The sequence below is a fragment of the Castor canadensis genome, chromosome X (assembly GCF_047511655.1).
Source record: "Castor canadensis chromosome X, mCasCan1.hap1v2, whole genome shotgun sequence".
Classification (NCBI taxonomy): domain Eukaryota; kingdom Metazoa; phylum Chordata; class Mammalia; order Rodentia; family Castoridae; genus Castor; species Castor canadensis.
Window position 1 is genome coordinate 131,447,698 of NC_133405.1, and position 106,062 is coordinate 131,553,759.

A 106,062-nucleotide genomic window follows, 5' to 3' on the forward strand; every position below is an offset into this window, starting at 1 on the left:
CTGACACATTGATATTTCTGAAGGAGGTGCTGACTCTGGATCACTGCCCTTCCTTCATGCACGGCAAGAGACCTAGCAGGAGCCCAATTAGCATGCTATTTGCAACACTAGTACCTTCCATTTAAGTAGCACTTTGTGCATTCACAGAAGTCACATGAGTCTCCTGAATAAATGGTTGGACAAAATCATAAGCAGTCTCTTAATTATTGACAGTAATCCTGCTATCAAATGTAGGAACCTCTGGAAGGCACAGGTTTTTCCCCCATCACCCCCTGCAAAACTTTTAGGGAGATGAAAATGGAGTTAGATTGAAGATACCTACTTGTTTAAAAAGCCAACAAATAAAATACTTTAAGTTCATTTATTAAAAATAAAGACCAAAGCTTCCATACAACTTATCTCAGTCTGTTCTGGCTGCGATAACGAAATACTTTAGACTGGGCAACTTATAATGAGCAGAAGTATATTATTTCTTAGTTTTTGAGGCTGGGGAGTCCAAGATCAAAGTGCTGGCAGGTTGCCTGGCTAGTGAGGGCCAGGTCTCTGCTTCCACAATGGTACCTTGCTGTGTCCTTCGAAGGGGATGAATGCGTGTCTTCAAATGGTGAAAGGGCAAAAGAGCCTAGCTAATTCCCTCCAGGCACTTTTATAAAGACATTAATCCTATTCAGAGGACTCTGCCCTCATGACTTAATCACCTCTTAAAGGCCTACCTCTTTAATACCATCACATTTAGGTTTATATTACAGCATATGGATTTTGGAGGGATGCATACATTTGAATCATAGATGTTCAAAGTACTATTTCTAGAGCCTAGAATGGAAAAAACTGTATGTACAGGGAGAAAACAGTTCTGGGGAAGATGGCCTCCTGTTTTATAGGTTACAGCCCAACTCTGGAGGGGCAAGCACATAGCTTAAGACTTTCAAAATGTAGGCCTAGAGTTTGACCAGCAAGATAGTTTTAGTATGACCTAAGACGACAAATGAGAAATTCAGTTTAGTGTAATGAGAATTCTATGGCTGGAGAAGGGATTTCACTTGACTAGGTTATTCTTAATTCGTACAGTACCAAATAAAATAATGTAAAAATCATTAGATTACAGTTTTTATTGAGAACTTTGTGTGATTACAGAGAAACATTTAAAAAGGACTGCATGTTATATAACTTCTCATCATTGTAAGAAGCCAGACAGCTCACGTGATTACCAGATGTCATCTTGTTCTTCATGAGAAAAGCCTGTAAAACTAAGATAAAAGAAAATTCACGTCAAGTTTAAGATCTTCATAATGTCCTTCCTTCTGTGGGGTTTCTGCCCTCACTTTTATAATTAGTATCAGGATCAATTTCACAAGTTAAAAGATCACAATGGACTTTTTTTGCAGGGTTCCCCCCCCCCCCCACCAGTAAGATGGTCTTACAATGTAACCCAGGTTAGCCTCAAATTCATGATCCTCCTATCTCAGACTGAGTGCTGGGATTACAGGCCTATTCTGACATACCCAGCTTTGAAGTCAGTAATTTTGACCGATTAATTTCTAAATATTTGACTGACTATATGAGCAATAATGGTTTGCTTAAGGAACGGTGTTTGGGGAAACCATACCTTTCATCCTTATCACTAGATGGCAGTGTGTCCATTAGTGAGCATTCTCTGACCATGTTTTTTGAGCCCTGACATGAGGGTAGAAGAATTTTGAAATTAGGTGAGTTAATTTTTTGAAGCACTTTAATTTCTCTAGAACTATTTTTGAAATATATATAATATAAGAGTCTAAAAAAGAATCTTTACTGTGAAAATAGCAGGCACATCAACAAACTACAGCACACATTTTCAACACCTATAATTCAGACTTACAAAAACTTAATGTCTGACAATTAATGCATTTGTTATTTGAGGACAGCATTGTTTTTAATAAGACATTTCAACCTATACAAACTCAGACAAACCAAAATCTCTGTAGTGTTTTAAGCAAGCCAAAACAATCTCCCCTGGTACAGGGGTTGAACTCAGGGTTTGGTACTTGTTAGGCAGACACTCTACCACTTGAGCCATGCCCCCAGCCAAAACTGAAATTTTGTCAAAAGTGTAGTATGTTTAAAAGATTCAAGGCTCCATTTGAAGTATGGCTTTTCTACACTTTTAATTTTTTTTGTCTTCAATTTAAAAGACAGATTTTGTTCCAAGGTTTATTTTATTTTTTTTGGCAGTACTGGGGTTTAAACTCAGGGCCTCATGCTTGCTAGGCAGGCGCTCTACCACTTGAACCACACCTCCAGTCCTCTCCCAAGGTTTTAAAATAAATCATAGAACCTCTAAGCATCTCTTATTCCTTTGCCACCCACAGATTGCCCTGTCCACAGCGCAGGCACCTTATCTGCAGATTCTTGATTTTGTCCCTGCTGGATGATTTTCATGTATTTCTCTAAAGGATTTTCATTATGAGCAGATTTGTCTTTCATTTCGTGAACACTTGTTTCTAATTCTGTTCCCATTTCAATCTTCAGTGATTCTTCAATCATTCTCTATAAGATAGAGGAGTGACAGTAGAATAACTACGTTTTAAAAGCTTTTGAGTTTAAAAAACATAGTAACATAATTCTAATCCTGTAAGTACAACTTGCATGTCAGAGAACTATAGATATATGGATTGAAGCCATTACTACTCTCAATGAGACACAAACATATCACCTTAAGAAAGGAATGCATTAATTTGCCTCAAGTAGCCTGTGCTTTTAAATCCAAATTAACAAGGAGTCCAAAGAACATTCACATAGAATGTTAAATGCCAGAGTAATCTATCTGCCCAGGAGCAGAATCAGGACACAGAAGACAAGAAGAGAATTAGAGGAAGGAGAAGGCAGTATGTATCCCTGGAAGTAGCTGTGAACCGGCAGCCACCTCCTCCTCTGGCTTTTTTCATCCCCACTACCTGACCTTGGCTGCCTCCTCCTTAACAAAGGGAAGTTCTACAGCAAAGCCTAGCCTGCCAATCCTATGGGCTTGTTTTAAAGATCAGCTGAAAGAGTATGCGAAAGTGCTTTCAAAAACTGTCCTTTACCACAACAGCACTCAGACAGTGTGTCTCTGTAGCCCTTCTCATGCTAGTATGACAAGGAGAGGACCGGGATGCCTTTTCAGCTACCTGTCACTTCTCTGACTTAGGAACACTACTGGCTCACCTCTTGGAGCTCAAGGAACCTTCTGAAGGCATCAGTGGAGAACAGACTTAAGTTACACATATTACCCTCTCCTGATCCAGTTTTTCAAGTTCTCTTCGTTCCTTTTCTAGAGCTTCTTGCCGATCACTCTGTCTTCTTTCTTCTCTCTGCCTTCGTTCTTTTAAATGTTGGTTCCACACATTTTCATCTTCCTTCTGTTCTCCAATTTGTTTTTCATCTGCATCTAACAGGATAGCAAATAGGGTGAGCAGCCTCTTACACCAGATTTTTTTAATGAATGCAGATAACCTCCTTCAAGTTGCTATTCTGTTTTTATTGTCTTCAAGACCCAGATCCACTTCTAGCAACATGCTTTATCTTTTACTTTCTTAAGACAAATACAAGTCACCCTCACCACAAATGACCCCAACTGTCCTCCCTTCATGACATGTCATCTTCACCCATCTCCTCCTTCAGCCTTTCCATGACAAATCCTGCATTTCTGCCTCTGTTTGAATGATTCCTCCCCCATCTTCAGGACTCTGATGGAGCCATTAGCCCCATTTATTTTTTAGTCTCTATTTATTTAAACAGCAGTTTTATAAATCTTCCTCCTGTAAAGATGCTGAAATCTCCTACCCCAAAACAATAAAGCAACATTCCCCCACCCCCGCCACTCTAGACATTTTGCTCATTCCCTGTTTCCTCCACACTGACAGTGGTCCTTCTGGGGTTTTAGGGATCATCGACCTATATCATTCCCACATCTTTTTCTTTAGTCCCAATCTTTCTCCCCAGCCTCACATCCATGTTTCTACTGGGCTCCCGGCCATTAGCATGTGGCTTCATCCCTGAAGTCACGTCAGCCCTTTCATCATGTTCTTTCTAGGCAGGGCACGGTGGTATACGACTATAGTCCTATGGTTCCAGCTACTCGGGAGGCTAAGACAAGAGGATTGCTTGGGCCCTTGGACAACATAGTGAGACCCTGTCTCTTAAAAAAAAAAAAAAAATCATGCTTTCTACTGTATGTCACCAGGGCTTGCATGTTTGGGCAACTTGTCCTGCTGGTACAGAAAGGATTTTCTCAACATATCCCTGGATTACAGAATAACATGCCAATACTCTCCCTGATGTGAGTCTGTCTTCCAGCAACCTACTGTCCTCAGCCCTAGGCATCTCCTGCAGTACAATGGCTCTCCTCCAGTAGAGTTCAACTCCATGGCAGTCTAGGATCTGATAATCTGCCCTTTTTTTTCCAGATTAATTGCCTGTACTACCCCTGCCTGTGTGTGGAAATGGTGTATCTACCAATCCATTCATGGTCTCTGACTTCAGCTGTAGCCTCCTGGCTCTGTTCTTTTACTGGCTCCTTAACCTGAACTGCACTCTCCCATCTGCCTTTCCCACAAAACCTGAGTGCTATTCCGCACCCAGCTTAAATGCCACCTCATTTCCCCAAGTGACAAGTAAGCTCCCCAGCACCTTACTTGCTGGTAGTATCTTGTACCTGCTTTGTCAAAAACCACGAGTACTTCTCCCACTTCTATTCCTTCTGGGCAAGGCCCATGTTTTAATTACTTGTCAATTCCCTCTAGCTCTTGGCACAGGTCCCCATACTTTAAAGGTTTAATTAAATCTTAATCCCACAGATGATGATGCAGACCTTTCTCTTCCAGCATTGGCCCATGACCTACATTTTTTACTCAAGCAAGACCAATAAGCATAAAAAGTCACTGGTTCACCATAGGACTTCAAAGCTTGGTGCTGTTCCTTGTCTTGGGTTGTCAGAAGTAACTAAGTTAGTTCTATTAACAAGAAAAAGGCAACACAGTTCTTTCTTCTCTCTCTTCTCCTCCTCTCTCTCCTCCTTCTCTTTCTCTCCTTCCCTCCCTCTCTCTCTCTCTCTCAAAATACAACAGGAGGCTATTAATCACTTCTGCAGGGAGAAATACACCATCCTCCTTGTTGATGGAGGGCCACTCCTAAATAGTATCACTTTCTCAGAGGGAATAACAATCTCAAAATAGGAATGTAGTTTGGAAGCCAATTAAAAAAAGAAAAAGAAGGGCTGCTTCTCTGTCCTGTGGTGTACTGTGTAGCTGTGAGCAGCATATGCAGCATACAGAAACCTTTCTGACACAAGAGCTAAGACCAGAAGCATGTGCACTGGGCATCTCAAAGCACCAAGTTTGGGCCTTTTGCATTCCCTTTGTGCCCAGATGAAGAGGTGAAGTGAAAGTATACGATAATTTCTCAATGACCAAAACATAACCGTGCTGCTTATTATTTCTAAAGCTATTATAATCTGTATTTCAAAGCAGACCACCTACCTGCTCAGTAATTTCCTTTACCTATTGTTATTTTGGTTCCCTCAATCACTCAGGTCACTGCCCCTCCTCAACTAGGGCAACACCTCCTACCTGAAGGCCTTGGTGACGGGCTGCTAGCTGCCTAGCTTCCCCTATGTCTCCATGAAGGCAGGCATTTATATGCAATATGCCTGCTCCCCCATAGGAAAGTGTCCAGCAGAGAGAAAGCTTTTAAGTCTAGATGAATGAGTGTCTTCCAAAACAGATTTACTCTGGAGCCAGCAAAATCAACTCCATCCTCTCAAAATCTCTAGCTTCCTTTAGTATTTCCTCACATTCCTGAGTACCATGACTAAGAAACTGCTAACAGGAGGCTTTGAATATGTTGGGGGATGATGTCCTGATGTTTGGGAAGGACTAAGAGGTGGCTATACTTAAGATGCTTTCTTGCAAGTTTGAGGCTTACACCTTGGTTCAAGAAGAAAAGACCTGACTGTTGGCCAAGGCTGGAACAAGGCACAAATATCCCTTCGGTTCTGCTACCTCCATCATCAGAGAGGAGTGTGGGTAAGCTGGAGAAGAGGAAAGAAACATGGACCAGACAGAAGTCTGATGACAAGTTTTCTTCCAGTGACAAGTTAACTTAGTGCTATTGGGGACTTTGTCTCTCTGTCCTAATTTCTTTTTTTTTTTTTTTAAATATTCTTTTTTTGTTATTGTTGTCTGGGGGTACATTGTGACATTTACAGAAGTTCTTACAATATATCATAGTTGAATTCACCCCCTCCATCATTCTCCTTTGTTCTCCTCCCCCCTTTCCTGGAATAGTTTCAACAGGTCTCATTTTTCCATTTTCATACATTTCTTAAGACATAAAGGAAGCAAACAGATAAAAAAAAAAGATATTAAAATATTACAATCACTTTAAAAAAATATAGAATGGGAGTTGACCAATATTTCAGTTTTCACTATGATTTCCCAAGATGATAAAGGCTCCTATGGAATGGTTAGAAAAGAGTCTTAGGGTAAAGTGTAATTGCTCTGTCAGATGCTAAAAAAGTAAAGAAAACTTTTTTAAAAGCATCTCTCATGTCTCCTGGGAAGACTAAATGAAAAGCCTTCCCCTCAGAGGTTTTCCTTGGCAATGGTTTTGCATGTCCACATGGGGAGTTCCTTCAGAAATGTTATGAACAATAATAAGACTCCAAGCCCCTGAATAATTTATGTTTATAAAAAGTCCTGCTGGAGTGGCTCAGGTAGTAGAGCACCTGCCTAGCAAGCGTGAGGCCCTGAGTTCAAACCCCAGTACTACCAAAAAATAAATAAATACATATAAAAAGTCCTTTAGTTGAACCATAGGTGTGGTTAAAGTGGTAGAGTGCCTGCTTTGCAAGCACGAAGCCCTGAGTTCAAACCCCAGTACCACTACCAAAAAAAAAAAAAAAACAAACAAAAAAAGGCCTTCAGTAATATAGGTAGTAATTTACAGAGCAGCACACAGTTTGGCATTCAATATGTGGCTATCTAACTGCTAGTTTAAAGGAAGAACCACTTACTTGGGTAGTGACATGGGATGGGTCTGGTGGGCATAGCAGCTGCAGCACCGTCCGCATGAGGCATATCACCAGCAGGGTGGAGCTCGTCAGTTTCAAACTGCCTTGGCTTGTTCCCTGCATCTACACAAGCGGCAAATAATTGTGCCCCAAGTTCTTAGTAACAACAGCAAGAGAAGGGAGGAGAGTGCAGTGTGCGAAGATCTGACCGGGGAGCATGGGAACTATAGGTAGAGCAACTAGGTGAGCATTTTCCTACAGGATTCCAAGAAGTCCTCAACCACTTGCCAACACTCACTTCTCAAGGCAACGGGCCCTACACCTGGGTTATAGGATAAGACAGTCCAAAGCAGGATCACAATCAAGCTACCAGTCTCTGGACTAAATATTCTTTCACCTCCATTCTTTGACTGAGGACAGAGTTTTCTAAATCTGAACAACCAACAGAATCAATACAATTTAAAAAAATAACATCTTCATATTCCATAAAAAGAAAAATAAAGAACAATTACTTATTTTCAAACTGAGGTAATTACAAACTTGGCAAATTATGGATTAATTTATGGGTTTGCTTCTAACTTTAAAATTATGAGTCATCCTGAAATTTTAAAAACGTTAACTCAGAGACACCCCTAAAAATGAGGCAATATATCAGTATTTGTGGTCTATCACAAAATAAAAATGTCCCAACTTGTAACTGCTTTGCTTGATACTAATGGCTATGTTTCACCAAAACTAAGCTTCCTACATTTTCAGCTTATAAAAATCAGTACTTTTATTTGAACTTACATTGAAAAGATGGCTCAAATTCCTTGTTACTCTTTAAGGTTAGCTTGTTCAGATTTGAAGATTCACTTTTGTCTTGAACTTCAGTTTGTCTCAGATAAATACTGGATTGGAAGAATAAAGTTCACGAATGTGAAGTGTTAACAACATAAAAGCAAAGAGCAGAAGGTCACAAAAAGCTTTCTGTGGCTCAAGAAAACCATCTATAAGCTGGTGGAGTGGCTCAAGGAGTAGAGTGCCTGCCTAGCAAGTATGAAGCCCTAAGTTCAAACTCCAGTACCGTCGAAAAAGAAAATTATCTACAATATTCATTTTTCTTTGGTTTATAAGTAATAGCTCCAGGCATGGGGGTGTGGCTCAGTGGTAGAGAGCTTGTCCAGCATGTATGAGGAACCTTGATTCTATCCCAGCACCACGTGTGCATGTATATGCAATGCCCCCTCCTCCACCACTGAGTGTTCACTAGGTAGCAAACACTGTTCTCTGCAATTAATCCATGTTTACTCAGCTATACTTCCTCCACCCCACGCCCTGAGGTAGACATTACTACCGTTAACAAAGAATGTTGTACTTTCAATGCCTGTGACTCACAGTTAAGGTAACCTACTGGCCTAGTTTCTAAGAATACCCATTTCTTCCTGATTCAACAACTGTACCCTAGAAACCACTGTTACTTTAGAATTTGTTTCAGTGGTATACAAATTGGAACCATATCTGTTCATATTTAAATGCCAAAACATTCTTAGAAATGACGTTTTAGTGATGTGTGAAATTGTTCAACTTTAAAAATAAGCCAAATTTGCTTAGACAAAGTTTATACATTTATCTTCATAAACCCAATCTATTCAAAGACCTATGGAGATGTTTATTAGTACCATATTACAGTCTCCCTCGTGTAATTCAGAGGATTTTCAAAGATCACACAAGATTTTACAATCTGACTATAAATACTATACTGTCACATGATGTTTAAGTTCACCTTAAAAATACCAAAGGAGTAGTGAAGGCTGAGATAGTGGGTGACATCTATCTCATTTTCGGAAGTCGGTCCAAAAATGGTACTTACTTGGTCTTCTGCTCTGGAGGGCCAGAGAAGGAAGGGACAGAGAGGCTGTGCCTAGATTCAGCAAGTGATGGCTGGAGACTGTCAGGAAAAGGACTGGGGGAAGTAACATGTGATTTGCCCAGACCTAATGAGTAGAAGGAACCAGGGCAAGAACATTACAAATTGCTTGGAGAAGATTCCAATGTCTTTTTCAAAAAGCTCTATTAGCTTGAAAATAAATTCTATGTTATCCTTGCAAATAGCAAGATACACAAAGGTAACAGATTCAAGCACTTATATCAAACTGCAGAGGTAATACTAAAGTATATAAAACTAACCAGCAGCAAGGGAAAGACAGGCCACTCTTGCTCTGTGAACACCTCTGTTTGCTAAGCAAATGCTTAAACACTTTATGTCACTGACTCCCACAGCAACCCAGCAATATGGGAGGGAGGTTTGCTGTTGACCAGAAGACTGAAGGTTGGCAACCACTGCTCAAGCTCAGGCTTTACGTGATTGCCACATGCACTGTCCACCACTTCCTATTGTCCAGGTTTTTTTTCCCTCATTCAGAGGTCCCGTGAGGACCAAGGCTGCCCATCTCCAGAGTATCCTGCAACCCTTTGAGCAGTGGCTTACCTTCCAGATACATTTCATTATCAAGACTTCTTCTGGCTTTTGGAAGGGGTGTGGAGGAGAGACGTCTGGAGGAAGAGCTCCTGCGTGGCCGCATGGCTGTGCTGCCTGTTGGTACTTCAGAGGCATCACTCTTTTCCTCATTCTTTTCCTCTTTAACAGTGTCCACCTGAGGCTGCTCGGAGACAAGTTGGTTCTCTGCCAAAGAATGTCTTTCTGGGGAACTAAAAGCAATGTTTCTGAGAGATCCTAGCAAGTGTAGAGATGCATTCTTTGCTGGTGGTGGGCTTTTAACAGGGTTTAGAGTAGCTCTTTGACGATAATTTCTGAAAGCCTTTTCCAAGCGTTCAGCCTCTTGCTCTAGTTCTCTTACCCTAGCCTTAGTATTGACTACAAACTCGAGGTCAGAGTCTGGGGAACTACCTTCTGTCCCTGCGTTTGGATAACCTGTGATCCTTGAGATAATTGTACTTGCCATAATCTTTCCCTGTTCAAGAGTCCTGTTGAAGAAATCTTGCCTTATATCACCATTGGGAGGCACCATCTTGCCACTTACAAACTCGTTTGTAGAACGATGGATCAGAGACTGCTTTGGATTGCGGTACACTTCATTCTCTAAGGCTACAGGTTACAAAAAGGAAATTTGAGAATTGAGGAGAAAAGAAAATGAATAAAATTAACATATACTTGAGAATACTATATTTTTGAAAAATGAAAGAAATATGGAAAAACTTGCATATTAAACAATTTCTGAAGCCATAATAACAATGATTAGCATTTACTGAGAGCTTGTATGTACAGGTACAACGTCATACATTTAACTTTTATAATGTGTGATACAATTTCATAATCTGTTATACATTCTTCTGAAATCCCAAAAACTTTGAGAAGTGAAAATTTATTTATAGTTTATTTGGTGCAAATTCTAGCCAGACTTAACGAATTTGGTCGAAAAGCTTGACCTGAACTAGAGAAAAGGTCAGTTAGAGATGAATCAACTTAGAATGTAACATATTTATACATGGAAACAATGCTAGGAATCTCCCTGTATAGCTATCCTTATCTCAAATAGCAAAAATGCTTTGTCTTTCTTATTATTGTCTATACTCTCTCTTCAACAAAATTAGAGATAAGGGCAGAACAGATTCTGCCTGAAAGCGAGGGAGGGCGAGGAGGGGGAGGGAGAGGGGGCAGGGGGTATGGGGGAGAAATGGCCCAAACAATGTATGCACATATGAATAAAGAAGAAAAAAAGAAGCTTGACCTGAACTGATATATACCCATTTATAATCTGCATTTATCCCAGCCAGAACAAATATTCATACATTTGACTGCAAAATAAGTAATGTGTTTCACTATAGGCTGTAGCACCAGAATTCCCAGGGCTATTGTGAAATCCACAGTGTATGGTCTGAGTTTCAGGTAAGAGATTGAGGGTTTGCATTCACATCACTGTGGGCAAGGAACTCTCACTGCGCCCCTTTCACAGATAGAAGACAGAAGCTTACCGAGGCTCAGTCACACAGTTAGCAAGTCCTAGAGCCCTAGGATTTCTTAATGCATAGCCAGTGTATGTACTGTACCGGCTCCTCTCCTGCAATACCTCCCTAAGGTGCTTGCAGACAGAAGCTTGCAAGGGGCAATGTATGTGTGCAGAAAAGCTTCTGCTTCACTGAGTTAGTTTTCTTGATACAATACTGCAATGATTTCAGCTGTGGACGGTGTGTCAAACAGAGCTGCTGGGAGAAAATGAGGAATAGGAAAGAGTAGAAATGAGTGGGTATATAAAAATGAAACCTGTGCAGGCAGAAGGAACAAGGGCATGAGAGGAAAAAGTGCAGGTGGGAACTGAGGAAGGCTCAGATCAAGGAAGCCTGAGAAATCAGTTGAACTGGTAACACATATAAACTGAGTTTGAAAGCAACTGAAGAAGGTGATGTCTAAGCTGTGATATCCTTCCTGTGAAGCACGAGAGGGCAGATGTGCATCTGAAGTGATGACACAGTGACAAATATTTCCTGAGTGCCTTTTATGTACCAGGATGGGACCTGTGACCCATCTTATTTCATCTTTGTTTACTGTGGCCCAGTACATATTGTTGTCCCCATTACAAATGAGGAAACTGAGCCCCACAGAAGTATCGTGCCCAAGTTCAAACAGTTAACTTCAAAATTGGAGTCCAAAACAAAAATAATTCTCTGATTCCAACAGCAATGTTTTTTTCACTAAACTACCCTGCTTCTCTCATACATTTACAGATCTGTCTGTTAAGGAATATGTCAAAGTACTAAATAGCTAATTAGTCATATCATCAGGGTAACAAATAAAAAAAAGGAAAGCCTAAGACAAAACTGAGGACTTCTGTGTCACCACCACACCTTTCCTATTTGGGGTACCTGTGAAGGCAAGTCACTTTAGTTGATAACCAAGTTGGTATACCTGAGGCAGATAAGAAGTTTTACTTCTGGGATGACACATATTTCTATGGCTTCCCCCAATACAGGAATTATTAAGTGATCAATAAATCACAATCATTATATTTCCACAAATGTGGAAGCGTTACACACACACAAATATTTATGGGTTAAAAACGTCTCTAACCTGTCTGAGTTTGTTTCAGTTGCAATTTTAAATCAGCAACCTGAATAGTTAACCTCTTTACAGAAGCTTCATAATCTAATATCTGGGCCTTTAGCTGTGCAGAATGTTCAATCTGAAAAGATTCAGAGAAGAAAAAGAAATCAATATAAAACAAATCATAGCTTGCTTCAAAAGGAAAAATTTTCTTATTGTGCTTATCTTCTTTTCTCTTTTGCCAATTCTGAAATACTTTATACCAGTAATCATTTAAACCAGCAATCTATTTAAAAAAACAAAAACAACAGAACACATGAACAACTTATTCACTACCTTTTTGGTTCATGTCCAATAACAGCTGCTCAAGGGCATACAGGCCAACAATTAGAAAGACACAGTAAACATTTAAATCTCAGCACAAGAATCAAGAGTCTAACAGTGGGTACTATCAGGCACACAGAAAACATCTTATATAGGGGCTGGGGGCATGCCTCAAGTGGTAGAGCACTTGCCTAGCAAGTGTAAGGTCCTGAGTTTGAACCCCAATATCATAAAAAAAATATATATCCAGGTGAGTTTGTTTTTTGTCTATTTATTAGAGAACTTTCTCAGATGACAAAGGATCCTTTAACATATTTGGGGGAGTTTTGGATATTAAAATACATTTGATTTGTATGGTGTGACTTGTGCCAAGTTTATATACTGCAAACTGGAGTAGCATAACACTTGCAAGAATGAAGAACAATACTCACTTCACTTTGCAGCTGTTTTTGCAGAGCTTGCCTTTGAGTTTCAAACTCCTTCTGCTCAACTGCTATAGCATTTTCTGCTTTCTGTAACTCCTGCTGAAAAACCAGAAGCTCAGGAGCTGGCTGAGCTATGCCTAAGATTAAAAAAAAAATCCTAGTCATTATCAACTTTAAGTTTGCTTATTTCACTTAACAAAAGCAGTTAGAGGTTTTACACTGTTTGCTTTTTTTGTACTCATGCAGTTAATATTCCATCAACTCTACTAAATGGACTAGAGCAATCCTGATTCACAAATTTCAGGAAAAAAGAATTTAATATATGTTAATGGAAATGATTATTCTTGGAGTCCTTCTCCAAGTAAAAGAATTCTTTCAAATCCTCCAATTAACTCAAAGGCCTGCCTCTCTCTCTCTCTACCATGCACAGAAGGCTTCATAGGCGCTCTCTAGCTGTCTACCTATCAGATCTCATCCTATTTGAACAACTGTCAGCAGAAGTCAGGTTCTAGGCTGGAAGCAGATGGTACCCTCAATTTGGGTCACCTAAAGACCTTTTAATAAAGCTTGCCTTATTCAGGGTAACACAAAGGATGGTGTAGTTCCATGGCTAGAAACAGAGCCATACTGTCAGCACCCCTTGGAACTGGAGGGTAAGGGAAGGGAGAACTTCCCAGAATTAGAGAGTGAGTGGACACAAATGCAGAGCACTGGTGAGAGACCACTTGCAGGGACTGTGACCTTGCTTGGCTGAGAGGTGCAGGGGCAGGCAGTCCACGGTTGCTGTGCACGTAGGTTGGACAATTTTCCTTGCCTTCCTCCAGGTGCTTACTGGAGTCCCCACTGGCTAAATTCAAGTAGCAGTCAGAGGGCAGGAGCTATGATACCACCCAAAGATGCAGCACTAATTATGCAACAGTAAGCAAAAAAGGAAGAAATTCCAATGCCAAGATTATAAAGTCTCCACAACTGAAGCTCCCTGTCAGATTATGAAGCAGTTTTATAATATAACTTAATATGAGTTACAGAAAGGTACAAAATTAGACAAAAAAGACATACGGTTTAGGAGACATAAGTTTTCATTCCGACTCTCTTCCAGTTGCTGTTTAAGTAATTTATTTTGTGCCTGAAGCTCCACTTTCTCTTCTTTCAGTAGTGAGTAATCATTCATCGCTTTAACCTTTTCATTCAGCAAGTGGTTTTGTTTTGCCATTGTTAAAAACTGAGTTTTGACAGACTCTAACTCAAGCTGAAGTTGAAAAAGGAAAACTTACATTCAAAAAATGACCTCACAGCACTACTAAAAGTAAAAGCTGAAAGGCTGCTTTAATCTGGGTCTCACAACTTAATGACAGTCACTGGATAGAGGTAGGGTTCTCTGCAACAAGACCCCTAACTACAGTAATAAAAGTTATCATGTGTACTGATGGTGGAGCAGGGAAAGTTCATGACTTGCACCTGTAGACCCTTATCCTATGAAATGAATGCTTCTGACAAAAATTATCACTCCATTTTCCAAATGCAACCAGACCCAATAACAATCACAAATTGTAGCAAAACATTTTTTTAAATATGAAAAGGTGAGATAGAAACAATCTCTAATATGCTGTGACATTCTTTCCTTTTCTTAGTCTAGTATATCTCATATTTGGATATAAAAGCCTACAAAGTTCTTTTTTTTTTTTTAATGTGGTACTGGGGTTTGAACTCAGGGCTTCATGCTTGCTAGGCAAGCACTTTACAACTTGAGCCATGTCTTTAGCCTCAAGGTTCTCAAATAAGTCATAATGGTTACAAAAATAAATTTTACATTTAGATTGTATTTTAAGTACCTAAAATTCCAGATCTGTCCTTCAGACAAAAAGCACACTAATGAACAGGAATAAAGTACCAGGGAAATACAAAAAATTATCTCATTTTGTCTTAATTTGTAAGATAATTATGTAATGAGAGGATAGGAGAAGAAGATGAGGCAGAAACTAATATATACTGGCCATCTGTTATGGGGTAGCTCATTAAATTCCGTCAACAAGCATGTAATGTGGGAAATAGCCTAGAGTTTATAGACTATAGGTGCACAAGCCACAAAATAGAGAGACAGCATTACAGCAGACTTTAAGGCCCAAAGCACTTTCTCTACTTTCCTATGTGGTTCTGATTGAAATTAAGAACTAAACTGAATTAACTTCAGCCATCACCTTCTTAGTCATAGAATAATCCAAATACACTGAGAAGATAACATAAATTATCTTTGATTAAAACTAAAATTTCACATATTGTCTAAAGTGTATTTCAAAAAGTAATAGCTTAACAATTACCTCAAAAAAAAATTACCTCAAGTTCTTTCATACGATTTACAGATTGACTGAGTTCTTCCTTTTTTGAATTAATAGCTATAAGCTCCTCTTGCAATTTAATAGCTTTTTCTGAAAAGAAAAATTCCACCAAATAAATGTAATGTTTTCATAGTGAATACAAAAGCCATTTAATTATATGTGAGACCTAATGACCATTACTTCATATTTAAAATAGCAGATTTAAGAATCAAAAATTTAGTGGGCAAGTAAAAAAGAAACCCTGTTACCCAATGGGTGATGTTAAGTTACAACTGTCACATATATAGTGAAATTCCTGCTATATGTTAACCAGAGTAACACCAGGGCCCAGTTTCCTTAAAGGCAAAGATCTGTCTGTTACCCTTTTGTAGTTTTACTTCCTCTAACATCAGTTGATGCAGATATATCATAAAAAGATAATCTGCTAAATACATGATGATATTAGTCCATAAAAGAAGTATTAATCTCCACAAGACAGTAGCAAAAGGAACAGCCCACATTGGGTGTCTGGTCCACATCAAGTACTCAGCTCTGATTTACTCCCAAGAATCTGTTTGAAACTTCCAGCAAAAGTTTAACTTTTTGTCATAGGCAATTTCCTAGAAAATATTAAGATGTAAAATATCTGAAAACTGAAAAATGATTCAACTTCCATAGTCTTAGGTTAATGTATATATGAGAATTTAGGAGGTTATACATCAAGCAAAAATACCATGAAGCATAAAAATATATTAGAAGCAAAATAAATATAAAACTTACCAGATGGCAGTAAGTTGCTGCCACCTTTTTGGTAATCAGATTTATTAAAAATAAAGTTGGATAAAATACTGAAGATAAATCACTGATCTTTGTGAATATACAAAATGTTAAACATGAATGACAGTGTTTTATTTTGTGAAATTAAAATTACAAAAAAAGTAAGTTTTTAGTAAAAATGAAGTGTAAGCTATATATATATTTTTTAAAGAATACAGACTAGATCCAACTCAGGAAACTAATAACCTACATCAGAACTGAAAAATACAGCTGGCTCTCCCCCCATCACCTTTATTCTTCCTTTCATCTTCAATCAGTCTATTAGTTCTAGAGATGTAGTCATCCTTCAGTTCAAGTTGATACCTGAGAATCAGAATGACTAAAATGAGTTCCTTGTCATCACTATGTAAGAACTACTACCAATGCAGGAGCTTATCTACCTCACAGGATGCCTAAGGGCTTCGAACAGAGCAGGCCAGAAACTTCAAAGTCTCTCAGTTCTAAGGCCAAGGATCTAAATTCCGAACATAAAAGGTCTGATTGAATCCTGCCTTGATCCTGTAAATTAGTTCCAAAACTCAATCGCACAAAATGGAAGGGGCTACCTTGAGGTTACTAAAATTGTTTTTCAGTTGGTCTTGACTAGCACAGTGAGCAAAGAAGTAAAACTAAGTTAAACTCACACAGCACACAACGGTCTCTAAATCCACAAGGACAACAAAGCAGTCACTCACTTCTAATCCATCTCCCTACTGGCAACCAAGATAAGAACTTTTGTCCTTATGCTCTAAGCATAGTATTGAGAGGCAACTGGCAACTGGCAACCACATTATAGCCCAATCATCAATACCAAAAGACAAGTTTTCTTTTTTTTCCTTTTTCTTTTATTATTCATATGTGCATACAAGGCTTGGTTCATTTCTCCCCCCTGCCCCCACCCCCTCTCTTACCACCCACTCCGCCCCCTCCCCCTCCCCCCCCAATACCCAGCAGAAACTATTTTGCCCTTATTTCTAATTTTGTTGTAGAGAGAGTATAAGCAATAATAGGAAGGAACAAGGGTTTTTGCTGGTTGAGATAAGGATAGCTATACAGGGCATTGACTCACATTGATTTCCTGTGCGTGGGTGTTACCTTCTAGGTTAATTCTTCTTGAACTAACCTTTTCTCTAGTACCTGTTCCCCTTTTCCTATTGGCCTCAGTTGCTTTTAAGGTATCTGCTTTAGTTTCTCTGCGTTAAGGGCAACAAATGCTAGCTAGTTTTTTAGGTGTCTTACCTATCCTCACCCCTCCCTTGTGTGCTCTTGCTTTTATCATGTGCTCATAGTCCAATCCCCTTGTTATGTTTACCCTTGATCTAATGTCCACATATGCCAAAAGACAAGTTTTCATGGAGTTTGACTTATTTTCACCAGCTGTTATCAGTGGCCCTCCTGGACAAAGATGGGAGAAGGAAAGAAACACTCCTGTGGTGAATATCCTCCACACTCCCACATTTGCCAGTTATAGGAGGCTCTACCAGGCTAGGGAGGATGTCAAAATGCAGTTCACTCTCTCCAAACTATGTAAAATCAATATACACTTTAATTCATTCATTCCTAAAGTTTGACAATTACAGATACTTTGGTGTTTCCTACTTTAGTAAAGAAACAGACAAACTATGTGGTTAAAAAAAATCTATCACATGCTCGCTTTGGCAGCATATATACTAAAATTGAAACGATACAGAGAAAATTAGCATAGCCCCTGAGCAAGGATGACACGCAAATTCGTGAAACGTTCTATATTTTAAAAAAAAATCTATCACTTCAAAATTGATGGAACAGCTGCTGCATTTCTTTTTTAAGTAGAATTCATGTAAAAAGCCTTTATAAGAACTACATAGTGGATTATCAATGACAAATTCTAGGCCAGGCAATTAAGAGATATTGATGATTAAGAAAGACCCAGAGCATCTGAGTTGAATCATTTCCTTGCTACACATTTACTCAACAAATATTAACTGAGCAGTTATAATGTACCAGATGCAATACTTTCACTGAGAAAGTTTCCATATGGGTGTAATGTCCTGGCATTGGGATATGACTCACTGGTACACAAAACTGAGACTACAGAAAGCCAAATTAGCTGGGCGTGGCGGTGTACCTGTAATGCCAACACTTAAGAGACAGAGGCAGGAGGACTGCAAGTTTGAGGATGACCTTGAGGGTATACAATGCATATGTTCATGGATAAATACTATATAATCTCTAAGTAGGATAATTTATAAACTATTACAGATCTTTATCTTAGTGGCAATATGAGTGAGGGTAAGGAAAAGATAACTAAAAGTACTTACAATTAATATTACAGGTGATCAGCTATGCAGGCTGAGCAAGTCATAAGGTGCTTTAACTTTCAGAGCACAGGCCCTCATAGCTAGAGAAGCTATGATTAGAAGGACAAAGGAAATAATTCTCTACATCGTATTTTTAAAACTATCCTAACGCTGGGCACCAGTGGCTCACTGTAATCCTAGCTACTTGAGAAGCTAAGATTAGGAGGATAGAGGTTCGAGGCCAGCTTGGGCAAACAGTTTCTAAGACTTCATCTCTAAAATAACCAGAGCAAAATGGACTGGAGGTGTGGCTCAAGCAGTAGAGCACCTACTTTGCAAGCATGAAGCCCTGAGTTCAAACCCCAGTCCCGCTAAAAAAAAATAAATAAAATAAACTATCCTAACTCAAATATTCATGGGAAAGAACTTACTACAGAAGAAAATAGGTATTTATTCAAACACTAAATTCTGCCATAGAACATTAGCCTTATCTATACATTATCAGTTTTTGTCATATTTCCACCAACTTAATTCAAACCTGCTACTTCTTTGAAAACTACCAAATAATTACTTTAGAAGTTCATTCTTGAGCTTTTGATCATAGGTCTCTTCAATGCTCTTTATATTCTGTTCCCGTCTCCTAAGTACCTCAGTCGCACTTTTGTTTTTTTCTTCTTGGAGTCTTTGGGTCCTGAAATTAACAAAAGCACATAATAGGCAAACAAACTACAATATCTGAGGCAATGAATTTAAGGAAAACAAGACAAATTGGTAGTTCAACAGACTAAAACTATTATGTGACTGTCACTAGTGGAAAGTAAAAGGAAAGAGCCAGAAGTCCTCCCATATTTTATAAACTGACCTAGCTACAGGGTATCAGACTTAGGGAGGCAATGGGATAGGGGCAACTGAGTTAGGGAAATGGAAAAGAGTCAAGACCAAAGTGGTGGTTTCTCACAGAAGGTAACACAAAAACTGGTTTCAAGTGATAAAACAGCCATAACCAACTTAGGGGTGGAATTAGTTGCAAAGTCACAAATACAACTTAAGTTAGTGTACTTAGGTGTTTGTCTCTTCTATAATATTGTTTCTAAGTGTGAGAGCTAATCTATTATCTCATAGATTACAAAGGTAGATTTGTTTTTATCATTTAATAATCTATTGATTGAATATTGGAGAGAGAAGAAAAGGTAAGAAGGATTGTTGGGTACAGTGGCTCACACCTATAATCTCAGCTACTTGGGAGGCAGAGATCAGGAGGATTGCAGTTTGAGGTGAGCCTGGGGAAAAAAAAGTTATTGAGAGACTCCATATCAAACCAAAAAAAATCTGGGTACGGTGGCATGTGTCTGTCATCCCAGCTATGTGGACGGTACAAGTAGGAGGACAGTGGTCTAGGCAGGTTTGGGGAAAAAAAACACAGGACCTTACCTGAAAAATAATTAAAGCAAAAAAGGGCTGGGGGACATGAGTCAAATGGCAGAATGCCTACCTAGAAATCATGAGGCCCTGAGATCAAAACACCAATATCACAAAAAAAAAGATAGATGGGTTGATAAGGGCTTTCAAATGTTGAAGAGTCATCTCCTTGAACAATCTTGTAGTGAGAGTTTAAATACAATTCATGAGCCAAGTCAAAGGGTAAGGGCCAAGTTTACAGGTGCTGCTGAGATTAAGCCATACAGAAAAGAACTACAGAACTCAAGACCAGACCAATAAGCACAAAGGCTGCAGATATAAACTCCCTCTGCTGGCTAATCTAAAGGGTTTGGAACAGTAAACTACAATTATTTCACTTAAGCTTAGGATGGAAGAGGACTAGAGGAAGTAGAAGTAGAGAAGTGATTATGTAAGTACTCTCTCCTCAAATTTTGTTCCTTTTCTCTCTCTTTATCAGTACCTCATCAGTACTGCCATAGAGTAAAATAGATAGAATTCAAATGAATTGAACCTATAGAAGTGAGAAAACAATAATGAAGATGGACACAATTTATTTAATGTACTAAAACTCCTGGAGTATCTTTGAGAGTTAATTAATAGCAGATTCCAAATGGGAAAGAAGGCTTATGCACACACTACAGATAGGTATACTTGCTATCAATCCCAGGTAACATTTAAAGGATGAAACACTGAGCATTTAGAAAACATGAGTAGCACATACACCACAAGAAATAGTTTCACCCATTATAAGTCAAGTCAGACTGTCGTATTTCCTGTTTTGAACACAGAGCAGGCAAATACAGCAGGTCTGGATATCTGGAACTCAATTACACACATGAAACTATCAGGCCTGAATGACTGAAGGTAACTGCAAAATATATGATCTGTTCAAGCATTATTGGGCTTTCCCAAATTATTTGTCTGGTCTTACAGTAAGTAGCCTGTTGAGGGGCTTTCATTCTGGCTTCCACCTTAATATCTAATATTCACAAGCAAAACTCTAGTCTGTCTTTCTTTTAACTTGTACCTTCTAAAGCTAAGTGATATCACCTTTGCAACTAAGAACTCCACTTGGCAATTAACACTATAATATTTAGATATATATTTAGTAAATCCTTTTCATCTCATTCTGACTATTCAAAAGGAACATGCATTACTTACAATTCAAAAGCTTCAACTCTTTGCTTTAACTCTGTTTCTCTGCCTCTTAACAAATCTATATCTTTCAGTAGAAGCTGCCTTTGAGCATAAATTTCTTTTGTTTCAATCTGTATAGGAAGACATTCATTTTTAGCAAGCAAGCAAAAGAAAATAAACAAAATGGAACTCATACATTGCTTCCTAATTTCCAGAAAATAATGAAAGTACAGACATTTAGGGTGACAATTTCACCTTCAAGTGATTTGAATTCAATATATGATTGTTGTCTATTCTACTTGCACAAAAATTAGTCTCCCAAAGACTGTTAAACTACATTACCCTATATTCCTAACATCCCTTGTCTAATTACTTATTTAACATCTCTTAGTCACTTCCTTGAAATTTGATAAGTTCTGCAGCAAAAAAAATTGAACACTCAACAATGAAACTCCAAAATAGAATCACCATGGTGATTGATGGTGGCATTGTCTGAATGTTTCAGTTCATGGTTCATTCTGACTCCATCTTAGCAAGTTCATAGGAACTCTCGAGTGAATGGACCATTTTTCCATTTATGAGCTTACTGAGCAAGGTTTTACTAACTACCTATCATATGTCAAACAGCATTATGGGAGCTAGATATAAAAAGGCAAACAGACATGGTCATCGTTTTTGAGGCTTTTACAATTTGGTTAGGGAAAGAGAAACAAGAAATGACACCAGGTTGTACTGATTTCATAATCAAACAAAGTACATAAACACTGCATGCAGGAATGAGACCTGAATGAGTCACTCAGTGGGAGTCAGAAAAGACCTCAGAGAGGTGATATTCAAGCTGAGTCTTTGAAGTACAATACATTCTTATCAGGTAAAGAAGTAAACAGGCATCCCGTGTGAAGGAATAAAGACATGGTGCTTATCATGAGGATGACAACCTTCAACACTTTCAGATAAAAGTAAAAGGGAGCTAATCAGTCACCTATCTTAAAGACAAAGTTATTAGTCTAAACACAATCCGATATCTCAAAGATCTATGCTCCCAACATTATTTTTATAGCTGAAATGAGCCCAATTTCCAGAAATGCTATACAAAACTATAAAAGGGATCCATTTAGCATCAAATAACAAGGTCTTACTGGAAAGCCCTCCTACTTTCTGCATCTCCTGACAACAGTAGTTCTGGATGAACATTGGAAACAGGGCTGCAAATCCATTTTGGACTAAGACAGCCTTAGGAAAGGAACAGGTTTTCCTGAAAAAGCCGATCCAATCCATCCTTGCCACTCTCCAACTTCTCCACCTCCCATCCAAGTCACTTCTTGGGTGATGAGACCAAAGGACCAGATGGATGAGTCTCACAGCCTGGGACTTCTCTACCCCAGGGACCTTCACCTTTATTCACTTCTGTGATCTGTGGCTTCCTCTAATGGCCATGTAGTGCATTGTTTTCAGTCTCTGCCTGAAACCTCACCTGGCAACTCTGAGTGTTTGGTCTATCCTTATTCTTCTACCTACTAGTCTCTCTGAACCTATTCCTTGGTCACTTCAAAACTACCATATATCTCTCTGTTTTCCCCAGGTCAGAAGCCACCTACCCTCTCCTCTGGTTGCCTTCACTGCCATCAACATTCAGCAGAGCCTCAAGGTCTTCAATTTCACAGGCAGCCTTTCATAAGTTAATTAAGTCAAGTTCTGCAAAATTCCATTCCTCAAGCACCTTTGCCTTTCTACCCTCCCTGAAAGGGGTAAAGAGAGAGAGGTGCTTATAAATTACAAATCCCGCTCCGCCCAGAGCTCTAGACCAGAAACCTCTACTCCAAGGACATGGTTTGCACTCTCACTTCTGGGTTCTCATCTTAGTTGGGCCTTCGACACCACTGATCAGTCCTCTCTGCTTTAAAGAGCTGCTCTGTCCTTCACAGTGGTTCTATCTCTCTGAGTCTCTCCTCAAACCCCTACCTAGTTCTCTAATTTGCCTGAGAAGATGGAGCTTAGTTTATACATTGCCTACTATTGGTGTGGACATTCACCCTACAATTCTTTCTGTTCCACCAACTCTGAGGAAATGGTCTGCATGGACTTGTAAAGGCCCATCCTTCTCTGAAATTTTGGTCCCAGTCTCAACTGCTCCTCTATAGTCTTGTTCCATCAACTGTCACATCTTGTTCCTGGATCTTGAACCAACCTACCAACAGCTGCAGGAAACAGCGACCTGGTACAGTTTTTCCAAATATTACCTCTTGGTGTTTTTGAATTCTTTCAAGGGTATCCTTTTCCCGAGAAAGGAGGGCTTCAGTTTTTGCTTGACAAGTTTTCTCAAACTGAATCCGGTACTCAGCTAATCCTTTCTCATACTTTCTCTTTTCTTCCATTTTAACTTTTGCTACTTCAGTATCTTTAAAATACTTCAACTGCAAATTGATAACAAAAAATGAAAATACAGCTACTAAATAAACAAATACTAATAAAATTTCTCTTTATGGTTAAGTTTAATATTAATGCTCTGTTCAAATATATCTAGTTTAATTCATCTTTAGTGTTACCCACTATTACCTGTAGGATTTAGTCAAAAAGCATAAACAAATGACATCAAATGGAAATAAAAACATGCAAACTGTATAATATCCTATTCTCTAATATAAGGTTCTAGATGTTTTCCCATATATGTAAGATTAAGACATCAGAATACAAGTAAAAATATCACTCCCATTAACAGCAACAAGCGATACAGCTTACCTTTTGACACATTTCTGCCTGGAGTTGCTGCTGTATTTCTCTCTTATATTCGTTTAACTTTATTTCTAAAGATTCTAGCTTTGGACGCTGAGGATGAGCATCTGCAAATTGATCATCGATAAGCTGAAGCTTCTCAGCTATGAAAAAATAACACACAGAATTAGGAAATATTGAGTTTGTATGTGTGCAAGAGTCCAAAAGCAAAGAGTACACATGTAGGGATGTCTGCCATTTACTTTGAAATACATAAAAAAATGAGGTGGATTGGTGGATGGACAGGTAAGTGATGAAACAAATATAAATTTCATGATGAGCCCTAGGTGTGCAAATGTTCACTGTAAAACTATTTCAACTTTGATGTATATTTGAAAATATTCATAATAAAATGTGTTGGGGGAGGAAGCAACAAGTACAGTTTAAATCAGAAATTATTGGATTCTCTTCCTGGTTTCTAAATGCCAAGGCACTTATTGGACTTTGAATAGAGTTGACATATATGTTCAAAATAATGACTTTAAAATAATCGAAGACCATGTATTTTAATCCCTCCACTTTACAGATAAGGAACAAATGTCCATTAGGCTAAGTGACTTCCAGAGGGTTAAGCAACTACAGCATAAGTGGACCTAAAAAGAGGCCTGTAGACATGCCAGTGCTCCTTCCAGGAGGCCCATGGTCCTCAAACTAACTATGGAGCAGAATCAGCCAAGGAGCAGAGTGTAAACCTAAACCTAGAATATAATTCCAACCATGTATGACAATACCACATTAGAAAAATACGCACAGAGAGAAAAAAGACTGGCAGAAGTAGAATAAAATAAAATGTTGTCTCAGGTAGGCATAACTGTAGACATGTTTTTCCAGTTACTTTTCTGTATTTTCCAAATGATCTATAACTGTGCAGTCTTGAAATGTGACCAATTCAAATTGAGATGTGCTCTAAGTATAAAGAACATACCAAACTTCAAAGAATTAGTACAAACATAAATGTAAAATATCTTATTAACATTCTTTATTATGAGTACATGTTGAAATATTTTTAATGTGTTGGGTTAAATACATTATTAAAATGAATTTCAATTGTTTCCTTTTACTTTTTTAAATGTAGCTACTAGAAAATTGAAAATTACATGTGACAAGCATTATTGGACAGCACTGCTTTACAATAAACATGTGATATGATTCTAATGGAACTAAAACTACACTTAAAGACCTAATTATACAATACTTTTTTTTAACAAATTATGAATTTATCTTCTTATAAGTTAAAGACACTAAAATTATGTAAGAGTAAAGATGGGTCAAGAAGTTAATTAAGCACATCATTTTAAATAGCTGTTTTCCATCTCTACTGAGCCAAAAATGAAAAGGGCAGGATGGTATTGTAAAAAGGCTATACAGTAATACCAGGCACTGGTGGCTCACGCCTGCAATCCTAGCTATTCAGGAGGCAGAGATCAGGAGGATTACGATTTGAAGCCAATCCAGGCAAATAGTTCGAAAGACCCTACCTTGAAAATACCCAACACACACAAAAAAAGGGGCTGGTGGAGTGGGCTCAAGTGTTAGAGCTCCTGCCTAGCAAGTGTGAGGCCCTGAATTCAAACTCCAGTACTGCCAAAAAAAAAAAGGCTATACAATGTATATACATTGCTATACAATGTATATGTATGACATAGACCCAGAGATCTAGGACTCTAATAATTAGTTCTGACTCAGACTGGGTGTTTCCAAGTTGTTCTTCCTCTGAGGACCTCAGTTACCTCAACTATTAAGTGAAGTGAATGGCTAATGATGTCTCTAGCTCTTTGTAAAGCAAATAGTCTATGATGTTCTAACATACTATTAAGCTGTAAAATAAAGTTAGACAAGACATGAGACAGAACCTCCAAGATGAGAGAAGTTAAACCCAAAAAACAAGAAAGAATATGGGCCTTTGAATCCCTGCATGATTTGACCAATGTGGTCATTCACGATGGAATGACACTGGAGAGAAATTCCTGGTTCCTTCTTGCAACGTGATTCTAAAAGAAATGAATTTCCTTGTCACCTACAGGTTGCATCATTCCAGTTCAAAGAACAACTACACAATATGATAAATTAGGTAATATCTTTCATTCAAAAAGAAAACAGCAGAACTGAAATTAAGATAGAACAGTATAATTACCAAGAGAGTCTTTTATAGGAAATGTTGAACTTGTCTGAGTTTCCATATCACAACTCTCTTTAGCTTGATGATATTCTGCCAGTTCTTTTAAGAAATTCATGAGAAAACCTAAAAAACACAATGCATATAGTTTGTTTCAAAACTTTCACCCAACTGTCACTCAGTTACTGCTTATGAATCTTATTTTTTACATTATTTATCGTTGAAGGATAATTTCTAAGGAAAGGCCTTTCTAAGCATGATATAAAACCTACAAGAAATAAGGAAATTTATCAATTTAACCACATAAAACTTAAAAACTTATATATGACATGAAAGAAAGTTTAAAAAAATGCATGATATACTGGAAAAATATCTGTAATAATATGGAGGCAGAGGACTTGTCATATCAAACAGCTCTTACAGATCAGTAAAGCAGAAAAATGGGAAAAGATATAAATAGTTCATAGGAAAGAAATTTAAATGTCAAATGAACATGGAACATTTTTAAATGGAAACTGAACATGGACAAAATAATAAATGAAAGTTAGTAATATAACAGAGACCATATTTCCCCCAGAACCTTGCTAAGATTAAAATTTTGATAATACCAAGTACTGACACAGGAGTGGGGATGTAGGCATGCTTATTCATTTAGGAGGGAAATTTGTCTGTGCTTATGTATATTCAAAATGTACATATCTTTAATTCAGTCATTCTACTTCTACGAATTTACACAGCTGTACTAACTTTCACAAGGGCACAAAGAGTGTACACTGTACACTGATTGCCTCTCATGAAAAAACAAACAAACAATAAAACAACGAAGTCTGTCAATAGGTGGTTAAGTACATTTTTAAATAATAATTAGTCTAAATATACCTCTGCAGAAAGATAGTTGAAAGGACTCCTACTTTGTATTGGCCAAGTTAATCTCTGTTTTCTTTCTACTGAAGATTTAAAAATTCAACTCTTACAATTTCAGCCTCCTTCACATAGGCAGAATCACATGAGCTATTTGGCCATGTATCAGGAACCACTGTATGTTAAGCCAAATTGCTTCATACAAAATTCTTAGTCATAATGACTTCTCAGAAATTCAAGGCCAGTTTCTTTGGAGATAGCTGTTTTTTTCCTTCCACAGTATGTTTAGGATTTTTAGGTGTCTAAAATCTTTAACCCAAAGATTTAAGAATATATCTATGTTCACTGATTTTTGCCTAAACCCAAGTCTCCATTTTTAATCCACAAAAATATATCTTCATCTCAGGAAAGATTTCTTTCACTAAGAAAAAAAAAAAAACTTGATTAATTTCCAGAGACTTCCACCTAACAGTATTTATGCTGTTACTTTTCCTCAGTTCTATGGTACTTTCATAGGCCTCTAAGGAATTCTACTTCTACTCTATCCTCTCCAAACACACACTTACACTCATTCTCTGAGAGGGACTTGCTGCAGGGCAACAGTGGCTCACGCCTGTAATCTTATCTACTTGGGAGGCTGAAATTGGAAGGACTGCAGTTTGAGGCCAGCCAGGCAAACAGTTCATGAGACCCTATCTCTAATACAGCCAGAACAAAACAGACTGGAGGCATGGTTCAAGTGGTACAGCACCTGCTTTACAAGTGTGAATCCCTGATTCAAACCTCAGTGCCATTAAAAAGAAAAAAAAAGACTTGCCTATCCTCCTTCATTTGTTTATTTATTCAATCACTCACTTATATCAGTATGGACTCACATTTATTTTATATTTTGGGTTATAACTCATACTTTTATTTAGATAAATGGTATTTTATTCTGTTGCACAAATTGTTCTAGATTTGGCCTTTGGGAGTTCTTTCATTGTAGAAATTTTTTAAGTACTTCCTTACCATTTGGCATTACAAAATGCTCTAGCCTCATCTTGCATATCCTCTGCTCCAATTCTAGAATCAGCCCTTTCTCCAAGGAGCCCTGGTTCATTTTGTTATAGGATAGTAACAAAAACCCAAACCTCCCCAATCTGGGCACTAATGTGCTTACTGCTACTGAAGTTACCTGTTTCTTGGCCATCTCAGTTGACACAGCAAGGAAACAGATGGGTGTATACTGACCCATGTATATACACATATCTATCAATATTTCTACATGTAGTACCTCTATCTATATTAAGCTAAACATGAGCTCATACTGACATCCTTAACTGTTTCTCATTTAGAAGACATCTGGCTAACAGCCCTTATCAGCTTCACCCAGGATCCAAGAAAGCATTTAAGGACTGTGTGAAGGTGAAAACTACATTTAAGAATAATATAAGCACTTATAGTAAGTGATTATTTCTAAATATCCCTTCATGCCCTAAATTTCCTTCTCAGATAATATTTAAGCAGCAATATTAGCTATGTATAAGTTAGGCCTGTGTTGTTCAATGTCATGGCCACTACTCACATGTAGATAATTAAGTTTAAACTAAAATTCAGCTGTTCAGTTACAATGGCCATATTTCAAGTACTTAACAGCCACATAAGGGTAGTGACTAACATGAGTCAGCAGATATAGACATTTCCATCATGAAAGAGTTATACTGGACAGTGCTGCCTTGGAGTCCAGAATGTAGGGTTATTTACCATACTGAACTTCAGTAGGGATGATCTATTTTGCAGGCAGTCCAGCATGTCTTGTGATCCAATTTATCTATCCTCTGTAAACATTACTCCCACAAATCCTGGCAATTAAGTGACAGATTAATGACTGGTAGAAAGTAGATACTCAAATGTTTGCTGAGTAAGTTCCAAATGAATAAATGTCCTTGTGGGGATGGTAACTATGCTGGCAACGGACAAATATCCTAAAGCAACCAACACAAAAGGCCCGTTACATAATGTCACAGATTATTTAACAAGACCAAAAGATTAACTATGCATCAAAGGCAAGTTGCCAACTTATGTTCAAGCTACAAAGCCCAGCACCAAGTCTAAAGTATTGTCTAGTAACCACAGTAGCTATAGAATCTGTGAAAGGTTATTGTCAAAGCCAAATTTAATAGATCTGTATACACATTTAAAAATTTTAACTTAAAAATTTTTAAAATTACTGAGAAATATTCTTAAAGCAAATATTAACACATATAATACTATATATATAAATTGTATTTTGATATATGGGGGATTGTTGGCGGGTGTCAGTGGAAAGGGGGAGAGGGGAAAGGAAGGATTCTGAAGGGTGAAGAGGATGGAAGTAGACTGTGTATCTATCTATCTATCTATCTATCTATCTATATGTGAAGGCAGCATAATGAAATCCACAAACACTGTTTGAAAGAAGGGGAAAGAGGGAGAGGGGAAACAGGACTATAATGAAGGGGGTAAACTTGTTCAAGGTGCAATGTATGTATGGAATTATCACAATGAAATCCTCTCATATTATTAATGTTCAATAAATTAAAAATAAAATTTAAAAATTAAAAAAATAAATTATATTTGAGGAGAATATCAAGGTTATGATACTTGGCCTAAATGTTATTAGTTCTGGGGGGTGGGTTGTTATGGAAATGTTCTAAGCAGTGGTTGTTTTTATAAAGAATATATTTCAATCTGTTATCTGAGCTCTTAATTACTGTCAGCAGTTTTCTTGAGTATTTAAGAATAAAAAGATGGAAATATGGGGAAAATTATTTATCATAATAACATGTTAACTCTTATTTGTAAAGTAAGCTATGGTCAACAAGGAAAAACAAATTATTTAATTCAAATGAGATTTCCTACTCTTCCCCTGAAAAATTAAAAGCTTCATATTGTCATAGGCAAAAATACATACAAAAATCTTGCTATTTTTTTTTTAAACAAACATAAAGACTCCTACCTTTTTGGTTTTCTTTATCAAATCCTGAAGTCTGTTAAAAGAAAATATTTTACTTTTATTAAACAATTCAGTTGTAAGTAACAAAACAGGTTATAAAACCTAAAGAATCCTACCAGTGATTTGTAGAGATTGGATGTGGGGTTGATTTTAAAGAGTTGTAACAGATCCTGCATAGTAAATACCTATAGGGAAAAAAAAAGATTAAATAGCCTTATTTTTACATCAACATTTAACATGATAAGTTAGGATATGTTTCTGAATATGAAATTAAGAATCATGTTTCAGATTAAATAAAAATATTATAAATACGCTAATAATACAAAACTTGAAGCTTTTTGTTTTTTTGGGTGGTACTAGGGTTTGAACTTAGGGTTTCACACTTGCAAGGCTGGCGCTCTACCACTTGAACCACACCTTCAGCCCCTTTGAAGCTTTTTCTTATACTGTTAAATAAATTACAATCAACATATTGAGGTTAAGAGGATAAAAAATTTTTAATCATGTAATTAACCTCCAAATACTTTGTATCAAAGATGATATACCTAAAGACATGATTAGTACATCAGAAATATCAGAAATGACAGAGTTAATAGCTTATAGACGACACTCAAATACGTGATAAGCCAACAGATATTTGAATGAATTCCAGGGTCTTTAGGTTATACTTATTTACAAATGCTAATAAACTAAATTTTTACTATCCTTATACCTATGAATTAGTATAGGGGACCTAAAAATGTTTTGAAAACAGACATTTTTGGTAGCTATTCTTTTTTTCTGTGGTACTGGGGTTTGAACTCAGGGCCTCATGCTTTCAAGACAAACATTTTCCACTTGAGCTACATCCTCATCCTCATGATAGAAATGTCTGTACTTCTACTACAGTATATATTTTTTACTATATCCGCCTTTAGAAAATTAGTATAATTTGTTTTCAAGTGGTTTTCCTTTAAAGCAAAGATTCTGACACTGGGGGTGCATCTAAAGTGGTAGAGTGCCTGCCTAGCAAAACTGAGGCCCTGAGTTTATACCTGGGGTGGCGCAGGGTGGGAAGATAAGAGGAGGAGGAGGAAGAGAGAGATTTTGCATGGCATTTTATAATAGTAGGAATCATTAAATGTATGAACTGGTAAAATTACTGCACAATTGTAACATGTATCATTAGAAAGTTAAGACAACAATGGATTAAGAATGAATTCCTAATGTTGATAAATTGAATTCAGATGTTAATGAAGAAATATAGCATATTTAAATTTTCAGCTTTCATTCAAATACATTGTTCTTATTTCCTTAAAACTTTTGGACAATTATAGACAAAATAAAGAGCAAAAATATAGGTGACCCTATTCACCAAAAGTGAATCCTAATGTGATCTATGGGCTTTGAGTGATACAGCAGTGTAAGTTCACTGATTGTAGCAAATGTATCACCCTGATGTAAGATGTTGATAGTGTGGAAGATGGGTGAGAGGGTAATATGAGACATCTGCATTTTCCATACAAATTCTTCTATAAACCTAAAACTGCTCTCAAAAAATTAATTCTATTAAAAAAACACATACAAATACAGGGAAAGTTTGCTACATCTGCGTTTAAGATAATAAAGTGACTAATATGGTCAATTGTGATGAAAAATAGTTAAAATCATTAGAAAAGTGATCAATATAAACCATGCATTTTAATATTTGAGAACTTTACAGATTTTTTTAAATGATGTATTTCTTACTTTTTGTAATTACAAAGCAAAATTATCTGAAGAGACCATAGCATAGTAAAAAGAATACATTCTAGAGATCTAAGTTTATTGTACTCTGTTACCACTTAGAATTTACATGACCTTGGGCAAACCATTTCACCTCTCCACAGTCTGGTTCATCATCTATAACACATATAACACCTGCACTGTCCCTAGCACAGTGTCAAGTTAACAGAAGATATTCAACAGAAATGGCAATTAAGAGTCTAATTAGACTACATGGAATGTAAAATCAACTCCAACTCCAATTTAGTGATTCTACACAACACCATTTTAGAAAAGACTAAGTGAGATAGCAAAACATTAATAACAACCAAATTTAGTATTAATTTGTTATGTAATATGTACAGGTACACTGTGAATTCAAAGAGAAACAAAAAAGAGACCTATCTAGTCAAGGAATTTAGCTTAATTATGCAGCACCTTACAATCATTAGAGGAAGAAACTGTTGATAGAAAATTCAAAACCAGAAAGACCTTACCTTTTCTTTTGCCAAACCACTTTCTGGAAAGAACACAGAAAGTGAATATTCATAGCCACATTTCTGTAAGTGATCTGCCACTAGAGAGTTAGAAGCACCTATTAAGAGGGCACTCCCTTCCACTGAAATGGACTGAGGCTGTAGTTCTCCACTCAATACAGGGTGCATCAATTCATGAATTAGCTGGTTTCTGAGTTGTGTCTAGTGTGAGAGAGAGAGAATTGTTTCACTAAAGATATATACAGGTTTGTCATTTTACCTAGAATCCTTCCTTTTAATTTCCAGAACGGTTCTAGATCCATGAATACAAGTTATAAACCATTCCTTGCACATGTTGTTTTACCCTGTGAGACAAGCAGCCCAGTGGGTTCAGGCAAAACTTTTCTTTCCCCAGCTCACACATAAACTGGTGGCCAGCCAGACTGCTTACAGATTATAATTTCACTTCCTTAGGACCCCATTTCAGCTATTAGTGATGAAGATATCAAGTAAAAGAGAAAATTCTGCCACTTTACCACCTCTGTGAATTGTTGGAAGCTATGAAGTTAATATTGGGTCAATGCAATTTATTGGACACATCGATCAAAGTAAAATTGGGTTCATAAAAGAGAAATAATACATATAAGAGAGAAAATAGTAAGCCCAGAGAAGGCTTATTACGAATGAACATTCATGGGCTGTAGATGTGGCTCAAGTGATAGAGCATCTGCTTTGCAAGTGCAAAGCCCTGAGTTCAAATCCCAGTCCCACCAAAAAAAGAATATACTTTCACACAGAGTATTTACATCTTGAGCCACTGTGAAGTTTAATAATTTTCTCATAATTTATAAATGAGGAAATCTAGACTCAGAGTGAATTATTTTCTCAAGGTTACAACACTGGCAATATTATTCTTTTGGGTCTTAAGAAAATCCCCTAAATTAATCAGACTCCTGGATGCTTAATTCTATTTTGCATATAATTTGGAAATACTGTTAAGCCGAGCTTAACAGTAAGTTGCTCAGCAGCAGGAAATAATATGTAACAATTTATATTAATATAATATAACCAAGCAGCAAATAGAATTCTTACTTTACTTCTTTCTTATATCCTTTCACTAGAGTAGAATGGTATATACTTACCAGGATAGAATGAGACTTATTATACATCTAAGATACTGTATTTAAAAAGACATTTACACTGAACAAAATACAAATACTCAGTCTCATCTAAGGCAATTCGCTACATGAAATAATAAAGCAAGAAAAGAGTAATTATAGTATCCTTCACCAATAAAATCTAGAAATAGCTTAATTACATTTATAACATATAGAGGAAGTAGTATATTCAAATCCAGCTCAATTAATAAAAGGATTTAGGATGACTTGCATGCAGGATAAAATAAAAAATGTGAATGCTATAAGCAGAATGAAAATAAAATAAGAGTAGGAAATAATGAAATGGCATTATAGACAAATTCCCATCTTGACAAACACAAAAAGCATCACATCTATATTTACTAGGAGTCACAAACTGCCTTTGTACTTCTCAGCAGCCAATGCAAGAAAGAAATCTATTCAGAATTAAAGTTCACAAGGTCTCTAAGATAAAAATCAAAAGTAACATGAAAGAAGGACAATTACCACAGGGGGTAGGGGGGAGTGTTAGAGCAGAGATTTTAGTCATCAACACACATCTGAAAAACTGATTAATTAGACCCAAAATAAGGAAACAGATGTAACAAGCTTCATTTACCTATGATTTTGTACTTAATGGTGAATACAAATTTTTTTCGAATACTCAAGCAATATGAATTAGGTCATTAAAAATATTCAGTAAATTTTAAATATTAGAACTCACCTATGCCAGTCATTGAACTGAGAAAGTAAAAATCAGCTCAGACTGAGAAAGTAAAAATCTGCCATTGATCAAGTTAGAATAGGAACTGAATAGTCAGCCACTGTAAAGTAAACAAGGCTAGCATTATCCTGATATCAAAGCCAAAGGAGGGTAGCTCGAAAAAGATAGTAAAGGTCAATATCAATCATGAATGCAGATATGAAGTAAAACACTGTAAAATCAATGGGTCAAGAAGGTGGGAAAATCAGGTTCACTTAATTTCCAACTTTAAATGTAAGATATACTTTTGAAATGTATGTTGTAATGAAAACACATTGAGATAATCCTACTCTTTGCTGTTAATCTAAATATAAAATGTAATGCCCATATTAATATTCATACTTTTTTTCTTTTTTTTGGTGAGACTGGGGTTTGAAGTCAGGGATCCATGCTTGCAAAGCGGCACTCTACCACTTGAGCCACAACTCCAGTCCTCATACATTCTAATGTATTTTAAAGAAAAAAGTTTTCATTCCTTATTCTGTTCTACAGTAAGCAGTATACTTGATATATTTTATATAGTGTCAATGTCCTTTGTCATCCAAACATACTACAAAACCACTTATCAATTCAAGAACCTGTAAATCACACTTATAAAACAAGCCTAAACTTATTAAAATGTATTCGCTACATAAATGTTACCCACTCCTATCTTAATGTCAATTCAATAAATCTAGTATCTGGATATGCTTTTTAAAGACGTCTCAAACTCAACATTTTCCATATAAAAATGTAGCTCGCCAATATGGTTTATCTATTTCACTATGTTTAAACCCCAAGCTCTGTATGAATTTAAACGTGAACTACTTGTTACAGGTTACACTTGTAAAAGTTATGACACAGACATGCCTAAATCTGATACCTTAAGTGTGTCCAGTATACCCCGATCCTTAAACGTCTGGTACAGCTTTTTGCGCAGTTCATCTTGACTCAAAACATCATACTTGGGGGGCATGTTAGACTGGAAGAGAAAATGGTTACGAGTTACTTGGCGGGCACAGGGGACATGAGCTTCTGAAAACAGGCCAGTGGCCTCTCGGGAAGCCCTAAGATGCCTAACAGGGAAAAGGGCTCTAATGAACACAAACAAGAGACTTTTCTGACTTCCCTTGGATACTGGCAGATGCAGCTACCTGAGCCATTATCAAGGTATCTGCTTCTTCCCCAACCCGCCCGCCGTGATCGGAGCTCAAGCCTCAGCTCAGCTCCGTGATCGGAGCTCGGGCCAGGACGAGCGGGAACCCCTGCCCCGGCCTCGGGCGGTCGGGAGTAAAAAGAGAGCTAAACGTTCCGCCTAGCACTCCAAACTAGAATTGTGGCAAAGATACGGACTTCCTGTTCTGAAGGGTGGGCGGGCCCGTGACACCAACCATGACAAAGGCAGCTGAAGGCGGAAACCAGAAGAGGCGGGGAGAGCCGAAGGCAGGCAAGCAGGCAGGACAGACTTTTTACTGCTCAGAGCCCATCCCGCCACTCCCAGCGCCCACCAGGCCGACCCGCATTCGTCTGGAATGCTGCGACGCATGCGTCCGGCTGCGCGAGACGGCCCGGAAGATCCGCCCATATCTCGCGAGAGCGCATCGGCGGGATATCGCGAGTACTGCTCCAGGAATCCTTGGTGAAGCTGCGGCTTAGCGCGGGTCTCCGGCGCGCCGACTGACTGGGTGTTTCAGTTGTCGGCGTCTCGCTACAGGTAGGGGTTGGAGCGAGTGGGGGGCGGGCGCTCCGGGTTCTGAGGGACGTCCCAGATTCCGCGTGACGCGGATGTTGGCCTTATACCTCCACCCTGCCCAGGTCTAGGACAACCGGGTAAGCCCCGGCCAGTCCCCGGCCTCTTGACTTAATTACGGTCCGCCGGCCAGTGCATTTCGCGTTTCCACCTGGTAACGTCCTCCGCCCTTTCGGAGGCTTGGCTTTCACTAGGTCATTCTACTAACTCAGTGTTTCTTATGTAGCACTATTGCCATTTGGAGCCGGAAGATTCTTTATTGTAGGAGGCAGTGCTGTGCGTTGTAGGAAGAGGTTAAGAGCATCTCTGGTGTGTACCTTTAAATGCCAGTAGTACCCCGCCCTGCGCCAAGTTGCGAAAATCAAAAATATCTGTAGACATTGCCAAATGTCTTCTGGGAGGCAAAAATTACACCCAGTTGAGAATCACAGAGCTAAACTTTATAGATGACCCAACGTTGTGTACTGTGAGGAAGACAAAGGCGAATCCGATTCCAAGATGCTTAAATCTAATTAGAAAAGGAACCATATCTCTCAGGGGCAATAATGAAAACATTACAGCCATAGAATTGAACAATAACTAAGATGCGTTGTAGACTAGGTAAAATGTTTAGAAAAACGTAAGGCCGTTGAAGAAAGTGATGAAGGACATCTTTATAGAAAACGTGTGACTCTTCACTGTCGTAATCGGGAGTATTTGGATGGTGGGCAAAAAGCATTGCTGAAAGGGGAAGTGAGCAAAGCAATAATAAAAAAAAAAATCAAGACCCTCTTGGAGAGAGTGGGGATTCTTCCCTGTCTCCAAATTTGTATGCTGGAGAGACAAAGAGTCTTAAGTTCTGTGGGGACAAAAGTGGGTCAATATCAGTTTTGTGCACAGCACAGAAGAGTACATGAGTTTTGAACTCCGACTATGAAAAAAATATTTAAGAGGCAGTAAGAGCCAAAGACTTCATAGAGGACGATCAGCCTGTAGATTTTGTTGGAAATAATTGTGGGAGAGGGACTTAGTTGGACTTTAAAGGATGGCTAGGGTTGCACAGGGAATAAGGGACAGTGTGCTCAGCATGAGAGAATAGTAACTTTAAAGAAGATAACAAGGTATCACAATACCTGACTTCAAACTATATTACAAAGCAATAACAATAAAAACAGCATGGTACTGGCACAAAAACAGACATGAAGACCAGTGGAACAGAATAGAGGATCCAGATATGAAGCCACACAGCTATAACCAACTTGTCTTTGACAGAGGCGCTAAAAATATACGATGGAGAAATAGCAGCCTCTTCAACAAAAACTGCTGGGAAAACTGGTTAGCAGTCTGCAAAAAACTGAAACTAGATCCAGGTATATCACCCTATACCAAGATTAACTCAAAATGGATCAAGGATCTTAATATCAGACCCCAAACTCTAAAGTTGATACAGGAAAGAGTAGGAAATACTCTGGAGTTATTAGGTATAGGGAAGAACTTTCTCAATGAAACCCCAGCAGCACAGCAACTAAGAGATAGCATAGATAAATGGGACCTCATAAAGCTAAAAAGCTTCTGTTCATCAAAAGAAATGGTCTCTAAACTGAAGAGAACACCCACAGAGTGGGAGAAAACATTTGCCAGCTATACATCAGACAAAGGAATGATAACCAGAATATATAGGGAACTTAAAAAACTAAATTCTCCCAAAACTAATGAACCAATAAAGAAATGGGCACGTGAACTAAACAGAACTTTCTCAAAAGAAGAAATTCAAATGGCAAAAAACACATGAAAAAATGCTCACCATCTCTAGCAATAAAGGAAATGCAAATTAAATCATGCTAAGATTCCACCTCACCCCTGTTAGAATAGCCATCATTAGCAACACCACCAACAACAGGTGTTGGCGAGGATGCGGGGAAAAAGGAACCCTCTTACACTGTTGGTGGGAATGTAAACTAGTACAACCACTCTGGAAAAAAATTTGGAGGCTACTTAAAACGCTAGACATTGATCTACCATTTGATCCAGCAATACCACTCTTGGGGATATACCCAAAAGACTGTGACACAGGTTACTCCAGAGGCACCTGCACACCCATGTTTATTGCAGCACTATTCACAATAGCCAAGTTATGGAAACAGCCAAGATGTCCCACTACTGACGAATGGCTTAAGAAAATGTGGTATCTATATACAATGGAATTTTATGCAGCCATGAAGAAGAACGAAATGTTATCATTGGCTGGTAAATGGATGGAATTGGAGAACATCATTCTGAGTGAGGTTTGCCTGGCCCAAAAGACCAAAAATCAAAAATCGTATGTTCTCCCTCATATGTGGACATTAGATCAAGGGCAAACACAGCAAGGGGATTGGACTATGAGCACATGATAAAAGCGAGAGCACACAAGGGAGGGGTGAGGATAGGTAAGACACCTAAAAAACTAGCTAGCATTTGTTGCCCTTAACACAGAGAAACCAAAGCAGATACCTTAAAAGCAACTGAGGCCAATAGGAAAAGGGGACCAGGAACTAGAGAAAAGGTGAAATCAAAAAGAATTAACCTAGAAGGTAACACCCACGCACAGGAAATCAATGTGAGTCAATGCCCTGTATAGCTATCCTTATCTCAACCAGCAAAAACCCTTGTTCCTTCCTATTATTGCTTATACTCTCTCTACAACAAAATTAGAAATAAGGGCAAAATAGTTTCTGCTGGGTATTGAGGGGGTGGGGGGGAGAGGGGGAGCGGAGTGGGTGGTAAGGGAGGGGGTGGGGGCAGGGGGGAGAAATGACCCAAGCCTTGTATGCACATATGAATAATAAAAGAAAAAAAATAAGATAACAATCAGTGAGTTTGGGTGAAAATCTAAGTAGACCAGTCATCTGTAGCTGGGGTAAACAATAAGATTGAGAAAAGGCAGGTGAGGCAGCATGGGAATCTGTTTTGAAATCTAGTACATGATCCTGTAGCTGAGAAGCATTGCGACTTTTGAGCGCAATAATAAAATGATGAAAACTGTTGTAAAAAGATACTGATGTGTTGTAAATACTGTTTAAAAAGTAGAATCTCTTGTCCACTGTTAAAAAAAGCAAGTACCAGTGCCTGAAAATACACTCTCCCCCACCTCCACCTTTGGTCTTAAAGTTGAATAGAATTAGGTGAAATGTTCTCCAGAAGCCAGAATAAACTCACTCAGGGGTGGGCATTGCTTATAATATTAACAGGAAAATTTCCCACTAGAGACATCAGTAGTTATCATGCTGCTCCTCATTGCGATGGTCATGTCCTGTTACACTAGTTTAGTCTTGCAGGCCTGGGGTCTGTGAAGCAACTGAAACTACTGCTGTTTGGAACACAGGACAGTTTCTAGAAGTTCCTCTATAGAGGCTGTCAAAAAATTTGGAACTGGGATGGATGAGTTTTGTCTTGCATATGTCTGCAACTTAAAATTCTTTTTTTTTTTTTTTTTAGGTAGGATTGGAGTTTTGAACTCAGGGCTCTGGCAAAGCAGGTACTCTACCGCCTGAGCCATGCCTTCAGTCCACTTTGCTGTGGTTATTTTTAGAGATGGGGGTCTCTGGAACTATTTGGCTGGGCTGGCATCGAACTAATATCTCAGCCTCTCAGGTAGCTAGGATTACAGGCATGAGCCACCAGTGCCCTACTAAAATTCTTTTTATTTTATTGTTTTATTAGCATATGATATTACTTGTACAGGGGGCTTACATTGACATTTACATATATGCTTACAATATGTCTTAATTAGATTCACCGCCTCCATTGTTCTCCTTCATCCTTTCTCCCCCTCTCCCCCTTTCTTAGAACAATTTTAGCAGGTTTCATTATTCTATTTTCATACATGAATACAAAATACATCCACCATATTTACCTTCCTTCACCCTTTCCTATTGCTCCCCGCCCCCCCACCCTCGCCACCCAGTACCCAAACCTGAAAAGGACCTGTTTTATCTTTCTGTCTTCACTTTTTTAGGTGTTATATTGGTTGTTCAATGGGATTTTGCCTTGGTATTTCAAACATGTATATAATGTGCTTTATTCGGATTAACCCCCATTACCTTTTCTCTATCACCCTGCTCCCCATTATTCAATATTATATTATCTTCATATATAGATACAATATTTCAATATCTTTCTCTAACATTCTCTTTCCCTCTTCTATCTCCCCATAGTCCACTGTTTGTATATGTGTGTGTGTGCATAAAATCATATGTATTTATGTGTACAGTTATAGGTCTAGGTTCTGCAGATGAGGGAAAACATGCAACCTTTGACCTTTTGAACCTGGCTTCGATTAACATGGTATTCTTTAGTTCCATCCGTTTACCTGAAAACAATGTAATTTCATTCTTCTTTATAACTAAATAATACTCCATTGGGTATATATATCACATTTTCTTAATCCGTTTATAAGTTGTGGGGCACCTGGGCTGTTTCCAAAGCTTGGCTGTCGTGAATAGTGCTGCACTAAACATGGGTGTGGAAGTGGCTCTTTTGTATACTAGCACACATTCTTTGAAGTGTATGCCCAGGATTGGTATTGTCGGATTGTGTGGTAGTTTTACTTCTCCTGCCCACCCCCCCATCTTCAGCAGCATTTGTTATTGTGTGTATTATTGATGATAGTCATTCTGACTGTAGTGAGGTAAAATCTCAGTGTCATTTTGATTTGCATTTCCTTTATGACCAAGAATGTTGATCATTTCTTCGTGTACTTCTTCGCCATTTGTACTTCTTTTGAGAATTGTCTGTTCTTAAGTTGGAAAGGAGTTGTAAGTTCATTGAGTTCCTCCTCCCACTGTGGCACTGGTGGTCTTCTAGCCGCCCATTAGAAAATTTTAACTTTCTGTCATCTTCAAGTGAGCATCCCTGGGGTTGGCCTATGGAAAAGTACAGAATAAGTCTATCTATAGTACAGAGTTACCGAATACTTGGCGCTCGCATAGGCACTGCACTCCACCACCCATAGCAGGCATGAATAATTGACCACAGCTGATACTGCTGACCACACACTTTGTCTCAGATTCTTTCTCAGCACCAGTTCCTGGCAGCCATTACCAGCTGATTAGAATTTGCTCAGAAGAAACCCTTTGTCATCCCGTAGTCAAATCCCTTTTCTATTAGACATGATATTGTATTTTAAAATAATACTGTGCTATAGCCTCACCCACCAAAAAGTCTCCCTTTTTTTTAGTTTAAACATCCTCAGTTTCTTCGGCTGCTTTGTTTTGTTTCCTGAGCATTCATAGCCTAGATCCCGCCCTCTCTCATAAAACACAGTTTAGAAGTATCGATCCCTTCAAAATGTGATTCCCAGAACTAAGTACCTTCCCTAAAGATGACATTATTAGTGAAGAAGACATTGGCACTTTCCCAGCCTTGCTTGGACATGGTCTTTCTCTTAACGTGAGCATTAGCTTTAGCTTTTTTTGGTCATCATATCAGACTGCTGCCTCTTACTGAGTGTGCAATAAATTTAAACTTTGGGATTCATGTAGGCAAATTGCTCTTAAACTGGACTTCCATCCTCCTATTGTTGCACATTTTATTGATTTAAAAAACCCAAGTGCTGGACTCTATTTCTTATCCTCTTAAATTATATCTTACAATTTCACCTAACTCTCCCTAGTCATGGAGATCTTTTTAATCTTAACTTTAGCCTTCTAATAAATTGCCTACCCTTAGCATTATCTTTAAATGTGGTAAGTTGTCTTCATCCAAGTTACTGATTCAATGCCACTCATGGTAGCACATGTCCCAGCATTTAGGAGACTCAGGCAGGAGGACTGCAAGTGCCAGGCCAGCCCGAGCTACATAGTGAGGCCCTATCACACACACACACCCAAAAAAACCAGATCACCACCAAGTTATTGGTTCAAATGCTGAGCCGGACTAGGTTAAGGTCAACCTCAAAGCCTCCCTAGAGATATTGGACTATAAATTGACATAGAACACTTAGTGTTCTTTAGATATCGACACTCAGGTCAGCTATAAGTCATCCTTATTCAGCAAATGATGAGTGCTTAGTGGGCCCTGGCACTGTCGTAGCTCTGAGGATACCACAGTGAACAAGACTGTGTCGACTCTCACAGAGGGCATCATTCTAGCAAGATTGTGTATTATCACCCAGGCTACAGGTCTCCAGTTGTCCTTAAGTAGATACCAAAATACCTCAGAAAATAATCTACTACCTATTATATTTTCCTTTCAAAACAGAAAGTGGAAGTTTGGCATGGTATAAACAGTGTGAATGAATAATAACCTACTCTGTTTTTTTCCAGAGATTTATATTAAATGTGTTAATCTATAATAAAAGCTTCTGGTGTGGTGTTTGATCAAAAACAGTCATTTAATACTTATGTTGGTGTTTTAGTCTCTTTGAATGTATGGCACTTTTCTGTATCTGTGGACAGTAGATACACAGTCACATTTGTTAATCCAAGCTATATAATTTGTCAGGACCTGAAGACTTGGATGTATTGAAATGTGTAGAGATTCTCTTAATATACTGATCTTGAAGTTCACATCCTGCCCAATCTGGTTTCTTCCAGGCTTTCTGAAAGTCTTTCTGTGTAATAGAAAAAGGTGGAAGTTAAGCAGAGAAAATAGAAGTTAAGTACTAAGCACTTGAAGCAGTTGACCTTTTTCCCCTGCCTTTCCCCAATTGTAACCTAAAAAGGCTTTTCTTTTTCTTAACATATTTCATACAATTTCAGTTCCTCACAGGCTTCTGCCCTTCTGATGCTAACCTCACAGATTTCTGGTCTCTTTTTATGTTCATTACTAGTTAGTGACATATATTCTGCATTGTTTATCTGTCCTCTTTAAGATAGAGAGCTCTTTATATCACCTAGTTAATTTCTTTAGTTGTTTCCCTCTCAGCAGAAGCCCAGGTCACCCTAATCACCAGGGACAGCTGTTGTTTCCATCCTAAGGGAATGTCCTGGCTCCCTTCTTGTTGGCCATCAAGTCTACTTTATTGTCATGGGGGATTTCTTAGGTACCTTAAACACTTCAGCAACTTCTTACAAAGGTGCTACTGACCACTTGAACACAGACTTCCTTGTCAGTCCTCTGAGACCCCTACGGCCTTTGAGCACTGGAGCTTTCTGAAGGTTGTTTTTAATGTTGGGGCTACTTAACACTGAAATCCTGCCCTGACTCTCATTCCTGCATTGCAACAGTCTCTGACAGGCATCACTGTCCAGATGACAGCCCTCTCTCTGCGGTTCATTCTGCACTGAACACTCTCAGGTGTTGGGGAAACATACTGGAAAAAGCAGCCCCTGCTCTTTTCCACATTCTCATCCCCAAATTGCTGCAGTTATTTTCACATTGGCACGTCATGGCCAATGTGCTTTCAGACTCATGCCCCTGTAAATGAACTCCCTTTTTTTCCCAGTCTCCTCACAGAATGTGCCTTCTCCCCATACGGTGATACTGCCTTGAGTATTTCCTTCCTTTATTCTCATACCCACAAGTTTTCAGCTTTGACAGATGTCTTCATTTCCTACAGCTGCCTAATAAATAGCCATAAACTTTAGTGACTTAATAGAACACAAATACATAATCTTGCACTTCTGTAGAAAAAGCGTAACACAGGTCTCACTGAGCTAAAATGAAGGTGTCAGCAGGGCTGTATTCCTTTAGGACGCTCTAGGGAAAATGTTTCCTTGTGTTTTCCAGCTTCAAGAGGCTACCTGGGGCTGGAGGTGTGGCTCAAGCTATAGAGCATCTGCTTTGCAAATGTGAAGCCCCATGTTCAAACCCCAGTCCCACCAACAATTTTCAAGAAATTAAAAAAGAGGCCACCTGCATTCCTTGGCTGTGGCCCCTTCCTCCATTTTCAAAGCCATCAACAGTGCATCTCTGTGACCATCCTCTTGTATCCACATTTCCTTCTGACTTTGTTTCTTCCACTATTTTTTTTTTTTTCTGAGATAGGGTTTTGCTGTGTAGCCCAGGCTGGCGTCCAGCTCACAATCCTCTTGCCTCAGCCTCCCAAGTGTTGGGATTACAGACATGTGTTACAATGCCTGGCTTGCTTTTTTTTTTAAAGTTTACAGAAATTTATTAAAATTGTTGGTTTAATCTTCTATCCCAGAGCATCCATCCAGCTGCCTTTCAAAAGGACCTAGCTTGTTCCTTACACTTAAGGACTTTTTTGATTATGTTGGGCTCACTTGGATGATCCAGGATAACCTCCCTATTTTGAGGTCAGCTGATGAGCAGCTTTAATTTAATTACATCTGCAACCTTAATTTCTCTCTGCCAGAAACCTAACATATTTACAAGTTCTGAAGATTAGGATGTGGACATTTTGAGAGATAGTGCACTACTCATCAGGGTTTCCTGAGGTAGGCATTTGGAAACCATCCTAGATTCTTCTCTCTTCCTCAGCTCCCCACTTATCAACTCCCCAGTTACTCTTCTTAAGCTGTACGTAGCTACCTCTTTAATGTAGCCTTCATTAGAGATGACTTCAAGAGCCTCTGTTTAAAATTGAGCAGACACATTCATGCTAACACAGGCACTTGAGCCACAGCAGTTGCTTTATTTGTATTGTTTTATAGGTTGGAGTTCTGAGTAATACTTCCTTTGTGGATAGAGGAGGTTGTAGAACTTTTATAAAGAGAGTTTGGAATCATTGATCTAGAGCTGTGCTGTCCTGTATTGTAGCCATTAGCCACATGTGACTATATTTAAATCAATTAAAATTTAAAATTCAGTTTTACATCCTGAGCCACATTTCAAATGCTTAGTAGCTCCCATAATGTACAGTGCAGTTATGGCATGTTTCTGTACTTGCAGAAAGTTCAGTATAGTGGACAGCAAAGGTGCATCTCACCTTTGCCCAACACCTGGCGCATGGTGAGTCTGCAAGTAGTTGCTAAGTGATTGCAGGCGTTCTCTTCTTGAGTCAGTGGAGTTATTTTCTCCCAGGATTTTCAGTTCTTTCACTTCACCTGTCAGGTTTTCTTTCACAGAATTAAATGGAGAGTTACAGCCCTTCCTGCTTCTTCAGCTGTTTACAAAAATTAAATTACTAACCGCTCAAGTCAAGGACAGAATGTATATAAAGAAAGCTCTGTCTCATCTGCCCAGCTGGGTGGTTTGTAACAGAATCCCCATGCATCTGTCTTTCAGTTCCATGTCTTTGAGCTATACTTAAGCACCATGCTTCTCTCCCATTTGTGGATTCCATAAAGGGGCAAGTATCGGGAAGAATGTGGGTTATCTTCCTTATGCATGTATTTCCTTCTGCTGCTTGAGGGTCATCCCTCCCTCGCTGCTGGTGCTTAAATATGCTGAAGAAAGTAAGCCCTTCCCTTGGCAAACTCCAGCTCTGACACATATTCCAGCAAGAATTCATGATATCATTGTTTACTTGGTTCAAATTCCAAGTTCCTTTTCCTCTGGAGAATTAGCATTAATTAGGAGAATTATTGCTAATTCTCCCTAGTTTTGTATAGTTTTTGTTTCATTCCTGCTTGTCTTTGTTATCCATTTTTACTATTTGGACTTTTTTTTCCCCCTAAATTAGGGGCAAACTTTTCTGTAAAGGACCAAGTAGGAAATATTTTTGGCTCTGTGGGTCAGATGGTCTCTATTGCAGCTGCTCAGCTGTGCCACTGAAGGGTGAAAGCAGTCTTAGGGGATAGCAAGAGGATGCATGATGTGAGATTTGGCCTGCAGTTTGTAGTATGTGGTCCCCTGCCCTAAATAACGTTTTAAATCTAATTCATCTGCCAAAAGAGTCTCCTTTCTATGTATTCTTCCATACCTTCCACAGTTATAGCCTTCTAATTCAAGCTAAAAGTGCCACCTGTGCCCTGATTTCCTTTCCAAAATGTTGAATTCATTAGGAAACCCATTTCAGATTTCATATAATTTCATTGAATTTTCTTTGTGAATCAGCAGAAGGCCCAGTGAAGCCTGTTGAGTTGTGGGCTCACTAAACACTCCCAGTTAACTAGATTCCAACCCCACCTTGAGGAATTAATAGTTGCCACATCCTGATGTGTGTATGTTTTCTTCCATGTTTTAGATAACACTTACTGAGCATACCGAGCACTTAGTGTGAGCCAGGTACCATGCATTAGGTTTTTACATGCATTAGATTGCATAACAATCCTCATAAGTGCATCAGTGCTATTTCCATTGCACAGATGAGGAAATACACACTAGGAGATTCCCTGTAGTCACATTGCTAGTAAGAAGCAGAGGTAAATTGGAACTTAGCTTTATCTGATTCCAAAGCCTGTGTCCTAAAATACAAACGTGTAACTCCATCCATCTCTTCACACAACCAGCACCTAACTTTTGGTTCATCTGTCCCATCTATCTGCCAACCCAGCTTTAGGGTGATGTGTGTTTAAAAGCCATGGAATCACTTTTCCTTTCAGCTTCCTACTTTTATTTCTTTAGTCAACCTGTTACCCTTAGTTCTGAGATCTTTCAATACCACAGAATGTTCTCCTTTTTGGGTTATTTCTTCCATTTTTTTGTGGAATACAAAACTGTTTCTCCCTTATAAATTGGTGTAGGAAGGGGCGTATCATAGACTCTTGCATTTGCAGAGACTTAAATTCATAGCACACTTTCTGCAGGTGGAAAGAAGACATACAATACATAATCTATAGGTAAGTGCTACAGTGTCTTTCTGTATAAATGACATGCAATACAGTTTTTTTTTGTGTGTGTGGATGGTACTTGGGTTTGAACTCAGGGCCCCTTGTTTGCTAGGCAGGCTGTCTTGAGCCACATCCCCAGCCCCCCCCCCTTTTTTTTTTTCTTTAGCTATTTTTTTGGATAGGGACTTGCATTTTTGCCTGCGGGTGGACCACCTCAACCTACTAACGCATCCAGAATAGCTGGGATTACAGATGTGGGCCACCACACCCAGCTTATTTGTTGAGATACTGTCTCACTAACTTTTTATCCAGACTTGCCTGGAACAGCAGTCCTCCCAATCTCTGCCTCCCGGGTAATTGGGATTTCAGGGTTGAATCACTCTGCTCAGTTTCTAATTTGTTTTCAGCTTCTTCTCAAGGATGCCTCCTGGAAATTTCTGAGACACGCTAATTGTGTTTCTTTTGTCTTCCCCACTCTCTATTGTAGTTAACTAGCACCCTCTATTAATCTTGCCACGTGTTAACATAAATGCTAGCCAGTCCAGTCCAAATTAAGCCTGACTTACTCCATCAGATACATGAAGACCCTTGAGCAAATATTCCAAACCTTTGGATCATGAGAATGTTGCCTTTAGGATTTCATATTAGAGGTTTTTCAGTTTCTCTCTAAAAATACGGTACATTGGATTCTATAGGACAATTACAGATATTTACATTGTATAGTCCAAAAGTGATATGTCTTTGATAGTATACTGGAAAGGATGCCACCCTTAGTGGTATCATCTTCTGCAATGCCAACTTTAAGAAGAAAAAAAATTTCTAAATTTCATGTTAATCATTTTTGAATTTCAATATTGAGTACTAAAAATGTTCATTATTTTTTCATTTGATTTACTTAGGGGCCATATATTGAAGACAATGTCTGGAAGCTTCTACTTTGTAATTGTTGGCCACCATGATAATCCAGTCTTTGAAATGGAATTTCTGCCAGCTGGAAAAGCAGAATCCAAAGTGCGTATGAAGTCTTAAATTCTATAAGAATTTTTATACTGTTGTAATGATACAGTGCAATACAGTTTTAGGACTGGAAGATATCGACAGATGAGGCAACTGAAGGCCACCACAACAAATGAGGAGTCCCACAGACTGATAGAAACGAACCAGGGAATGTCATTGGAACTGTTTATTCAATCTTTAATTCAGCATACACTTAGTGCAGACTAACTAGTGTGATGCCAAGGTCTCTTTCCCATGATACTTAGTTCACTGTGTTATCACCATGAAATACTGTGGGAACAAGCCATATGTTGATGCCTTAAAATACCACAGAAGTCCATTCAGTTTCATTGAATCACATTTTTCACCAGTGCAGACATACTAGATCAATTTATACGTGAGAGAATTAAAAGAGACCCTTACTCCTATGTCCTCCTGCTGTCACTGGGTCTATAGGACCTTGTTTTCATTGGCTTCTGCAGCACTGCCCGGTTGGATGGTGCCTGCTGTGTACAGGAAGCTCTGAAAGCACCAGAGGTGATGCTCCTGCCACCTTCAACTTTGTTGTCAAGAATCCTAGCTACCCAGAAGGCTTTTGTGGTTTGAAAGCCAGCCTAGGCAAATAGTTCGAGAGACCCTATCTCAAAAATACCCAACACAAAATAGGGCTGGCAGAGTGGCTCAAGTGGTAGAGCACCTGCCCAGCAACCATGAGGCCCTGAGTTCAAACTCCAGTACCACCAAAAACACAAAGTTTCCAGAGAAAGTAGCTTAGTCCAAGAAAATTTTACACGCTATTCAGAGTAACGCTCATCAAGTCTTGAGAATAGCTTAGTCCCTTCCATCTTTTTATACTATAGTGTCCATATTCCTAATAATTTGTTGGTAAGTATGCTATGTTTCTCCCAGCCTCCACAAATAGAGTTTAATGTCCTTTAAGACTAGGAGTTGATTTTAAAATTAAACAACCAAATCTTAAGTGTAAGAGGCTTTTCAACTGTTTCACTCTTGCCACAAAATATAATAGATTTGTTTAAAGTGTTATCTGCCAGGTGGTGTTGCAGCATTATTTTCCTACATTCTTAAGAAAATACTGCTTTTTAAAACTTTGTTTTCAGGTATCTCTGTAGCATAGTTGCTTTGTAGGGCATTGCTACTTATATTCAGTTTTTGTGCACTCCAGAGGACTTGTGGCAGGCAAAACAGCACATGTGAAAACACTTTATTACTTGGTGTTCTTTCTCTTGCTACCATTCACCTTCTTAAACCATTTCTACAGTTTGTGCCCAGTCTCCCAAGAGTGATCATTACTGTAAAGTCATGGAAAACATTATTGTGAGTCAGACACAAAATACATCCATTTCTCTAAGGATTCAGTTAGCTTTGTCATGGCCAAGTAAGTGAAGTAAACATACTTTAACTATGCAAGAGACTCCAGGGCAACTGGCAACCTTCCTCCAGCCTATTCATGGGAACATCCTCTTCAGCAAGAAGGGTGTATTAGTTTCCTGTGGCTATTGTAATGAAGTACTAAAACCTGAGTGGCTTAGAAGAACAGAAATGTTTTGTCTTACAGTTCTAGGGACTGATGTCTGAAATCAAGGTGTTGGCAGGGCCACGCTCCCTCTAAAGGTAGTTTTGGCTTGCCATAGCATAATGCCAGTCTTCAGGTATCCTTCTCTTTATGTGTATGTCTGTCTCCAAATCTCCCCTTTTTATAAGGACACTAGTCATTAGATTAGAGCCCACCCTACTCCAGTATGACCTCATCCAAACTAACCACACGTGTAAATCCCCTCTTTCCCAGTAAGGCCTCATTCTGAGGTACAGGAGCTTGGAGCTTCACCACATGAATTCTGGGGAGGACACTATTTCAATCCATAATAAGTATTCTTTGAAAAATGCATTTTGAAAGAAAGAGTTCCACAGAGGTAAGACTGCATTTCAGGTTGTGAATGTCCTCTCCACATTATGGTGGCAGTCCCACGTTCTCTCAAGTTGGGCCATTTCAGCCCACTAAAAGGACACTTGCAGCTCTGACAGCGTTTTCCCTGCTGATTGACCCAGATGACTGCTGACAGCTGAAGCTGAGCATGGCCTCCAGCCCCTCACAGATCCCCATGCCATAAAGCTCTGTTCACCTGAAAGAGGCCTCTGGCAGACTGTCACAAATGCCACCTCACCTGTCTCTGCTGCTTCTCTGGTGCCCCGGCCACTGCCCAGGAAGCCCTGCCCTTCCTGTTCCCTCTGGCCCTTGAGGCCCCATGCACATGGCACCTCTTCTCTATAGTTTCTGTTTCACTACTTCCTTAGCCCCAGCCTGCCTAAAGTACTTTCTTTGAGCTGCATCCACTCACACGTTGTTTTTCATGTCTTCTCTAATAAGATGTAAGCCTGTCAAAATAAGGTATTTGTTTCTTAATGGTGTTTTAATGGTTAGAAGTTGGCAACTTCCTTCTTGCAACATTAAAAATACAAATCTCAATATAGTTTCTGAACACATTGACTTTCTAGTGTAGAGTTTTAGATAGCAAATTAAAACTATGTAAAAACAGAAGCTTTTATGTCTCATGATGATGATAAGCAAAAGAAAAACTGGTTTTTTCCCCACAAGAATATATAAAATTTATAGAATGAATTGTTAGCATTCCCGATGCTATGGAAATATTAGTCTGTTGCTGCTCTCTGTCATTTAGGATGATCATCGTCATCTGAACCAATTTATAGCCCATGCTGCTCTTGACCTTGTGGATGAAAACATGTGGCTTTCCAACAATATGTACTTGAAAACCGTGGACAAGTTCAATGAGTGGTTTGTCTCAGCATTTGTCACTGCAGGACATATCCTTACCTTATTAGTAAAGCTACTTAACTAAAGGTTGGATTAACAAACTAGAAGTATGTGGAGGTCAAAGAGTCAGGTGAAAATGGAAAATTTCCCATTTATGGGGCTAGTTTTGTTAGGGGGGAAAAAACCACATATTCTTTAATAGACAATTTAAAAATAAGATTCATATAAAACTAAGGTTTATCTGAAACATATCAAGGGTGATTTTACTTTATATCTGTTTTCTGACTTTATGTTTTTGCAGTACTGGGGTTTGTATTTAAGGCCTCATGCTTGCCAGTCAGGTGCTCTACTCTTGACCCACACCCCCAGCCCCATTTTCTAACTTTAAAAGATTATATTCTCTTTAAGATAAAACTAAGTTAACTTTAAACCCAGTTTATGTATTCAACTTTTCCATTTGAAAATACAGTGTATGTGATTAATTTGAAGAATATTGCATCAACCGACTGTGTTCATTTCTAATAAAGATTATACCTTAATTATTTCACATATGAGATTTATCATGCTTCATGATATAAGACAAGAAGATGGAATAAAGAATTTCTTTACTGATGTCTACGATTTATATATAAAGGTATGTTGTGTTCTATAATTTTTTTTTTTTTTTGTGGTATTGGGGTTTGAACCCAGGCCCTTGTACTTACTAGGCAGGTGCTCTACCACTTGGGCCATGACCACAGTCCAGTTTTTGAAGATCTGATTGTAAAAAAGGATTCTAGCTTTGACAGGAGACTGGTCTGTTTAAGTAGCTCCCTTAAGTTAACACAATTTTTATATCAGACTAGCTTTCCACCAGACAGAACTAGCTAAGGCAACTTTCTTAGCAGGCAAGTCTTCACTGCCAGGTTAGCATATATTCAAGAAAACAACTCATGATAGTGATTTTCAAATTATCGCAAAGGTAAATCATTGTCATTCTTCCCCTTTTGGTGCATATAGTTGAATTTATTAGGGAACCCTAAAGAGAATTACGAAGCAGCCTACATAAGTGAAAATGCTTTATAATTGAATCTAAAATGCTTTCCATCTACTTTACAAATAAGCTACAATGCAGTGAATATAGATCCTAAACTGGTAGGAAATGATTATTTTATCAAATAGCAATGCAAGGAAAATATGCCACCTGTATTTCTTGATATTGAATTAACAAAATAGTAATAGGATATCATGGTTAAACTACAGTGCCAACAACATTATGTTCTTAAATATGTTCTGTATTGAACAGGACTTTTTACAGATCAGAATAGTAATAAAATTGAACAATCCATATTCTTAGGTAAAAGTGACAAAAAAGAATATTTAGCCCTCATAAAGAGTTTCAAGTAACTACAGGTATAAAAATTAGTACCTCCTTTCCTCATTAGTAATTCCATTTAATATTAATTTTTTTCTGTTATGATGCAGTTACTGTATTAGAGAACTGATTATTTAGCCCTGTGTTAAAGGAGAGTATTAAAACCCTGATAAAAAATTACCACATAAGGAGCTGGATGTAGTGGCACATGCCTGTAATCCCAGCACTCTGAAGCTGAGACAGGGAGATCTCAAGTTTGAGGCTAGTCTGGGCTACATAGTGAGACCTTATCTCAAAAAAAAAAATTTATCAAATAAGAGTTACTCAAAAGCAATGTATAACATTTTCTTAACCTGAATATATGAGATTTTTCATTCCTTTATGTAGTCCAAAGGGTCTTAGAGATTAATCCATGTATTTATAATGAGTACAAGTAGATTTCACACACAGGGTGAATCTTAAAAGTTAATTTGCACAAATAATACGTATCATACTACCTACCATTAGTTTAACCACAGGTATTTCTCAGAATTAAAAAAACTAAAACAAAAGTTTGTCCCTTAAAGGGATTTTACTATTTTTAGCAGTAGAAGGTTTTCAATGAAGTTTAAGAATGGGGTCCTCAGAGTTTGAGTGTTTTTAATGATTTTTAATTTAAAAATGTAAAATAATTTCCTTTTAGAAACTATGATTTGTTAACCTTTTTGTTTTGACAAGCTCACTAATAACTTCTTCTTCCCTAGTTTGCAATGAATCCATTTTATGAACCCAATTCTCCTATTCGATCAAGTGCATTTGACAGAAAAGTTCAGTTTCTTGGGAAGAAACACCTTTTAAGCTGAATGCAGAAAAATTCCAACATAAACAGTGTCACCACAATGGGGTATACTCAGGAATGTGTACATTGTAAGTAACTTGATTAAATAGCCTCGAAAACTCTTGTTTCAGTTTATCTAAGTCAAGTATAATGTCTTTTATGTTTTAAAATAGTACATTGTTTCATTTTGTGATCAACTATTTGCTTATGAGCAGTGTTATTTATAAAGAGTTCAATGATCTTTAAACTTATTTCAAAAGTTGAGAATAAGCTTCTAACTTTCCTGATTCAGATAGCTTGATCTTGATGTAACTATTCAAAAACAAATATAGGATTTGGTAAAGTAGATTTAAAACAAAAAGATTCGCAAAAGTGAATGAAATTGATAGCACATACTTTGACTTATTCATACATTTGGAGATGTTCTAAAAATTTATTGCACAAATTTTTGCAGACTAAAATGTTGCATGTCTGCCTCTTTCAGAGGCTAGAAATAGTCATCTTGTTATAATTCTAGAATCCTCGACCCATGTAAAATAGACCAAAGTTATAGCCCACAGTGAAATGTATTGCCTCTATCACTTTATGTTCTTGCATTTTCTTTCCTTCAGACAGTAAGCTGAGGGTTAAATGAGACTGTTGATATCTGTACTTATTTAAAAAAATAATAATGCAATTTGGAAAATGTTATTAAAGCTTAGATTACATTAACATTTGCACTTGGTGTTCTAGGGTATATACCGAAGGGGGGGTCAGGAGCAGTTTCTTCTGTACTATAGAAGAATTTTGTTCCATTTTGAATAACTTTTGAGCAAGTAATTCTAAGCATTGCTCTTGTAACCTTGTGTGAAGTTGCTGCCATGATTTTTTATTCTATTTGATTTCATTAATAAAGATATAACCAAGATTATGATAGTTTGATGTCTAATTTTAAAATGCTGCCCAACACCAGTTGGGCAGTCCTACTTCTATATTGAAAGTCTGCAAACTAATGTGATCTCTTAATCCAGTAGACAGCTCAGATCACTTCCGACTAGGTGCCAGAGCTTTGGAAACAGGAAAAGACACTCATCTAGAAATCCAGGAGTGATTTCAGCCATGCTAACAGGAGAGACCTAAACTTGTAGTTACTGTATATAACTTGCCCCACCCTCAATGAGCATATAATTCAGAGGACTATACTTTTAGCCAGCCAGGGGCAGCCTTGTGTTACAACAGAAAGTCATAGGGATGAAGAGACGTGGGTTCTGACCTTGGTTCAGCTAGCTACACAACAGTGGTGCCCTACAAATTGCCTTGCTTTTCTCCAGGCTTGTGAAGGTGAGATGGGAACTAGGAGTACATATCCTGTATATTACCAAAGTTAAATGCCAGTTTCTCATGTGTGACTATGTCATTGAAGGAGCTCAAGGGGAAGTCCAGCAATGAATGGGACCTCATGTGGGTTGTGTAGGAAAGCAGCATTCCAGGCATAGAGGTGGGTTAGATTAGCTGGAGAAATTACTGTGACTGATAGGCCAGGACCAGGACAGGTGTAACTGAGAAACCAGGAGGCTGAGCATTAGGAAAGCTAAGCTGAAAAAGCTTGGATATAGGTGTTGTCCCTGAAGATTCTGGAACACAAGGCTGTACCAAGCACATACACCTCAGTACTCCAAAAGTGATCCAGATAAAGTACACAAACCTGGTTTTATCCTCCTTCTATAGCTGGAAATTTCTTAGGATACTTCGTTCAGTGTCCATGTTTCAAGAGAATAGATACTATCAATCTCTGCTCTGACCCTGTGTTTTGTCACTTCAACATTTCCTGTGACAGTCCATGGCATCCCAGAAACCTGACTGTTCAGACTCTACCTTTCACTGGGTACCTACTTCAGTCCATTTTTCTACATTAACACTTTACTGTTTTACAAGTCAGAGATTGTGAGCAAACTTGGATCATGATGTGAAAACTTAGGTTTTAACTTCAACTAGGGAATGTTTCACAAGGGTAAAGAAAGTGACAGAAATGTAAGTAGTCTATTGATAGAACTGTAATTTTCTATCTTCCACACTCCACAACTGCTACGTCAGTTGTCAAATGCATTTATCTGTTCTCCAAGTTCAGTAGTTTGCCTTTCTTAAAACTAAGCTCTTCAAAAGGCTTTGCATTCATACAGCTTGAACCTAGCTGGATGTGTGACTTATTGTAAGGACAACTGAAAGCCATGGTATGGTGAACAACTGCAGTATGCAGTGTCTCTCCCCACACCCCTCCACCCCCATACACCTACAATTCCTCCAGTCCATAAAGCTTTCTTCCTGGGAAGTTGGGCAGCTGCATATCACCACTACTGCTGCCACAGTTGCTACCTGCTTTGTTCCCTATCTTCTGTTGTCTTTCCATATTGTTTGTAAAGGTAGTACCAAACATCAGTCGTCAGTGTGCCTTTTACTTTCTTCAAACAAAAGAAAATCATATTTTTAGCTACCCTTTGCTACTGGTTGAAGAGATCTTTCATCAGTTAGCTGTAGTTTGAAGGCCAAATCTATTCCATAAGGTTTTATTCCTTCTCTTGTTTCTTACACTTTAGTACCATGTTTGGTAAGCTGGCAGTGTTCACTGTAACCCTTCAAGAGTATGAGGCTGGATTACTTTTCCCCTCTTTCAGCCTCTCTGCAAACACAAAGATCTTTTCCTTTTTTTTTCTGCCCAGCTCTAGACCTTTTGAAAGCCCTTTAAAGAGGTGATTAAATTGAGGCCATTTGGGTAGGCCTCAACCCAAAATGATAGTATTCTAGACATTTGGACATACTCAGACACCTGGGGTGTGTACTTACTTACAGAAAAAGACCAGACACAGTGAGAAGGCAGCCAAGAAGAGGTTTCAGGAGAAACTAAACCTGCCAACACCTTGACCTTAAGACTTCCAGCCTACAGAACTATAAGAAAATAACTTTATTGTTGAAGCCACCTGTCTGTGTTTCATTATGGCTACCATAGTAAACTAACATAGCATACTTTCCTTACTAAATATCTAACATTCCTTCCTGAATATCTTGAGTATACCCAAGAAACTGATACTTGGCTGCCTCCAGGGACAAGAACTAGGTAACATGGGTAGAGATTTTGAATAATAAAAATGACTTTAAATACCCATTGCTGATCAAGGTGTAGGAAGCTGGCACTTTCACATACTACTGCTAGATCAGTGCCCAGAGATAATAATTGGTTGACTAAATTAAATTATTAAACATAGAGCAAACAAATGAGGTAGGTCTACTACTCTAGGTAAGAGAAAAGGGTTTGTTACCAGACAGTGGATACACTTTTGATTTTAAAAAAAAGTCCACTAAAGAAAAAACAATATATAATACAAAAAAAGAACATATACTACAGCTGACTAAGATATGAGTATGAAGAAACTGCCCAAATTTTAAATGGTTCCATGACAAAATTAGCCATTAGGAAATTACTTTCAAATGGTTAGCTGTTTTTTCAATAATGATTTTTCAGTAGTTCCCAGTGAGTGGAGTTTGGAGAAAAATATATCAAATTTTTCAAATTCTACCTTCCCTACATGACAACCAGCACCCCACCCAGTATGTCCTTTAAATAACCCCAATGCTCTATTGAGGGAAGAATCCTGTCCACAATAACTGCAGTTTAGGCTTTGTTTTGCCTCCATAGGACAGGACTGTCATCAATGGTACAGCATGTGAACTTGACTCATGAAAGATCAATTTGCTTTATCAAGCCTGGTCATTACAGCCAAGTCCTCTTTTTTTATTACAAAAAATCTTAAGGGCATGTTTAGTTATCTAGAAGAGACTCAATAAGTACCTGAGCAAATTCAGATGTCTTCGTTTATCCTCTCGTAAGTACAGTCCTTACTGTTTCCTTCAAAAGTGATAAAGTTGTGTGCATGTGTAGCACACAATGAGCAATTGTGAGATTAATTCTAATGGTATGTAGAATGACATAAAAAAGTTAAATCACTTTAAAGAGATGAAGGAATCAAAAAAGCAATGCAACATAAATGCATTAGATTTTAACCTTTAATATTTAACATTATTGCTTTAGGAATTTTCTCCTGAACCAAGAATAGAATGCTAATTACATAAAAATATGCACATATAAAAGTAGTCCTCCATTTTCCCAGGGAAAAAACAATCCAAGTATAATTTCTACAACAGTCAAGTTTTTTGTTTGAATTACAATTAAATTCCTGGTCACCTTACTTATTAGCTCTAACTTACAAATTTAAATTAAACATTATTAGACAACCGTTACAATTTATAAATGTAAGTTGCCATTACCAGGTAAATAGATTCCTCCAGAGTGGATATGTCCCTTCTCCCACCAACTAATGAAGTAGCAATATACGTTAGTTTAATTTTATTAGTAGATGAACGCTGTGGCAAATGCTAATTTGCTTATCCACCCTCGTCATATTTATTGTGTGTATATGTGTGAGTTGGTTAAAACGTATGGAAAATCTAATGATCAACAGCAAGATGAACTTGGTTTAGGCTTTCGGTGAAGATTGACTGTGTCTGTCTGAATCAGGTGATCTGACCTATCCTCAGTAGCCAGAACTCTTCGAACTGCCTCCTCAAAGGCTGCTGCAACATTGGTGGCATCTTTTGCACTTGTTTCAAAATAAGGATAGTCGCCGTTATCTCTGCACCATGCTTGTGCCTCTTCTGTAGACACCTGCCGTTCACTTATATCGATCTTGTTGCCCAAAATCACAAAAGGAAAGCTTTCGGGCTCTTTTACATCTGCATAATATATGAATTCTTTCTTCCAGTTGCTCAAGTTCTGGAAGCTCTGTGAATCATCAACACTAAAAGTAAGCAGGCAACAGTCAGAACCTCTGTAAAATGGTGTCCTCAGGCTTCGGAACCGCTCTTGACCAGCTGTATCCCAAATCTGCATGGTAACAAAATGTCCATCCACCTCCAAATCTTTATTTAAAAATTCCACACCTATCGTATGGAAGAGCTGGGCATCAAACTTATTAGTTACATATCTGTTCATAAGAGAACTCTTCCCAACTCCACCATCTCCAAGGAGAATTACTTTAAAAAGTGACGATTTTCCTGCCATTATTAATCTTACAAGTTTTCACTTCAGAACCCTGTAAAATAAAAAGATACCATTATATTTCTTTACACCTGAGAGTCCTACATGACTCTAGGGATATCAGCATTTAAGTGAAATAAAACACACAGCCCTAATTCCTTTTTGCAAAAGGATTAACTAAATAGCAAGTATTATCATTTACTGAGCGCTCAGATGTGGCAGACACTCTTAACATTGTTCCCGAGAACAGCTGTACTACCAGGGCTCATTCTTCCCTTTCTCAGGTCATTGCTGACTGTGAAACTGGCACTCCAGGCCAAGTCTGACTCCCAAAGACCTTGCTCTGAGCCATCACTCTATAAGTTCCTCCTCGCTTCTAACAGGCCCCAGGGCCCACCATCATTTGTTACAAAGATGTGGTAAGAGACCAAAGTCCACAAGTTAACAGCCCTTCAGTGCATAGTGATGGTGTTCACTGACAGAGCACCTTATGCCAGGGATTTTCTTTACTACCTCTTCCCCTTCTCTCTTCAGACACAGATGCTGTTAAGCAGGAAAGCCAGAGACTTCCAGAAGCTCACTGATAGGGCTGTGAAATAAAATGAGGCAACCACTGAGTAAATGGAGTTTATTCTCTTCATTAGGAACACTATTTTGAGTTGCTAAAGTTAGTATTAGCAGCAATGGAATTTTTAATATAATCTACCACATTCTACTCATAAGACTCATTTGGGCAGCTCCAACTCTTAGCAAATAGGAGCCTGTGCTATTTGTTACGTGTGTGTTCTGAAATGGAATGAAATAAACCTTAAATGAAAATGTGCTACTATACTACACATACCCTTTAAAGGAAGTCCAGGGCAGGATTAAAAACTTTTCCTGCACTATAGGATCCAGCCTTGTGGGGGTGAATTTTCTGGTGCCTACTACAGATGTCTATTTCTAAGTACCAATGAAAGTACTTAATGCTTCTGTTTTAATTTTTTATTACGAAAAATTTCAAACATAGACAAAACTTCTGAGATGTGTGGTGAATCCTGTTTTCCTCCATAACGTCCACTCTCCTTTGTCCCACTATTTTTAATCAAATTGTATCATTTAATCTGTCAAGTATTCAGTATTAAATTGCTTTTTAAGTCTATTAAAATTTGTGAAGGAAAATAAACCTTCAGAGTAGCATTGTCCAAAAGAATGTTATACAATGATGGAAATGTCCACTGTAGAAGAAGTCACTAGCCACTTGTTGAGCACTTGGCAAGTGGCTGATTAGAGCAAGGAACTGAATTTTAGATTTTCTTTATTTTGGTGCTTGGGGATTAAACTCAGGGCCTTGTGTATCCTAAGCACACAATCTACCATTAAGCTATACCCTCAGCCCCGTTTATTTAATTTTAGCTAATAGCTGCATTTAAAGAGACTATATAGCTGTATTGGACAGTAGAGCTCTACAGGGAAAAATGGCCATTAACTTTAACATGAAAGTAGATACTGTGAATCCTATCAAGGGGGATGGGGATGGGGAGTGAGGCAGATAAAGACGAGCAATAATTGTTAAACTGGCTAGGATGAATTTACAAAACCACTGGAGTAAACATTACCTGGCTGTCTTCTTGTTATATACAAAATGTGACCCAGTAAAATGTAACTTTTGCAACATGTAAGAATTTGGAACTTCTAATTACCCACTCTACTATTCTTGTAAAGCCTGTAGCACTTTCTACAGTGAGAAATAATCAAGTAAGTGGGAAAATATGGTTAAAAAATCATGAGACATTCATTAGTTCCCAACTTTTTGGGGTTTTTTGGTTGTACTGGGATTTGAACTCAGGGCCTTGCATTTGCTAAGGCAGGCTACCACTTGAGTCATACCTCCAGCCCAGTCTACAACTCTTGCTGTTTCTTTTAAACTACCACTCCAGTAATTACTAGTATAATTAATACAATTTAAATTTTTGTTCAACAAAAATGTGAGGCAACTGATGTGCCTACCTCTTAGGAGACTTTTTGATATCAAATGTGATGCTCTGCTCAATGTCTTGACTAGATGTTAGAGAGTAAAACAAAACAACCTCAACTACCTTAATTTCCTGACACTGGTAACATTCACTAAATTAGTTTCTTTGTTTAATTAGTTGGAATCTTGCTTAAACAACTACATCTTAAAGAAAAAACAGGACCAAAACCAAAAATTCAAACCAACCACAGTCATGCACCACAAAACAATATATGTGTCAATCCAACACCACATATACTATGGTGTTCCCAAAGATTATAATGGAGCTGAAGAATTTCTATCATCTAGTGACATCGTAGCCGTGGCAGTGCAATGAATTACTACTCATGTATGCAAATACACATGGTGGTATAAAAAATATACAAATCATCTTAGTTCCCACTGATAGACATTTAACAGAATCCAGCTTCATTCAATCTATACATTAACATAATCACAATGAGTTTATAGACATTAAAAAATGTTTCCCTTGTTCTTTTTTTAAAAACAGAATTTTTTGAAATTTCTTTAAGTTAAATAAATAATAGTATCCTACTATGTTATTTTAAAATTTTAATGAAAAATGTAATGTGAAGTGGGCTGGAGATGTAGCTCAGTAGTAAAGTGCATGCCTAGCATGTGCAAGACCCTGGGTTCAATCCCCAGCACTGCAAAAAAAAAAAAAAAGCTAAAAATGTAATGTGAAGTCTCTTATATATTCTAGTTTGGAATGATTGTCCAAAGGCAAGCATCTTCACCAAAATATTACTTAAATAATATCATTATAATACAACTAAATTTTTACAAATAAATCTCAGTAAGAAAATAATCTATAGGTCATAAACCATACCTTAATAGTTCCATTCAAACATTATTACCTGCAATGAAAAAAAGTAGCACACATCAGCAATACATTTGTTTTCATAATTGTAAGAATAAAAACAAGAATTAAAATGTGAAAGAAGTATCTGACTTCACCCAGATTTTTTTTTTCCAGTACTGGGGATTTGAACCTGGGGCTTCACCCTTGCTAGACAAGTGTTCTACCACTGGAGCCATGCTCCCATTATTATACAGATTCTTAACTTAAAAGGAAAACCATACCTAAATATCTATGATCTATCTCAGCCTAAAATCAGTCCTGCATCAAATATTACATTTTAGGCAGAGAGGCAACAGAGTGCCTGCCTAGCAAGTGTGAGGCCCTGAGTTCAAACCCCAGTACCAGCAAAAAAAAAAAAAAAGAAAAAAAATGACATTTTAATCTTTTTTTTTTCCTAAAAGTTTTTACTTGGCCAACATTCTTTTCTAAATTTCATAGCAGAAACAGCTATAAAATTATATAAGGTAATGTTTCATTCCTTCTTCAAAACCAGTCCAAATTTTGGGTAGCTAAGAATAAGCCACATTCCAGAGAATAAAATAAAGATAACATAAACAAGGAAAACAGGGGCCATGTGGGGAGGGGCACCAATATTATCCAGGAAGAGTCAGCTAAGGTCTGCAGACAACACAGTGCCACACAGCTTCTGGGCAGCCAAGGCAAAAATAAAAACTCCACTGTGAGGCGAGTAAAAGCACACTGTCAGAAAGGACAACTTGTTCCTGGTACCAGTGGTTAGGAGTGTAGCTTTGTGGGTAGTTGAGCCACCCTGAAGCCTAACAGAACTACAGCAACAACAACCTACCTCCTAAGGTTGCTGGGAAGAGTCACTCAGATGATCGGACACAAGTGTTTCATCACAGTGCCAGGCTCATTAGAGGAATGTGGGAAGTTTCTGTGGAATGAATACATGAAGAAGTCTTTACCAGCAGTTTTACAGACAGGTTCTTTTTATGGTCATTTTTTACATCAAACTTCAGCAACAGCTATAGGCAGGACAAATTATATGCAGACCTACATTAGGAAGCCAAAGGATCACATTCAGTGTGAAGGTTTCCCAGTGAAGCCTATGTGAAACTATGCTAAAGTACAAGGTCTTTTGATCTAAAACAATGGTTTAAATCTCCCACCCACCCTCTTCAAAAGTAAAGGACATTTTTGTGGAACTTACATATGGTAGTCCTTAGCAGCTAACACTGATTGTGCCCTATATGCCATTTGCCCTGTGACACTGCATTTATTCCTCACAAATCTCTTATTCCTACATTACAGATGAGGATACATACCTTGCTCAAGATCACACAACTAGTAAAAGACGGGAGTAAGATATAAATGTGGCAAATGACTTTAAAGCCAGGCATTTTAACTCACTGGGCTACTTCAATCACAATTGCTTTTGCATTTGTTTCTGAGGGTTTTACTGTTGTTGTAGGTATAATGAAAATAAGTATTTGCAAACAGTAATAGTCTTTCAACTGCTTGCTTTATTCTAACATCTGCATAAGAATAAGTCTAATCTGTCAAAATACAATATAAAGCACATTTAAGTGGGCCTATGTTTTAATAGAGTTTAAGTGGTTTAAAACATGTTTTAAATGAAATGTTAAGTCAAATGTTTTCAGAACTCTGAAGCATCTCCACAGAAGCCTAGTGTTCTGTAGACCAGATGGAAAAGCAGTTTTCCACAAGTATTTAGTGAGTGCATCCTATGTGCCAGACGCTGAGGACAGTCCTGCCCTGAGTGTCGGTGATATCTAACACACAAAGCCACAACTGTGGCAAGTCCTACGAAATGAAAGGTACATGGTCTAGAGTCTAACTATTCACATTCAGTCAAAAATCAAAGAACAACTTAAAATAGTGCAGCAGAGTTTACCCACCATCTCCTTCAGTGAGAAGTACAATGTGTAAACTTGGGGTTCCCTTACTCAGACCTAGGCCTTGCATACCAGTATCTCATGGAACTATGCATGATTCCAGCCATCAGGGAGACTTACTTTGCATAAAACATGATCCCGTAACACAAACCAACTATTTAACCTGCTGAGCTGCAGTTAAGGAAAAGGTGATACTTTATAACACCAGAGGGAAACTGGGTTATATGACACTGTGTTAAACGAGAGATTGAACATGGTGTTCCAGCGATTTGTCTTAATGATGTTAGCCACATGCTTTCTTAGGATGAAGCCCTCACCAACCCAAGGGAGAGGGATTTGACCCAGGGGAAGTGGGTTTGACCACAGGCTAAGCTCAGCAGAAGGGAAAAACTAAGAGAGGAAGGAACCAGGACCAGGAAGAGGGACCACCTCATGCCAAAGCTCTGGCATAAACTCAGAGAACCCAAGGGAGGCCTGAGCACCTGGAGGTGAGTGAGAAGTGTACTAGGGAGATGAGAGTGGAGGGAAAGGCCCCGGAACAGTCAGGGTCTTACAAGTCTGGGGGATTTCTGCCTGTACCATAAAATTAGGGAAAGCCACCAAAATAGCTTCAGCAGTGAGTGAGTCAATCTAATAGGGAGTCCAGAAAAGTAACTGGCTGGCTGCAATGGGAGAACGAGCTGTATTGTAAGAGAGGTGGGGATGAACATAATTCACTCAGATTTTTGCTTCCTCCCCTATAGAATTTGCCCCGTTATTAAATATGGCCCCAGATGGAAACCTCATAGAATATTTTTCCTTGTCTGGAAGAAACCAGAGCTGAATAGTTCCTGGAATTCCCAACTGCTGGACCTCATCCACAAGGATGCCCATGTCTCTAGCTATCTGTTAGAGCAGGGACGGATGCCATTATGATCCCTCTCCACTGCCAATGGCATCAGCTGCACACAGGATAGAAAACTGAAGAGGTTGTGCCTCACATTTGATCCTCCAGTGTGTCTTCAAGCTTCACCTTGTACTGCTTTGGATCCTTCCTCTTGTTACCTGGCTAACTCTAATTTCCCTTGATACAACTAGACCTCATCCCCTTCTGAATACATTTATGACTGACTGAACTTTTTCCCCCTGTGCTTATAACATTTCCCATATGGAATTCTGTAATCAACATGACCAATATGTCTAATAAAAATGAAACATGTCTGCTAAGATTCATGTTATGTGGACACATGATACACCACTTCTAAAAAGATCCATACTTTCTTCCCAGTTGTTAGTTTTTTAGGCTGTACCAAAATATACATGCCCATACTATTCTAAAATCACTTTTCTCCAGAAAGAAAGAAAACAAAACTTTGTAAATATGTTTAGTTGGGCAATTGGAACTTATTTAAATACCTAATTAGGGGAGGCTCTGAACAATCTGAAAAGATAGGGGATTATAGGAATACACTGGTAAGTGATGAAATAAAAGAGCACACACATTGGAATCACACCATGTAGAACCTTACAGATTTATAGTAAACTCTGTAAGAAAAATGAGAATAATCAACGTTAAGCTCAGTCAACAAAGCTCCAATTTGGTTGCAAAGTCACAATGTTTTTAACACCAAAAGTGTTTTTTAGGGCTGGTAGAGTGGCTCAAGTGGTACAGCACCTGCCTAGCAAGCACAAGGCCCTGAGTTCAAAGCCCAGTACCAGAAAAAAAAAAAAGTGTTTTTTAAAATTTCATTTTCACTTGAAGACTTGACTGAATAGTCTAATTAAAATGAAATGGAAATTATTTTCTTATAAATTTTCTTCAAATACCCACAGGACATCACATTCTGAATTTTTCAGTAGCTCACATCTTAAAATTAAGATTCAACAGGACAGCAAAAGCACAAGCAACAAAAGAAGTAATAGAGAAGTTGGAGTTCATCAAAATTCAAAACTTTTGCACTTCAAAGGACACCATTGAGAATGTGAAAAGACAGCCCATAGGATGGGAGAAAGTATTCGCAAACCATTCATTTAGGAAGGGCCAACCGATCAATTAAAAAAAAATTTTTAAATGGGCAAAAATGCTAACAACGCTTAACCAATAGTGAAATGTAAATAAAAACTACAATGAAATATAACTTCACACCCACTAGAATAGGTAAAATCAAAAAGAGACAATAACAGGTATTAGTAAGAATCTAGAGAAACTGGGATCCCCTCATACACTACTGGAGGGGTTGTAAAATGGTACACTGATAACAGCAAACATTTTGGGAATTCCTATGAAGTTTAACACAGAATTACCATGTGACCCAAATTTCTCTCTGAAGTGTATAACCAAGAGAACTGAAAACATATGTTAAGACATGTATGGTGGTATACACCTATAATCTCAGCACTAGGGAGGCTGAGGCAGGAGGATCAAGAGTTTGAGATGAGCATGGGCTACACACAGTAAGTTCTAGATAGGCTGTGCTACAGAAAAAAAAATAGAAAAAAAATATATAAACATAAAAACTTGTACATGAATGCTCACAGCATTCATGCCAAAAGGTAGAAACAACCTAAATGTGAATTTATCAACTGGTAATGGAATAATAAAGCATGCCATATCCACACAGTGCTGCAGTGTGAAGGTTCCTCAAAAATACTGTGCTAAGTTAAACAGCCAGACACAAAAGACCACATATTGGATGATTCCATTTATCTGAAATGTTCAGAACAGGCAAATCCAGAATAAAAAGTAGATTCATGACTGTCAATGGGGCAGGGAAAGATAAAACAAGGAGTAACTTTTTTTTTTTTAAGAATCAAAAAGATTCTTGTCAATGTTTACTGTCTGTCTTTTTAATTTCAGTCTTTAGTGGTTTCTTTTGCGGGTGATAAAAATATTCTGAAATTCGATGGCAGTGATGGTAACACAACTTTGTGAATACACTGAAAACCATTGAACTGTGTACTTTAAAAGGGTGAAAGGGTGAATTTTATGTATTTTATATATATCCTGAGAAACAGAAATATGACCCTAGAATTGGATATATACTAGAGCTGCAAATGATCTTATCCCTTTAAATAAATTAGTATACAAACAATAGATAACACCTTAGTAGTATCATTTGCATTGTTTCTTCTACTTTTTGGTTATTATTAATAATGTAGCTCTGAACATTCATGCACATGTTTTTATGTTAACATGTGCGCCAATGTATGTGGTATGTGATGCACACTAATCCAAACAAGAAGTTGAATAAGCAGGCCACTGGCAGGAAAGAAAATGAAGCGTATTTTCAACAGGTCTCTCAAAACTCAAAAGACAAAAGTGTTTTATGTCAACCCTTTTCTTCTCATAACACTATTTTCCCAACTTTTCTATTCCACTATCTTTTATGTTGCACTATCTATTTTTTATGAATAGTTTATCAGTAGCACCTTTTTCTCTGACCTTTTCCAACCCCTTGTTGGCTACCAAAGTAAACCGGGGGGGGGGGGTGGGGGGAAGAATAAAAAGCATCAAGAATATAATTCTCTAATATGAACCTATAAAGTTAAAACATTTTTTATTGGTTATGGATCTAATTGCCTCTATTCTAGCAAAAGACTAAATCCAATTATTTCATTATTTTTATTACACAGGCTTTTGAGCATGAATCCAAAGAGCTCTCCAACCTCACTTACAAGCCTGTCCCAAGTATATCCCTACAACTCAGCATCCCTACCCAAACCTATCGCTAGCATTTGTTGATCACATCTTTGCTTGTTAGGCTGTGACCTTGGAGGAGGCCACTAGCTATCCAGATGGCTATGGAAAATCCTAGTCATAAAGAGACCTAGTTCAGATCACCTGGTGCAAGAAGCCTTCAATAGCTGCCCCACAACCTTATCTTTCACTTTTCTTAACATTCATCAATTTTCACCTCTGTTATAAACTCTCATTCGCTTATATACTCTAAATTGCTTTCCAATTACAGTGTCAACTCCCTGGGGACACACATAACACCTGATGCCATCCATTCATATGTTCCTTTTTGTGTGTCACATCTTGTACAATGCCCTGCATGTACTGAGGTGCAAATAAATGCTAAAATAAATCACTTCCTCCTTTATTCTTGTTATTCTATTATTATTCAATTTGTACTTTCTGTACTTATATCTGTTTGCTTTTCTACCATTCTTCCCCCATTCTATTTTTGACATCTATGTGCAGAAAGGAACAAAACAAAATTGATTTTTACTTGCAAGTCTAATGAGAAAACAACTTTAAAGTAAGTACTACTGAGTACTTAAAATAAGCCCTTGCAACAGGGAGCTGGCGAACATTGAAAAATTACAACATTCCTCTAGTAAGATGCCAAAGGGAGAGTAGGTGTCCTTTGTAAATTGCCTTCTTAAAACTCCAAATTTTAACTCGTGCCTGGTTCTCACTTCAAAAACTTCAAATTGAATTAATCACTTCTAGTTTAGTTAGGGGATTTTTTTCTAAATTCACAAGTACCTCTGCATTCACTGTGAATGCCTTAGTTAGAGACATATTTATCATTTCACTTATCTTCGTATCTTAAGAAACTGAGGTTTAAAATGGCATGATGGTACATGCCTGTAATCCCTGTGGGAGGATCTTTGGTTGGTTTTTTTTGGCGGCACTGAAGTTTGAACTCAGGGCCTCAATGCTTGCTAGGCAGGCACTCTACCACTTGAGCCACTCTGCCAGCTATGGGAGGATCTTGAGTTCAAGGTTATCCTGGGCTACATAGGGTCCCCCCCAAAAAAACAGAGATTGAAAGAAATTAACAAGGGGCACAAAAACATAGATGATCTCAAAATTATTTCTATCTCTGCTTGAGCTATTTTTATTTACTTAAGTTAGGTGTGTCTCAGCCTAATTAGTTGCACTGTTTGTTTCTAAAGTCTTCTTGGTTGTCCAGCAGAAACGTATAACCAAGAAGCAAATCAAGGGAAGCCATTAAATCTACTGGGTTCTAGCTCTATAACAAGAACAAAACAACGAAAACAGGATTAAGGAAAATACCACAGGAACAGATCAACTCGGAGGCAAGACTTGCTAGATGAAATAAATTATCTAGTCAACCACTGAGCATTACCTCAACTAGTAAAGAGAAAAAAAAATATGTAAATCAAACTACACTATCACTGTAGTACCTATCCTGTTTAAATAATTCATTTCAGTAAGTACTTTTGTTAGAAGGTTTAATTTAACTTTTAAAAAAGTATGTTAAACAATCTTTCATAAAATGAGGCACCTCTGAAGTTAGAAATGATGGGAGAAATAGGAAGGGAGGAAAAGGAGGGGGAAAAACGATTTAATTAAGAAACAAACTTTCCTTAAACCACTGTGAAAGTATGAGCAGCAGAACCAAAGAGAGCATTCTGTAATGCTGAAAATATTTTACAATACCACTGTCCCATCAATCACAGGTGGCCACTGAACACCTGAAATGTGGCTCGTCCAATTAATGAACTGAATTTTTCATTTTATTTGAAGTAATTATTTTAAAGTGCTGCATAGGCAAGTGTCTACCCTATTGGACAGAGGAGGCCTACAGTGTAATTAACTTGCTAGTCCACAAATGGACCTAAGGGGAAAAGCACACCCCTAGAATCAGATGTGGAATCAGGGGGTGTGCTGGAAGCTTGTGCACTTGAGCTTTCTCTGGAAAGACTAAAAAAGGTTTCATCAGATTCTTAAAGGAGTTTGGACAACCACCCCACAAAAAAAATTATCAGTACACATCTGTATCATTTCTATGTCATATGTGACCTATTTGTGTGTCTCATAACATCCTTAAGACTTCATCTTTACTCAGCATCGCCATTTCCCCCTTTTCTCATCCATAAGACTTTATATTACACTTTGACCATAAACTGTGATAGTTCATTGACTAGCCTTACTCATGGAACTGCTAATCCCAGAAAATGAGGATAATGTTTTGTTGTTTTAGTTTTTTTTGTAAGAGTCAAGCATAAATCTACCTGTAATAAGGCACTTATCTGTAAAAGGCACTCAAAACAGTTGTTGACAATAAAAGAGTGGGAATAATGTAAGACTGCATCTTGAAAGACAAAATTAAAATGCAAAGAAAAAGATAAAAGTCACAAGATAAGAATACTGGGAAGCTGGCATGGTGGTGTACACTTGTAATCCAATCACAGCACTCTAGAGGCTGAGGCAGGAGGTCCAAAATTTGAGGCCAGCCTATCTCAAAACAAAATGCTAGGAATTATGGCTGGATATTTCAGGAAGAAAAATAAATTATGAGAGGAATGAATGAGTGTGTGTATGTGTGTGTGTATATATATATATATATGTGAAAAATATATTAAAGCAGCACAAATCTGATCTGTAATGTACATGCTCTGCTAATACTTAAGGAAACCCTGGATCTGATGCCTCTTCAAGTTAGATAAGAAGGCAAGTGGTCTAATTTACAGCAGACAACGATAGGGGGATGGAGAACGTCTATACAAACCCTGAGCAAAGTCAGTATACAAACACTATCTACAAGACCTGAAGCCACAGCAAAGGAGAACTTCTTGACTATTAGAGAAGTAAAAGGAGTAGGGATATATATATCCTCTTTATATATATATATATATAAAAAGAGGATAGGTGTTATGTCTGGCATATATAATTCAACCAGATTAGATTAGTCTTTCAACATTCTATGGAACTGTCACCAGTTCACATCGAGATGCTGCAAGTACTCTTCATAAAATTCGGTTTATTCCCCCCAGTTTGTCCCTACTAACATGTTGAAACTGACTTTTCTCACAAGCCTGGCTATACAGCACACAGGCTCCCAACCCCTCCATTCCCTGAAACGTCAGTAAAAGTCATCAGAGAACACTGGCCAATTTGATGACTTCTCAAAATGTGTAAGGCACATGTACTCTTTAGGACTTAATTTGATCAGTCTCTCTACCTGAGGCCAAGCTAGTACATAGTGAATTCTCTCAGGATGGACATAACATAAAATCTCAGAAGGATAATGAAGTCTTCAAAAAAAAAAAAAAAACCTGAGGAAATGGAGGCCAGTTGGGAAAGTGTTTTGCACAGTTCTACAAATCTGGCCCAGAGGCACAGATGGGACCTTCAAGTCTTAGCCAGGGCTTGCCACCATTGTTGCCTTTACTAGGTCTAAACACCTTGGAAACGACCCCCTTGAAAATGTTTCCTATTTAATTGTCCATAAAAATACTCTGACAATAGGTTCTGCTTTCTCTCCTCTCATTGTCTTAGCTTTCTTCAACTAGGCTCCCTTTCCTAACAGGCTCTTAATGAAGGTATCTCTCAAGGTTGAAGTTCATACCTCTTCCCATATGAGGGCTTCCTGGGCTATAAAAACCAGTGATTTCTAAAGTCTACCTCCACCCTTTCATACTACAACGACAGGCAAGAATTTTCAGACCCTTTTTATAACATTTTCATCTGGTACCTTGATGGCAGTTCAAATTCGACACATCTAAAACCGTATTAGTTATCTTCCCCAATTTCAAAATCTCTGTCTTAGCCACCTGATTCAACCATACAAAGAAATGTGTCTGCTTCCTTCCCTACCTACTACCATTGTCTTGTTTGCTCAACAGTTATCCTCACTGCCACCAAAGTCAGAAAAGCACTAAAAAATGTACAAACCCAAAAAGCGCACCAAGAAGGAACAATTGTAGATGCAAGTTAACTAAGAAAACAGAATGCAAATGGTCCAATAGAGATACATTTCCACCACAGAACTGAATAGTTCACAGGCTTCCTTCCCTTTCTTTTTGGTAGTACTGGAGTTTGAACTCAGGGCTTCCAACCCTCACAGGCTGATACTATAGACAGGTCAGGGCTGAAAGCTGGAGAAGTCTCTGAAAGGATACAGATTCCATGGCCAACCCCCATGTGGACTCTTGCCATGCTAGCAGACCTACTTCCTCAAGCAGTGTATGCAGCAGAAAATGGGGAGGAAGGAAAACATAGGATAATGGAACAGTCTGAACAGAAAACCTGGCCTGTGGTTCCACTCCTCTACCCATGCTGCTCCCCGCCCACTCCCCCTCAGCAACCAAAGTGTCAGCATCCCCAAGTACACCATTAGCTCTGGGGAAATGAGGAGCCCAAGGCAAAAGCTTAGAGACACTGAAATGCGGGGTAGTGGACAATTAAAAACCAGCTTTGATGTCTTATTTCCTTACCACTAAACCCTGCAGTCCATAAACTATCATGGAAAATACCAACTTCTAATCCTGTGGTTCCCAAATTGTGTGCTGACGTGCTCCAAAGCATTATGGCAAATTCACAGGGGCAGGACAAGCCATTTTAAATTTTTAAGAGAAACACAGAGACACTTATTATCTGTAGGGCACCAAGCTGAAGGGAGTTTACAGTTTCAACACTAGGTCACACACATTCTTTTTGATGACATCATATCTTTATGAAGCTAGGTTTTCCAGAACTGTGTTGACAAAAATCAAGTACTATCCAAAAATTAAATGTGGATTATGAAGGTACGAGCTTCTTGCTCCAAAACAACTATTTTTCAAATTTTATTTAAGAATACTAGAACTCATTCTAGAGAACATTCTGCATTTGCCAATGTGTGGTTCTGTTCTGACTTCCAATTACATTGCGTATGGATTTTCAGGTATGTTCACCTGATCAAATCCACAAGCATGAAACCATATAGACCTCAGCAGTCACATAGCTGCAAACAGTAACCCAGTGAATTCCTTTAATTTTTGCAATGCTGGGGATCAAACTCAAGGCTCCACACATGCTAAGTAAGCACTCAACCACTGAGCTACACCCCCAACCCCCAATCTGTAACATTTTTGAACCAGTTAGCATCATTTAAACATTCCTATCCCTTAGAGTTTTACATAGCAAGTTCTACAAACAAGTTTGTAAGGCTTTTTTTGGGCTTCTCCAACACTGAAAACACAGTCACCCTTTTAAGAATTAACCTTCTGGAAGCTACCTTAACTTCTGTACCGTCGAACCTAATCCAATTCAAAAGAACTTGGAACTGGAATAGTTCAGCATCTTCATACTAGTGTGCGAACCTTCACACTTAAAGAAATGGATGAATGCACGGAGTTGCTCTATACTGTTTCCCCACCCGTCAAGCAATGGTGTGCATTTGTAACACATCAAGCATAAGACAAAAATGGAGTCTGTGCACAGAACGTGAAGCCTGGACTGCCTGTTTCACTTCTCTATTCTTCCAAAACTATTACCCTCCCCACCCCACCTCCAGCACTCCATTCAGATATAGCTGTTACATTACTTGTGTTCATTCATCAGTTCTGGTCACCCCTTCTACGTTCATGATAAGCAACAGCATTCTAAAGCCCACTCACCATAGTCAAAAATTAACAAAAATGGAAAAATCCAGAATGTGGAAATACCAGGACATAACTTCAACTTGTACAGTATCAAGTCACATTGGGAAAGAGATTTCTCCTCTAAGTTATCTAACCAGTCCAGGCACCCCCAGGCTCCCTGGCAATGGAGGCCTGGGACTGTGGCAGGCCTAGCTTCTCCTCCCTGCCCCTCTACCTACACACCTAGGTGGCTCTAGGTCTCCTCCCACAGGTATCATGATCTTCCATTAGCACCATAACTACCCACCAAACTCCCTGAGGCATTTTGTGAGTTCACCTCCACTCTTCCCCACAAAATTCATAATAAATGGTCTCTGTTGATGACCTACTTAGTCACAAGCTCTATTTTCTTATGCTAGGTTTTGACTAACAAAATTTATTATCTAGATAGCTTTCAAGTTAGATGCACTGGCCAAACACCAGCACCACTTCTAATTGGCTTATTTCCTCCTGCTACTGAACCAACAAATTTCGTGGAAGTTAATAATTTGCCGTCCTTACTTGGTGTCATATACTCTCTAGAGATTATGAAGCACAACTGTCTTCTCATTTTTAAAAAGAAAGAAATGTGGTGACCTAACTTGGTTAGAGCAGCAAAACAACTAGTGATTGAGCAAGACTCCTCTGGCACCAATTCCTCTTGACCTTTCCCACAATAAAATATCCACCTTTTTTTTAGAGCCCATGTGACAACAATCATTTTCATGTATGTAATTCAGCATCCCCACCCTCACCCCTACCCCACAGCCCACAACTCCTGGTAAGAGGCAGAGAAATTCATTTGTTAGCAAAGAACACATCATACATTGGCATGAGTCAAAAACCAAAACATGCCATATTGACTACCTGAATAACACTTTCCCAGTAATGCCTAAAAAGAGTTCCAGCCGTTGATGACTCCTCCTCTCAATCAGCCACTCCCACAGTTCACCTAACAGTTATATTTGGCACCAGAATGAAGCAGTACTTATTTTCAAAGACCTGGTCTTACATAGGCACATGAAGAAAATTATGCAAAAGGTATTTTTTAATTTTTCATCATTTATTTCTTGATTTCAAAGAAAAATGCAGTTATAAGTATTGTCCACTGAAGCCAAATTTAAGGGAAAACTTTATGCTCAGCAAGAATGGCTGAGACCTGCTGAATAGGATGATAGATGAAAGAGTAAGTAGTAGAGGGAGTTAATTTGACTAAAGTACAATATATACATGTGTGAAATACAAGGGTGAACACCCCTTGAAAAATCAACAGGAGGGTAAAACAGGTCCTGTCCGGCAGGGGTGGTTACCAGTGGGAAAAGTGAGTATGAACACAGAGCATGAAGGGCATGGGAAAAAGGTCAATGTATACTTTGTGTCCCCATAAAGCAGAACAGTGAAACCTGTTGAAATTGCTCCTAAGAAGGGGACAGGGTAGAAGAGGGAGAGAGTGAATCTAATTAAGATGCACTGTAAAGTGCTCCCTCCCTTAGCACATGTACTAAAATTTTTTGGAACTATACAGAGAAAATTAGCATGGGCCCTGCACAAGGACAACATGCAAATTCCGTATTAAAAAGATACACTGTAAGCACATATGTAAATGTCACAATGCAACCCCTCCTGGACTACTAACATATGCTAATAAAAATGTAAAAAATATTAAATTAATAAAAAAACAAGAATGGCTTCTTGAGGCAGGAGTACTACGAATTCAAGACCCTACCTCAAAAAGAGAAAAATGGCTTGATACACGATCAACTGAATAAAGCTGTAAAGAATTCATCAACTTTTCCCTATTTCATCTAAATCTGCCCACAGTAAACACCATGACACAGGTATTTCTGTGCTGAATGTAGAGGTGTTTTGTTTTCTTAATGAACACCTGCCTAGCTTCTGTTCTTGTATAGCCCAGGCAATAAATTCTGTCCTAGGATGACGTCAAAAGCTGATCTTATGACTGTGATTAGAATGTAGCTTCAAGGAATGTTGAGGCTACCCCATTACCCTTCTTGCCAGCACCTTTCTATCAGTGTTGGACAGGCTGTTCAGAAAATATTTGTGGACAACCGGAATAATGCAGAAACTAAACTCACTAAGTCCACTGCTGTGGTTCTCCATAGTTTTCAACTTGTTTTTGTCATTTTCACCTTAAAACAAAAAAAGGATTCTGCTATCAGAAATTTGCCTACTCCATCTTTCAAATAAATGTGCCTCTTACTCAAAAGAAGATTCCACAGCTTGCTTTTAAAAGAATAAAAATCCTGTACTAAATAGTAAAATGAAGGGCTGGCGGTGTGGCTCAATTGGTAGAGCGCCTGCTTAGCAAGTGTGAGGCCCTGAGTTCAAACTCCTCTCCCCCACAAAATAGTAAAAAATGACACTGCATTTGAAGAACTACAGAAGTGGTTGAAATGTGAGTCCTGGAGTAACACAGGCTGCTCTAAAGCAGGGCTTCTCAACCCCAACACTAGCAACATACTAGGCCAAAAAAACTTTTCACTTGAGGCTGGGGGTGTTAGCAACTGCCTCTAAACAGTAAATGGCCAGCAGCACCTCCCCTGCTCCCAGGTGTGAACCAAAACTGCCTCCCACAGTGTCAAATGTCCCTTTGGGGGATAAAATAAACCCCCAGGTGAGAATCACTACTCTAGAATATCACACAAACCTGCTTTGAAAATCAGCTCTGCTCCCTCACTACTTGTGTGACTTTGGGAGACCAAACCTGCCTGCCTTCCAGCACATTCCTCTTGTGTAAAATGGAGCTATTACCACAGAAATGCTATGACAATGAAATGATGCACATGCAGGATTTACATGGACAGACATCTGAGTATCAGAGTGGGTCTGTTCAGAAAATGGTAAGAAATCAAGGGAGGTTGAAAGTTAATTTCTAGAACGTCAGGTCTCCAGAGTACAGTAGTCTGGATGGAAGTATTTCAGATGGAGAAACAAAATGAGAAGAAAGAGGTTGGGTGTAAGAGGCAATAGCGCTAAGGTATTTCCGTAGTCTGCAAGAAAAGGGTTCTTTAGCAGGGCACTGGTGGCTCATGCCTGTGATTCTAGCTACTTTCGAGGCTGAGATGGGGAGGATCGTAGTTTGAGGTCAGCAGAGCAAATACTTCAGGAGACACCATCTCCAAAATTAACCAGGGGAAAAATGAACTGGAGGTGTCGCTCAAGTGGTAGAGCGCCTATTTTGCAAATGTGAGGCCGAGTTTAAACTCCAGTCCCACCAAAAAAGGGGGGGGGGGGAGCTTCTACTTAGTTTTAGTTTTTTCCTGTCTTCCTTAACTTCCCAATAAACCAAAACTATCCTGAAATCACAAAAAGTCTCCAAAATAAACCCTCACACGATAAACATTTTAGTATAAGCAAGGAAAATTAGCATCCACAAAGACAATGGAAGTACCAGACTACCACACCACTGAGAGCTCTATTCATGTAGTGATGATGAACTTCAGCATAAGCTTCTAAAAGAGAAACTAAAAGCAGGCTTTTTTAAAAGTTTCTAACTGAATAGCTCTGGATTTCCATCACCTCTAGTTTTGCTCCACTGGACAGCTTTTGACATTAAAGGAAAGGTAGGGATTTTTCCATTACAGTGTTGCCAGAGATGAAAAGATAAACACGTTTAAAAAAAAAGCCAAACCCAACAACAACAGAAGGCAATAGAAATCCAATGATTTTATGTGAACGGTGAAATTCTATGAAAAGACTGGTCACGTGCCAATTTGGAAACTTGCAGAAGTTATTCCTCAAAAGAACTGTGGTCACGGGATGTGTCATCACTTAAAAACACACACGATACCTCCACCAGCCATTTGGTCAGCACTTAAAATTCTCTTCTTGCCTTTTTTTACTTACTTAGCTGGAAAAAAGAAAGGAAGGAGATTCTGACACCTTGGGCAGTACCTGAATCAGATAGTGCGCCAAACCGCCTGCACCCCCTAGCAGTGGCTTTACATTCCCAGCTCCTCACCTTCAGCTTAGTAGGATGTCAAAGGTCGCCAAAAATCAAATAAGGTGAGCGCCTTTGCTTTCCTCGCATTAATCAGTCGCGAGTCGGGTTTGGTCTGGGGTGTGGGGTGCATTTGCCCCTGTGTGGTTAGGAAAAAGGCTGGCGTACGTGTGCACGCAGGTGACTGCGTGTATTTGTCCGTGAGTTTTTCTATCCTCCCCCCCTCCCGGGGTGTTGTCTCTCTTTCCCGGGTGTGTATGTGTCCTTCTCCCCGGGTGTGTGGGTGTGGGAACCCGTCTTTCCTCCTGCGCCAGTCAGCAGGAGACAGGGGGACAATAAGGCGTCCCCTCTGTCGGAGGCGGCTGGGGACTCGCGCTAGTCCCGTGCGCCCCTGCCGCAGCTGCCCGAGGCCCGCGCCGCGCTTAAGACCGGCGGGCCACCCCTCAGCCCCTGCCTGGCCCCGAGGGAAGTCCCGAACCCCGCTCACCTCGCAACCGCACGGAAGACGCCCCCGGGAACTGTTGGCCGGCTCGCTTGGCCGCAATGAGGGCAGAAAGAGGGCGGGGGACTCGGGGCCGGGGGAGGGAAACAGGAGGAAGGAGCACCGGCGCTACCCAGCTCTTTCTCCAACTGCTCCTGTCCCGGGCGGAGGGAACAATATGGCGACCCGCTGGGGCGGGGCCCGGGAGGCGAGACTTGGAGGCGGGGCCCAGGGGCGGGACACTGGGAGTGGCCCTGGGAAGGTGGGGGCGAGGAAGGCGGGGCCTGGAGCTCAAAGGGTCCAACCATCCCCCACACCAAAGGACTAGCTCTGTTAAACCGCAATTTTCCTCCCGTCAGGTGCTACTTGTGTCCTTCTGCTTACGTTCCAGTGAGCACGAAATAATAGTTATTTTTAGAAGTTTAGCTAAGGTGGAAATAAACAGACTTCACGAGCACAATCACAGGATGTTATTATAGTGATGAAAACGAATGTGCAAAACCCGCAAACGACAGGTAGACGAGAAAAGAATATAGTTGTGATATTGTGAAATAACAAGACTTTTTCTACGTTTTAAATTTTTTCCTTTAATCTTGTTAAAATGCCGCCTCTGTCATCTCTAAATATAAAATAGTAGTGGCAAAAGGTGCCACTGGAGAAGGTCAGAATTCCTTACTTTATGTGTGGTGTTCAACTCATGGATGGTAAGATATAAATTCCTCTAGAAAGAAGGGATTCTTAGTGAGTTCTCCATATATTTTATGCTGTAGATTTAGTTTGCTTATTTTCAAACGATCTTACTTTTATAATTTGGGGGCCCACAAAAATTCACATAATCTCTGGGTCTTTGGGAAGTCGTTTTCAGGTAATAGCTTTCATTCAGCACTTCAAGGTTACATTTTTTAAAAACTCACAAATAATAAGAAATTTTAGAATAATTATGAAAATAGTATTGAGTTCGTTTGAGTTTAAATGAATTTTCTTATAAGAATAAATTAAAAAATCTATATTCTGTGCACTTTCCTAAAAGAAATATAAATAAAGGTTTCTAAATGCAAATATGTTGAAAATATGAAGGAGGAAAATATGTTCATTATCTTATTTTAAAACACATAGTAACTAAAGCTACACAATAAACTGCATATGGACTTCATAATTTTCCAATAGAAAAAATGTACACTGGACCAAATTGCAACAGCAATCTGCAGGGTCATTAAAGAAATGTCATCTAAAAATCCTGTCATAATCATTGTCAAGGAGGGATGGAATAGGAAGTTATCAGTGCAATTGCCAGTACCAACCAGCTATTAACAATTGCTCTTGTGGAATTGTGGTATCTTGACTGAAAGTAAGCCCAGAGAAATCCAAGGGAATTTCAAAGGTTCTAAGAAGGTCCTACAAGCAATTCTTAGGCTACTCCAAAATGTAATAAGACACTCAAACAAGTCCAAGTGCAACTTATAGTTAGCACAGGAAGAAAAAATGCTTGGATATTAGTCAATTGACACTTGAGAAAGCTACTATATTCCAATGTCTTCCACCATTCACTTTCTTTATTTGTCTATACAAGAGTAGGGTACATCAAAAGATTCTTCTCCGAAGAGCAAGTGTGTGGGATTTTTGTTGTTTGGTTGGCCGACTGACACAAGTTGAATAGATGATGTCTGTCTCTCCTGCTCCATGAACTTGTTTATTGATTAAAACATTCAAGGACTGATCTAGCTTGACTTCCTTTGTCTAATTACAATTTTCCTCTTTGTATTCTGTAAACACCAATGTATCATTCATGAAAGAAAAAGAAGATCAAGATTACTATGCATTAGATTGCTTTGTTTAAATGGCACCTTACTTATTACTATGAGCACTAGGTGTGGGGATCAAATCTAGACTTCACATTTCAAGCTGGAATCTGAAAGAAATAATTCCCAGCATCTTTGATGAAAAGCTTCAAGTAAGTGGGCCCCAAATACTGACAAAAGAGCCAGGTTCAGTGGTTCACACCTGAGCTCAGCTACTTGGGAGAATGGGGAAGGGGGATCACTTTAGCTCAGGAGTTCGAGGCCAGACTGTGCAACAGGGTGAGACCCATCTCAAAGTAAATAAGCAAATATATACCGATTAAATTTGAGTTGATTACTACTTGGGAGGCAGAGATGTGGAGGATCACAATTTAAGGTCAAACCAGGTAAATAGTTTGAGAGACCCACATCTCAACCAATAGCTGGGCACAGTAACTCATGCCTATCATCTTAAGCTATGTGGGAAGCTGAGATCAGAGGATCTCAGTTTCAGGCCAACCCTGGAAAAAAGTTTGTGAAACCCCTATCTCAACAACAACAACAAAAATCTGGGCATAGTGGTACACACCTGTCATTTCAGCAACAGTGGGAAATTTAAGTAAGAGGATCATGGTCCAGGCTGGTGTAGGAAAAATTTGAGACCTTCCTCAGTACTGTAAAAAACAAATTGGATTACACTTTCCACATGCAAGGAAAAACACAGAAGTCAATGGTAGGCAGTTTGACTGCTAAATGACATATTTAAATAATCAAAACTTTGATATATTCCCTAAATCTTTGGCAAAAATAAGAGATTGTTGTCAGTACTGCATAACTGCTCTTGTATACCTGAACTGAGAATGGAGAAACAAAGCATAAAATCTGTACAAAAGTAACCCCAAACCCATTAGATTTGGCTTAAGTCAGAGTGAAAACAGATAATAATATACAATATTAAGTGAAAAAGAAAATTACTAAATGTATTAAAGAAAAATCTCAATTTCGTTGAGAAACTTTTTATTTATTAGCATATAATAGTTGTACAGTGGGAGATATTGTGACATTTACATATATGCTAACAATATATCTTAATTAGATTTACTCCCTCCATCATTCTCCCTCATTCCCCTCCCTCTTTCTTAGAACAATTTCAACAAGGTTCATTGGTTTACTTTCATACATTCACCATATTCTCCCTCCTTCACCCTCTTGGAGGAAACTTTTTTTTACAATATAACAAAAATATTTAATAGTGCATTTATTCATATGTTTACATATTTATATAATACATTTTAAATATTTCAAACCAATGCTATATTTGTCCAGTTTACTTAGAAACTAAGTTCAGCATATTTCTTGAACTAATACAGAACTTTTAATACCAATTCTTAAGTCATATAAAATTTAATTATATAAGGAAGTACCAGATCAGATTTATTCACTGCTTAGCTTAAAAAGTTGTTCAAGAGGCTGGGGGTGTATAGCTCAGTGGTAGTGTTTACTTAGCATGTACGAGGTCCTGGGTTTGATCCCCAGTACTGCAAAAACACTGGCGGGGGGTGTTGCTCAAAATGAGCATCATTTTTTTTTTTTTTGGTGGGATGGGGTTTGAACTCAGCACTTTGCACTTGCAAAGCAGGTGCTTTACCTTTTTTTCTTTTTTTTTTTTTGTGGTTCTGGGGTTTGAACTCACAACCTACACCTTGAGGTACTCCACCAACCGTTTTTTGTAATGGGTTTTTCTGAGATAGGGTCTCACACACTATTTGCCCTGGGCTGGCTTCAAACTTTGATCCTCCTGATCTCTGCCTCCTGAGTAGCTAGGATTACCGGTATGAGCCACCAGTGCCCAGCAGGAGCATCATTCTTAATCTACATATAGTCAGTGATCAAATTTCAGAATTTCTAGGCTCAGGTCAATGTGGTCAAATGAAATTCTGACCCTCAACCATGATGGAACATACATACTTTAATCAATCTCATGAATTCCACACAATTGTCAATGTTGATTGGCACCCGGGAGTCAAAAGTATCTGACTAGGATTCCTGTTAGCCTACCTGCTGTCAGAAGAGAGGGGGTCTGGGAGTGAGGAGCCAACATAACTTGTACCTTCCACCTCTGTGGGTAACCACAGAGGGTATACTGCTTTGTGTTATATCTACATAAAGGGAAGCATGACTTAGTGAGAAATATAGATTAGGAGTTGCAAAGTTTGCTTACCTTCTAAGAATCTGTAGGGGATGTTTATCTTTTGTGTGGAAGGTAAGGTTTGCTTAGCATCTGAAGGCCTGTGTAATCTTTTTTGAGTCTTCTTATTATAAAAGCCCCAAAGGATATATACTTGATTTTCTAGTATCCTGGCAAGAAAGATACAGGATGAGACCTAAGACTAACCAATCAGATACTCCCTTTAAAGATCTGAATCTTGAGCAAGCAACACAGAGATGCTACAATGTCTCAAAGTTTATTTTGCTTTGGGTAATGGTGGCCTCTAGTACCCAGTGACCATGAATCATGCCAATAGCAAGGATGCTGGTACCTAAAAGTAACAGCATTATAATCAAGCCATTCATCCAGGCTCCAGTCTCTGGATTCCTATTGGTTCCATACTCAATACTCCAGCATTGCCTCTAAGAGAAGCTCAATATTTCCCCAATAATTTTCTCTTCTAAGTTAGAAGGAGTTGATGTCTTTATCTGCAATCACAAACCCTGAATGATACAAGGTTAGAACATATCTTACCGATTATGTAGTACAAGTTACTGTGATTCATAATATAAATGCGGGTAAATAGAATTACATCTCTTAATACATATATCTGTCAGCTTTTGCTAAGCCATACAGTGGTTTTAAAAAAATGACCCTTCACAATCTCAGTGGCTTACAAAACCAAAGACTTCTTTCTCACCTTAATGTTCATCATGGGTCAGCTGTACATCCCATGTCATCTTTCCTCTGGACCCAAGGTGATGAACCTGAATTAATGAGCTAATTGCAGGTTTCATTTTTGAGAGAAATGAAACAAACAAACAAAAAACCCCTCTTCTGGCTCTTAAAGCTTATACCCATAAATGTCATTCATCATTTCCTCCCATATGTCATTGATCAAAGCAAGTCAAATGTCACACATTGGGATGTACAATCCTCCTAAAAGAGAGGCATTGCAAGTCACATGGCAGAGCCTGATCTGAATGGTGTAGTGTTCTAGAATTATCCCACTGGGAAAGGTCATAAATATTTCAGCAATAATACAATCTAACATATGCCTTCCTTTTCTTAGTCTGGTGAATTTCAAATTCTGTAACAAAATGAAATAAATTTATTTTGAATAAATTATTTTTCTGGAGATGAGGTTTAAAACATCAACAAGAGTAACATTTTGATCCTGTTTATTAAAATTAGATGCAGTGCTTCTAAAGTGTGGGATGGGTTATTCAGAACCCAAACAAATAGGAGTTCATACTGAAACACCACTCTAAATAACAATTTATTTTGCAAAATTGCATTATGTTTCTACCATGCTCAGAGTTAAACCTTGGGGTGTTAAGGTATACAAACATAATGAAAACCTGCACCAGAAGCTTGATGGATAATTAAAGAGAAAAACTGGCTGACAGAGTGGCTCAAGGGATATAGTGCATACCTAGCAAGCGTGAGGCCCTGGGTTCAAACCCCAGAACTGCAAAAAAAAAAAAAAAAAGAAAAAGAAATGATAAAAATAAAGGAGAGGCAGAATAAAGTTCAAAGGATGGGCTAAGTGTGAAATTTTTCAACCTAATGGAATTGTGTGAGATACTCTTCAAAAGACATACACTTCAAATAATTTTTTACTGCATATTTATACAATAATTTATACCATACCACATATATATTTGGGGGAAAAGAAAAACACTGATCCAATTTACTAAGAATTCCTAACTTTAATCTCTATGAAATAAGATGGTTCTAATGACAAAATTGAACACTTATTTATTTATTGAACACTTCTTTGCCACATAATATCCTTACTTCCTTTTTCTTAAAGAAAAAAAATCTTATGATCTTTATCTTCTGGGTAAGAGTGGGTATACTGCTTTTAAAATGTCAAGTTTTGCATGTGGTTAATCAAAAATAATTTTTGATACAAAAGTTTAAAGGAGTATAATTGTAGCATGTAAATGTTAAATTATGCAAATTAAGTTAAGATGCACCTTAACTAAAGGTCAGTATAATTTCTTTGGTTAATAAAGCGTGGTTTACTTCTTGAGTTTTCTTTAGAAACAATCATTTGACAAAAAGAAAGGACAGGAAGGTAAAACAGGTCCTATGGTGGTGGGTACCAGTAAGAGGGAGGAGAGTAAACAGGGAGTGAAGGAGGGTGAATATGGTTGATGTACTTTGTATCCGTGTATAAAAAGAGAACAATGAAATATACTGAAATTGTCCTAAGAAAGGAGAGAGGAGGATGAGGGAGAATGACGGAGAGGGTGAATCTAATTAAGACACATGTAAGCACATACGTAAATGTCACAATGAAACCCTCTGAACTAATATATGCTAACAAAAATGTTAAAAAAGCAATCATGTGAAAGAAAAGACATAAAAGGCCACATATTGTATGATACCATTTCTATGAAATGCCCAGGTTAGGCAAATCCATAGAGACAAAAAGCAGATTTGTGGTTACCAGTGGCTGGGGAGAGGGGAGAATAGGGAGTGACTATTAACTGGTACCTGGTTTCTTCTTGGGGTAATGGAAAGATTCCAGAGGTAAATAGTGGTGACAGATGAACAACTTTGTGAATGTACTAAAACCCAACGAATTATAACAAAATAAGTAAATGAACATAAACTTTAAAAAAAATTCCTAAGTTGCAAAACAGTGTTTATATATGATTTAGGGGAAATTATTTTCAAAGAACCGCTTCTAGAATTACTGATATATGGCTAAGTATAGTCTGTAATGCATACTAATAGATAACAAAGTCAACAATGAAATCACCAAATGCTTATTCAAAGATTCTTCATGGAGAAGAAAATTCCAAACTATTCTGGAAAAAACTGTTCTCTGCCAGTTCTCCATTCTTTCCACCCTCAAATTGCTTTGCTTATCATTAACTACAATTGCTCCCTTTAAATTTTTTAACCTTCTGTAAATACATTCATTTGATACACATTTATTGAGAGGTTTCTATATGCCAGGAACTATTCTAATGGCTGGAGGCAAACTGTAAACCAAAAAGAAAGAAATCTCTAACACACAAAGTTTATAAGTTAGCAAAAGGAGACAGGCAGTAATCAATATAAATAATCAAGCCCTTGTGTTTAAATGGTACCTTAAAGCAACTGAGGCCAATAGGAAAAGGGGACCAGGAACTAGAGAAAAGGTTAGATTAAAAAGAATTAACCTAGAAGGTAACACCCATGCACAGGAAATCAATGTGAGTCAATGCCCTGTATAGCTATCCTTATCTCAACCAGCAAAACCCCTTGTACCTTCCTATTATTGCTTATACTCTCTCTACAACAAAATTAGAGACAAGGGCAAAATAGTTTCTGCTGGGTATTGAGGGGGGAGCGGGAGGGGGTGGAGTGGGTGGTAAGGGAGGGGGTGGGGGCAGGGGGGAGAAATAAACCAAGCCTTGTATGCACATATGAATAATAAAAGAAAAATGAAAAAAAAAATGGTGAATAAGTTCTTTTTAAAAAGTCAGAAAGTGACTATTTAATTAAATTTATTTAGGGAATGTAGGAAATGGCCAGGGAAAGCCTCACTGCTCAAGGTAACATTTGAGCTAAGGTTTGAGAGAGGTTAAGTTATTAAAAATTGTGAATACATATAGGCATCACTGGGTACTTTGTGAGAATGTAGATTCAGATTCAGTAGGTCTGGAATGGAGCTCTGTTTCTGTATTTGCTCCCAAGTGATGACAGGGCTGCCTCACTACAAGAAGCCAGACTGTCTGGCTAATTCCTCCTGCAGTTATTACAGGCATCTTTGCTGAGTACAGCTCTAACCAGGAACACATACATGTGAACTGCTCAGGGGTAATTCTCAAAGATTTCTATTTTTCTGGGGGCTTAATACCATTGAAAGTTCAGCTCAAAACTGTGGCTTAAAAAGCAGGGAAGAAGCATAAAGAACAATGACTTTGGGTCCCCTGATATCCCTGTGAGCTGTGTGCAAGCAGGAGGCCCTTCTATGCAGAAACCAAAGGCTAGGGTCCAGGAAACTTCCCCAACAGATTCAGAGGTGCTGGGAGACTTGCTCTTTTACCTGGTAGTGGTCTGGCTGTGGTGTCTCCTAAAAGCCACCTTTGAGGAAGTCTGCCATTATTCCTCCATTATATGTCTGAATAAATTGGGGCACTAAAGGCTCACAAGGACTTACTGAGATAAATACACAATAGAGACCCTGTCTCCAATTCCTTCTCTTGGTATAACTGATTTTTTGGTAACAGCTTTACTGAAATACAATAAACATACAATACAATTTGCCCATTAAAAGTCTACAGCTCAATGGTGTTTAGCCTATTTGTAAAGATGTGCTTTCATCACCACAGCCAATTTTATTTTTTTTCATTTTTTATTTAATTAAATTTATTTATTTATTTTTGGTGCTGAAGATTGATCCCAGGGCTTTGAGCATGCTAAGTACTGACATAAAACACAAAAATGTACATAGTTGTGGGGTACAATGTAATGTTGAGATACATGCATACATTGTGTAATCAGATTAAACACATTTATATCCTCAAACATTTTTCATTTCTTTGTGGCAAAAACATAAAAATGCTTTCTTCTAGCCTTTTGAGTTGTACAGTACATAATTGTTATCTATAGTTACCCAATTGGGCAATAGCACACTAGAACTTCTTTCTCCTATCTAACTGCAACTTAATACCTATTGATCAACCTTAGTCAGCTCATTGATCACAATCATCTTAGGACATGTTTTAATCACTCCCAAAAGAAATCCCTGGGCCCTTTAACCATTGCTTCATTTTTAAATGGTATATTCATCTTAAATGACATGGATATCCACTAAAATGTCTAGAAACTTTGTGCTCAGCAATTTGTGAGATTTCACAAAGTTGGGAGGGAGGGCAAAAGTCCATGTGCTGAATGAAAGCAAAACTGTGGAAATGGAAATTCTCAGTCTGAAAATATACTAAAGACAAGAAAAGACAAGCCAGCCTATGGACTCATAAATGACACCTGGTCCATTTAAATCATCGAGCTCTCTGCTGTTTGACACACAGATGTAGACTTCAGCTCTTCCCCACTGAGGTGCACATGGGTGGGTGAGAGCTACATGGAGCACTGACTGGACAAGTGCCTGGCCACGCAGTAGCCAGAGAAGGAAAACTGAAACTGGTTTTACAGCTTTGTGTCTGCCATCATTCAGAGAGGCATGCTAGGTGGAATCCAGCCAGATGACTCAGCCTCACTGGCACTTGGAAATTTCTTAATGTTTTACTTGAGTCCACAAAGGTGAATTTGGCAAATTATGATACCATTTTGATGACTTAAAAGCAGCTGCTGGGGTTCTAACTGTGTCTATGTTCGTTTACACCATTTCAAAAATGATTATATTCTAAAAACAAAGAGTAAAGTTTACAAATGAAGATTTTAACTCACTTCCTAATTTGTTCTATAACTTTTCCATGGCTATTTTAGATTTTTTTCAAATGTATCATTTGAAAAGAATTAATGATTACTTAGAACTTATTCCTACCTGTATCTCATTTACATTTTGAGATAAAGCAAAAATATTTCCAACAAATTTATTTTAATTCCATTTTTTGACTGTCCATCCTGTAAGGCACTCACAATAATTTAATAAAGAATGCAAGATAGCTTGGCTATTTTGTTGAAATTGGTAATCATTTCCCTAGATCACACAGACAGAACATGAAGATAGGAAGACCCTGTGTTTTTATAGGAAATAGTATTTGAAACTGCATTTATATATTTATATTATTCAAATCCATAAAATTATAAATACATAAATATCACTTAAAAAGCTACATGTTACTATATTTTTAAGAATTTTTAAAGTCACTCACTTTTCAGAAAACCAGCCAAAGTAAATAATGGCACAAAAAGTTTTAGACGTTTCCCTTGTGTCTGGAGAGATGGCACTGGTAAGGTGTAGTGCAATCATTATTATTACAGAGCATTTCTGACAATGCTTGGTAACATTTCTGAAAATCTAGCTTTAAATAATAATGCAAATGTGATTATATGAGGTTGTCACTGGTTTTTCCATCTGATTGTGGGGCTCTTCTGAAAGCAAGAAGGTGACTTCTATAGTCTAAATAATTATAGTACCTTTGAGAGTTATAAAAACATCCATTTTAGTAAAATATTTTACATTTACTAGGAGTTATAAAAAGAAATCTGACCTAAAACATACAGGCCCAGGCCTTGCAAAGGAGTAGAATACTGCCAGCTGCAGGCTTCCTGCCTGGCATTTAGAAATGGTGACAGGGAATGAAAGGAGTCTCTCATCACAGGAAGTGTCCAGGGAAGAGACAGAGCTGCAATTGTATCTAAGTCTTTAAAAAAGTAATGGGGACAAAGGAGACTGATTAAGGAAAACCCATGGAGAAAGCCTTCCTACATTCAGGTATGTTTAGGTCTTGTGCAGTTACTCCCAGTAACCAAGGCAAGCAGGCTACAGGCTATACTTGTGTTGTACTGAAATTCTGCACTACTATTGTTTTTTTTTTTTAATTATGGGCCACAGGTACCGAATTTTTTTCTTTTCTTTCTTTTTTTCCCCCCTGGACCTGAGGCTGGAACTCAGGGCCTTGCATTTGCAAGGCAAGCAGTCTACTACTTGAGCCACACCTCTAGCCCCTAAGGTAGAGAATTTTGGATTGGGTGCATTGTATGAAACATCCATTTTCAAAATTGCCAAGGGCTTGGTCACCTATAGGAATTCAGGGAGATCAGTTTTCCTGTACTTTTTTGAGGCCAATGATGTGATATTTGGACCACTGCAATGGCCACTTACCTGCTGTCCCTGCATCCATCCTTGCTTCCTTCCCCATCTAACTCAACATAGCAGCCAGAGTAATCTTCCTAAAGGGCACTCAAGTCTCATCACTACATGCTTTCCCATACTCAAACAACAACAACAAAAACCCAAAGTCGTTATCATGACCAACAAGGGTCCTCATGAACTTTGTGGCCTCTTGACCACATCGCTCATCCTTCTTCCTCTTGCCCACTGCACCTCAGCTGTGGTGGACTCTTGCTTCCCCTTCACCATATCTGGCACCCTCCCACCTTGTGGCCTTTGAACTTGCTATTCCTGTAAGAGAGATTTTTAAATTAGAATCTTTACCCACCTGCAATTTTTAAAAGAAAACCATTTCTTTTTAAAGGATATGACATAATATAACAAAGAGTTATTATCTACACTTAGGAAATGTAATGCTATCTCACCGACCAAAAGAAAAAAGGCCCCCATTACTATTTTCCTTTCTCTAGTTGCAAAACTAACTGCCAAAGTTGATACGAAATAAGGAAGACCATGCAAATTTTTATATCTTGGAGAGTAAGGTATTTTCCACTTCAAGTGGTTTTATTTGTCTGCAAATTTCATTTGCAAAATCCCAATACAAATTAAAACCACATACACCACACAATCAATATATCAACACTAACTTAAACTAATCAAACTTGGTTTTCATGTGCTCTTTCATAACCACTGAATAGCTTTTAAGATCATTCCAAATTGGAGGACATCATTCTAAGTGAGATTAGCCTGGTCCAAAAGACCAAAAATCGTATGTTCTCCCTCATATGTGGACATTAGATCAAGGGCAAACACAACAAGGGGATTGGACTATGAGCACATGATAAAAGCGAGAGCACACAAGGGAGGGGTGAGGATAGGTAAGACACCTAAAAAATTAGCTAGCATTTGTTGCCCTTAACGCAGAGAAACTAAAGCAGATACCTTAAAAGCAACTGAGGCCAATAGGAGAAGGGGACCAGGAACTAGAGAAAAGATTAGATCAAGAAGAATTAACCTAGAAGGTAACACCCACGCACAGGAAATCAATGTGAGTCAATGCCCTGTATAGCTATCCTTATCTCAACCAGCAAAAACCCTTGTTCCTTCCTATTATTGCTTAAACTTTCTCTACAACAAAATTAGAAATAAGGGCAAAATAGTTTCTGCTGGGTATTGAGGGGGTGGGGGCGAAGTGGGTGGTAAGGGAGGGGGTGGGGGCAGGGGGGAGAAATGACCCAAGCCTTGTATGCACATATGAATAATAAAATAAAAAAAATAAAAAAATAAAGATCATTCCAAGTCACATGAAACCACACTTTGTGAAATTTTAAGTTTTAGATGACTTTGCAAGTTACTGTTTAAAGGACTAACATGTTGCATCACAATGAGCAGCCCTGGGAATCACAAGGAGAAAAGACATCAAAATAGAATTCAGACTTGACAGTCTCAAGCTGATTTCTTCAAAATCATTTTAAAACACAAATGTATTTTATGCTCTCCTTGGGGGACTGTCATAAAGGAGAGCCTTCAAACTTCAACAAAGGAAGATTAGAGAGCTAGGAGAAAAAAGAACTGGTGAAAATGTGTAGGTTTGTAGATAATACAGAAGTAAACTTTTTTTTCAGTGGTACTGGAGTTTGAACTCAGGCCCTCATGCTTGCTAAGCAGGTATTCTACCACTTGAGCCACTCCACAGCCCAGAAGTAGATTTTTTTTAAGTAATAAAAACAATGGTTATGACTTTCTAAGGAAAAAAGTTGGCTGTTATCATGTAAAAGGCCTGCTATGTTTTAACAATTATACAAATTGGTTAAACACTGCTTGCAAAGACCTCAAAGAACTTTATAGGTAAATAAATGTTAATAGATTTAAAGGCTGAGGCAATGGACTTATTCTAACAGATTAATGCCATTTTCACTTCCACAGAACTTGAACTTCAGACCTAACATACATGCCCTTGAGAACATGAAGATCCCTAACACCAGAAAATACATATCATAAAGAGTTTACAAAGAACTTGTGCAAAGAGAAGAGAATACACAGCAAGCAAGAGGACTCTATACCAAATTCTGACTGTAGGATGAGTTATAGGGTAACGTTCATGGTTCAAGGGAGATCTGTAAAGTGAGAAAAGAAAGGGGAAAAGAATGAAGCTCTAGACTCCAAGGTTGCAGCCCAAGGACACTATTCATTTAGCGCTCCCCTCTGCAGAAGGGACGTTTGCAGAAGTTAATATTGAGCCAGTCTCGGACTATGAATTTGGAGCAAGAAAACCTGGAATCAGTATGAATTGGGCTATTTACGGTTGTGTAGCTTGGCCAAGTCACTGCAGCTCTGTAAACCTGTTTCCCCATCTGTAAGGTCTCCAGAAGGACACACATTTCTTAGAACTACATACAGAAAGGATCAAATAAGAGCCTGTTTTAGAGTAGTTCTTAACTCTGACTGCACCTTAACCCAACCTGAGGAATGACAAAAGCAATGTTGATGCCTGGGACCCATCCCATAGGTTCAGATTAAATTGTTCTATGCCAGGCCCTCAGCACCAGTGGGTTTCAAATTTTCCCAAAAGATTCTAATATGCAGTCACTTCTGAACTACAGGCCAGTTGCTATTGTGGTGCTTCTGAAGTGCACATTCAGATTCAGCAGCATGGGGCCTGAGAGCCTTCATTTCTAACTGGTTCCCAGGCTATGCAGAGCTGCCCTCAGTCCCACTCTGGGTATAACAGGATACCAAATAACTACAAAGCAAAATGCAATAGTCGTCAACTTTCCTGAAATGTTAACTTTTATTGTGGGTGTTATGTACTTTAACAAACAACTTTCCTTCTTAGAATTGTTTTAAGAATGGTATATATATTTTCAAACAAGCACAAGGGGGGAGAACTGACCCAAGCATTGTATGCTCATATGAATAAAATAAAAATAAAAATAAAAAAAAAACAAGCACAAAAGTCATGTGTATATAAAACACATGCCTAGGGTTAAGGGAACATTCACTTACAATTATAAGCACACCCACTTGCTATGGTACCACTGCTCCCCACATTCATTACAAATGACATAGGTCATCATTTGTTCATCTGGGTTTGAATTCCGCACCCAGTTTGGAAGGAAAAGTGTTCCTCTGGCAATTACAGTGATCTTGCAGTTGTATTTCTCACAGCGCCTGCATTTTATTTTATTTGTCTGTGTGCCATTGATAACTTGGGGAAGGCAATGTTCCTGGATACAGGATTCCGTGTAGGAAGCTCTCAGCTGCTTCAGTTCCTCATTTGCCATTTCCATGGTGGTCATTTCAGCAAATTCTCTTGCAGACACAGATCCAGAGAGCAAGTTTTGTTGCAAGTGAGAATTTTTGGGGTTCTTCAAATTGGCAACTTTGCTTCTGATGCAAGTTTTATATTTTTTTATGTTCTTTGAGTAGAGGGTGAAAATGTGCTCTTCAATTTCTCTTGCAAATTTTTGCCACAAATCAGCTGACTGATTTGTGGAAGAACTAGTTAGAGCTGCATAAAGAAGCTCTGTGCATTTGTTTCTCATACACACTGTGAAACCCTGAAACTCACTTGATTTCTTGCCAGTGGATTTAGGGTCAACAGCCCCCAAATGCTCTTCCCTAGGTTCCATTTTAGCATTATTTCCAGGCACAATTATTTCAGTGGAGTTTGCAACAACTTGGGATGATAGCAGGGAGTTAGAACTGCAGAGGCCTAAGATCTCACCCTGGCTAGGGTCATGAGACAGTCCTGTATTTTCTTCTTTATTACCACCCGAAGGGAATAATTTAGGGCTGTCCCTGGGTTTGAAGTGCGTACTCTTATAAAGAGCTTTCCATTTCGACAGCAAACACTTGGCTTTCTTTTTCAAAGTCACTGAGGGGCAATTTTTGAGGACTTGGTATATAGCTCTGATCACATCTGTCTCCTGGAGATGTGCCTTAGTCACATGAATCATTTCTAGCTCAGTAAGGTGGTTGCCAAGATCCTCAAAATTCCTTTGAGATATCAGTTGCTCAATAAGGGATGCTCTGGCAGCTATTTGGTTTTTGTCAGACATCTTTACAGCTGCAAAGGAAAAAGAGGGTTCCATTTTCTTCAGCTTGCCTTTGCTAGGTTCAGCTTCTGGATAGTGAAATAGCACTTTATGCCAGTTACCTATGTACACAATGTTTTCTGAAGGAGTAATATGATATAAATGAGTGTGACATGCTAGAAAATGGACTCTGCAATGTGGGACAGTTTAGTTTCAAGGGTTTTATTTTCAATAGTAAAAAACAGCATTGCATAGTGTGGGTATAACATTAAGAGGCTTGCTGGAGGAGCAACTGTATAAATTGTATAAATCAGATCAAGATTAGTCAATTCATTTGAGTGGAATTTGATGACTATGTTGTGGATAAAATCATGCCCATGTCAGCATCAATAATAGCAATGCCAAGTAATGCTGGACTATTTTTTCCTCCTATTCCACTATATAACTGAAGTACTTGCTGACTTTATAATCTTTAAAGCGGTACCACATTAAAAAAATTTCTTTCTTCCTTGGCAGTACTGGGGTTTGAACTCAGGTTCTCACACTTGCTAGGCAGGCACTCTACCACTTGAGCCACTCCACCAGCCTTGTTTTGTATTGGGTATTTTCAAAATAGGGTCTCTCAAACTATTTGCCCAGGCTGGCTTTGAACCTCCATCCTCCTTATCTCTGCCTCCTGAGTAGCTAGGATTATAGGTGTGAGCCACTGGCACCCAGCCCACATTTTGTTTATCTGTTGATGGACATTTGCGTTGCTTCTACTTTTTGGCTGTTGTGAATATTGCTGATATGAACGCGAGTGTATAACTATCTCTGAGTCCCTGCTTTCAGTTCTTTTGTGCATATACCCATAAGTGGAATTGCTGGATCATATGGTAATAGTATTTTTAGTATTTTGTGGAACCTCCATTCTGTTTTCCCATTCTTCTCCATATTTTTAATAGCATTTAAATCATGTCAAACTTTCTATTCTCCCTGTGAAACAATCACACAGACATAAAGCATTTATTGCTCTAATAAAGTGTAATATGGAATTCAATAGGACCCAAAATTTTCAGAATTGCCACAATAAGAAAAGGTAAGCTGCGTGTGCATTTTTTACATAGTTCACTCGGCAAATATTATGTGGCTAAAATGTGCTAGATACTGAGCCTGAAGAGACAGTCTCTGCCTTGAAGGAGCTGAGAGCCTAGTGGAAGGAATACTGTCAAGAAACTGGCCAATTACAACACACGTGCTATGTCCACGTGGATAGACACTGGCTGCTAGAGACACAATGGAGGATGGATACCAAACCCTATTTGGGCTCTCTACCATCTGGCCAGTTGCAATTGCTTCTTTGATGTCTTCACTCTGATTCATGGGATTTTTTTAGAGGGACCATCTTCTGGTACACAAGTCAGTAAGATATTGCCTCATTTCTCTCTTACAGCTCTCCAGAGGTTTCCCTGTGCTATCAGGATGGAGCCCAGGCTCTTTGGTCAGGTGATGAAAAGTGCTCCCTCTCCTTGCCTCCTTGACTACTCTCAACCCCAGATGGCATTGCCCATTTTGCAGCTCTGTACCTTTGCTTCTGCAGTACCCTGAACCTGGCCCCTATCACCATAGGTGGTTCTGAACTATGGCTGCATATTAGCATTACCTGGGGAAATTAAACAACAAAAACTAAGACTAATGCTGGAGTCTTAACCCAGATAAAATGAATTTGAGTCTCTGAGGGTAGGGCTGCTTTGTTCAGCTCTCCAGCTGATTCTGATTTAAACCACATACAGACACAACCCCACTGCACACGCCCCCCCCACCAACACACACAGCAGCAGCAATACTCCCAGATAGGCTGCCATCAGACCCCCCAAACAGCTGAGGTTCTGCCTCTTAGATCAAACACATAGCATCCGGGCATGGACGGCTCATGCCTGGAATCCTAGCTACTCGAGAGGCAGAGATCAAGAGGATCATGGTTTGAAGCCAGCCCGGGCAAATAGTTCTCAAGACTCTATCTCAAAAATACTCAACACGAAAAAGGGCTGGCAGAATTGATCAAGTGGTAAAGTGCTTGCCTAGCCAGCATGAGGGCCTGAGTTCAAACCCCAGTACTATCAGAAAACACACACACACACACAACCTCTCTTACTTTAGACTTTGCTAAATGAGTCCTATTAAATCAGAAAATATTAAAAACACTACTGTGTCACCTGAGAACCTCTATAAATTACAACTGGTGACTGTCAGTTTTTAAGTGTCATGATGTATACAATTCCTGATATTCATTCCCTTACTTACCTATTAACAATGGAAGGCAATGTATATTTATTGTGCAACCTCTATGTGCCATACACCATCACGTCATCTCAATATATAAAATAAGCCTGAGATATGAATTCATCTCATCTCCATCTTGCAAGTGAGAAAACCTATTAAAAAGCATAAAATAATCAAAGTGTTTTTTCATGGTACCACATTTAAAAAACATTTTTGTTTGCCTTACCCACAAAAACCTAAGAACCACATCTATTTTATTTATCTGTACACACCTGCCAAACACCTTACTCAACGAATATTTTCTTTTGTTAAGCAAGTGACAAACATCCAGGATGTTTTCTCTCCTCTCTGCTTATGAGCTTCCTTTCCTATCACTCCAGACCAACTTGCTTGTATTCATCACACTTAAGCCCAGTGCCACTCAGCTTCTTCCTTGGAAGACCAAGCCCATTTCAATTATAGTTCACAAAATCATTCAAAAATCCTAGATCAAAGAAAACCGTGGAGTACACTGTGGGCCAATCAAGTGGATCTGAAAAGTCAAGACATTTGGATAAGGAGGATGAAGAAAGTATAGTTGCCAGAAGTGAGGGGGTGCTGAGCAAGTTGGGTAAGTTTACTGACCATCCTGTGCTACTGTTTCCTCATCTACAAAAGGGGGAAAATTCTGTGACAGCATTCTATAACAACTGAGAATTAAATGAGATAGTCTTTACAAAGTGCTTAGAACTATGTCCATCCATCACATAGCAAGCCTTACTGACAAGTATGTAGGTCTACAATTAAAACGTTTAAAAATAGGGCTGGGGTATGGCTCAAGTGGTAGACTGCATGCTTGTAAGCATAAGGCCCTGAGTTCAAACCCCAGTCCCTCCCCCCCCTCAAAAAAATCTAAAAATATTGCTAGATGTAGTGGTATACATCTATAATCCCAGAACTCAGGAGGCTGAAGGAGGATTGTGAGTTCGAAGCCAGCCTAGGCTACAAAACCCAGACCCTGTTTTAAAAAACAGAAAGAAAAGGAAAAAAAAAGGTTTTAAAATATCCACCATACCGTGTAAAAGGCCAAACAGTAAATATTTTAGACTCCACAGGCCATATACTCTCTGCCTGGACTACTCAACTCTGCAGCTCTTGAAGCAGAAACAGCAGACACAGAAACTATATGAATGAACAGACATGACTTGGTTCCTATAAAGCTTGTTTACACAAACAGGCAGGCTGGGTTTGGCCACAGGCCTGTTTGTTGCTCCCTTTCTAGAGTAATGTTATCCTACAGAAATAAAATTCTATCCATAAATAGAATTTAAAAATTTCTAAAAGCCACGTTAAAAATAAAATAGGTAAAATTAATTATAATTTTATTTAGCATACTGTATCCAAAATAGTTTTTTTTTTTCAGTGTGGTGCTAGAGATCAAACCCCGGGCCTCAGCTATGCTAAGCACGTACCCTACCACTAAGGCACAAAATGTAAACAAATTGAGGTATTTTAATTCTCTTTTTTTTAATGTTAGCTCTAATAAATCTGCTGTGTTTCTCACTTATAGCAGATTTGGAGTAGTCACATTTCAAGTGTTCAAGCATTATGGAAGTACTAGTTACCTGATTGAACAGCAGTTCTAGAATACATGCTAATATAGATAATGCTTGGATACACATCTAAGTGTACTCTAGCTTCTGGTACATACGAGTTTTTACAGTGCCACCAAGAGTAGGCCTTAAATTTTGTTGACTGAATGCATACAAAAGCTTGTAAATATTGACTAATATTATATATGAGCAGAGTGCACATATCTCCACTAAAACAGCGTAAACCCTAAGAAATATGAGAGAAAAGTTTACAGTGAAATTTGGTAACAATCAGCAGTAACTTAGATCTGCTTAGATCTTTAGATCTCTTTAAGACTTAAGGAGAAAAACTAACTTTTTACTCATAATTTACACACAGCTCTCCAGCTTCACGGGAAGCTTCTTCTAGGGAAGAGAAATGATGCAAATGCTGGCAGGGGCGTTGCAGCTTCTGAACAGCCACGCATCTCTACACTAGGCCTCTTTCGCAATGATGATCCTTGGTAAAGGTGCAGTGAGGGGTAAGGGTCCAGCCTAGGGGCAAGGGTTCGAGTGCTAAGCAAAGCCTGCTGCTAACCATCCCAGGGCCACCGTCCGGCAGTCAGCGCACTAGCAGCAACGGCCCGAGGGGTCTGCCTATCTTGCTGGCCTCAGCTCCAGAGCAGGAGGAAGCGAGGCGACAACATCTTAGAGCCCCCCGGGGCCAAAGCGCACCAGAAGACCCTCCGCGAGCGGAGTTACGCTTCCACTAAAAACAAACGCTCACCCTGACAAGGCCCAGACGGTTCCGGAACGTGGCTCTCTGAGAAGCGCAGGCGCAGCGCCTCCGGAGCCCGCGAGAACTTCCGGTTCTCAGGGACGGATGACGTTGGCTCAACCAATCCAAGTCCGCGGACCGGAGAACGCGGGCGTGGGACCCAGCGCGTGCGTGCACTGGAAATAGCGCTTGCGCAGAGCGATCTGCAACGGTGGGGCCGCCCAGTTCCCTAAGGCAGGAGCGAGGAGCTCCGCCTCTGCCTGAATTGAAAGCAATTAACCCCGCTGTTCTCTTTTTCGCTGCAAACTTCCTGCAAAGTTTATTGTACTGCTCTTCGATTTACCCCTTCTATTTTCTATTAAGACAATAAAAACAGTGCTCAGTTTGATGTTAACATAATTGTGGACATAAATGTGAATAATTGTAATTAGTCAAACAAGTATTCATTGCACAATAGCATACATCAGTTAGAGGAAAATAGTACACATTCATTAAGTAGTACTCGAACTTCTCACCTGTACACGTAGCTTCTCTGCAAGGATTCACTGACACCACAGTATGATTGAACTAGAGAATGTAACAGTGTCCTTTACTGATCCCCCTACTCCAAAATAATTCGGAGGAAGGTTTAAGAAAGCAGAACATCCACTCCACTTTTCTAAACTGTATATTGTCAGAAAATAGGGTGATTCTGTGATTGAGTAACACAGTAATTTTTCATCTGAAAAGAGTAAGGGCAGTGACTCATATTAGTCAGGATACGGGATGTCCGATCATTTTTGTGGGTTCTTAAACAATGGTTTTTGTCAGTATTATGGTATGATTGCAAAGGAATCTTGTTTTTGTCAGCATCCATCACTGCCAGAGAGTAGCTTTATCTGATACTGATGTTCTGTGAAATTGTTTATGTTCTACAGAAGAACACCAAGGTCCAGCTGTGAGTAGTCAACTAGCTTAGAAATGTCAAGGGTTGCTTTTCCTCTTTCTAACCTTTAAACTACTACAGGGACAAAGTAGTTTATTGTAAACTTTGATGCAATTTTCACTTAAGTATTAAAGAAAAATTATACGATGACACTTTTTAAAGTATGGTAAGAAAGACTTTATTCAAGACCATTGCCACAAATACAGGGACCATGGTAGTGGGGGAGAAAGATTGGGCTCAACTCCAAATACAGCATTGGCAAGAGGGAATTTATAGTTGAGACGCAGGGTGGAAGACAGTGGATGGAAAACTACCATTAGAGGTAAGAAGGATTCTGGCTAAACCTATGTAATAGGATTCTTGCTGAAGACAAGCCAGGATCAGACATGGGAGGTAATAGTGGATGATGAGGAACTGGATCAGATACTGAGGGTGATCAGATATTGAGGGTGGGAGGTTCTTGCTAAACTGATTTATTAGGGATCTTTGCTAAAACTGGAATGTATAAGGAAGTGCACAGATAAGGCCTAGGAGAAGTTTCAGGAGCTTGACTAATGTCAGGCCTACAAAAAATCTTATTTTTGCCTGTTAAAAGAAAAACTTTGGATAATTTAGCAGAGTTAATTTGAGCAAAGAATGATTCATGAATTTGGTAGTGCTCAGAATCAGAAAAAGTTTCAAAGAGCTCTACAGGCACTATGTATAGACAGAGATGTAAGTGAAGTATTGTACAGAAATGGGTTGATTGGCTTGCCTTATGTATACATAGTCTGATCAGTTGGCAGACTGTAATTGGCTGAAGCTTGGCTGTTTGTGATTGGCCAAGACTTGGCTATTAATTATATTTGTAACTTAAGTTTGCCATTTGTTTACATTCTAGGTTAGGTTGTAGTTCATTGTGTAGGAACTCAAAATACAGAGACAGTCTCAGACTGGTATCTTCCTATTTATTTCCCCATTGGTAGTCTTTTGATTTATTTTCTGAGTACTCTTGCCCCCTTTTAGAAACACCCAGTTAAAAATATGGGGGCTTGAGCCAGGCAGCAGTGGCTCACACTTGTAATCCTAGCTACTCAGGAGGCAGAGATCAGGAGGATGGCGGTTCAAAGCCAGCCTGGGCAAATAGTTCACAAGAACCTATCTTGAAAAATCCTTCACAAAAATATTAGTGCTGGTGGAGTGGCTCAAGGTGAAGGCCCTGAGATCAAGCCCCAGTACTGCAAAAAACAAAACAAAACAACAAAAAACAAAAAATGGGGCTGGGAATGTAGCTTAGAAGTAGAGCATGCTTACCTAGCATGCACAAGGCTTTGGGTTTAATTCCCACCAGTATTGGAATTAATAACCCTCTGGTGCCAAAAACAGACACACAAGAAACAGAAAATCTTGACAAGGCAATTTCTCTTGATCGAGAGGGTGCAAGCATGTGCTCACTCCAGCTGAGCAAACACACAAGCACAAAATGGCTGACAGTGGCTCCTCCTTATATCCCTGACGCAATTGTACCTGCCCCTCACCTGGGATTTGTCCAGGTCAAAGGTTCACAGTCTTTCCGGATTGGCTAAAAGGCTTGGGGGATGGGTTAGAGCATACAGTTTGGCAGGCAATGAAGTCATATAGGAATCTGGAAGAAGAAGCAAGGACCCTTTAAAAATGCAAATCACCTAAGATGGTGACTTGGGGAATTTTTAAGTAATTTAAGAGGGCAACAAATACTTTGATAGAAAAGATCATTTTTCTTACACCAGTGGGGATAAAAGGAGCATTATAGGTCTGTAGAATAATCTCTGGTCTTAAACAATGACCTAGGAGGATGCTTCCTTTGTGATCAAATTTGTAACATTTAATTGTCTAATATTTGTCAAAACAATTGAACTAGGCTGGGGGGGTGGCTGAGTGGTAAAGTACTTGCCTAGCATGTGCGAGGCCCTGGGTTCAGTCCCCAGCATGGCAAAAAACAAAACAAAAAAAATGTACTCAAACTATGAAAGACTCAATCTGAAGGGTTAGTTTAGAAACTAGAAGTTACTTCAGAAGTCAGTAGAGCCTTGAGGGATGTGATAACCAATTTCTCATGAACTGTACTATAGGGGAAAGAGCAGTCAAAATTCTGAAAAAAACAAAAACAAAAATGATCTGGGTTTTCCTCTGGTGTGAAGGAAATAACATTATGCCACCCGAGAGGCACACTACAGTTACTGTGTAGTCCTGCCCTAGCTACTACAATTGCCACATGTAGTTATTTACATTTAGATAAAACTTAAAAATCAGTCCTTCATTTGCACTAACCAAATGTCAAGTTCTCAGTAGCCGTATTGATTAGCACTGATAGAGAGCATGTCTACTACTGTGGAGAGTTCATCAAACAGTTCATCTGGAATAGGGTTAACAATGGATACTAAAAAGGTTGCTGAGAAGTTAATTCTTTTGGGCAGTTTTTAAGTAGACTATGAATATATTCACTTCTATGGTAGCTTACCATACATAGTTTTTAGGCCTTTGCTTTAAAATCGTCTTTCAGCTGTTTTGATACTCTGGAATTCTCTTTAATAAATTTCCTTTAGTGTGGCAAAAACACCTTTCAGTCATTATCAAGTCTGAGTGGCAATATTGACATCCTGAGCTCACACAGACAGCCCTTTCCTGAAATTTCCCAAGGAACAGAGGCAAAATCCTTTATGGGTTCTTTCCAGAGGCTAATGTTACACATTACTCATGGAACAGCTACATATGTTTTCCATGGAATGAGGTCAGAGAAACGGCATCTTTTTTGGTTCTAAGGTGCTGACTGATGTTCATTACCTGATTTAGCACCAGAACCAGACAGTGTTTAACTGGGGGATGTTCTTTATAGATCACAGAACATAATGAATTATATATATATATATATATATATATACAGTTACCTTCAAATCTCAGTAGTTACAGAATGTCAAAAAACATAATAAAAAGGCATAAAATATAGAACAGAAATCTTATGTTTAACTTCTGCAACATATAACCCCAGACTTATGCAGGTGAAATGACAGGTGAACAGTGAACATTCCAGAAAAAAGAGTTTCACCAGAAAAGTTAGTTCCTGCACAGATCAGGCAGTGTCTGACTGGTGGGCCAGGAATTAAACCAGAGATTCTCAACCAGGAGTGAGGGGAAGTGGATCTGGGGAAGCTTTTGTTAAACACACCAGTCAGCCTTTCTCCAAGCTGGCCAGGATGGGGGTAGCATTGGGAGGGAGACTGTACTTCTGGTTTGAAAGCGTTTTTTCCTCCTAGGTTAAAGACTTCACTTTTAAAAATTGTGTAAGAACTTCCTTCATTGTTATAGCCTCTTAAATATGGTTGTCCCTAATAGATATTTGAGTTGTGTTTTTCTTTATCTTCTGTTGAGGAATCACTTAAGAGGAAAGTGTACAAATCTTAAGGTTTTAGCTTAGCAAAATTCTGTCATCACCTAGATTAAGATATACACATTTTCTCTAGAGGGATTCCTACCTGCCCCTCCCACCACCACGGGCAACTTCTACCTGTCTCCATGGATTAGTTTTACCTGTTTGAGCTTCATCAAAATGGACTCACATTGTATGTACTAGTTTTATCGAGCTTCATTCATTGAATACTATGAGCCCATCTTATTTGCAGATTTATTGCTTGTGGTTTTGATCAAGAGCAGTCAAGAAAAATAAATGGAAAAAAACAAAAGAAATTTCAAAGACAAAAAAACGAAATTCCTGGGTGGGTTTATGCGGCTCAGTTGACACAGAGAAGCCCTCAGTCAGTCCCGTGTTATTGTCAGTTGTGTTATTATATGATGAATTGAGTGTTACCCTGTCCTTAAATTGTGAAAGTCGGCCTCCCCAAAAGCAAATTGTGTCCCCAAAGCTAGGTAAAAGTGAATGTGCTTTATTTATATGATGAAGTGAGAATTTGAGATCTGTTGAAATGCTGCCTATCTTTAGCACAAGTTGGGTGGCACTCTGGGAAAAATGAATCAAACATCCTATACAAGCACATCCTAAGCATGTGCAGTTTTCCTCATCAGTGGTCTCCTTGGAACCATCTACTCGCCAATACTAAGGGTCTATTGTATTTTGTCTATGGAATTCACCCCTATTGTGGATTTTATAAGGTAGGTGTTTGTTTTAGTAAACACCACCAAACAATTTGGTGGCTGTTGCAACTGACGCTCCCATCAGCAAGGTATATGAGACTTCTAGTTGTTTCATATCCTCACCAATACTTTGGTTTTCAGTTCTTTTAATTTTAGTCATTTTAGGATGACCTACCTAGATCACTGGTTCTCAACCTTTACCACATATTAGAATCACCTGGTGAACTTTTAACCCCCCCTAGTGTCCATCCTGGACCTCAAGCCAATTAAATCAGAATCTCTTGGGTAAGGACCCAGCTATCACTATATTTTAATACTCCTCAGGTATTCCCACCTGACATCCAAGACCGAACACCACTGCCTTAAGTTATTCTGATACTGTCCTTAACTTCATCCCAAAGTCTTCTCCAAGAATAACTAGTTGAAATTATTCTTCATAGAGTAAACTGAACACAGTTAATCTTTTAGAGAACGAAAATGTGGCACATATTATTTTTTCTTAAATATTTAAGTTCCTTTATTAGAGCAAGATTCCTGACTGGTATACTATTAAACAGAGACCTATGCAGAAGTTACATACTCTCCATCTAGACAGGTTTTATAGAATTCTATGCACTACTTCACAGGGGCCTAGCCCCCTCCAGCTCCAGCCAAGTGAAGGAAGAACGCTTTATTTTTTCCCACAGAGCACGGTGGTGATATTGATTCCATACAGTTTTTTGTTGAGACAGGAAGAGATAAAAACAAATTTAGGACAGAAAGGTGTGGAGATTCTTTCCCATTGTATTCTACCCCCAAATAAGGTATTTCCCTGCCAAAATAAGTTGAGAACCATGGTATTGAGAAAAGAGACCTCAAGGACAGGGCAACCAAGCCCAAGAAGAGGGGAAAGAAGATAGCAACTTGTTCTCAGGGACTGGAGAAAAATTTTTTAAAAGTTGGACTCCATCAGTGTTCTATTAGCCATCTTCTCCTTCATCCTTCTCTCCTTCCTCCTCATTCATCGTCATCTTCATCTTCTTCACCTTCATTTTCATCCCCTTCATCATCAATATCTTCTGATTCTTCTTGTTTTTCTTCTTCACCATCATCATTATCTTCTCCTTCTTCATCCTCCATATCAGGAACCAAGTAGTACTCCAATGGAATTGGCCAAATATGATCTCTGATGACCTCTCCTAACTCATCTGCACTGGCATCAGAATGGTCAGTAAACCAAGTAAAGAAGCTCTCTGGTTCTTCATGCTGTCGCTTTTTTTGGCTTTTATTTTAAAGGGAAATTGTTTTGTAACAGCAGCTCATCAGAATAGAGAGCCACTAGTGCTGAACCACAGTGTGTTTTACACTGTGTAGTCTCGTGACTCTTCCTCCTGGAACACTATATGCACCATCTGCAGCCTTTGCATGATAGGACCTGGGCTTGCTGCCAGGAGGCCCCTTTATCAAAAACGACAATGTAAAGGCTAGCCATGTTCTCTTTTGAGTCTTCAGTGAGAGGTACATTTGGCCAGAAATGTACTGTTCTGACTTATGGTGTCTGAGAGAAGCACGTTCCATTTCAGCCTCATTTCCCCCTAACACATTGTAGGTGCTGCGTCATTTGGCTCATCTCAGTGTTTGCATTAGCTGCTCTTCATTTCAAACCTGACTCAAAGGTCACCTAGGTTTCTAGTTGCTAAAGAGAATCAAGGGATCATCTCTTCTGTTGTGAAAAGAGCAAATAACTTAGACTGTTGGCTGAGATAATTACATGTCCACAATCCCAATTTTTTTTTTGGTGGCTCTAGGGTTTTTGAACTCAGAGCCTGCCACTTGCTAGGCAAGTGCTCGACCACTAAATAACTTCAGGAGTTTTTTGGATAGGGACTTGCTGGCCTCCATGATCCTCCTACCCATTGCCTCCCACATATCTGGGACCACAGGCACACACCACCCCACCTTATTGATTGAAATGGGGTCTCACTAACTTTTAATCTTGAACTGGCCTTGAACCACAATCCTCCTGCTCTCTGCCACCCAAGCAGATGGGATTACAGATATGAGTCACCACATGTGGCTCTTCTCAATCCCAGCTTTTGCATATGTGGGGTTTATGTGGTGGACTTTGGTGGGATTGGGCCACCCAGCTTTGAGGTCACCTTCTCAATGGCCAAACTGGTACCTGTTCTGCCCCAGGCAGAGGCATCTCCATGATTCCAGCCTGTGCTGATTGTACACCCTTTCCTAGAACATGAATTTTGAACAGAGTCATGTGAAGGCTACACATGATGAGAGATCATCCAGGCAATGGTGACAATCAGCTCATTCCTACAATGGGTCCTTGTCTACAGTTCTGCTTCTAGCCCTGAAGCCCATATCCAAGGCTATTTCTCTGCCTCACCCTCCTGCACACTTCTGCTAGTCTTACTGAAACTTCCCTTTGCTGTAAGTTAGCTAGGCTCTGTTTCTGTTGTTTGCTGCTTGCAAACACTGACAGGGCTATTTTGATGTGGCTCTGAGATTTGAGAAAAATCAGAAAAGAATCTCTGATATTACCATGATGATGAAATTTCCTTCTTACTCATTCCTTTGGATTAAAGCATTAGTTGCTACTATTCTGAAATATTACCTAGGAAAGGTTATACTTGAAACTTTTTATTCTCTATGCCTGAGTTATCCTATAAGAAATTTCTCTTCACTTGTCAGAGGCCAGTTGAATGAAACACAGAACATGTAAAATCAGTAGGAATGAATTGGGAGGGAATGAAGGGTCTGTTAGATTGGGTTTCTTTTTTTTTTTTTTTTTTTGGTGGTACTGGAGTTTGAGCTCAGGGCTTCAAAGATTGGATTCTTCAGGGTCTTGAGGGTGACCGGATTGTAAGGTTTTGGGTATCCAGAGAGAAGCGTGAGGTCATAAGATATCAGGGAGGTAGGAAGGGAGAAATGGAGAGAAGAGGGAGCAGAAGATGCCTGAAGACTGACAGCTCTTTACTGTTTGCCTCGTGGCAGCCACACTTACACACACAGGCTGCCACAAGAGGGCGCAGCTGGAACTCCGAGAGAGGACTGAAAACAATGAAGGATGCAAGTGCAGAGTCTTAGGTGTAGGAGGAGGGCTGCCCGACTATAGCGTAGACTCATTTTAGGAAGAAAAAAATTTTGAAAAGGGACAACAGGATACAAAAGGGGGTGTAGAGACTTTTAACACTATCCAGAAAGGTCAATAAATTTGGGTCAGGTGAGAGTTCCAGGCTACTGAGCAGTGGAATTGAGATTTCCTCAAGCCTCAGCCCCAGGGACTGTTGAACTCAGCATTCCACTCGCATTTACCTCCAGCAGCCAGATGAGATCCAGGGGTCCATTGGTGGGGGATCCAGGAGACATCCCCAGTGTGAGACTTTGGTGGCTGGATTACACATGAGTCTGTGTAACTTCAGTCACAATCTGCCTGGCATTGATGGGTGAATTCACTTTAGATGTCTCAAGTCATTTGGCACAATGTCAGACAGACAAGGTTCACCTTAAAGGGGGTAGTAGTATGTGCTCGTGTATGAAATGAACAATGAGACCTGTTGAAACTATTTAAGGGGAGGGGAGGGAGAAAAGAGAATGATGGAGGGGGTGAATCTAACTAAGCTATGTTGTAAGAACTTTTGTAAATGTCACAATGTACCCCCAGTACAACAATAATATGATAATAAAAAATTAAAAAGGGGGGGGTAATACTTTTTGAAGTAAATTCCCATAGAAGTATAACATATATATATATGTTTCTATACACATAGATATAAAAGTCAGTGCATAGATTATAAATGCACTGCTTAATAATTTTCACATAGTGAATGTGGCTATTCAAAACTCATAAAAAATAGAATTATCAGATTTCTTGAAGTTTCCCCTTGGTATTCCCTTTTAGTACCTTCCCACAAGGGTAAACGCATTCCAACTTCTCTACCATAGATTAATATCACCTGATTTTGAACCTTATATAACTAAAAGCATTTAATATGTACTTTCTGAATTCTGTTGATTAATGACATAGTTTTAAATTCACCTTTGTTGCTATGAGTAGCATTGGGTTGCCCATTCTTATTACTTTATGGTATTTCATCAAATAGATATATCACAATTTATCTGTTCTCACAATGGAAATCATGGATATGTAGGTTATTCCATTGGGACTATAACAAATAGTGCTACTAAGCATTTCTGTTGGGTATATACCACGTAGTGGATTTCTGGGTTAGTGATACTGTTTTTGGTCACAAATGATGCATAATCACAAATTGATAATGCCAAGTATCTTGTTTTTTAAACCTGATAAAGGCAAATCCAAATGTGTTTGAACAACATTATCAGTGAAATACATGTTGGAGGCTCTCAAAGAAATTACTGAGAATGAAAAGATAACTAGCTCTTGCCTAATTACATTTAACCCAGGACCTTTCATAATATAGAAAGTGGTCCCAGAGAGTGAGAAACCATAACAAATAAACAAATGAACAAAATGACAACCTAGAAATGGAAGACAATTTATATGATGCTCCCAAATTCATTAAAGGTACACACAGGGGAATTTTTTTTTCTGCCTAAGCCCTGAGGGCCTTAGACTTCTCAAAGGAGTTAAATCTCATTTAAAACCAACATATTGAAATAAATTCACCAACATTCAATAAAAGTCAGTTTTAAAAATAGATATGTGTCTTGTCTCTATTCCTTCTTGGGGAGAAACTAGCATTGCATTGGACTGCCAATCTGAGAGCATTCCATCTTCCACAGGAACGGCATTTACTCAAAATGATGCTTACTAGTCATTATCCAATTCACCCTGTCAGCTTTCCAAAACACTTTAAACTTTTTAAAAGGCAAGGCTTTTTGACTTAAAAACAAATAACCAGTTTTGGAGTATTACATTATAAAATATTCTGAAACTGATAGTTCTCCCTCAAGATATGGAATGATTTCACTCCATGTTTGTTTATCTTGCAGAAGTTAAATCACCTAACTGCTACCTTATGGTATGATTGCAGCAAGATTTAAATAGCAGTCCTGGAAAGGTTACGTTTCAGAAAGCACTAGCTCCCTTCATTCAGAGAAGGTTAGCTGGGCAATGTGTCAAAGGTAGGATGCTATTTGCAATGTTGTGGACTGTTTCCTAGCCAGTCTTTCTAACTCATCCTCTCTTCTAACATATTGCAGAAAGCTGAGAGTCTAATGTTGGAAGGTGAATCTCTATGAGTGCCTTATGTTTTTTGTCCTTCTCATGCACAAAGGCAAAGGCACTGATAACTTTTTTTTTGGTGGGATTGGGGTTTGAACTCAGGGCTTCACACTTGCAAAGCAGGCACTGTACCATGTGCCTCTAGTCCACTTTGCTCTGGTTATTTTGGAGATGGAGTCTCATGAACTATTTCCCCAGGCTGGCCTCAAACTGGGATCTTCTCCATCTTAGTCTTGCAAGTAGCTAGGATTACAGGTGTGAGCCACCAGTGCCTGGCCATTGACAGCTTTTGCTATGTACTGTCATTTCAAGGATATCCATATAGTGAACAGCCTGGAAGAACAGAGATAGCATCTTCTTTCTGGAGGGCAGAATTTTGGTTCTTGACCAGGATAATCAGGATTTTGTCTCCTTCCACTGCAAAGTTTGAGTAGGTTTTCTATCAGCCCTTTTATAAGATTGTGGGTTTCCAAAGCTCAGGGTTGCTCAGCTGTGGCAGAAGCCACCATATACTTGACATCCACAAGGACCCAAAACTTCACTGTCCCACCCTTGTGAGATTTAGCTCAGTGCCTTCATTGTCATTAGGCGACAGCAGGAAAATAGCTAGGGAACCTTCTATTTGGGAACTGTGTTGGACCTATTTCTGATGCAGAATCTTAAATAACATATAGATGCTACTCCACTTATCATGGGGTTATGTCCTGATAAATCTATCATATGTTTAAAATATCATAGGTTGAAATGTATTTAATACATCTCACCTGTTGCACATCATAGGTTAGCCTAGTCTATTTAAAGTGTGCTCAGAATATTTACATTAGAATGCAGTTGGGCAAAATT

The 106,062-nt window shown here is 38.7% G+C and overlaps 4 protein-coding genes and 2 non-coding genes across 14 annotated transcripts; 3 read left to right on the forward strand and 3 right to left on the reverse strand.

Moving 5' to 3' along the window:
* Positions 1–1,080: 1,080 nt before the first annotated feature.
* On the reverse strand, positions 1,081–35,170 carry Ofd1 (OFD1 centriole and centriolar satellite protein). 5 transcript variants are annotated; one of them, XM_074064178.1, is made up of 24 exons: positions 35,016–35,170; positions 34,508–34,606; positions 33,607–33,706; positions 31,768–31,968; positions 29,644–29,712; positions 29,531–29,561; positions 25,711–25,818; positions 23,544–23,680; positions 23,045–23,218; positions 20,829–20,935; positions 18,799–18,918; positions 16,199–16,272; positions 15,152–15,243; positions 13,877–14,066; positions 12,824–12,954; positions 12,096–12,207; positions 9,498–10,115; positions 8,880–9,003; positions 7,817–7,917; positions 7,031–7,150; positions 3,249–3,406; positions 2,374–2,526; positions 1,607–1,674; positions 1,081–1,247 (listed from the first exon to the last, which is right to left on the reverse strand). In XM_074064178.1, exons 4-24 carry the CDS (start codon positions 31,933–31,935, stop codon positions 1,205–1,207), a joined length of 2,898 nt encoding a protein of 965 aa, XP_073920279.1. In that variant the 5' UTR covers positions 31,936–31,968; positions 33,607–33,706; positions 34,508–34,606; positions 35,016–35,170; the 3' UTR covers positions 1,081–1,204. The 5 variants fall into 5 exon arrangements, with proteins under 5 accessions (XP_073920279.1, XP_073920280.1, XP_073920277.1 ...); XM_074064179.1 differs by lacking the exon at positions 35,016–35,170 and adding an exon at positions 34,779–34,972; XM_074064176.1 differs by lacking the exon at positions 33,607–33,706.
* Positions 17,595–17,701, forward strand: LOC141420021 (U6 spliceosomal RNA). The gene has a single exon (XR_012444728.1). It is a non-coding gene; the product is annotated as a U6 spliceosomal RNA (small nuclear RNA).
* An 18-nt stretch (positions 35,171–35,188) lies between the features above and the next one.
* Positions 35,189–52,879, forward strand: Trappc2 (trafficking protein particle complex subunit 2). Its single transcript, XM_074064183.1, has 5 exons — positions 35,189–35,338; positions 46,911–47,022; positions 49,704–49,846; positions 50,345–50,432; positions 51,896–52,879. Exons 2-5 carry the CDS (start codon positions 46,930–46,932, stop codon positions 51,992–51,994), a joined length of 423 nt encoding a protein of 140 aa, XP_073920284.1. The 5' UTR covers positions 35,189–35,338; positions 46,911–46,929; the 3' UTR covers positions 51,995–52,879.
* A 3,110-nt stretch (positions 52,880–55,989) lies between these two features.
* Positions 55,990–92,811, reverse strand: Rab9a (RAB9A, member RAS oncogene family). Of its 4 annotated transcripts, none has more exons than XM_074064182.1 (5): positions 92,681–92,811; positions 60,719–60,808; positions 59,881–59,908; positions 57,551–57,626; positions 55,990–57,092 (listed from the first exon to the last, which is right to left on the reverse strand). In XM_074064182.1, exon 5 carries the CDS (start codon positions 57,059–57,061, stop codon positions 56,456–56,458), a length of 606 nt encoding a protein of 201 aa, XP_073920283.1. In that variant the 5' UTR covers positions 57,062–57,092; positions 57,551–57,626; positions 59,881–59,908; positions 60,719–60,808; positions 92,681–92,811; the 3' UTR covers positions 55,990–56,455. The 4 variants fall into 4 exon arrangements, with proteins under 4 accessions (XP_073920283.1, XP_073920282.1, XP_073920281.1 ...); XM_074064181.1 differs by lacking the exon at positions 92,681–92,811 and adding an exon at positions 75,578–75,762; XM_074064180.1 differs by lacking the exon at positions 57,551–57,626.
* LOC141420094 (U6 spliceosomal RNA) lies at positions 72,607–72,718 on the forward strand. The gene has a single exon (XR_012444789.1). It is a non-coding gene; the product is annotated as a U6 spliceosomal RNA (small nuclear RNA).
* Positions 87,583–92,816, reverse strand: Tceanc (transcription elongation factor A N-terminal and central domain containing). 2 transcript variants are annotated; one of them, XM_020181892.2, is made up of 2 exons: positions 92,681–92,806; positions 87,583–90,537 (listed from the first exon to the last, which is right to left on the reverse strand). In XM_020181892.2, the coding sequence occupies exons 1-2, from the start codon at positions 92,730–92,732 to the stop codon at positions 89,369–89,371; spliced, it is 1,221 nt and encodes a 406-aa protein (XP_020037481.1). In that variant the 5' UTR covers positions 92,733–92,806; the 3' UTR covers positions 87,583–89,368. The 2 variants fall into 2 exon arrangements, with proteins under 2 accessions (XP_020037481.1, XP_020037482.1); XM_020181893.2 differs by having other exon boundaries at positions 87,585–90,429; positions 92,681–92,816.
* Between the last annotated feature and the right edge of the window lie 13,246 nt (positions 92,817–106,062).

What these genes read in the sequence shown, in the direction of transcription:
- Tceanc (XM_020181892.2), bottom strand. Translation starts at nt 92,732, where the DNA reads ATGGCACATAGAGGTTGCACAATAAATATACATTGCCTTCCATTGTTA. An exon ending in TTGCCTTCCATTGTTAATAG is followed by an intron (nt 90,538 to 92,680) that starts GTAAGTAAGGGA and finishes TTACTCCTTCAG; the next exon opens with AAAACATTGTGTACATAGGT.
- Trappc2 (XM_074064183.1), top strand. Translation starts at nt 46,930, where the DNA reads ATGTCTGGAAGCTTCTACTTTGTAATTGTTGGCCACCATGATAATCCA. An exon ending in CTGGAAAAGCAGAATCCAAA is followed by an intron (nt 47,023 to 49,703) that starts GTGCGTATGAAG and finishes TCTGTCATTTAG; the next exon opens with GATGATCATCGTCATCTGAA. An exon ending in TCTACGATTTATATATAAAG is followed by an intron (nt 50,433 to 51,895) that starts GTATGTTGTGTT and finishes CTTCTTCCCTAG; the next exon opens with TTTGCAATGAATCCATTTTA.
- Ofd1 (XM_074064175.1), bottom strand. An exon ending in TGATAAAGAAAACCAAAAAG is followed by an intron (nt 25,819 to 29,530) that starts GTAGGAGTCTTT and finishes TGTGTTTTTTAG; the next exon opens with GTTTTCTCATGAATTTCTTA. An exon ending in AAAAACAGCTGCAAAGTGAA is followed by an intron (nt 12,208 to 12,823) that starts GTGAGTATTGTT and finishes GAATCTTTTCAG; the next exon opens with ATTGAACATTCTGCACAGCT.
- Rab9a (XM_074064180.1), bottom strand. Translation starts at nt 57,061, where the DNA reads ATGGCAGGAAAATCGTCACTTTTTAAAGTAATTCTCCTTGGAGATGGT.